The 109,881-nt window shown below is 43.4% G+C and overlaps 15 protein-coding genes across 16 annotated transcripts; 5 read left to right on the forward strand and 10 right to left on the reverse strand.

Annotated features, from left to right (window-relative positions):
- Positions 1-12,715: 12,715 nt before the first annotated feature.
- LOC108112934 lies at positions 12,716-17,283 on the reverse strand. Its single transcript, XM_017223327.2, has 7 exons — positions 16,745-17,283; positions 15,704-16,117; positions 15,458-15,636; positions 15,227-15,403; positions 14,994-15,140; positions 14,661-14,924; positions 12,716-14,191 (listed from the first exon to the last, which is right to left on the reverse strand). The coding sequence occupies exons 1-7, from the start codon at positions 17,036-17,038 to the stop codon at positions 14,089-14,091; spliced, it is 1,578 nt and encodes a 525-aa protein (XP_017078816.1). The 5' UTR covers positions 17,039-17,283; the 3' UTR covers positions 12,716-14,088.
- Positions 17,284-23,926: 6,643 nt separating this feature from the next.
- On the reverse strand, positions 23,927-28,147 carry LOC108112936. The gene is made up of 4 exons (XM_017223329.1): positions 27,975-28,147; positions 26,218-26,345; positions 24,434-24,487; positions 23,927-24,308 (listed from the first exon to the last, which is right to left on the reverse strand). The coding sequence occupies exons 1-4, from the start codon at positions 28,066-28,068 to the stop codon at positions 24,081-24,083; spliced, it is 504 nt and encodes a 167-aa protein (XP_017078818.1). The 5' UTR covers positions 28,069-28,147; the 3' UTR covers positions 23,927-24,080.
- Positions 28,148-28,224: 77 nt separating this feature from the next.
- LOC108112134 (endochitinase A-like) lies at positions 28,225-34,437 on the forward strand. Its single transcript, XM_017221883.1, has 7 exons — positions 28,225-28,239; positions 28,335-28,584; positions 30,236-30,849; positions 30,989-31,121; positions 31,243-31,439; positions 32,125-33,582; positions 34,396-34,437. Exons 1-7 carry the CDS (start codon positions 28,225-28,227, stop codon positions 34,435-34,437), a joined length of 2,709 nt encoding a protein of 902 aa, XP_017077372.1.
- Positions 34,227-47,935, forward strand: LOC108112935. Its single transcript, XM_017223328.2, has 10 exons — positions 34,227-34,494; positions 40,458-40,759; positions 41,634-41,735; positions 41,803-42,069; positions 42,482-42,576; positions 44,809-44,900; positions 45,368-45,560; positions 47,188-47,323; positions 47,383-47,523; positions 47,596-47,935. The coding sequence occupies exons 1-10, from the start codon at positions 34,441-34,443 to the stop codon at positions 47,711-47,713; spliced, it is 1,500 nt and encodes a 499-aa protein (XP_017078817.1). The 5' UTR covers positions 34,227-34,440; the 3' UTR covers positions 47,714-47,935.
- Positions 47,936-50,606: 2,671 nt separating this feature from the next.
- LOC108112932 (vacuolar protein sorting-associated protein 35) lies at positions 50,607-54,299 on the forward strand. Its single transcript, XM_017223323.2, has 8 exons — positions 50,607-50,753; positions 50,964-51,153; positions 51,213-51,946; positions 52,004-52,239; positions 52,295-52,633; positions 52,688-53,251; positions 53,311-53,494; positions 53,557-54,299. Exons 1-8 carry the CDS (start codon positions 50,694-50,696, stop codon positions 53,716-53,718), a joined length of 2,469 nt encoding a protein of 822 aa, XP_017078812.1. The 5' UTR covers positions 50,607-50,693; the 3' UTR covers positions 53,719-54,299.
- Positions 54,253-68,440, reverse strand: LOC108112933 (tubulointerstitial nephritis antigen-like). Of its 2 annotated transcripts, none has more exons than XM_017223325.2 (4): positions 68,046-68,440; positions 56,340-56,530; positions 54,997-55,982; positions 54,253-54,923 (listed from the first exon to the last, which is right to left on the reverse strand). In XM_017223325.2, exons 2-4 carry the CDS (start codon positions 56,500-56,502, stop codon positions 54,780-54,782), a joined length of 1,293 nt encoding a protein of 430 aa, XP_017078814.1. In that variant the 5' UTR covers positions 56,503-56,530; positions 68,046-68,440; the 3' UTR covers positions 54,253-54,779. The 2 variants fall into 2 exon arrangements, with proteins under 2 accessions (XP_017078814.1, XP_017078813.1); XM_017223324.2 differs by lacking the exon at positions 68,046-68,440 and adding an exon at positions 57,807-57,932.
- A 1,371-nt stretch (positions 68,441-69,811) lies between these two features.
- Positions 69,812-71,693, reverse strand: LOC108113370 (membrane-bound alkaline phosphatase). Its single transcript, XM_017223938.1, has 4 exons — positions 71,590-71,693; positions 71,183-71,532; positions 70,104-71,124; positions 69,812-70,043 (listed from the first exon to the last, which is right to left on the reverse strand). Exons 1-4 carry the CDS (start codon positions 71,660-71,662, stop codon positions 69,862-69,864), a joined length of 1,626 nt encoding a protein of 541 aa, XP_017079427.1. The 5' UTR covers positions 71,663-71,693; the 3' UTR covers positions 69,812-69,861.
- Positions 71,694-72,848: 1,155 nt separating this feature from the next.
- Positions 72,849-74,813, reverse strand: LOC108112225 (membrane-bound alkaline phosphatase-like). The gene is made up of 3 exons (XM_017222045.1): positions 74,397-74,813; positions 73,552-74,242; positions 72,849-73,493 (listed from the first exon to the last, which is right to left on the reverse strand). Exons 1-3 carry the CDS (start codon positions 74,799-74,801, stop codon positions 72,991-72,993), a joined length of 1,599 nt encoding a protein of 532 aa, XP_017077534.1. The 5' UTR covers positions 74,802-74,813; the 3' UTR covers positions 72,849-72,990.
- Positions 74,814-76,667: 1,854 nt separating this feature from the next.
- On the reverse strand, positions 76,668-78,606 carry LOC108112268 (membrane-bound alkaline phosphatase-like). Its single transcript, XM_017222090.1, has 3 exons — positions 78,178-78,606; positions 77,357-78,047; positions 76,668-77,287 (listed from the first exon to the last, which is right to left on the reverse strand). The coding sequence occupies exons 1-3, from the start codon at positions 78,580-78,582 to the stop codon at positions 76,785-76,787; spliced, it is 1,599 nt and encodes a 532-aa protein (XP_017077579.1). The 5' UTR covers positions 78,583-78,606; the 3' UTR covers positions 76,668-76,784.
- An 874-nt stretch (positions 78,607-79,480) lies between these two features.
- On the forward strand, positions 79,481-80,935 carry LOC108112330 (pyridoxal phosphate phosphatase). Its single transcript, XM_017222158.1, has 2 exons — positions 79,481-80,299; positions 80,512-80,935. Exons 1-2 carry the CDS (start codon positions 79,557-79,559, stop codon positions 80,777-80,779), a joined length of 1,011 nt encoding a protein of 336 aa, XP_017077647.1. The 5' UTR covers positions 79,481-79,556; the 3' UTR covers positions 80,780-80,935.
- A 192-nt stretch (positions 80,936-81,127) lies between these two features.
- Positions 81,128-85,030, forward strand: LOC108113206 (potential E3 ubiquitin-protein ligase ariadne-2). Its single transcript, XM_017223739.1, has 3 exons — positions 81,128-81,814; positions 83,301-84,610; positions 84,666-85,030. The coding sequence occupies exons 1-3, from the start codon at positions 81,736-81,738 to the stop codon at positions 84,810-84,812; spliced, it is 1,536 nt and encodes a 511-aa protein (XP_017079228.1). The 5' UTR covers positions 81,128-81,735; the 3' UTR covers positions 84,813-85,030.
- A 1,813-nt stretch (positions 85,031-86,843) lies between these two features.
- On the reverse strand, positions 86,844-87,986 carry LOC108112334. The gene is made up of 2 exons (XM_017222163.1): positions 87,535-87,986; positions 86,844-87,419 (listed from the first exon to the last, which is right to left on the reverse strand). Exons 1-2 carry the CDS (start codon positions 87,904-87,906, stop codon positions 86,955-86,957), a joined length of 837 nt encoding a protein of 278 aa, XP_017077652.1. The 5' UTR covers positions 87,907-87,986; the 3' UTR covers positions 86,844-86,954.
- Positions 87,987-88,021: 35 nt separating this feature from the next.
- On the reverse strand, positions 88,022-90,355 carry LOC108112136 (solute carrier organic anion transporter family member 74D). The gene is given in 6 exon segments (XM_017221884.1): positions 88,022-88,199; positions 88,260-88,570; positions 88,627-89,468; positions 89,527-89,838; positions 89,895-90,124; positions 90,177-90,355. Coding segments are annotated over 6 exon segments (2,052 nt in total).
- A 304-nt stretch (positions 90,356-90,659) lies between these two features.
- Positions 90,660-92,977, reverse strand: LOC108112191 (solute carrier organic anion transporter family member 74D). The gene is made up of 5 exons (XM_017222003.1): positions 92,823-92,977; positions 92,539-92,768; positions 92,158-92,478; positions 90,933-92,100; positions 90,660-90,880 (listed from the first exon to the last, which is right to left on the reverse strand). Exons 1-5 carry the CDS (start codon positions 92,966-92,968, stop codon positions 90,697-90,699), a joined length of 2,049 nt encoding a protein of 682 aa, XP_017077492.1. The 5' UTR covers positions 92,969-92,977; the 3' UTR covers positions 90,660-90,696.
- Positions 92,978-93,176: 199 nt separating this feature from the next.
- LOC108113258 (solute carrier organic anion transporter family member 74D) lies at positions 93,177-98,548 on the reverse strand. The gene is made up of 8 exons (XM_017223808.2): positions 98,417-98,548; positions 96,930-97,706; positions 96,276-96,505; positions 95,877-96,209; positions 94,122-94,984; positions 93,916-94,047; positions 93,538-93,857; positions 93,177-93,478 (listed from the first exon to the last, which is right to left on the reverse strand). Exons 2-8 carry the CDS (start codon positions 97,247-97,249, stop codon positions 93,304-93,306), a joined length of 2,373 nt encoding a protein of 790 aa, XP_017079297.1. The 5' UTR covers positions 97,250-97,706; positions 98,417-98,548; the 3' UTR covers positions 93,177-93,303.
- Positions 98,549-109,881: the final 11,333 nt, after the last annotated feature.

Genomic DNA, 109,881 nt, shown 5'->3' on the forward strand with positions numbered 1-109,881 from the left:
AACCCCCCTGCGAATGCAAATCGTATCCACCTAAAAACAGAAAAAACAAGGAGCCGGAGCCGCAGTTAGAACCAGCGGAAGAACATACGGAATTTGTGAGTAACAGCCGCGTGATTGTTGGCCAGGCCAGAAGCGGGCCCAAAAACACGTGAAATGTTTGCATACTTAATGGAGGCGTGTCGTTTGTATTCAAATACTTAACTTGGCTCTTGTCTGCCAAAACATTGGATTAAAAAACGCGGCGCATGCAAATCAGTGTGATTTGAAAAAAACTCTTCGGAGAGTGGGACTTCACAGCTCGGGGGTTTCTGGATGGGGTTTGGGTATCCAACATTTATCGGAAACTTCTTCGACTGACTGGCCATATTTATTGCAAATCAATTAAAAGTTGTAATCAAAAGTTTAGGAAACCCAACTTTTGGGGAAACCAAATTGTCAGTTTGGAACTTTCAAATTGGTTTCCACATGATAGTTTTTGTTTATTGATTCCCATTAAAGTGGCCAATCGGATTTGGCTTTTAAAGAAAGCTTAATTTGCGGGTATTACAGGTCGTTGACCAAGCCGATTATCATTAGCCTCCCGTTAAAGTCCTCCACCCGCTGTCCCCTTGCGCTCAACGGTTCTAAATTTCCTTTATGCGACATTAACCCACACCAGCGACCAAGTTTTTCCTTATTTTTTTCCGTTCACTTTTGTGGGTCATAATAAAATTTTGGACAATGACACAATAGCGGCAAATCAGTGGCAGGATGTGAGGAGGACAAAGCGCACGCAAGGAAGTGGAACATGAGAGGAATAATAAAGGAAAACAAAGAAGGCGAAACAAAACAAAAACTGGTAAAAACCAGAAAACTTTTCCAGTTAAAGTTCTAAGTAGTTGGCTCAAGGAGAGTTTTTCCTAAAAAGAAAAGAGTCCCGCAATTGCCAGATTCGTGTCAGCACTAATGTTTTCTTTTTTGTAGTTCTTATATCCTTGGATTTTCAATTTAACCTTCTCACTCCCATTGACACCTATCGATTGTTTCCACAGCCACTAGTCAAACATTTTGGCTCCAATTAGGAGCTGCTTAGCTATAATTTGAATAGATTCCTTATAAGTTTCTCCCCCCCACCACCCTCCTCAAAAAACAGAATGCCGACAATTGTTTACAATGCTGGAAAATGTCACGGGAAAAGTTCAAGTCCTTGGGGGCGTAGCTCTGAGAAAGTTTCCCAGCTGCTGCTGCTGTTTTTAGGAGACAAAGGACCGGATTTCATCGAATTCGAGTCCTTGCTAATAGCGAATCGAGGCGGAGGCTCAAGGGATGAGCCCGCTGTATGGCTGTGGATAATGGATAATGCCGGAGTGGGTCTATTTTACCCCAACTCAGCCTAGTACGGGTCCCCTTTTTTATTCCCACACTTGACTGAGCCTGCTGACGATGCTTCTATTCCTTTACACAGAGGAAAGCTAAGCTTTTATGTTACATTTCAGATATATTCTTATTTTCCATTTAAATACTTCTTATAATAATACACTTTTCCTTTTATATGCCTCTATTTATATCACTTCATGATATGATGTGATCCTTAAACCTACCTTAAAAGGACATCTAGATATGCCATTTACAAAAAACATCAAGTTATTGCTATTTAAAAACTTTCTCTCAGTGCACTTTCTCTATCACCCAATTTTCCCTGGCTTTCCCTGGGTGCGTGTGTTACGCTTTTTAATGAAGTCATTTGAAGCATTCGCTGATTCGTTTGTGATTTATGAGCAGGCCCCACAAAGGCAGGATGAGCTTCCCCCCTTTTTGCACCTCCTCAAACACACACATACATACACACACAGGTGACAGGCATCAATCAGATGTTGTTTTTGTAGTTGTTTATCAAGTCATGGATGTTGTTTTTGTGTCTGGTTTAGGCATGTGCATGTGTGTGAGTGTGTGTGTATAGCTCCAGTTCACTTGTCACGATAATTGCTTCAAAATTTCTGGCCCAGGAGCTAACTGGATTAGGCTAATTGGCTGCCAGATGTTTTGGCTTTGGAATTTCATCTGGTCTTATCTGTTCGGCAAATACAGGAGCCATTTTGAATAACGTTAATTAGGGCAGCAGATTGCTGATTGCGAATTAAGCAGGTAAATAGTACTTAAAAGCAAAAACGTTTTTCCTAGAGCTCATTTTTCGCCATTTTCCAGCATTTCTGTCGGAAAAAGTAAAATTCTATTCCCTACCTTGGTCGTTTTACCTGCAGCTAGCGAGTGTTTAATTAATTACGCTGATATAATTGCGTATACGCCGCGTAAGCCCCGGATGAAAACTAACGTTTATCCCGCTGACAGGTTTTTAATCCCACCAACTTAAGTGCTTCAAGAGCAGTGCCCTTGTAGATATTTCAAGTTGGCGAGTCAATAACCTAATCATACTTCCCCCGACTATATATCCCACAACGATTGGACTATTTCATGCTTGATTAAACCAACGACCAAGCAAAAATACTTATAACTCAATGTCGAAAGTTGCTCTGCACGAGCACAATGCCAGCGGCACTGCCAAATGGAAATGGCTCAGCAAAAGGGGGGCTTGGATTCCATCTCACCCTTGCCGGATGACACAGCAGACATTGACTTATTCATGCTGCTCCATTGCAATGCAGCTTTCGACCCGGCCAATGACTTTTGTACTTGGCCAGCGAAGGAGCAGTGCATCCAAAGGGGTGTTTTGCTGAAAATGCAACAATCGGGGGTGGAATAATTGCCTAAGGGATCGAAATCGGTCTGGAAATAGTTTTCTTTTAGATAATGTAACCAATAAGTCGTAGTTCTGGCTAAAAGGTTATAGTTCGCTTTGGCTTTAACTTGGATTTTATATGGAAACTTTGAACCATTAAAAAATAACCATAAATACATGTATATCATAAAAGTCAAAGGAACTCCCAGGTATATAATATATTTTGTAATGGGATACCTGCATGCAGCAGATATCTCTTATTATGAAAACTCTTTCCTAGCTGTTTTTCTCGTTAAAATGTATTCTCGTGTGGCTTGACCGCAAAGCCATGAAGGGGATTCCCATTAAGTGCCACCGAAAGCTCTCACAAAGAGACACTGTTTGGATGGATCGTTAAGCACTACTCCATGGCCAGGATAATCGAATCTGTTGGCCAGGTAACCTTCTGGACGATTGGATGGAGAGCTTGGCCGAAAAAAGGTTAAGTCCAGTTCGGTCCGCTCCTTTGTGAGAATGTGAAGACTCATTGCGAGGCAGTCGGCAGTGGGTAATGATGTTTGCCAACCACTTTGATGGACAGCTTCATTCAATCGGGTCAGTTGATTTTTCCGGCTTAGCAAGTGAATATTGTTTTCCCCAGATAAACGATGTAATACCCAAATTTATGAGAAAGTTTCAGATAAATTCTGCAAAGAATTTATTCATGAACATTGGTCCACTTTAATGAAGAGCCTCGAAAGGAGATTCATATCCCTTTGGACTTTTATTCCTGTATCGATTGCCTGTTTGAGTGTGTGTGGGCATTGGCGATGAGCTGGCTGTATCTGGTGCTGATATGTTGGCCTAATCATTGGACTGGAAATCGTACAAACAAAGGCACGCCTTCACGAATGTTTTTGATGTTGAATGAGTGGGACTTTGACTTGTCGCGGGCTGGGTGGGGGGGTAGGTCCGTTGTCGTTGGCTCGTCAATGGTGTCCTGGCGTCGTTATCCCTTGAGCCTTGTGACCCTCTTGTCGAGCAAATAAAGTTACTTTGTTACAGGCGAAAGTTGGCCTACATCTAGTTAATTAAGTAGCTATTACAGAGCCAGCAAGCCACATGAAAGCTGCACTCCCGAACTAAATAAAAAGCCACAACTCCTGGCTCCCTTTTTCTGGGAATATTCATTGAAATCATGTTGGCTCCATAATTAGAATATTATTACCTCAATAGGTTTATGTTCTTTGTAGTTGTAGTTTTCGTCGAAACTGGTAATGCAATCATAGGAATATTTGAGGAATTACCTGTTAGTCGGACAGTTTAAGTGGTTTAATAATTAATGCATTTTGTATTTGATTGCATGCCCGGCATGTGATTAATCCCTTTCCCCATTTATGCATTCAATTATTTCCATTTGAGCTCTTCAATTTATTCCCTGCAGACGCACCTGCGATGAGATTTATGAACTGGCTGCGATTCTTTATTTTATTGGTTCGCTGCATTGTAAATTAGTTATATAACCACTGGCAGGCATAATCCTTATCAGCGCCACGGAAGCAGACATCAATCATGTTCGAACGGAAATAATCAATCCTCGGGAAGCGGGAAAAATCTGTGAAAATGCGAGATATTACTACGGCTATGCCGTTCATGATGATTATTATTATTGCTATGGTGATTTACCTGTCTGAATTGCCAGCGGCCACAGTGCGTATGAGTAATGATGTGCGAGCGTGGGAAATCAATTACAGCATATATTTACACACATATATGGCTTTACTCTAGCAGAGACTCAATAAGAATGCAAATTTGAACTACATATAGTATAGTTCACCCCCTCCTTTGGCTGACCACTTGGGAGTCCAGCCACCCATGTCGCCTGTGGTGGGTGCAAAGTTAATTTGCCGCACTGTCCCCCAGATTTTAATAAGAATTCCATTGTCAATTCATGCCACAGTTTTTCTATGTTTTTTTTTTGATAAAAATTATGTAAATAATGCTGGGGACCAATTTGTGTCAGCTTGGCTTCTGGTTGTTCCCCGTTTCGCCAGTTCCATTCTTTCAGTTTTAATACGAAAAGTCAGCAGCGTAATAGAAAATTGTTTGGCTCATAATGGAAGAATAAATCTGCTAACTTCGCATTGGGCACGCGTTGCGTATACGTAATATGAGAAAATAATTGCTGCCAGCAATGGCGACCAAATTGCTTTCGAAGCGAGCCCAAAGGCACACACTCCCAACCATTTATACAACCAAAGCGATGAGTTTGCAGAAAAGTTTCTTTTTTTTCTTTAAACACAAAAAAAAAGAAGGCCAGAAAATGATTTCGTTTACAATGGTTTCCCTTGTTCATTTCCCCACACCACGCAAGACCCAGAAAAGCCGAAAAACCTGTGCCTTTATGACCATGTTTATTGGCCTCTTGTTGACCAAAACATTCGTTTGGCCTCCAACGAATTTCCTTGCACATCCTGAGTCTCAAGTCCCGGATCCCGAATCTCGACTCTGACATGGCCATTGGTCTGCTGATGATTCTCCTTTCGCACTCGCCATAAATCATTATTATCAGGAGCAACATTTTAATGACTTTGGACATTTGCATACTCGTTCGTACACCTGTTTGTTCGAGGGGCGTGCCAGGCGTGGCTTGGCGATTTTGTAGTTCAAGGACTTTGGACTAAGCCGATGGCTTAAAGGCTTCAACGATGTCGACAGAGAGACCGCAAATCCCCCGGAGCGCAATTTTCTTTGATTATTTCGGTAAATTTGCATTTGTCTTGAATGACTAACGGCAGCATCTCGGAGTTCTATTGAGTCTCTTAAATGCCGTTCTGTTATTTATTGTCTGTTAGAGGAAGTCTTAAATATTTATTATTGTTTTTTTGGGAGGATGAAATATCTTCACTGCTAGTTTGCCAAAATAATTAAACAAAACTGAATTCAGATTGAATTTAACCGAACTCTTTTCCCTTGAAAAGTATGTTCAGCTTGGCAGATGAAAGGATTTGGGAATGTGTTTTGGTGTATCGACAATTTCCATATGTGCTCGACCGAAGGGAAATTCATTTTCCATTCACAGCTTTTGGTCTTCCAGCTGAAGTCCCTCTGTCGAATAAAAAGCATTGGGTTGTAAACCGAGAAATACACATGTCATAATTCGGCTTGTAATGCTTGTGTGCTTTTCCGAATGTAAAGAAAAATGCCCCAGAAATAGCACTGAGTTCTTAGAACTTAAAACGAAAATCATTTAAATCCTTCGTTCTGGTAGGAAAGCCAATCCAAGGGCATACAGACTTCGCTTGGGTTTCCTGCGCTGTGCTGTTGACCCGCCAAAGCAGTTTTTCACTCTTCTTGGCGACACATGCTCACCCTCGCAGCCTTGGAGCCTCATAGCATGCATAACAAAAATGGCAACGGCAGCAACAGGGCCAAGACTCGAGAGGCGTGGGGCCGCCTGTGGGCGGAATATGTAACTCTGCCGGGACCCAAAGGACCTGGCTTTTAATTGTGTGTCGGAAATTATGTTTCACTTTTCCCACCTCCGGCACATCATCAACGAGCCTCGACGGGCCTTTGTTACCCTCAGTAAGAGCAGCCGCCGGCAAGATACTCCTGCAGTGCAAATTGGAGGGTTCCTGTAGAGAAAGCCTGGTCCCTGAAAAAGCGTACAATTTCATACAAACTCAATTGTTGGTTTTTCTGTCTAACATTTCTGTTCTTTTTTTTGGCAGTAACTCTAGCCAATGTTCTACATCCATACATATTTAATTGGTCTGTTTTAAAAATGCTTTGTCATAGGATATGTGTTAGTTCGTTTGGCTTTGAACTGGTTTGTCGAAACACTACTAACTACTAACTACAATTGCCAGGCAATTAGAAGTGCCTCTTGGCTTTCTCTGGTCGGCTAAATTAAAAACCAAAACTAGTTGACTTGGTTTTATGGATTTGGTTTGGACTAAACTTGAGTAACTTTGGAAAAAATCATTTTACTTTATGAAAAAGGTAATTGAGAGGGCTTGTTCCTAGCATGTTGGCTGAAGCTTTTTGTCCAAAAACACAAATGCCTGTGGGACTTTCATTCGTTTCTTGTTAAGTGATAGATTTTCTGGGGCTATATCCTGATTATCCCTGCTATTAAAGTCTAATGTTGATTTATTTGTGTCCTTCACATATTTTAAACTATTTTCTAAATAAAATTTCCCTCATTTTGTGTACTTGCAGAACAAATCCTACAATTTAACTTCAATTTAAAAACAAAGTCGAGCAGCAATCAGGATTTAGTAATTTGCTCGGAGCGAGGACAACTTTTGAACTTGTCAACTTTTTGGTTTGCAATTGCAAACTTTGTGGCTAGTCATTCCATGTCCGTAGATTAAAACGAGCGATTTCCTCTCGATTTAATTGATTGGCCAAGGAGCAGTGCTGCGAGGAGAGGAGCTAGTAGCTGGGAGCAGTTCGTGGGAGGCTGGGGGATTGATCTGCGGATGCATTTCGTTTGGACGGTGGCCCGACAAAGACAATACGGAGGGTCTACGGAGTGCTTTGGCCCGTTTACGCAACAGAACGGGCCCCTCTCTTCCACAACAACCCACCCCGCCGGCCTCTCCCCTGCCCCTAGCCAGCACCCACACCGGCCACAGCCACAGTCACGTCCACATCTCCGACAGAGGCGCCGGCAGGTGCACCAGCTATTGCCAGGAATCGTCGAATAATCCCGCAACCGCTAACCAAAACAAGTCAAGTGAAGCGGGCAAAGGAACCGCGGCATCTGCAGGATCAGCTAAAGGACCTGCCGCCGACGGTAGCCACATCAATGGCCTCGCCCATCATGTAAGTCCGCCTTCGCTCTTCCACAGATACCTTTTGCAGTACAAAAGCTCGCTCGCGGCATGCATCTACTTTGTAGATAGATATATCCGTAGTCGAATCTCGGGCAGGTAACCACCGCTAAACTGGAGCTGCTATCGCTGAAGTATTTGTATCTTACACCCGACACCGCACATCTCCTAATAGTGCACCGCAAGCTTCAACAAATTGCTGCAATTGCATTCTTAAAAAGCTGTCTGAAAAAAGTCTTTGCCAGTTTGAAGTTAACTAAACTGAATAGCGATAAAGTGCAGGTTAATGTTTGGTTTCAGGTTGCTGTTTGTCACTCTGGTTAAGAAATAGATTTTTGATACTTTTAAGGGTAACTTCTTGGAAGTTTAAGTTATGTTTTTAACAAAGAACTTGGTGAAAATGTGGATTAGTAAAGTTAAAACCAGATATATTTTTTGTAAAATAAATCCTTAAATGACAGGAAAGAAGAGTGCCAAAGAAGAAGTATCATTGCTAAGTCTAATTTTCTTAAGTGGCCATTCTAACTGGAGCGGAAAATGAAACTTACATCTTTTTTGGGTAATTTGTCTTTTAACTTTGTAGGCTTTTCTAATTAACAGAGAATAGGATAGGTGTGCATAGATAGATATATATTAATTTAAAATTAAACACAAACTAGTTGTTGGTTTCCTTTGTGTATCTGTATTAAGTCACGTCTTAGATTTTCTTTAAATACAAGTCGGCAGTTGACCTCGAACTGGCTGTACACTTCTCACTACCAAGAAGAGGGGTTGCAAGTTTAAGACAATCCTTTGAATTATATCAATTTAAAAATATTTAAAAGTTAAAAACAGATAATAATAATATAAGATAAATTACACTAAAGGAGAAGCTAATATTATATTAGGTTGTCACGTAGCACGTAGTTCTTGTTTTATTTGTCGCATCAGGTCATACTATACCTTTTTGTAAAGCTCATTTCACGCGCTAATACGTGTTTGATTGATTGTCTTTTGTTTAAAGTCGTTCGTGAGTTGTAGCGTCGCAATCATGGAGAAAAATAAAGAGAAAATACGGCATATTTTACAGTACTATTACGATAAAGGCAAAAATGCATCTCAAGCCGCCAATAAAATTTGTGCAGTTTATGGACCCTATACAGTTTCCATTTCCACCGCACAACGATGGTATCAACGTTTTCGTTCTGGTGTAGAGGTGGTCGAAGATGCGCCACGCTCCGAGTTTTTTTGCCAAAAGGGAAGCGAGCTTCTATGAGAGGGGCATTATAAAGTTGGCATCTCGTTGGGAACGCATCATCGAAAAAAACGGCGCATTTTTGACTTGAATCACATTATTGTAACCAATTTTATACCGCAAGACTTTTTTGAGAAGATAATATATAATATTTTTGACTTTTGGATGTAATACTGAGGAATTGACAGAAAGTTAGGCCGTTAAACTATAAAAAGTGTAAGTTTATTTTGTTTTTATTTTTGCAAGCATTTACTGCTTAACCAACTTAAGAGGGGCATTCCACAAGGTTTTACTACATATATATAGTATGTATATTATAATATTTTAGTATAACTTCCATAGTTATGAACATAAGTAAACCCTTTTAAGAAGTACAGCAGTTTGCTTACCCAATTTTCCCCTCAAGTTACTTCACCAACAATTTGAAAGTCTATTATCATTGAAGCTGTAGGAAAAGGATCTGGCCGTAGGCCCAGCTATCAACTACAATTTCCGAGCAGGTGTTAACAGTTCTCAGAAACGTTCGAGGCAGTCCCCGTTATTGGTAATTCGATTTGCATTCACTTTACATTATGTGGGCCGCAATTGGTTTACTGAGCACCGAGGGCCGAACAGGGTCAGCACGTGAGTGGGTCCCAATAAAAAGGGCATTTCCGAAAACAACGACACCGCCTTAATTGCGTAACAACATTTTACCATTAGACTTAATTAAATCGTCAACTGAAGAGCGTTCGTTGAAAATAGCTGCGAGATGGAACTGAAAATGGGAATCTACGGCAGAGCCAAAACCAGCATGAAAATTGGAGGAGACTCTCGACAAGCTGGCTGACAACGAGACAATATGCTGATGAATTTTAATGAGATTTTTGGGGCCTGCATTTAAAGGGATTTCAGAACCAGAATCAAAATCAGAATCCATGCATTGGAATTCCGGCGAAGGCAGCCAGTTAATTAGGATAGCCTTGCCAAATACGGCCACCATATTATTTTGCAAAACCTGGCCCAGAGACACTGGGTTAGCTGCTGATGGGGCCACAGATTGTGGGTGACATCTGCCGGGCTTGGCAAACAAATAGCTTTCCATGGCCAAAAACAGAGCACTTTTGGCCAACACAGCTCTCTCCTAGCTTGCAATTGTCTGAGGTCTGTTATGTCTGCAAATATCGGACAATTTACTAGGCCTCCTCCTGTTCATCAGGCCGAAACTTTCGTTATTGGAGGCAGCCAAGAGACAGAGGAAGGCATCCCTTTGCCAATTTATAAAGCTCTTTTCGGGCCGGCCAAGAGGATTAGGGCAAAAATACTTGGTCCTCTTAACTGGGCCTTCTGCTGTTGTTTTTTTTTGGCCTGCCAATTCAAATTAGAGTGTTGAGAGAGGATTTACTCGGCGGCTTAATTAAACGCAATTATAATAATGTTGACGCTCCTCTGTTGTTACATTTCAATTGTTATGGCCGTTAAGGAGTTGCAAAACATTTGCACACTTTTAATTTGTTTTTACTGAACTGCAAACAGGGGTAACCCCTTAAACATAATGAGTATTGAGTGGCTAAAAGGATGAACTTCAGGCAAGTGCAAGGTCCACTTTAAGTTAGTTCTATCTTTCAATTAGTTTAATTACCTCTGATGTTCCACAGGCCTTAGAAAGTTTTACTTTATTTGCATATAATTTATGAATTGGGGCATGATATCGCAACCAGCAATCAGCCCTGACAAGTTGGCATTGAGGGAGCATAAATATGCTTGCAACTTGTCATCCGCAATCGTTCTTGCCGCCTGCACACTTTTCGCCCATAAAGATCCGATGTCACGATGGGTTTTGGGCTTAAGATAACCCCTTAACCCCTCCAACCATTCAGCTTGAAGACTCACTTTGAAGCCCGTTCCCAGCTCAGGTGGCTGGTCTGATTGATTTGATTGCCGTCACCTCGGTGGGTTGACAGCCCGGCTTACATAGCCGAACATATTCGGATGAGCCACTTTGTCAGCCAACGTTTCAAGTCGTCCTGGCGAAGAGCATGACAGATGGAGTCTATATATATATATATATATATCTGTGTGTATTTTGTGGTAATCTTTCTGGTTCAACTTAAGCCACTTAGCCCCAGGGGTAAATATTCATAATTTTTCATTTCCCCCAGTGCCATTCATTTCCCATTAACTTAAACGAAACTGAATTTCCATGCAGATATACGCTGTGTCTCTCCGGGATTTTCCTGGGTAAATCGGTTAAAATGCAATTATCATCAGGGGGAAGTTGCAATACGATGGCACTCCCTTTTTGGCCGGAAATCGAATTGATTTGCTGCATGGCCAGGACAGAACAGAACAGAACAGAACAGAACAGCACAGAAGAAGCAGAAGCAAAAGCAGAAGCCCAAGCCAGGTGAATCGAAAACGTTCGACGATTTATGGCTGTGAATTAAGGCTTATTGAATATGTATAAATGTGTACGTATAACCGGCGGACCGAGACTCGCATAATTGACGGCCCATTAAACGGTAATGCAGAAAAATTGATGCCCTGCCTTTGGAGCTGGTCCTGGTTTTTTTTTTTTGCCAGGAAATTGAATTTGATAAACTTTCTAAAGGCAAAACAGTGGGTAGGAGGAGGGAGGAGCTGGAGTTGAGTTTCTAGGCAGCAATTAGTCCTTTTTAAACAGGATGAGGACGTGGCCAGTGGGTGGTGATGGTGGAAAACTCGTCCAGAAGAAGCTACGTGCTATGCGTCAGCTGGAAAAATGAAAACCGAAAAGTTTGTTTATGCTTAGACTTTTTGGCTGGGTCCTGGAAGTAGAAACTGGGACTAGGGCTGGGACTGGCTTCGACTGCTGCTGTCATTCAAGTGTTTTAATCAATTCTGATTTAATTTTACGCCCAATTAAGTGTGAAAAGCGTTTGATGTCGAGCACGGGTGCGAGAGGCAAATGGCAGCAGGGAACCTCCGGATCCACCCGGGTCCGCCCTGTCCTCCGAGTCACGCAAGCGTGAGCATTGAATATGCCATATGTGAGGGGGGTCGCTCCTTTGTTAGCCTCCCATCCGTAAGAGGTCAGGGTTCGGGGCTTGGGTTCTGGGGTTTGGGGTATATTTGATTCGCAGCACTCGCACTAAAATAAAGGAATTTGTAGATGTATTTTGATGTGTAAATATGTGTGTCAGCCTGAGCTGGAGAGACACACGCACACTAGCACTTGCCGCTTGTGTATTCTTGCCGTGGCTTCCGCACCTGCTCATCCTCACCAGCTCGCTTAAGCCTCACATCCATTACTGCTCATTGCTCGCCCGCCCAGCCTTGCTCTCTGTGTACCCACTCTCTCTCTCTCTCTCTAACCATGGAACACCTTTCTTCTTATGACAGAGACAGACGTGGCATATAGTTCCGCCAAGCATTATCCAATAATCTCTATCAACAGCCATTGCCGAGCCGCTCCTCCAACTCCAGGTTAAGTCTTTTGGAGAGTTTAGTCTGCATGACTGCCGATCCCATATCGTTGTGCTTTTGGATTTGTTTGCAGGTAAACCTTTAAGACATCAAAACAACTTAAATAAATATTTTCTTTAAAAATTAAACGAACTCTGCCCTGAAATGTTATGAGCTTTCTCAATGCTAATATTATGCCTGAAATGTAATTAAATTTAAAGATTCCACGAGAAATCAAGGCTGTTTGTATGATAATATTTACCAGGCTTTGGAAAATCTCTGGGTTTTCCTCCTTCTCAGTGTTAAAGTATGTTCTCTCCAGATGGCCCTTGTGGTGCAACTCCAACTCCTCCCCGAGGGGTGTGACATGAATTGTAGCCATAAAACAATTTTCTTGTACATTTACGATACCGCAGGAGTCGGCTGGCGTAAGGTATGAGGTGATATACGGTTTGCATGAGGCTTTTGACATTACCATGACCCCCCCCCATCCTAGAATTAAGCCAGACACTAAAAGAGAAGTCATTTATTTTACTTTAATTTATTTTTGATTTTCATTTGCGACTTTTTTAAATCGATTTTCTTACACATAAATTTCGTTTTACATGGTATTAAATTTAGGGTTTTGGAGATTGTTGTAAGGCTTTTCACGTTTTTTCTATACTTGGTGTCAAACTTTTCTTCCCTCGTAACACTTTTTCCGAGGGTTCTTTTCATGTGGGTTAGTCGTAGTGTGCCAGTGTGTGTGTGTGTGTTTACTAACTTGGCTTTCAAAGACGACTGTCTTTTCGAGACGGTGTTTCGTAAGCTAATTAAAAATCGTATTCCATTTCAGTCGCAATTCCTCACTTTGCCGATGTCCTTAAATGAATGTGTGTGTGAGTGAGTGGGTGGGTGTGGTTGTGGGCGTAAGTTTAAACTACCTACCTACACTAGGAAATTTTAGTTCACTGAAATCTACTCATTTGTTAGCGTGTGTTAGGTGTGTGGGTGAGGATGAACATGCTTGGATTGCAGCAACTAGGTTAACTAATCGTAACTGGTAACTTAGAACTAACTTAGAATCGTCACTGGCGTTACGTAAGCCGCACGTAACGCCAAAGAACTCGTCCGCAGGTCAACCGCGGTGCTTCTAATTTTGATATATGAAATTTGAATTATTTTTTTTGCAACTTTTAATTTCTCTCCTAGTTGGACTTTCACTCAAAATGTTGCATTCAAGTTAAAACGTTTGGAAGTGCGTTAAGAAGTAATTTGGAAGTACATGGCGAGGCCGAAAGAAGAGTTTGAACGCGAAACGAAGACATACTTTTTTTTTTTTCTTTGAACACCAAACGCTGACCTTGATCGAAATCCCATTGTCTTGGCCAGCGTTTCAGGCAGGAGGATTCCTACCCGGATTGCCTGTATGAAAAACCACTATGGGTTTGGGTATAAAAGTAGAGTTATCGAGGGATATAGAGAGTTGGACGGGATCTTAAAACTAATTCCTTGGTGGTTGCGTTTCGCCTACGTCGAGCAATCGGCCTAGGATATGCCGCTCGTTGCTCGCGCCCTTTTTTGAGCTGTCTTTTTTTCTAAGTACAGTTTTAGATTAACATCCCTTTTTTTTTTTTTTTTTTTTTTTTAGCCTTTTAACCATAGATTCGGTCTTCTCAGATGATCTGATCCCTCTCCACGCCGAGGCCCCACGGTTTTTCGATATTTTTGGGGCTGGCTGTTGGTATTGAAGTCGACGCTTGAGTCGGTGTCTGTGTGTGTCTTTTGTCTGATGTCTGTGTGTGGTGGTAATGGGGTGAATTCGATTGCTCGGGTGGGTGGTGGCACCTGATGGCTGGTAGGTGGTATGTGGATGCCACACCCAACACCGGGCACATCCCATGTAGCGAGCGGTACTAGTAGACAATCAGCAGGTTGTTTTCATTGAATCCGGCCGAGTGGCCGGCGTTGCGTACAATGAAACAGGATCCGTCGAAGTGCATGCGCTTCTCGTTGCGACTGAAAGAAAAGGGTGGAAGATTTTGTTATTAATTATTAAGAAGAGTAATTAAACTTGGCCAAGTTTAGAAATAGCTAAGTCTTTCTATCTGCCCTTTTTCTGTAAGAAGGATGAGAACTACTCGTATAAGATCTGGAAAGGTTGACTAATCATGTAGGTATCAAGGAAGCCCTGAACAAGCTTATCTGTTTAAATATTATCTTTTAAAAACTGAATGTATTAATTTTGTCAATAAATATTACCCAAAAAAAGACATTTATATGAAAGCTTAAGAAGATATAAAGGTTATACAGGCTATCACATAGATCTTACATCTTACATACATTTTTCATGACCTTACAGATAGAGAGGCAATGCTTCATCATAACATTTGAAATATTGATTATAGAAAATAGTTAAAGAAAAGTAAGCCCCCTTTTTTCCGAGTGCATTATTATTGCCACTAAAATTGAGAGCAGTCATACTCACCGAACGAACAGGTGCGAGGTCTTTCCCAGGGAAGCCGTGCAATGGATGCCGGGTGTGGTTAGGGTGGCGGATCCGTTGCCAGGACTGGTGCGAATCAGGCACTTGTTGTGCTGGCGAGTGACCTTCACCAGGCCGTCGGCCGCCTGTGTGATGCGGAATCCATTGATGTCGTACACCTCGGTACCGTCCTCGGCACAGTTGTAGGTGGAGTTGGCGATTACGTCGTGGGCATCCGACATGAAGGATGGGCCGTGGCGCGAGTCACTGCATGGTGTTAATTAGAAAGAGGAGCTTGGTACTTTGATTTTGGGAATCCTTGTGCGCAAAACTCACTCGTAGAACACAGCCAGTGTGTAGTCCTTGGTCAGGTCGGTGAAGCTGTCGGTGGTGGTGCGCGTACCAGCTGTGTCCACCAGATAGATGAGGGCACAGGACTCGCTGGTGAAACTGACGCCCTTGTACCACATTTTGGCATAGCGACTGAAAGAGGGGAAGATGATATATCATTCGGTGCTTATATGTTTTCCTTTCGCTTTCTCAGCTGAAAAACATTTTACTAGACTTACACAAAGTTGTTGGCCTTCATTCCGTCATAGGTGACGATTTCCACTTTGGAGCCGCTCTGCAAGATGCGTCCATTGGGATGGATGAGTGCAGAGTTGCTGCAGTTGCGCGACAGGGCAACAGCCACCATGCTGCGCTGGTTGAGCACGCGCACAGCCTTGTCCAAGGTCATATCAATTCTGAAAATGAAGTCATTAAGGGTCACCTTTCACCCTCTAGTAGAAACCACTCACCGAACGCCCTCGCGCAGACGCAACTGGATGGTGCCGTTGGTCATGGCAATAGGTCCGGATCCGGGACACGGTGGTGGTGCGTTGTTATCGAAATCGAAGGTGCGCGAGCTGACTCGTCCCAGGGCATAAGGTGGTGGCGGCATTGGCGAAGGAAACTGCTGGGTGTGATGTGCCTGGGGCTGGGGATTCAGAATTCCATTCAGATCCGCCACATAGATCAGATAGATAGAGATATGGAATACTTACCATGCAGTAGGCTCCTTCAGTATCATAGCCATAGTTGTAGCGACTTGTCAGGCTCTTGCCGCTGCGCGTGATGTTTCCGGCATCCATCTCCAAACCCATGGCCTCGAAGCCAGCGGTGACCTGTGGCATAGCACCAAAACCAGAGTGCGGGGCGGCATGCACGCCCATGTGCATGAAGGGACGAGCACTGCTGCTCGTCTGGCTGGAGCTCTCCTTGGCCAGGATAGCGGTATTGGTGCCCACGCTGGCACTGGCTCCTAGGCTGCTGCTGCTGCTGCCACGCTCTAGGCCGCGCTCCAGAACGCGTTCCATTCCGCGCTTCACGCCGCTCACACTCCCGGCACTCAGCGACATGCTGCTCAAACGAGGGCCCAACGAAGAACCCACCGTTGGCACGAGCCGCATGGTGGCTTGCTAAGGATTGGGAAGGACAGGGAAGTCAGGATTAGTCTTTAGCTTATTGCCAGTTTGAGCAAATAACATTCTTTTAGATAAGTAGAAGTTCTGCTGTTCTAGAATTCTAAGTCCCACTTAAGAAATTATTTTATTGGAAAATGTTCCATTCAGAAGTGGCATGAAACATCTTGCATATTCTTAAATGCTTTTCAATTAGTCCCTTTAAGATTTCTTATGATTTATAACCCTGAAAGAAGTGACAGGAGAAAACACAATTTTTGGGTAAACAAAAAAGAAGACAGCCCCGGAGTGAATATGCGCAGGGAAGAGGGAAATCTCTTATGTCTTAATGTCTTTCTTTTTAGTTCTTGCAATCCTTCGACTAATATAACCATGGACAATCCTGAAACTTTTCTGCTTGCGTCAGAAAATGGATTTATTTCTACTTCTACTTCTACTTCTTCTACAATCCTAAAAGGATTGCAACCCTGCCATGGATAACCCTATAACTTTTCTGCATGTGTCAAAAGTGAAAGATGGACGGCGAAAAAGTGAAGACAACCCTGCTGTGAAAATGTGAAATGAAAGCCAAAACGCAACTCTACTGAAAATATTCGCGTTTGAGAAAAAAGCAACTCTACTCACCGGCGATGGACTATTGTTGGTGAAGACAGAGCGCTGGCGCACCCCGTTGTGGGCCTTGGTTGGCGAGCGAAGAATGTTGTTGATCTTGTCGTTCATCTGGGCACGGGACAGGAAGTCCTCGGCGTTAAAGATGCCCACGCGGCCGCTCTTTGGTGTGACCAGTGGGGTCGGGGGCAGTAGGGTTGCCTCCATTTGGGGCTCATCGCAGCCGGAGTCCTGGCACTGCACCTCCTTGGTGCTGCTGGTCTTGGCCAAAACGGCGTCCTTCGAATCAGTAACCATGTTCTTAAGCATGTTTTTCTATCACTTTAAACTGAACTTTTCACGGGTGTTTGATGGGTGGTGTTGATGGTGTTCTTTGATTGACCTAGGCCTGGACTTTGGTATGTGAATCTAAATGAGAACGGCACACGCGCGTGCTGGTTGCGAAAATCAAGTACTTTGCTCGACACGGAACACAACGACTCAATGAGAGGAATTTAATTTTTATTTTTTATTACTTTTCAAGAGCTCTGTTCGCTGCGACAATTTTCGAAAGAATGACTCGTCCCATTTGCCGATTTTAATTTTCCATCGATTCTGACAGGAGTTCGACTACTGGGGTTTCGATATCTTATAGGTGATAGGTAAAAGGTTACATATACGATAGTTAGTATCGAGTGCTGGCATTTACTTCCTTAGGCTAACAGAGGAAATGTGAAAGCCTTGGATTTCTGGAGCTGCTGTGAAAGTTCGTTGAATATCCGATTAGTGTTGCATACTTTTAGACGGCAAAAAGTTGATTGAATTCAAAATAACGCATTTACGTAGGACAGTGCCGAATGAGTTTCCACTGCATCCGGCGAGGGGCTTTTAGTGCCCCGGAAAACGAAGTTTGCCGGCATAAAAGTCAGGCCGGCGGCCAACTTAATTGAATTGAGAAATAGACTTGAACACACAGAAGCGTTTCTGGGCAATTTATTGCTTCTGCTCTTTTTTATAGTTCCCACCAGCTGTAAGCAGCTAAAAATGGCTTAGGCTTTAAGACCCATTGGGAAATTGCATTTACTCGAGCGGGAACTAAAAGGAAAAACTGCACTCCGCCTTATTGAACTGTTCAATGTCGGCAATGAAGGCGATGAAAAAATGAAGAGTAACTAACTTCTGAAGAGCTGCTGGGAAATGTCAAGAGTCAGATAAAAGTTATGTTCGAGCTTGAGCATCTGTCTTGGCCAAACGCACACAAAAATTTCATTTCATGGATAACCATTGATTCAATTTAAATAACTGCTATGTTCTTAAGGTAGTCTAAAAGGTTTCGAGGGGTTTTTAGGTATTTGAAATGTCAAATTCGTGAAAGATATTTGTATGGCAATCTTTTGGAAAGCCAAAATCAACAACCAAATCGATCTTGGTATTAGTTTCTCTCTGTGCAATAGTTGGATATGGTCTATTCATCGGTTATTCGCCATTTCTTTTTGCCCGAATGTTGACATATTAGCCACAATTTTGGCAAACCCCCAAGGTCGCTTCGGCTTGGCTTTATCTTGTTGTTTTTTTGTGGGTTCACTAACTCACCTTCGCCACGAAAAGGACCCTGAACTTCCGAATCGATTGTGTTTTGTTCTGACTGTCAACTCTTTCCGCTGCCATGATTGATTTTGGCTCGCTGTGTTTTTTCTGGCTAGGAATAGTTTGGTTAATGAGCGCATTGACTCCTTGCATTTGGCCATCGGCCCACGCAGATTTGGTTTGTCACTTTCGCCATCATTTCTATTTCAATTGAGGCGTTTATTTCGCCGGCTGACAAGTTTTGAATTTTATTTTTGGCACTCTTGGGTCATTAAAATTCTGCCACTGCAGCTGCACTTCCTCCCACGCATCGCATTGACTCAGTTTCCAACGACAGAAAGTGAAAATGCTGGCCGAAAAAAAGAACAAGTTTAACGTATTTATAGCAAGAATGCAATTGCATATGCACTCAATGAAATACGGAAACTCATTTGTAAAAAGCGCCCATGTATCCCCGTCGTTGTCACTTTCGCCAGCCGCAAGCGAACAAATTGGTTAACCTCCTTTTTTGTGAAAATTTTTGCGAAAATTCCAATCCGCCGACAGACAGCTGGAAATCACGCTTTTGCGTGTGGGCGTTGGCAGAGCAGTTAGCCGAAGTTGGCTTTTAGTTATAATTGCGGCCGCTTTGTTGGCTTGGAAACATATTTGCCAAATTTTAATTAGCTCGGGTCTGTGCAAATGCACTGCAGTTATCAGAGCTGAAATGGCACAAAAAAACAGAGCATTAGCGAAATGAATTCAGCCAGGCAGCTTCTATTATTTGCCGAAGCTCATTAAATGGGGAAAACTATTTCCATCGTCTGCAATCTGAGCAGAGAGTCAGTGAACTTTGGCTCAGACAAAGATCGTAAAATCTATATATACTTAGTATAGTAGGTATAGAGAGAGAGAGAGAGAAAATGCATAGGGCTGTGCTGCAATCTTTGACGTCACCAGTAGTGACCACTCAGATTGATGAGAAACTTATGCCATAATTGAAATGGCTTTTAAAATCCATTTGTTTTTCGCCTTCCTTATTAAATCCTTAGCAATTTTCATTAAAAACAATTAGCACCAGCGACGCCACTTGCCTTTGTCGATACTGTGGGGCTCCTCTGGGGGGCGCAGGAGGTGTTCGGGATGGAAATTAATTGATTGTCAAGATGAGGCAACGGCAACGGCAACGGCAACAACAACCGAGCTGTGTAAACAAATAAATGTGTCTGGTCATTCAGCGGGAGATCTTTGTTGTCGCCTCTAGATGATAATGCCGACCGCTGTCAGCGATGGAATTACACTCCCCCACACGCCCACCACCCACTATATAGCATATATCTGCCCAGATATTCCGATATTCTGATGTACATTAACGGATCTTGGCCGATTGGCACGCGACGCTAAAAGCCCCTCGGCTTGGCTTTCATCAATATTTTGGCATTCCCGGCATTTTCCCGTCGAATTCCTTGGCGACTCTTCTGTTTACACAATCCCCTTAGCACGGCTCAAGAGCAAATCCCGTCCCCCGGGTGATTCACGGGGATTTCCTGGAGCCGAAAAAGCCACCTCCTACCTACGCGTGCCTAAAAATTATATGAAAACAGATTGAAAGGTTGGCCAGAATGGTCTGTGAGGAAAGTCTGCCGACTGCCAACTGCCAACTGCCGCCGTTTGACGTCATCGGCTCCTCGCCACTTGCCAAATCTGCCCACCTACACCTCCCCGCCCTTCATCGCACATGGTCTATAGACTTGTGGTTTGGTCCATCAAAAGGTGTGCTATGCTGATTTTTTTTCAGTTTTTGGCAGGGCGGGTTAAACTTTCGCAAGATTTAATGTGTGCTGGCGCTGTGCCCGGGTTGTCGGTCCGCATTTCACGCTTCATTGGCGGGCAAAAGTGAAGTGACGTTGTCGCGTCTGCTTTGATTTTGATAAAATAGGCCAAAAAGTTCATCAATAATCATTTCTGTAAAGATCGCCGAGCGAAGCAATTATTTTTACAGAATTTACACGGAACTCGCCAATGGCCGCCGAAGATAAGTTGGCCCAGCCAGAGCAATCCATTTTTTAGGGCATCCTTCAGACATCAAAATTTTCATGCTGAGTGGGCGGTTAAGTGTCATAGTTTGTGATCTAGTTCTTGGAAAAATATTTTGTCAACGAGTTCTGGGAAATAGGTAATACACGTGATAATTTACAACATAGAAAGGTTGCTGTAAAAAGAAAAAGTCTTTAAAGTGGAATATTTATCTGACATAAGATAGTATCCTTTAAGAGTAAGGAAATAGTTTATTGCGAAATTAAAGTTTCTGAAATTTAATTAAAAGTTTCTTTCCCAGAGCACACTTTAATATCTTCATATACGAGTACACCACAAACGACCGCTTATTTATTTAATTTTAATTACTCGCCTAAAATTTCCATTTATCAAGGAAAACCGCAAAAACTTGGCGCAGCCCCTAGAATATGGCTCATATTTTATTCATTGGTAACCCACAATAAAAGCAACTGTGGAAATTGTATACAAAAAAACCGAAAAGAAAACGTGCAAAAAGCCAAGGAGACGCAGACGTGCCTCTTGTCAGCCACCACGCCCACTTTCCCAAAAGTGTTCCACTTTTGTTAGGTTTATACGGCGGCCACCTCTCTCCAAGATTCCCGGGAAGGCATAAATCAAGTGACTTTCACTTTCGACTGTTCCGCCTTCGGCTGTTTTATCTTTTTTCCTCTCTGTTTTTGGCGAATATTAATTTTAATTTTATGAGTATTATTATTGCGGGGAACTTTGTCAAAATGAATTTTATAACACATGCTTACTTTTATTTGATGAGCTGTACCTACAGATATATCGGTGATTAAAGATCTTTATTCCTGTTTTTTTTTGGGTGGAATAAACTTTTGGTTAATAGGATATAATGTCCCGGATCCCGGATCCGACAGAGACAACCACAACTTGCATTGGCAAGCAGACAAGGGTTCCATAGTTTCCGGCACGCATTTCGCTCGCTTTGTGCCATTATTTTATTTCCAATTCCCGGCGAGGGAAAAGACTCAACCAGACTCGCTGTCCAGACGGAAAAGTTCAATGCACTGATGGACAAGCCAGTCAGGAGATGGGGAGCTGGAGGACCGAGCCATTGTTGAATGGCAATTGGCCATAAGCAGACCAAGGAATCACAATCGTACTGAACTATTTGCAATTCCCATTCCTATTCCCCCTCTAGCCCCCTCTAGGGCAGACCCATAGGGCATCAAGCGCAGACAACCCGCTGACTCAGAAATGTGGCCCCAACCCGTCGCCATTCCCAGTCCCAGCCCCCCGAGAACTGTCAACATTTTGCGGCGTCCTCATTTCGTGGCAAGTGAATTTACAATTTCTGCAGTGAGCACACCTTTTTTACAGTCTACACTGAGAGAAATACTTAAAAACGGGGAGATAATCCATCAGCTTTTGACTTTTTTATTCGCTTTCAAATGTAAATAAACAATTTTGGTTTCTTGATTCTCATAAAGAACTCCAACTGTTTGGATCAACAACAGATTTTTATCATAACAAGTCGAAGTTATTAATACACCTTATTATACCTTTTTTATTATTTGAAATAAGTATAAGATTTTTTCTCAAAGTGCTTGAGGGTAGCGTAAAATTCCCAAGTTCTCTGTGGGGGCTGGATAACTGCAAATAAGAATGAGAAAAAGTGAACCGCAACCGCAGCCCATTTTCTTGTGTCTCCGTTGTTTATGGTCCGCTGCGGTGGCCACTGTCAAGTGAACATCTTCCAACGCCCATCATCGACACCCACATCTGACTGGGTTCCCAGTCCGAGACCGATACCGAGACCGAGTCCGAGCACCTCGTCACTCGCAGAGGAATGCTTTCAACTTATTCCTCCGACCCTGTCTTCTTATTGGGATCAAGTCAATATTTGTCGAGCAAAAATTGCTTCCTGCCCCGAAACTCTGGCGTTTCTTAAGTACCCTCATTCCCGTCGAGTGCCTGCCACCTTGATGTTTGCATTCCTGCAGCTGCCTTAATTTAAAAATTACAAATAATTGTTTGTACAACTTGATTCACGTGACCGAAAAAATGTTTTAATTGGGAATGGCCCACATTTTGTCGTCTCTTAATGGAAAAAGTTAACTTTTGTTTCATGTTTTTTGAGACCTGGATGCGTGAGTGTTTGTTTAATAAACGTTTTATGTTTTCCTCTTATTCCCCATGCAATTTGTTATCTCTTTCAAAGGGCCAACTTTCTGGAAAGTGTTGTTTCTTTTAAATAATTTATGAAGTTTTGCCTTTTCCCTTACGTTTTACTTCGTAAGACAGAGTTGTCCTGGACCGCGTTTTTGGTAAACTTTTCTAAATATTAATTGTAAGGAAAATTTGCTACAAAAATTCCTTTAAAATTTATAAAGTTTATCTTAAATATATATTTTTAGTTTGTATTCTTAAAAAAGCATGACATTAATAAAGTTTTTATTCAAAATTTGTTTTGCGAAAACATGAAAAACAAGCTCAGATTTTCCTCCTGCAATGGCATTTTATAATTCTCACAACCCAATTCGAAAGTATAACTTATTTGATATTTAAATTGAATTATTTTTTTCGAGTTGGTTCGTGGAAAAGGGGTATAAAAGCCGGTTTTGGTCCAATTTTCCAGGGCACATGTCCGACCGATATGGCACTTTGGGATTGAGTTTCGATTTTTGATGTCTGGCCGGGGGGAGGGAATGGAATTTAACCGGAAACGGGAACTAAGGGGTGGAACGGGCCACTTGTCATGTCAGAGGGGGCGGTAGACTCTACTGTTGTCCTTGTTGCTGTCGCGGTTGTTTGTTTGTTTGCTGTTTGCTTTTTGCTTTTTGCTTTCTGCGTGTCTGTCGTGTTGGCCAAAAGCGCCAGAGCCGAAACTGGTAACAGCGAACTGAAAACTGAAAACTGAAAACTGAAAACTGAAAACTGTAAACTGTAAACTGGCGGGCGTTACATATGGCAACTTTAATGCGTGGATCTGCTCGACAAACACAAAATCAAATGTGTACACAAAGAGTCAAGGACCCGAAAAGTTATCTCACTCAGATTTATTCGCTGCAACTCAAATGAGGCAAAGTAAACAATTGAGCTGATTGTTTACCCAATTTATAACCGGATCGAGAGGGGCCATCGTAGAAGACATCACTAACTGGCCTGCATTTTCGGTTCAACCTTCGAGTGCAAGCAAATTCGCATTACACTTGCCGAGAGCAATTTGCACTTGAGTTTTCGTGTTCATTGCGTAAAGATGTCAGCGAATCCATTAGATACACGCAATTAGCGTTACCATAGAGTGTCATTAGCTGGAATTCATATTCGTTCTTGAGCGCGTGGACATGCCGGAAGTGCCGGCGACCTTTGATCCAATGATGTTGGCCTAAAAGCCTGGCGGTCGCTGGTTGGTCTGCAATTACCGATGTGGTTTCATGGCGACCCACGTCGTATCCTGCATCCTTGATCCGAGTCACGCAAAAGTTTGTCAAAGCCTGCAACTAGAGTCGAAACCGCAGCAATTAGCCCTTGGGCCTGGACTTAATAGCCATATAATTGGCTATCGGCAGGGCTTTCTAGTTGAGAGTTGTCTGTAGGATGCCAAGGACTAGGCCATAAAAGGCTTAATTAAGGCGGTTTCGATGCTTTTATTAGAAAACAAGGAAAAAGATTCTTTCTTTGTTAGATAACATTTATTAAAAGTTAGCCACTGGTAGTGAAAATACTTGACTTGCAGGGTATTCAATGATTGCTTTTCCTTCTTGATTTTTGCTATCCTTTACTAAGGCAATTGCCAAAGTGCCAGGATAAGCCAAACGAGCAGTGGAAATGGGCAAAAAGGTGCCCCTTGGGCAGCACTCTTTCCTGGAACTATGGCATTGTGAATTCCACCGCCTCCAGTTCCATTTGTCGAGTTCTTAATCCGTCCGTTGTGTCCATTGCAACTGTTCTGCTGGCAGGATGTGTAGTAAGTCCGAAACGTTTCATCTGGCCTGTTTCCGTAGAGCATCTGCAGGGTACAGAGGAGAATCAATTATCTTGATAAATTGCAAACAGAATGTGGTAGAAATCATATATTTTATTAAAAGAAAATATGAAATATTTTCCTATGCAAATATTCCCGTTCTAACTTACCACTGGCTCGTCCTGGCAGTCACGTAGAAAGGATATCACCTTGCTCGAGTTGCGCTGAAAAGGGAATGGCAATGGAAATGGAAATAGTGAATCCACATTAGAAATATCTGTTTGCCTGATTAATGATACCCGACTTTGGCTACCCACCAATCATCACACTTGGCCACGAGGGCTTATTTGCATTTCGTATCTGCGAATCGAATTTGCATTTGCCCTCGTTTCAGCGGGCAAAGTAATTAATGCCCCTGGGCTCCTGGGCCTCCTGTCCCAGAACAGCTGCAGGGGTAATGGCAATGGCAATAGCAATGCAGATGAGGACGTGGCGGCACCGAAGCAATCTACGGCCCCAAAGCTAATGCGTAAACAAAGTTCACACTAGGGACACATGGCGGATGGAAGTGCCGTTCTGGGGAGTCGGACAAAGTTTTAATTGCATTGCAGTTTGCTGGCTACGATGGCGATGGCAATGCGACCGACATAAGTTTCCAAGCAGGACGACTTTGGGGGTCTTTGATCCTCCGAAATTCAATCAGTCCGTCTAATGAGGCACTTGCAAATTTTGAAACCTCATCTGGTTATGTAAAAGCCGATGGTGCGGGGGCTTAAAACAGGCGACAAAGTTGACTTTGTGGGGGTGTAAGCTGGCCTAAGCCTTCTAGTTGAGAGTAGGGCGTCCTCCTGGCTATGTGGAGAGTCGATGGCTGTCTCTCTGTATGTGCTGCTCTTTATACGCCCTTCTGGCTTTCCATTAAATTATGGTAATGGATTTTTTATGCACTCTCCCGTCGCTTCTTGTGCTTATTTTACGCCCGCTTTCCCTTCGGTTTCTTGGCTCCTTTGATTTGAGCCGCTTACGGCTGAAAATTAAAGCCAGACGAGCTGCGTCAATACTGTGGAAGTAATCAAGGAGCGGCGCTTCATCAAGCGTCTGCATTTCATTGAGGCGTGCTAGCAAAAAAAAAAATCATTCTGAACCCTCTGAGGATTATATTTCCTTTGGGAAAAGATTCTGGTCAAATATTAAGATTTAATTTGTAAAAAAGTTTAAAATGGAGAAATTTTATTACAGATCAAAAGTATTCAAAATGAATGTCCATAGTTTGACAGCCACTTTCGCGTTAAACCTAGCATTTCGCATTGCTCATACGCCGCGTGGGCCGTCAGAAAGTGCAGTTTTGGATTCAATTAGTCGAAGTAGCGGGAGCTGGCACGATTTAATGGCGCCCACTCATTTTTGTTCTGCGCCTGTCTTTTACGTGAGAGTCGCTAATTTCAGAAAAAGGGGCGAAACTTTAGCCGTGGCAACATTTAGCCAAACAAAGTTGGCCGATGCATAAAAATCAAGCATTCCATGTGTTACTTTGTTGCCGCAACAGCTGCGCTGCGGCAGCTCGAAATTGGGGAGTGTGTCTGCAGATGGCTGCCGCATACGTGGAGAGTTAAACGCTCTGCAATTCCCGTTCGCCGACGTCGGGGAACATTTGTGGCACGTTCCACGGGCGTTTTTACGACTGGGTAGAAGTTTTTCCGGCTTCCACTGGATTCACACACTCATATGTACTCACACAGAGGGGAAAGTGGGTATTTGTAGCTATATTTCTGCACTTTTTCTGCCCCTTTGCCCACACGAGTAGAACTGACTTCTTGGATCTTTAATACTTTAACCAATTCCCAGAAGAATTTATGAAAGTTTGTTTCTAATTTAAGGATATCTTTAAAGATCTCCTTTATAAACTAAAATCAAGAAGATATACCTCTTGAAAGTAAAGACCGCCCACACCTACCTTCAGTTCCTGCCGCATCGTCACACAGTACTTCTTGGTGCAGTTTAGCACTGTGACTGCACTGGGGTTGTTCAGGCAGGAGGTGTCACTGTACCCATCCAAATAGCTGCACACATAACAGTCGAGCGCTGCAAAAAGCAAACACACAGAGTTTACATATCAATAGAGGATTGAACGAGGTCATGACGTTGCCTTTCGCTCTCGTTTTCGTTTTCGTTTTCGTTGTTTTCAAATTTAAATTTGATTTTGATGATCATCGTCATGATCGCGTTGTCGCTGTGCTTTTCTTAGAATTTATTAATAGCCTCCCCCCAGCTTTAGAGGCAATAACAACAAACATTAGCGCATCTATAAAAACACAATAATTAATTGAATTAAAGTGAGAATTTTGGCAGCAGACTTTCTGTCTATTTGCCAAGTGGCACGACAACGTCCTCGACATGTATCGCCGGCTATATGCGTACGCGTAGCACATTCTATATTTAAATCAGCCTTTTTGTGTAATAACAATGACGTCAATGGCCCCACCAGTGGCCACTATCTTGGCCCCGTGGATGTGTAAACGGATTGATGACACGAGACTTTCTGGCCGACCCTCGACAATGGTGCCCGCCACTAGTAAAAGGCATTGAGCTGCTGGGGATCGAGATCCTAACTCTTACCACAAACACACAGTTCTATTTCTATTTCGGTTTCTGATGCGATTCTGCATTATGAGTTCTGCATAAAATAGGATCGTTCTTGGCACGCTTCGATGCGGTTCGCGGTATTCGAAAGATAGACCATTGTATCACCTCGAAAAGACCAGTCACAATGGGCTCAAATCGGCGAAAAATTCAAATAATTCTCAGCTTGATATTTGCTCTAAATAAATTTTACGAAATTGTGGGAATCGAGGGGTTACTCATATATAATCATAGTATAGTGCCAGCGACTCAGCGATATTTGCCATCTGCCAAAAATATTCAAACTATCAGAGATTTGCTATAAATTAAATTCAAAGAATTGTGATTCTAATGGTTAGTCATTTGAATCAATTTAATTTAATATTTTTTTACTTAATGCAGACTCACTAAATGCATTTTCAATCCACAACGTACATGAAATCCCAGAAAACATGACGTACGACTGACGTATTTTTAAACTTTATAGCTGGCAATAAAAATGTTTTCATCTGTCGCTGGTTATTAAAATTAAAAGGCAACTTATGGGGGTGAAGGCTGCGCCAACAAAAGTCCTTTTGAAATTTGCATAGATTTTAAGTTCAATTCTAAGGATAAGCACTGAGCCTGAGTGCCCTCGGTTCGCTGCCCTCCAAGATTGGGCCACCCCAAACCAGTGTGCCTGGAAGAGATCTCTGAAAGATGATTTGTATCATCTTTTGTGAGGCAATCAATAAATTTGAATGCGGTCACAGGCGAGTGACGTCGACAGCTGAACTCGACAAAACAGGCCGAAGTGAACCGAAAGCGAACCAAAGCGAAATATAAGAATAGAATTCTCATCTAAAATTCGAATGGGGTTCCATGTCCATGTCGAGAAAAATGAGTGCCAACGAGTGCCAAGAACATTTCAAATTCACCTGATTTTTCTCGCTAAATTTCCGCTGAGTTATGAGTCGTAGAACGCCAATTTCGCAATAAAACAGCTAATTAAGTTAAACGGAAAACGAGCTGCTAAGCGAGCACTCAGTGCCACTCAGTGGGTAAGGTTAGGACTGGGATTTTGGGGGGTGAAAATAACCGCCCTAGGAATACCGTTCGAGAGGGCTGCTGACATTAAGGCGACATAGAGTCCCGTGAAGAGTACGGATTTTGACAGTCCATGGTGGTGTGGCGGCGGCGGCTTCATGGCGCTGACTTCTATTGAGATTCCCGCTCTGACAGCTGCAGACGCAAATCCGGAATTCGAAATCCGGAATCGTTGGCTTCGACGGCTGGCACTTGACTGACTCGAGTGGAGTTCGATAGCCGGGCACGGCGATTGATGTCTGACATAACGTAAACAATGTGCGATATAGGAGTACACCCACCTTATCGGGCAAACAACATAGAATGCAACTTTATTTGAGCTGTAATTAATGGGTACCTTTTCTACTCTATTTCTCTTGTTTACAGCCCGACCGCTATGTCCCCGGCTCCCCCATCTTCCGCGACGCCAGCAGCCCAACGCCCCACGCCGCCCTCGCGGGGCCTATAACATCACCGCCCACCTCAGCCTCCTCCTCCTCGCCTTGCCCCTCCCCCTCTCCCTCCACCAGCACTGCCACCGCCTTCGCCGCCAGCACCGCCGCCCGTAGCACCGCCAACAGCACCAACGCACCAGGAGCAGGAGGATCAACAGCGTCCAAGAGCCGAGGAGCCAGAGGTATGTTTACAATGTGTAATGAAAATGTGTTTGATAACTTTCGTTTATGCTGCGGTTTTCTTATAATAACTTAATTGATTTTTGAAAAAGATTTTAAATATATTTTTTAATATTTGCGTTGATTTTGGAATACATTTTTAAGGGGGAAAAGAACTCTGAAAGCAGGAAATGAATAATAATTTCCCACTACTTACTTCTAGGAATTTACTTCATTAATCTACTTTTGTGTTTTTAATAGTTTCTTCCTTTACTTAAAATATTCTATAAGGAAAAGCTATACCAATCTAAAAAGATGATGGCAAAATCTTAGAAAAATAAAATCAATCAATTCTCTAATTAAAATACAGTGAAAAGTCTGAAATAGAAATAAAATTAGTTAGTAAACGATTGATCCTAGTTATCCCATAAATTCTATTTTTGTTGAGTTTAAATTAAACTAAATTTTAAATTTTCCTTAGAAGAAGAAAACTTATATTTCACTCCGAAAACGTTACCTTAAACTGAAACCCATTTTCCCTCTGTGTAGCATAAGATTTGTGGCCTGATGGCTGATAGTTGACACAGTTTTGGCGACATTTGTGTAAATAATGTACAATGGAAACATGCAAATGGCCCTGCCCGTATAATTTCCGGCCCTGTCAAACTTTGCGCGAATTCTGGGCCAAAGTCTCCGTCGGAGTCGACCTCTTTTTTTCTTTATGCCCCTCGAGTTCCCTGACCTCCCCTTTGGCCAAATGCCGCCCACATCGACCAACTGGACTAACTTGGAAGATGGCTACCTTATGGGGGGAATCTCTTTAAGTGGGCTTGGATAAACAAGCACCATTAGAAGGAGAGCGGTTGGGCAAAGGGCAGCGAGGACCGGGATACTCCGTCGTCCGCACAATTAATTGTGGAATGGAATTCGATTATTTGATGATTATTATCTCAGCGCTGTTTGATTGTGTGCTTTGTTTTTCCACGAAAAGTTCGCCCTGTTTACGTGCGAAAATCTCTCACCCATTCCACGTTTGCGGTTGGGGAAAATCCCCGGGGGTATACACCACTCTCCGCCGGGGATTGGAACCCAGTTACCCCCCGGGTTTCGGGGTTGAGTCACTTAATGGCGCAACATGTGAGCCGCCGTCGAATGAGGTGCCCGTGTCACGCTATAGTCCATCGATTTTATTTGTTGATTTAGGAACGTTCCAGTGATTGTTGACGGGGTGAGGTTGCCGACTGCAGTTGAATCACATACTGCACCTAAATTCTATTCTTTTTGTTATTTTTTACTTAGAAAGAGATACAAAGCTTGAAATGCAGTTCTTTTCAAACTGTGATTAGGGGTACAAAATGGCTTGAAGTTCAGTTCTTTTCAAACTGTGATTAGGGGTACAAAGTGGCTCACCTTTCTCGTATATTGAAATGGTTGAAAGACAACTTGTAGTTAGTTTGGTATAACGAAATGCAAACCTTTTCTTTAAAGAGTAGGAGTTAAAGGAGTTAAGAGACAAAAAACTAAACAAACAATTTTCATTCGCGTCGTTAAACAAGCATTTACACATTTTAAGCAACCGCAAATAGAAAACCGCAAGCTGAAAATGAAACCACAACTTTCTTTGAGTGTTCATAACCGACTTGTCTTTCGATCTGCCCTTATTTTGAACCACAGCCATGACGGCATCTCTTGCTCATGCCGCACAGGGTAACCACAACAGCAATAGCAACAGCAGACCCAACTCCAACTCCAATTCGAACTCCGGAAAGCCCAAGCCACCGGCTGGTTATATGAGTACCAGATCAGCGGCAATGATGGCCCTGGCTTTGGGTCAAACTTCAAGCGGAAGAAGCGACAAGTCCCCGCCAGCCAACCGTGCTGCTTCTCCGGCTCAATCTCAATCTCAATCCCAATCGCAGTCTCCGCATCCTGCTGCCAGAAGGATGTCGAATGCCTCTTCTCTACCCTGCAATGTCTCCAGATCGAAGCCTTCAACTCCAACAGCGTCCAGAGCAGCTGCTCAGCTTAATGGTTCCAGTGTCTTCTCCGGCGGAAGCAACTCCAGTGGCTCCGACAACGATGGCTTCAGCACGTCCGGCTCTTCGGCCGCCACAGCTCTCCGGCGGTTGTACTTCAAGAGCGGACGCAGCATCAAGAACAAGATCAATGCCTCAACTTCTTCTGCAACTCCTCTCAATGGCCTACCCCTGAATCCCGTGTCCAGTGCTTATCACAACTCCGTTGCCGGGCCCATTCACAATATGACGACTGCAGGTGGAGTTCCAAAGGTAAGTATTCAGGATATTATATAATAGCTTGTTAATATTTAACAATAACACCCCTCAACTAAAGATTTTCCATTAATAAGGAAATAGGAAAGAACTTGATATTGGCAAACCTCAAGTAATCTTTCTCCTCCCTTTACAGCTGGTGGTCATGGGTACCTCGTCCGCCTCCATACCGGATACCACCATCAACACGTCCACGGACTCGGCCTGCACTCTGATCACGAATGTGACACACACGGATACCTCCGAGACGTGCGACTCCCTGGACCTGGGTAAGGACTCACATCCTGATGTTATTGCTTGATTGATGTCCCAACGCGGCCGCATTAATTAATCAACTAACTAATCAATCTGTCCCGCGCCTTCTGCACTTTGCTTTCCTTCCTTCTTTAGGTGACAACTCCGGTCCCAGTGAGCCGCTTTTCAGTTCGCTGGAGGAGCCACTACTCACCGCCGTCCATATCGATTCGGAGCACGAGGGCTTTGGAGGAATGGGAGGCGCCAGTGGACGCGTTGCCACTGAGCTGGAACTAACGAGCTGTTCAAGGTATCCGCCCAGGCCCGACATGAATCTCCAGGACAGCGTCGAGGTACGAAACGAAACCAAACGGAACGGAATTAAATTCCGGATTAAATCCGCTTGGCCAAGAACCACTTCCGCCACTGAATCATGTGATTATTTACTTCGCATTGTGTCCTGAAGTTGCTGAAGGGTGTCTCAAATGGGGATTTATTCCTCTTTAAAGCTCGAAGAGCTGCTTATTGATGGCCAAGGACTTTTGAAGTTCTGAAAAGTTGAAAATATATTATTAGGCATTCGGAGGAATCACGGACAGCTACCTAGTAACATGGCAAATTGGAATTTAATGATATACAATATTTGATTTCCTTCTCTAATCTTCATATTCATAAAAGTTGGTTATCCTTAAAGCAGGATTTTTAAACGAAAAGGCATAAAACCTTTCAACCATAAAGAAAAATATAAACTTTGAACTTCGAATAGCTTACATTCCCAGCCCTAAAACAAATTTTTCATCACTTTGTGCAGAAATTTACCCTCAAGAAACTAAAAGCCATTCTCCAGAACATCAAAATTGCTTTGACATTTTCCCTTAATTTACTCCTTTGCCTGGCAGAGCCAAGAGTCCCGATAATCAATCCTCAGAGAAGCAATAAATTTGATTGCTTATTGATTACTTAAGAGTATATTAGCCTTATGGTGCAACCTATAAACTGTTACAACATTCTCCCCTAATTTACCACTTTGCCTTTCAGAGCCAGGAGTCATGTTTGTCCATCCTGACCGGCGAGCCGTCTTCCACCACACCACTTCTCTCCTCGCAGCGGCGCCACCCGGCGGGCGGTCACTCGCCAGGCAGCCAGCGGGATGAGCGTAGGGAGCGCAAGGAACGAGAGCCCAGCACGGCTCCACCGCCCACTCGAGTCCGGGAGCACTTCACCTTCGATCCCCCGCAGTCACCAAAGTCGGCGCGCAGCAGCGAAAAGTCCGCCAGCCACTTTTCCTTCAAGAACTATGGTAATGAGTCGGGAAAGGAGGCGGGAGTGGGCTTGGGAGCAGGATCTGGAGCAGGAGGAGGAGGAGGACCTGGATCCGGGGCTGGGGGCAATGGAGGCGTGGCTGCCAGCGAGGGCGATGAGGAGGATGACGAGCGCAGTGGAGATAGCGTTAGCAATCGCAGCAAGAAGCTGCGTCCCCGGGAGCGTGACCCCAACCACATCTCGCCCAGTGTGTCGCCGTCACACAGTCGCCGTGCAAGTCCGAAGCGGGAGAAGCGCAGGACGACGCCCATAGCCTCCACGGGTGCCATAGCCAAGGTCAGCTCGGCGCCGCCCACAATGAAGGACGTGAATTTCTTCGGGAGCTCAGGGAAGCAAAAGCAGAGGCAATCCCAAAATGTTCCACCCCATCAGCTGTCTCCATCCTCCCAGCAGAGGAAGTACTCTTCCAGTTCATCGAGTGGAAGCAGTGAGCGCTGCTTGAGAGAAGCCACCGGACCCGGAACCATGTTCCCCTTCGATCGGGAGGCTTTGGACTACGAGCGCATCCAGAGGGAGTGCTTTGCCCCGAGCTCCACGACGGCCAGCAACAGCAGTGATTCGGAGGCGGAAAACTGTTCCGTGTATGAACGGAAATCTGGGGCAGACATTTTCCAGCAGTACTCGCGGTTGAGCCACCAGGAGCAACTGCAGCAGCATTACCAAGAGCAGCGAGACTGGGAGCGGGATCGTCCGCCCTCGCGTAAGAATTCCAAGCGTATCCGGCCGGATTCGGTGATCCATACGACCATTCGGGAGAATCAGCAGTATGTGCCGCAGTCGGATGCCTTCTATCCCCAGGCCAAGTCCTCCTCTTCGCCCAGCGATCATTCCTATGCCGAACTGAACAAGTTCGAGGACATTGCCAGTAAGTTTGAGCAGATCCCGCCCAAGCTCGGCTCCGGCTCCGGATCGGTGTCCGGATCCCTGTTGAATCTGCATCACATGATGCCCAGTCCGGGCAGCGAGTCCGCCGTCAGTCCCACGGACTCCTCTCGCCGGAGATCCTTCAAGAGCAAGCAGCGGCATCAGAAGGAGGAGCACTTCTACATCCAGACGGAGGATCGAAACAGCGCAGGCAGTGCCAGTGGCAACGGACCCATCAACGTGACCGCCAATCCCCTGGAGGCAGCCGCCGTCTGCAAACAGCCACGCGCCACCATCGTCGTCCAGCAGGTGAGTACAGTCGGGGGTGAGATATTAGTAATTACGATAAGTTTGCGGTAAACAAATCTATATAAATATTTCCCATTCGATTTATTGCATTTTCTGTTTATTTTGTGTACTTTAAGTCATAACAATCTCTGAGAAAATACCTTAGATTGTTATGATAACTTTATTATTTATTTATTTCCAAAAATAAATTATTAAGTGTTTTTTCTTACTAAAACTTTGAAAGAGATCATAGATTTCATATAAACTGTAACTGCCCTTTTTATCCTTTCTACTTCTAAAAATATAATCAAATATAAGCAATTTCCTATAAAGGATAGTAATTTCCAAAGAAATTCTCTGTTGTAAGGAAGATAATGAGCCCTCATTGATTTATGGGCAGGTTCTATTGATAATGCCATCCGTATATATAGATAACGGAAGCTCTCTTTGTCCAACTCTCCGGCTTCGATATGCCACCGTGTGGGGTCTCCACTTCCCGCTTTCCATCTGCCGCTCTCCATGTCTCCATGCTTTGTCTGCTCTCTCCAGGCTCTCCCAACCGTATATCTCTCTCTGGATATTGCTCTCTCTCTCGGCCGATTTTCACAGCTAATAAAAAGGGGCGCCCGACGCCGATCTCGTCAGTTAAAGAGAGCCATCCGAAAGCAAAGCATCGTCATTATAGAAACGGAATCGCGAAGAATCAGATACAAATACCGACTTCTACAGATCGTTTTCTTAAGTGCCAACCTGTTAGTGTTCGCTATGTAAACGCGGTGACTTAAGGACAGATAAAGAGTTACAAAGAGGATACTAAATCCGCTCAATTGACAGTTAAATTCCATTTACAAGTCTATAAATCCGGTGAAGCAGTGAATCATGGCGCCCTTCTACAAGCGCATCTGCCGCAGTCTTTCAAAGCGCTACAAGGAGGTAACTATAGCCCCGCTCTTTGGGATTGGGAACAACCCACAAATAGTGTAACTTCAGGCTGGGGTAACATACCACCAAATCCCTGACGCGCCCGCTTGATTGATTTTGCTAATGAGGCAACAACCAGGCGGAGGCATCAATATGCCTTCTCCGTGGAGGCATAGATAAGATAGCAAGTTGATGCCTTGATCCAACGAACAAGCGATATGCGAGATTTATCGACTGGCAGTGACGTCAATTTGGCCATAAATTCGCACTCCGCTCCGCTCTGCTTGGGTCCGAAATAGTGGTTATGGATTAATTCCTGCTCCTGCCTAGATCGGAATTCGGGTGACTTATCAAGTTATCAGGCTATAAAGTTGGGGGGCTGGAACTGGTACTGGTACAGGGGCAGGGGCACCCACTTACCCACTATGAATATTGCGCCACAATCGCCGCTTCAGTGAATGAGTTTCTGACCCACAATGAATTTGTCGTAAATAATTAAAATGTTGCAACTGACAGCGAAATATGGGGGTAGTCTTTATTATTCCGTACATCTCGCAGATGACAGCTGTCAAAATAAACTACCACAGCAGAGCGAGGGACCCAGTTGCCCAGTTTGTAGTCCAAGCATCGGTCCAGTGCCAGATCGCAGGTTGTTTTCGCCTTATTTATTATTTACTTGCTCAAATCGGATCATAAAAACATAAAAGCACAGGCCGCCGCCGTACAGGCAAACAGGGAAAAGGGGGCGGGAACTTGTCATAGACCCAGATGTATATCTTTATATATCTTTATATATTTAACGATTTCATTGTAATCGGCAGTGAGTTAGCATTTCATTCTTCGAACTCTTGCCCATGATGCATAAAGAGAGGGAATCGCTGGGGTTGTTGGAGAAGAGAAATGCATATTCATCAGTTACAGATACAGATTAAGATACATATACAGATTCATATACAGAGTCAGATAGATTATAGATGTTCGATGCGAAGGCACTTCCTGGTGAACAAACAATAATAACAAGCATTTATGTATAGATATACTGAGAGGAAAATATTATGCGTCGTACAATAGAATTTTCATCCAAAATAAATGACGTCCGGAGTGGAGATTTTCCGAGAACCTAGCGAGGGGCATCCTCCTTTATTTAGTGCCCCAACCTTCAATCAGGTGTAAAGTGTAATTGTTTTCAGCGCAGATCGATTGCCTCCATAAGTTTGTGAGGATTTGGTGGGGTGTGCGTGTGTGTGGGCAACGAGACGTATAAATCTACATAAATTGCAAGCGACCCACCGATACCTGGCGATTTATCTACCAGTTGCCCTCACTCGCTCATCCATTTCACCCACTCACCTGCTCACCTTGGTCGCTTCTTTGGCGAATTATTAGCAGGCACGCACCTGGTTTGGTGGCGAATGCAGCCTTGTTTCATTTGGAGGTTGTCTAATCCCCCAGCTCTCCCCCAGTGCCGCCTTCGTGCCATTTCCACCTTCCTCGAAGTAAACATCGGCAGAAACGCAAACATGTTTCCAGTTTTTCACATTGTCGGTTGTTTCCTATTGATTTTACATTGAGTGGTCGAATGGTTTCCTTTGATTGCAGGCAAATGTGTGAGAGAATGCATTTGCTGGCTCGCCTTGGACGCCATAAAGCGTGGCTAAAACCGCTTAAGCCCTCTTCTGTGTCCTTGTTTGGTTTTCCTTTATGGCCTTAAATGGTGTATCTGCCCAGATGTGTGCAGCACAATTGACCAAATCATCTGAAAATAACTCGAAACATTAATTAGCCATTATTTGTATCAGCCAACTAAACACACATTAATTGGCCATTATTCCTATGGCTCAGGCCCAGTAGCCTTCAAAGGTCAGTTTCCCCAAACATTTCTTGGCACTTTCACTTAGCGCCGCGGCCATTCACTCTTTTAGTTTCGCAAAATGGCAGAATTTGCCGATCATTGATAAATGATAAATGGCCAAAACGGTTATTGACTCTGCCAGGGCCACAATATCCAACGTGGCTAATTATAACGCGGGAATGGCCAAACATTCGCCAGAGTTCACTCTCAGCGACTAGGGTTGTGGTCAGGGACTCGATTAGGTTCACCTCAACCTTACCAGAGAGATTTGAACCCACTAATTGCCCGACCTGAACTTTCCTCCCAGCTGGACGCTGCGTATACTTGATAATTGCCAACGGCACGTTGGCCGGCTACTTAATTCGGCCACTTGATACCCCCCATTTTGCTCCACTGCTGGCTTTGCTCTTTTACGACCCCCGCAGCCATTTCAGAATCACTTTCCCACTTTTTGGGGCACTGTGTCTCTGGGCACTGGATTCAGTGGGCCGCTCGGCCCGAGGCCAATTGCCTTATGAAGTGACATTAATTAGCTGATTTATGAACTGCCCCCGCACCTGGGCCAGTTTTCCGTCAGCCCTCCATTGATGGCGAATTCATTGACCCCATTCGGCTTACCGAAGGCTGCTGCTGCATTTGCTGCAGCTGCATCTGCATCTACATCTTCGTCTACATCTACATCTGCACTTTATGCAGCGATGCCATAAATAAACCTTTGCTATAAATAAACACGTACAAGGAGATACAGATATGCGAGCGTTCTGCTCTTGTTATTGTGCATATGCCTCACATACCACATACCACCGCCGAAAGTAATCGTTCGCGGAAACATTTTCCAGCAGCGCGAATAGTTTGCTGCAGGTTATTTACCTGCACTTTGCACTTTTCCGCTCAGTCGTCTGACTCGTGAACAATTTCGGTTGAAATCCGCTAACGAGAAGGAATCACCCGAAATGTTTCACTTTGTTACTAGCAGAGAGCAGTCCATCACACTTTCATCCCGACCAGACATCATCATGATTAGTGTGCGGCGGGAAAATGGTTGTGTTTGGAAAATCACAATTTAAACAGCGACTGCCTCCAGTAATGGTATGTTTTCCTTTTGGCCCACGAAAACAAATCGCTGGGCCAGCCCCCAACAGGTTTTCAAGTTGCCCGAGTACGCTTTTTATTTTTAATATTCGTTTGGCATGAAAATAGCCAGAAAACCTGGCCACCCCGACCACCGCTTCTCCGTGGCTCTTTCGCCGGATTTCACAGGCGATTGAACACAGAGCGGCGTGAAAATGAAACAAAAACATGAAGAGTGATTTGCATGCATGGAGCCGTGTGCTGGATTATTTTCAATACATACTTAGCAAACTAAATGTATTTTTAAACGATGCCAAAATTCGAGGGGAACTCTCGAATCGATCGGGTGTGAAATGAGTTCTGGCAGCTCCTGTAATATCAATTATAATTTATGCGAGAATTTCGCACAATCGACCATCATTCAGTTCGATTTGCAGTTTGCATTTTTCATAAACAAAACCGACTTTAATTGCATTCCAATCTTGGCTAATGATTATAGTTATCTCCTCTTGGCATTCGGCAGTTGATTAATTCCTGCCAATCTGACTTCAATTCCTGCCAATCTGCACGTAGACCAGTCCTTTGACAATAACATTTTTTCGTGCTAGACTTTTCTCACTTTCACTCGATTCGAATGCCTAACATTTTATGCGCCTGTTTTTCTGGGAGTGCCATACATTTTCCTAACACCTCGAGTCGGTTTGCTTTTTAATTGCCGATTCCCATGCCTTTGGATACACAAATGCGCTGCGTAGTACTCTTCGGCACCAGCATGGCATCTCCAAGCATGTTCAGGAGGCAAAGTTGATCGAAATGGAAATATGACTTGGGACTACCCATTGCAGGTTTTAAAACGAGTCAGTTGATATTTAAACGTAAATTGGCTTAGAAAACGAATTCATTTTGGCTTGAGAAACTGAACCAGCAACTGGCCTTTCATCTTAAAAGAAAATCAGTGAATAAATTGCCTTACATTAACTACTTTCCATACATCTGCTAAACTCATGTTATACCAAAATCTGACTTAGTACTACTTAAGATATACTTTGAAGGAGTAGCTTGCATACTGCTAGTCTGCTAGTGACAGCTTTTGCAGCCTTACAAGTTTATTTGCGACCACACTAGCCAACATTAAACATTGTTGTACCCAAATATCAAAGTTCTAACCTTAGTTTATTTCAAACTTAAATTCTATTCACTTTAAATACAGTCCAGAAGTTATCCAAAAACTTAAGAATATCAGATAATAAGTGTTGCTGAAATATAAAATACTTAGCAAGCACTTTCCTTCAAATTGCTACCGTAGAAGTTCTGTTCTTTATCGCAGCTCGCTCTGGCTTTTTCGGGAACTCTGGGGTGTATGTGGCAAGTTTTTTTCCCCAATGCAATCTGCTGCTAAAAATAATCTGACAAAAAGTAGAACCGACGCACTAAGCGATGCAAGAAAAACTATTTTCGGCGTTTGTGTAATGGGGAAAATGGGAAATGGCAGCCAAGATGAAAAAGAGCAGCGTCATAGCAGCATGTCCACAGCAATATTACTCATACGCCGCGTGTAACGCGTCATTGCTTGTACGAAGACGATGGCGATGGCGACGACGTTGGCGATGGCAGTGGCATAATGTCGGAGACTTTCCCGCGGGTTTCGTCATCAGTGAAAGTGTCGCCTCCCCTTTCGGCGCCATCAAATTGCTCCCCTGGGTCGGATCAGCCAGAAAGTTTCTCGGTTGGCCACTTGAAAAACTTGATTCGAATGTGGGAATGTTGGATGGTCTTTAAATGGAAGGAGATGTGAAATCGAGAGGCTTTTGTGGGCGGTATCATTAGGACCACTCTCACACACACACACACATTCGCACATTATTAATTAGCGCTCGGGTGAAATGCAGAGTAAGTTTTTCCTTATGCCCCTTACTGTCGTGCCTGCCAATAAAATACACAAATTAATTTGGCCATTCGCTGGATAAATATGTCTGTGATGTTGTGTGGGTTCTCAGGTAGACTTTTTCCGAGTGCTGGTGAAATTTATGGGCCTGCCTTTTTTGCCTGCGTAAATTCTTGATAATTTAACATGAATAGCAGTCATTTGTTTTCGCCCAGACAGACGAATCTAAAGCTGAACTTTGATAGTGTTTTATGTTTGCCGCATTGTTTTGGCCAAACAAATGAAACATGTTTAAATATGCTGGTTCTGGGAATTACTATAGTAACTATAAAGTAAGCTGTCTTAATACTAAGGAATTATTTTCACTAAACTTAAATCTGAGTTCATAACAGATGAGAGCTTAAATAACTTATTAAGTTCATAAAATTTAAATACCATATGTGGATAGCTTCCTGTCTGGTGATTTATTTAAGTGGAGATTGGGATACGAGCACGAATTTTAAAATACTTTCATGCCTCAAATCGGAATTTGCATGAAAACTACGAGGTTAATTATTCCGCATGTAGCACTTAAGTTTAGCTTGATGGCGGCAATTCAGATATTTGCTTAGTTCTTGGGGGCAATTTCCGTCAGCCAAATTAGACTCTAGGCGGAGCTTATTAAGCCTATCATTAGGCTCTATTAGCTGTTAGCCAGCTAAATTCTGGTCAATAGTCCTTGGCCAGTTAACCGAAGGCGAAACATAAATTTACGGGAATTCACCTCGACACGAATGCCGAGAAGTATTTGAATTTGCAATTGCAGACACGCAATGCAGAGGCTTACGGCATTCTGCTGGCTTTTGCATGGCCTGTCAGAACACCTGTTCAAGGTGTGTAGATAAAGCAAAAACTTTTCAAAATCGCTGGGAAAAACCCTTGAAGGGTAGCGGATCCTTGGGGCAGCAGAAGAAGAGCGAGGAAGACTGCCACAAATTCATAAGCTCGTGGGGGCGGCGGCGTTGGCAATGAATGAAGTCATCGGGGCATGAGCTCTTGGTCGAGCAGTTGCTTTTCAATTGAAATTGCAGCAATCCGCTTAACAATCAACGATACTTCCGACACCAACCCCTTTCTGTTTTGTTTTTACCAACGCTCTATCTATCTATCTGTTTTTCTCCTTTATAGCCCTCGTTAAGTCTGGACAACACAGTGGAGACGCTGCTAATCAAGAACGAGGGGGACTTCATCAGCGTGGAGCAGGGCAAGGAGCTGGTGGCTCGGAAGCGCAACTCGCAGCAGCTGGCCCATCCGCCGACGCATCTGCACCACCACCCACAGACCCATGCCCACAACCATCACAATCACAACCACCAACAGCAGCAGCAGCAGCAACAACAACAGCAGCACAAGCGGGACGAGAACATGAGGCAGCTGCTGGATGTGACCAACACGCTAACCATCGAGGAGCTGCGCGACTTCGAAATGCGGTAAGTGGGTATGCTTCCTGGTTCCCTAACCACTGCGACCTTTGACGGATTACGTTTTATGGCCCGGCCTGAGATTTAATTTCCGATTGAATGCCAATCGATTTTCAAGACTCTCGTAAAAAGCTCGGACCAAAGCAATCAAATTTTAAATGGCCAAACGGGCAAACAGAGAACAACAATATGAGAAGAACAGGGGACCGCTTTTATGGCCTTCACCTGCCAGCAGTTTTGCATTGCAACAAACTCGAAAGAGGAAAATAACGAGAAAGAAGGGGAAAAAGCCATGATGGGATCATAACTTTTTAAATTACTCATACGACCTGTTGCCAGTTCGCCATGCCAAGCCGTTTGGGGGCGAATTTAGTTTTGTTTTTGGGCAAAAATTCCAATGGATAAACAAACATTTCTGACTTGCTCGTGGACGCAGTTCCTGCATCTGATTGTCATATTGGAAATTTAAATATTTGAAATATTCCACACAGCCCAGGCTGAACTGCAATGCATTAAATTTCATTCTGTTTCGGGCTTTCCACCAGATTGGGCGTTTTAATTATCAATATTTTCGCCTTTCTGGCTTGTGGTTAACTCGCTTCGACGCCCAAGGACACTCCAAGCACATGTCCTTTGGTCTTTTGGCATTCAGAGTGGCCAAGGACATGGCAGGTGAAGCCAGAGAAGAGGGCGGCGACGGCGTTGGGTAAGAAATGCATATCTGGATCTCCATTAAACCGCTGTCATCTGCAGTTTGGTTATGAGTGGCATTCGGTTGGCCCTCTCCTCGTCTCCCACAATGACAGAACATGAGCCTGCATAGAGGACTCGAATTTCTAGCTTGACTTTCGGCACTAACGATGTCGCCTTGTTACTATTCCAGATATGGCTCACCACATCACAGCCGCTCGCAATCGGTGAAGATGCCCGGCAGCAGGGCGTCGGGAAGGCCAAATCAGTTGTGCCTCCCCCAGCAGAGATCCAGGTGGGTGTTTGGTGGCCACCTTGCGGCTAACATCTCTATCATAATAACCAATCTTTCCATGGCTTAGAGTGGCTTCCATGCCGAACACTGGAGTGGAGGAGGAGTACTACAGGCTGCGCCACTTTTCGATCACTGGCAAGGGCGTAGTTAACCGCGGCGATTCCTTAAAGAGCCGACGCAGTCGCTCCAACAACAGCGTTGCCAGTTCGAATTCCAGCACCGAGCACTTGACTGCCCAGCAGCAGCTGTCCGCCCCCGCATCCGTATCCGCCCGAACCTCGTTGGCCTCCAGCAGGGAGAGCAGCACATCCAATCCAGGCAATGGTCCATACAGGTGAGTCAGTTCTATTGAGTGATTTATTTCAAATTTTCGATTTTACAAATATATTTTTATATATTTTTTCCTTAAATTAAGCATTCAATTTGGCAAAAATTACCTACAGCTCTTTTCCATTCTATCGAACTCATAATACATTATCAAAATTCGTGATTTAATATTTATTTAATACACACATGCCATTAGTAAAGGCTGTCCAATTAAAAATAATTTTTATGTACATAAATCAATGGACCAGTCTGGCCTTTATAAAATTGCTGTTTCCTGCAACCTTTATGAAATTCAAATCAATGAAATGATGAAAAGGTCAAGAGGCATTAACATTAAAATAACAATAATAATATCAACCGATTTATCATCGAAATACAGTAACTAATTGGCATCCTCCGCTTTGTTATTTCCATTCCAGGGTCCTAATGCTAGGTGGTCCTGCCGTGGGCAAGAGTTCGCTTGTCTCGCAGTTCATGACGTCGGAGTACCTGCACGCCTACGACACGAGCATCGGTGAGTGTACATCCCCCATCCGGAGATGCTTGCTTCCGGATTCCGGACCTTAGACCAACCTTCCACCCAAAGTGCACTGCATAGCCCCTGTCCTTGTGTCATCCCGTGTCTGTCTGCTAGTCGTGAGCGAGTGCTTTGGCTTCAGTTGATATTATTTCATAATTCATTGGTTGGCACTACCTCCGTTTGCCTAGTCGATGTTGTAGCCGTGCTGTATTATGTTGTCCTAACTGGCTATCATATTAGTTTGGTTTCTGTTTGGCTCTGTGCCGTCTGTTTGCCCCCGTATCATGGATCATAAAAAGCCATCCGTGTTCGGAAATTTTTATTTTTATTTTTTGTGTTTTTTAGTTCTGTACTCGTTGTGCCTTGTTTTGTTCCGTTGAGTACGTACCGCCTTCTGTTTGGTTTCGTTTGCTTTGGGCGTTTTATGAGTGTGCCGAGCTATTGCCACCACCCAATGGGTCAACACATATTGGCATAAAGCATAACAAACGCTGCTGCAATGAAAATAAATTCTCCTCATTTTTGGGTTTTGCGATTCTATAAAGGAATGGAATTGGCCAGGGAAAACTGTTTCATTCTCTGGCAGGGAGTCAATGAAAAGATTCGAATAAACATTTCTATTGGCACAAAAGAACGAAGGCAAAAAAATTAATAAAAGAATAAATCTTGCCGCGAATAGAAAAATTTAATAAAAATAAATTTGTCGCTCGCTCGTCGAACATTTGGAATTTTTTTAAAGCAAAAATTGAAAGGTTTTCGGTTTTGAGCAATTCCAAGTTCCTTTAGCCATACTTAGCCACCGATGATCCCACTGTGTATATGCTTATCCAACACACAAGACCTCATATTGAAATCCGCTACTGTATCATACTGTTCTATAAAGAAATGATAATTTGTTCTGTTTCTCTCCATTCCGAATATCAACCAATCATACAACTCAATGTCTCAAACTGACCCTACAAAACTCGAAAAACAACAACAACAACAACCGTATTAACAACAACATCTTTGTACATACAACTAATAAACCGAAATCGTATACCGAACCAAAATCGTGATCGTGATCAGATCTAGGCAACTGTGATATACGCATACTAATTGAAAAAGCCGCCGACGGTAAAAGCAACCAGCAACTGAACAATATTAATAATAACCTTGTTAATTATGCTACTCCTTAATATTTATCCAAATATCTCTATATACATATAATTGAAACGCTTTTCAACTATCCAACAAACTTAACCAAACAACAAACTAGCTAAACACTTAACCCTCGACTGCATTAGCCCTGCGATTAAATGCTAGAGAAACTCCGTCCTCCTTGCGAACCGAAACACACCTGCCCACCAGCCACGCCCCGGAAGTTAGAGCTAGCAATGCCATCCCCCAAAAAAAACACAACATTAACCATTACCCCCCCAATATCTATATAATGTATAGTCCCGTAGACCTTTCCAATCGATTGTCAAACGATTGCGGCCTTTGTTTCGCTTGTGATTTATGGCCAGTCGATGGGCAACCTTGGCGGACTGGCGCTCTACTGCTCGTATATTGAAATGATTATGCACATCACAAACACAACAAATGAAATTTAATTAATGATTCGGTGAGAAGCACTGGGCTTCGAGTCGTGGCTGCAATTATTGATTGCCACTGGGGACGAGGCACAAATAATGAACGTGCCATATATATGCATATTCGAAAACTACAAATGCCACAGCTTCCCCTTAGTTTTTTTTAATTAAAAGTATGAAAACAGTAGAGAACACATTAAATGAATAATTGAGAAAGCACTCACTAACACAAACGCAAACAATGCCACACACCACTTTTCACTACCTTTAGCAGATGATTTTTCCGACCAGACTGTAGTCCCTGTTGCACCCATTGCATTGCATACTTGTGGTGGGCAATTTAATTTCCCATAAGTTAGCATACATTTCGGGGCACTCCGGGGTAGACTTCCGGTCAATCCCCGGGCTGTGTTCATTCAACTTGGCTAATGGGTTCACAAATACTCGCATGCAGAGGACGACACTTGTAGATACACCCATCAGAGCCACACACAACAAATACATGCACATACTCCTTGTTTCTGCACTTCCAAAAGTTGATGTTGTAAATCATTTCATTGCTTGACATTTAAGTTATCGAACTTGAGCTTTATTTTGACGCACATGGAAATACATTGGTTCTAACCTAGACTTTCTCCTTCACTGTGTGCAGATGACGAGTCTGGCGAGAAGGCCGTTTCAGTATTACTCAGTGGGGAAGAGTCCGAGCTGATATTCATCGACCATGGATACACCGAAATGACCGTAAGTACCATTCAAATCACTTACTGTTGTATAAAAAGGAAAGGACAGTGGTCACAATAGTGCTAAAGATTATATTTTGGTTTTATTAGTAAAGGTCGATACAAAATAGTTAAATATTGAAAAGTTTTTAATGGATGTTATAATGGAGAAAGAATGTAAATTGCTTTGAAAAAATCATTTTGCGACCTTGGCTTTTAGAGTGTGTTAAATGGATTTGAAAACAGCATCTATAGCTTTTAAAATACCCATTATGTAGCCTTCGGAGCTTTGTTGCTATTATTGTGACCACTGCCATTATATATACCTGCTCATCCGTCTGGCGCCCTGCACTCTATCAGTGACATTTCATAATGCCATTAGCATGCACGGCCATCAACTAACCCACACAAGCGGGGAATCACACTTTGCCAAAGCTCTCAACCTCACTCAATGTCACCTCGGTGTCACCTCCACTCCTCCATTCACAGCCGGATGAGTGCCTGACCAACTACGATCCGCACGGCTACTGCGTCATCTACTCGGCCGCGGACAGGAGCAGCTTCAGCGTGGCGGAGCAGGTGCTGCAGGTGCTCTGGACCAATCAGAACATCGCCCAGAAGGCAGTCATCCTCGTTTCGAACAAAGCGGACCTGGCCAGAAGTCGACTGGTCACCTCCGAAGGTAAGTGACACAATATACCCGTCCATATATTAAAAATACACGAGGATGTGTGGACAGATTCGGGCGATTTCTCCCTTCATTAACACTCGAAAGTGCGCTCGATTGGGTCTGTTAAAAATAGATATATACAAACATAAAGCCGATATAGTTTGAGTGTGTGCTCAGGACCAGGTTGGCTACGGCCAGGTGAAGAGTTTGCCCAAGCGGAAGTCATCCGGCGGTTCGCCTACACAAACAGCCGGAATCTTAAATGGAGGAGATAGGATGGCCACATTCCTCCCCAATTGAAGGTCACCATTTTCGGGGGTCTTTTTGTCTACTCAAGTACTTTCACTTGACTTTCATATCGGATTCCCTTTAAGACGAAGGTAACTGGGGCGCTTTCATCTAAGTAATTCAATATTTTCCGTTAAATTACGTTTGTTATTATGAAAGTGGGTGAGGATGGAGAGTGGTGGGCGGGTTGGTGGTGGTGGTTGGTGGCTGCCTGCTGGAAGGGTTTCACAGTTCCGCCACAGAGTAATGGCAGTGGCAGGGAAATTGTTTCAGCGCAAAATTGATTACATTTCGTCCCGTGTGGCATGTGTTCCGCTCAAGGTTTAAGGCCCATAAGCCTATTGTTGTAAACAGGGCGACAACAGGGGGCCCCCAGCAACCATCTCCACCAACGCACAGACTTGGAATTGGGCGGTGAGTTCCTGTCCACCTAATGCGGCGCCCTAATTTCATAAAGTATTTATAGAATTTTGTATGCCTCCGGCAATAATAAAATGAGCGCTTAGCCCAGAAATGTCTGGATAAGAGATATATTCATAAATCTATACACTGTCACAGTGATTGGAAAAGATACATATGGAGTGTCTGAATAAAAGGACAAACCGTATGTAGTGCGTCATATATATGCAAATACCCGTGTCAGTTCATAAACTCTAAAATAGCTTTTGAATTCGTAATGCCCTTTTCTCGTTTTCCATTTGCACCTCTCAACTTTCGGCATACTTAATGAGGTCTGCGCCATTCTTGTGACGCACTAATTATTCAATTGGGGTAAATATTGGCCCGATGCTGGGAACTTCTGTTTACTTTTAATTAGGCTCCAGCTCCAATTCTAATCGAAAGTCGGGAGGTTAAGAGCTTAAGTCTTTAAGGGCTCAGGGAGGCCTGCAGCCCCTATCAAACTGTAATAAAACGAACAGAAAAGTACATATACAAATATATATATATTGGACAACTTTCGTCACATTGTTAATAAAAATGTGAGCCTGTCATAAAATTTGCACCAGGAGGGTCACACGCATGATGTACCTCCGCTTACTGCGAACTTTGATGCTCCAGATTTTACGAGTTGTGTACACAACTGTGGACAAGACGTGACGAATGGGAAGGGATGGGAAGGTGAAGGTTGGGGATAGGGATGGGGATGCCCTGCATCGTCAAATCGCCAACGTGTTTAGATACAAATCCGAGTCCAAGTTGAGGTTTTATGGCCAACTCAGAGTTAACTAAGCGAGGCCATTTGATTTGATTAACTGGGGTGACGGGTGGCCAACTAAGCTTGACTCTGATGCTTTTGGCCATAATTTCCACACATTTTCACTTAACCTCTCACTCGCTTCTCCCATTGCAGAGGGCAAGGCCATGGCGACCGCCTACGATTGTAAATTCATCGAGACCTCGGTGGGCATTAATCACAACGTGGACGAGCTGCTGGTGGGTCTGTTGTCACAGATACGCCTTAAGCTGGAGAATCCCGAGAAGTCCAGGTGGGTTGATAGTACCCTCAAATCTTAACTTAACTAACTTTTGGCTATAACTTTGGCAGGGATCTTTTCCGTAAGCGTTCGATAAGAAAGTCAAAGAGACGCGCCTGCTCCCCGCTGAATGCAGGATGCCTGAATGCCAATACCCCGCTGGGTCCGCTAGGAGAGACAGTGTCCACGCCCCCTGGCAGTGCCCAAAGCAGGTGAGTCACGCCCCTGACAGGCTATCAAAATCAGCCCGTAATGCCAAGCTCATTTACCCTTCTCTTTTGCAGTCCCCGCAAATACCGTGGTTCAAGGACCTCGACCAGCCTGAAAGTCAAGGGACTTTTGGGCCGTGTCTGGACGCGGGACTCCAAGTCCAAGAGCTGCGAGAATCTGCATGTACTCTAAGCAAAGAAATAATCCAAAGTGTATCCCAAAATTTTCCTATAGAGTATGCAAGATCCTAGGCATAACTATTAACTAAGTTAAAGGCAACAGACTCGACAACTACCGGGGGTATTATTCCCAACTGTACATATTGTGTATAATTTTAGCTTTAATTTACGCTAGTCACTTCCCCTTATTAATCATTGTATATATTTTGTCTAAATATAAAGCTATTATTTCTAATTGGTTCCTTATGGTTTTCCTGTTTTCCTGTAAGCATGAGTTGGGATAATTTTCATTACACACGGACCTAGTTGCGACTGGAATAAATTTGATATATTTTCGATTAAAGGAATTTAGAAAATACAAAGAAACCAAATTAAAAAAGCAATAATTTTTGAAAGAAAAGTAAAAATATTTTACCCTTGTTCATAGACAAAGTTAATGATACCAATTGTACTGATTTTTTGAAGTTTTGGCGCTCGACCGCCAGATGAAACTTATTGTTAATTATATACGTGTAGTTATACATTTGTAATGGCATTGGATTGCATTTTAAAATTACATGCATACCCACATGAATGTTAATTGGCTTAAATGCTCAGAATTTGATTGACCGAAAGAGAACCAGAAACTATATATACATATATATTAACCACATTGTGCGATTTTGCTTAATTAGTCCTAGGATTTTTGCCATAATTGTTATTAACTATTTTTTTTTGTAAGGAGCCCATCGTGCACTAACAGCCGGCACGCCCTAGGTTTCTCATGTTAGTCGGGACCATTTCAAAATTAATCAAAGATAACAGAAACAGCAACAAGAAACACTAGATATACGCAAAGGGCTATTTTTAGGTTCATGTCAGCGTAGTTTTACATTAATTCAATATGTGATTTTACACAAGGTCCACGAAATCGAGAGCAAAAGCAAAACCATTTTGTTGCTGTGTGTGCTGCGACCTGCTCTATCAAATATTGAGGTCGGATTGAGAGTTTTGAGATTTTTAACTATGAATGTCAACACTAGTAATAGCTTAGGGCAAACCACACACACACACACCCATTCCATTCGCCTGCGGGCAGTACTAATCTAGATGTCCATTGAATGTATTATAGATGTCCATTAAGTATTATAATCACCAACAATTGCAGCACAATGGAATTTAACGGAGTGAAGTTCTGGCCAATATCAAGGTATCCGAGTAGTTGGAACATTGAAGGAAACCCTATAAAATACGTGCATCCTTACATATGTGTAATATAACCAATCTATACCAGATAGTTAAAATATACTTATAGCTGTAATCGCATTTTTGTCCAGAATTCAGTGTTTTATTCCCGCTCAACATCAATGAATGAATTCGAGCCGAACACTATGTAGGTCAGTGATAGACTTAGGCCACACGCGATTTGCACAGATTGTACAACACTTTATATAGGGAGAGCGGAAGTCAGAGTCAGCCATGAGTGTAAGCAGTGGCTAAGTGGTGAAAAGTAATCAATGAATGCATGTTTCGATTTTCTCGCTCCGATAATATATGTCTAATGAGTGTATATTAAATGTGAAAAGTTCAATTTAACCATTTCATAATATGTGTTTCATTTAGGGGTGTTTCATAAATTAATATTTTGTAATAGCTAATTGGTAATTATTGCTGTTTGGGTTATATTTGAAAAAAAAAACTTCCAAAAGATATTTAACTTTTAGAGCAATTTGATGTGCCACGTTATTAATTCAATTACATGGCCTACGAAGTTTCCTAACTTCAGCAATTTTAACTTCACCACAGCTATTGTAACTTCTCTTGTAAATATGTAAATTACAAATCTTATAAGTACCAATGTATTCATTCACCAATTTGAAGCGGAATATTTGAATTAACAGTTCTGTTAAATGTTACAGGCTCTTCCCAGCAAAACTATGTACAATGGTTTGAACCTTCGATAAACTCACCTTTGATTGATTATATATACACACATAAAAACAATTTTAGAGACGCACTTAAAGTCCAAAAGGAGTTTTCTTCATTCATTGCAAATTCTATAGCCAGATTGTTAATTGGCAATTTATTTTATTTTTTGCAAAATGATTATTATTTTATATGGAGGGTCATAGAAAAAAATTTAGTCATAAATATATATGGGAGATAAAAAAAATATATATAAAATGGATCAAATATATACCGAAAAGCGGTTACTTACTAATAAAAAAATAAAAATATGATACAAATTAGTTAACATATTAATTTATATTAACTAAACTGTAGTAGACTCGATTTAAAGTTCTCTTTCCAAATTCAACCACAATATACAAACATGCAGCTTAAAATTGCAGAGTGAAAAAGATCCATCCACAATACTTATTCATAGTCGAAATTTAAATACAAAAGCATTCATATATTAAAAATGCAAATGAGCCATCTGAAAATAAAGTAAAAGTCAAATAGTGGCGCTCTGATAACAGCCGAAGTATCGATAAGTATTTACTGTTTTTCCACTCTTATACACATTGAATTTTAACACTACTGTTAGTGATACTGTGTATATAGGAAAAAAAGAAAAATCTATAAACTACTGTTCATTAAGCAAGGTTGAAAAATTGAGTTAATACAATCGAGCTATTGTTTTGTTCTGGATTGGCGTCAATAAAAATACTAGGCTCCGTATAAGACCTATCGCTCACTATCGAAACCTTTATAGTATATTAATATCGGTATTACCGTGAGTGGTTAACCAGTTCTATTACACAGATGCACATCGCCGAAAATTCATATATTTTGAGAATAATTGGCTAATTTCGATCCGCCCCTACGCTGAAGTAATGGTAAGTGCGTCCAAGTCCACCTTGTAGTCGCCAGAAGCCGGGATTTGGGAATTGGCTGTGCTATTTGGCAGATAACCTACTGTCCCGAGTATAAGCCGCTGACTGCGCCCCTTTCGACGTCAAAAGGGGCTGCCCGTGGTGAGAAGAAACGCCCCCGGTCCAAAAACGACAACCATGTACCCGTGGAGCTCGTCCTCATACGGCGGCCAAGTGCCCATTGCCGCCAACGCCCGGGTAAATACTCCAATAGGCCTAAATTGCGGGTCTCGGATACGTGTAATCTATCTCTCTTATCTTAAACTCGAATAATCCTCCGGCACTGCATCTGGACTTGCTTCAAGCATAAGCCAAGCAGGCTTATCTCGAGCAGTGTGCTTTGTTTGTGCTCCAAATCGATTAATGTTTCATTCAGCCAGTGATGTCGTATGCAATATCTCCTTTCAGACCATGCCGAATGGTTTGGATGACCAGGAGAAGCTACTCGCCGAGGCCATTGGGGCGGCGAGAAAGCAGGCCTTTCAGATGAACCACTTCCTGGACAAAGAACGCATGCTGGACTCACTCAAGTGCGCCAGCACCATGTTGAGTGAGCTGAGAACCTCGCTGCTCTCCCCCAAGAGCTACTATGAGTTGTGTGAGTAATCAAAAAGAAAGTGTCTATGATACCCAGGCCTAATGGCATTCTAACTCCAGACATGGCTGTCACCAATGAACTGTGCCACCTTGAGCTGTACCTCAGCGAGAAGAGCGACAAGAAGACAGATCTGTACGAACTGGTCCAGTACTCGCACACCATTGTTCCACGGTTATATCTCCTTATAACCGTGGGCATTGTCTACATTAAGAACGACTCCACCCTAAAGCGCAGTATTCTCAAGGACCTGGTGGAGATGTGCCGCGGTGTACAGCATCCACTGAGAGGTCTTTTCCTGCGCAACTATCTGCTGCAATGCACTCGTAACATCCTGCCCGACGTGATGGTGGCGGAGAACGAGCACGAGGGCAATGTGTACGATGCTATTGACTTTGTTCTGACCAACTTTGCCGAGATGAACAAGTTGTGGGTCCGCATGCAGCATCAGGGTCACTCCAGCGAGAAGACTCGACGAGAGAAGGAGCGCGAGGAACTAAAGATCCTGGTGGGCACTAACCTCGTACGACTGTCGCAGCTGGAGTCGGCTACTTTGGAGACCTACCAGAGACTCATTTTGCCGGGCATTCTGGAGCAGGTGGTCAGTTGTCGGGACGCCATTGCTCAGGAGTACCTTATGGAGTGCATCATTCAGGTTTTCCCCGACGAGTTCCACCTGCAGACACTCGATCCCTTCCTAAAGTCTTGTGCCCAGTTGGAGACCGGCGTGAACGTGAAGAATATCATTATATCGCTGATCGAGCGGCTGGCTGCCTACAACCAGCGAAGTGGCAAGGTAATACTTTACGTGATTTCTTATACTTACCCTATAACTAAAACATATATCTTTTAGACTAGTGGCAATGCTATTGATGCCATTATACCTGCCGAGGTGGAGCTGTTTGAAGTATTCAGTGTCCAAGTTGCCAATATTGTGCAGACCCGAATGGACATGCCCTTGGAGGACACCATATCGCTGCAGGTTGCTTTGCTAAGTCTAGCTCAGAAGGTGTACCCCGATCGCGTTGACTATGTGGACAAAGTGCTGGGCACAACTGCACAAATTCTGCAGCGTATGAACATGAACAAGTTGGTAAAACATTTTATCAGACTAATATGATTGCTAAGTGTCCTTTCTTTGCAGCATCTCCCATCTGTTGTCCGTAAACCAGGAGCTATCCCGCCTCCTGCGCATCTGTATCGACTTCTACAACAACGCCTTGACCATCATCCAACTGCACAACTTCTGCCCGCTGCTCGAAAAGTTTGATTACACCTCCCGTAAATCGCTGGCACTTTACCTAGTTATGAATATTTTGGACAACGAGACGGTGGTTCCCATGGCTGATCAGGCAGATAGTCTGCTGACCATTATCACGCCGTTGATAAAGGACGATGATACGAACAAAGACAACACAGCAGCAGCAGGAAACACAAGTCTAGATGCCGAGGAGTTTGCAGAGGAACAAGGAGTTGTGGCACGGTAAGTGCCTTTGGGTTTTTGTACGATCTGTATAACTAACTTCTCATTGCTTAGATTCATTCACCTTATGCGCTCTGACGAACCTGACATGCAATACAAAATGCTGCAGACCGCCCGCAAGCATCTAGGAAATGGTGGAGGACAACGACTTAAACATGTCCTACCTCCACTCGTGTTCGCCGCGTACCAATTGGCTTTCAAATATAAAGCGATCGCCGAGCAGGATGAGAACTGGGACAAAAAGTGCCAGAAGATCGTACAGTACTGCCACAGCACCATCAGTGCGCTGGCCAAGGCTGATCTTGCCGATCTGGCTCTGCGTCTTTATCTGCAAGGTGCCCTGGTTATCGGGGAGATCGGCTATACAAACCACGAAACTGTTGCATATGAATTTATGACCCAGGCCTTTTCACTTTACGAAGATGAGATTTCCGACTCTAAGGCCCAGCTTGCAGCTATAACACTTATTATGTCCACCTTCGAACAGATGTCCTGCTTTGGCGAGGAGAACGCTGAGCCACTGAGAACGAATTGTGCGCTTGCCGCCTCCAAGTTGCTGAAAAAACCTGATCAATGCCGCGGAGTTGTGGCTTGTGCCGCTCTCTTTTGGAGTGGAAAGTAAGTTTGATAGATTGCTTTGATTGAATTATTATTAAAATATCTTAATTTCCTACCAGGCAAAACGGCGAAGAGATGCGGGATGAGAAGCGGACCTTGGACTGCTTGAAGAAGGGCGCTCGCATTGCCTCGCAATGCTTGGATACCGGCGTTCAGGTGCAACTGTATGTAGAGCTACTGAATCACTATTTATTCTACTTCGAGCGTGGAAACTCCCTCATTACCGTGGCCATGCTTAACCAGGTGACTTTCGCTTACTAAAAATTTTTTACACTCTTGAACTGAAACGAAATTTATATTTTCAGCTGATTGCCAAGGTCAACGAGGAACTACCTAATCTGGAACCCAGCGAGGAGACGAAACAGATCGAGAGTCATTATAAGAACACGCTGGCGCACATACGCAGTCGCATGGAGTCCACTGATTCGGCGTTGGAGGTCTCCTTTGCTGGCATCACCCTCAATTAGCCCAGCCCACCCACATCGGACATCCCTAGCAAGCAACCCAGAGCTGAAAGCCTGCAGATCATTCGACCAGGCCCGTTTTTATACTGCTAGTAATCAGCTTGTAGACCATTCAGAACCTCTGCGAGAGTATCAAAATTGCTTGTGCGAGAAATGAAATTCCATAGTTGGGAAAGTTGTGGGCCTTAGACCAACATTTGTTTTGTCAATTTGATTTCGATCGTATTCGTAAGTGCAAAGTAAAAACATTCTCCATTATTTTCCCGATTTATTTAGTCTATTAGCTATGCATAAATAACCCCAGAGGATTTTTACTTTACTACTCTATTTAATCCCCTACCCTATCCTAAAAGATTATGTGAAAATATTGTTAAACAAAAATTATACAATCTTACATACCATTATCGAATTGATTTATGAATCGCCACGCGCTACGTATAAATATGTATTAAAAATAAAGTTAAGACCAAATTGTTTTCGCAAACAATTTGCCTGGATGTGTGGCCTGGACTAAAGTGAATCAAAATTCGTCATCGATAAACATGTAAAGTAATTCGTTTATTAAAAATATATAAACCGACTAAGTTTCATCGGTCTATCAATCAGTTAACTTAGCTTCCATTTACAATACACGATGAGTTCGCACTCGTACATATCCTACAGACTCTCGCCGATCCAATATTCGTCCTTCCATCAATCACATGCGCTACAAGGGTGTTAGATGTTGGTATTCCTCTGGTTCCTCTGGTTGTTGTGGCAGTATCCGGGGGATGGAGCGGTGGTTAAGTGGCAGTTTCGTGTTTCTTCGAGACCAGTTAGTGTGGGTGAGAAAAGTAGTAGGGAAAAGGTTGGGTACCGCGGGCAGTTAACTTGATGCGTTCGCGCAACTTAAAGCTAATCGTTTTAGTTACTAGGTTCTAAGCATAAACATTACAGATAGAAGCGCCTAATTCACTTTGAGTGCCATATAGTAAATGGAAAATTTTGAAGCATGAGATAAATTTGTTTTCGTTTCTGCATAGCTCGAGATTGCTCGGTGCGAGGAGTAGGCCCTCTGAGCCTCATTAAGCCGACTTCACGTTGTAATAGTTGTAGACGAAGGGCCAGGATGCCAGCACGTACTCCTCAATGCCGCACTCGTTGGAGCCTCGCAGGATGCGGAAGTAACCGTGCTCACCCCACCAACGACCCCAAGAGTTGGCCGCGATCTGTTTGAAGGATAAAAGAGCGTCAATGAATTTCGGTTCTTGATAGCTAAGTACCATATCTTCTAATACTCACCCAGTACTTATCACCATTGTGCTCCTCACCCCAGCCAACCAACTTGACCGAGTGGAATCCAGTGGGAGCTTTACGGTTGGCCGCAGTCTGGCGGTAGATGCCTCCCGAGTAGGCAAAGAAGTCCCTGTTAACACGCATGGTGGCCTGCACGGGGCCGGAGCGATAGATCTCCGCCATGATATCGGCCTCGCGGCTCAAACTGTAGGCCGGTCCGACAGTGTAGAAGGTGTCCCGATCGACGTCTTCCACAGGACGGCATCCGTTGGCCCTCAGAGAGCGGCTGTTGTGGCGGATCTTGCAGGTGTCGCGGTGCTGGGTGTACGGGTAGCAGCTCTCGTCGACCACGCCCTTCTTGTGCAGGAAGCGCCAGGCGGCGTCCAAGTGACCGCCCTCGCAGCCCTGCTGGCGGCGAGTGCAGGAGAGGATTTGCTGGGCGGACAGTTGGACAGCCTCCCTGCCCTTGCTCTGAATGGCGAAGCGATCGCTGGCCACCGAGGTAGTAGACAGCACCCAGGATGCACCACACCAGCCCTGATCGGGAACCTCCGAAATAAAACTGGACCACTTGTCTAAAGCGTTGAAGGATCTAGGCAGGCCGTCGGTGGGATTCTTCAAACGAGTCATCGCCTTCACGCGGTATGTGGGCTCCTTGGTGCCCAGTCGCAGTTTCAGACCTTCGGAGTACTTGCGTCCCCACCACTGGTCATACTTGCGGGCAGACCACCCGAGTCTATGGATGGAGTTGACGCCATTGATGATAGCATCGTCGGTCAGGCACAGATCCTCGTCGCACTTCACTTTTCCGCCTTCCAGGCAGCGGCACTCGTTGCAGTTGTCCCACGTGCTGTTGAATTTGCTGAAGTAGACGCCGTTGTGCTCGCAGGAGATCACTGGATCTGGCTCACTTAGGCAGAAGGAGCGGTAGTCGGGACAACAGTCACTGGAATCGTCGCGATCGCAGAATTCATCGCAGTAGCAGAGAGTGGCTGCAAGAAGGAGTAATAATTAAACTCACAGATGGGAAATTTATGTTTGCTCTTAACTTTAAGCCCCCTTAGAAAGTGTTTTACAATCATAAACTAATTACTACAAAGTCAGTTGTCTAGTGGCCAATAAACTTTGTTTATTTTAGGGCCCTTTAGAACTGTTATTTAAGACAACCAGTTATTTGAAATATATTATATAACCTTTTTAATTACTTGAAAATACTTTTTGTTGCATTTTAATAAATAAATTACTAAGTAGAGCCCAACACCCTCTTAGCGACAAGTTAAACAACTTTAAAATCCTCCTTAATAATAAAGTTAATTTAACAAAAATCACAAACGAAAATCTTTTCTTACTGGAAATGGGCAGCGAGCAGCCGTCGTGCCGATCCTTGCAGCAGGTGTTGCGCAGCTCGCAGTACGGGCCCGGAAAGTCCCGCTTCAGAGTGTGATCAAAGGCGCTGGCCACGCCCATTAGCAGGGCAAAAAGGCCCACCAGGTGGGCGCACTTGATGGTCATGGCTCCTTAAACAAAATCCAATCTGCAACTAAATCGAAAGAAAGTACGGAATTTTAAATTTTGCACATATCTCTCGGATATTATTTAATCGCTTAAAACAAAAGCCAGATAAGAGATCTGCAATTTGTCAACAATTAACAAGACAAATACACGAAATTCCTAGCATCGCGCATACGACCTGTGCATCGCAGTCGAATACTTAGTGAGGGGATAAGAAACCCGTTCGGTCTGGGTGGGATAATTAATTAGTATATCTTTCGGATAGGGGCAGCTCCTCATCAGAAATTCGCTGGTCGTGCACAGACAAACAGGCAACCCGTTAACAGTTAGCTCCGCTATATATATTCTGATGACGCCAGCTGGTTTGCCAATCCACGAACCCTGCCCGCGGTTTAAACAAAAAAGTTTCTTTTCCCCCACTTTTTTCTCGGTCCGTTTTGGGTTCTTTGATTCGGCAACGAATTCAAATTTTGAGCACACCAATCGAAAAATCCAAAGAATGACTCTCGGAAGCGCCCCTTCATTTGATGTTGTTTTGGTAGTCTTAATATATTTCTTTTTGGCTGATAATTCTGGAGACGGAGACGAAGATTAAACTTGTTTATCTCCGAGAACACGACGCGGAGCCCAAGTTTGATAAATAAATGCAAATTGCAAATAGATTTTCCTGTTTCGCCTGCTGGCTCAAAACAGAACGGTCAGCATTTTCGCCGAGGGTGCCGTGGTGCCACAATAACACAATAACAATATGTATTCAATTAGAAGACATCGCACACTTATAAATTTAGATATCTTCTGAATCACGAGTGGTTGTGGCCAAACAAAAGTCTCGAAGGTGTTCAAACATTCTCCCCACCCCACGGTTTATTATTCGAATTTATTTTGTCGATTGTTCGCTAATGCTGAACCCGTTTTTAATTTAGTGATAATTAATTTGAAAGTTCGTGTTGATAATTAATTGCCCAGCCAATTGGCAATAAAGTTTTGGCATCTATGAGAAGCAAAAAATGAAATAAAATTGAATTGTAGTTGGAGCCGTGACGAAGAAGTCTATAATTAGAAGGCCAGTAAACAACCGGGATTATAAACTTCATCTCAGATGGGCCAAGATTGTTGACACTTTTTGACTGCTCTAACACAACACAGCGATATTTTTTTTCCTGATGGAGCCGCAGATATTCTAAATACCATGGCATTAAATTGAACTCCAAACAATCGCGTCTTAGCTGACACAGCAGTCTGGTAAACAAGAAGCCATCGAAACTCTCTACTTTACTTGGCCAGTAACCGTACGCAATACTAACATTTTGAAAAGTTTGCACAATTCCCGCACTTAATGTTCTGCAATAATTGTGTTTATTGTAGGGCTAGCGATATATGCTATATACGGTTTCCTTATCGCGCAATGTTCCTACTCCGATCGCGGCTGGTTGCTGACTGAATTCAGTTAGAATTATGGGCCACCACATAAGGTTGCTGCTGCTGCTACGGCTGCTTCTGTTATTGTTGCTGCTGGCAGCGCTGCTCTGCCGCCCGATCTCGGTTGCTATAGCATATAGCCCATATAGCGTAGGTGGTCGACAGAGAGAAAGGGAGAGCGCGAGAGCCGTCCTGCTGTTACTGCCAGTGGGGCGTATACGTCATCTGTGGCTGATGGGTTAACAGAGCGCATCCCAAGGTATTTTGGGGGGCAAAATGTTTGGCCGAATTTGGCAAAAGCGCAAAAGGCGGTGTAATGAAAGCAGAGACAAACAGTGGAAAAGCTGTGGGAAAGTATGTGGGCAGATGGTTTGGTATGCTGCCCAGCTATTAGGTCAAAGATCATTAGGAACCACTTTCATGGGCAAATTCCTCGGCGAATGTTTGTGCGCAGTATATTTTAGTTTTTGAGTTTGTTTTTATTTCTCTTATCTATATATTGATAAGATATATATGTGCTTGCTGAACCCAATTTGAGTTCAAGGCCTTCAGCCAAGAATCAAATCAAATTAAATTAAGGTACGTCTTCTATGCCAACGCAGTGCGAAATTTGAATACTATCGATCATATTTCAATCAGTAGAGATTCCACAGAATATAGTACTTTATCTTTCTGTTGTTTTGGGGATGCGATCATCGCCAATCTGTCTGCCATTTCACTTAGCTTCGATCTGAAGCTTCTGCTCTTTGCATATGAGCAATAATCATTAAGAGCACTTGCAATAGCTTATAGACCGCATCATCTCAGTTAACTGGTCATCGTCATCGTGAGGGATGATCCAATTCCCCATTAGTCAAAACCCAAACAAACTATGTGGTCAACCTTTGTTTGCTTATCGATGAGTTCGTACTAATCTGAAATATGCGATTGGAATGCCAAGCAGTAACCGGAAGTAAAGTTTGATTCACCATTCATGGTGTAAGCATTTTCCTTTTTTATAACCTCTTATTTCTAGGAATTTTATTGAATGAATCATAAATAACAATAACCTCTCTAAAAACGGGAATAAATAAGCCAAAATCATTAGGAAAGCTAATTAAAAAGCATGTCTCCGCCGGCGAATAGCGAACAAATCAGAGCTCGTTGTGTGAAATAAAGCCATCAGACGACATTAAGTCGCTCTGTCGCCCGACGCGATTTGCATGACATTAAACTTCAGTTTTATGAGCGATTTCTGTCCGCTGCGGGCCAAATTACGATCTGCGGTCGAAATCGGACAAAAGCCCGCCAAAGAGATTGATGGAGACCGTGGCGAATGTGTCGCCTAATGGCCAAATCAAATCGCGGGCTGAGTAAATTTCCTTTCGCCGGTTACATTTACCACTAATCTCCACAAGCTGGCAGGTCGTGGATAAGATTAGGCAGACACGGAATGTCATGGGATGCGTATTGAGCCAGATAAGACAGTTTCGTTAGCTTAACTAATTGCAAGTGCAGTGATTACCCTGCCATTGAAAAGGGGTGAGTAATCCATAAATATTTGCATCAAATTTGAGTAATACCCGAAGCTAACTGCTGCCGGCACGACAAAATTTATAGCATTTGGAATGCAATTAAAGCGAACTATCAACGTGAGGAACTGATGACAATCTGCCGGATAAATGAAGTCATTAAAGTGTCGTCGGGTGAATGAAACACACGTCCATTCGACTCGCTGCCTTATCATCGCGAATGCCTGACTTGAACTGGTCAATCAATTAGCGGGTTTTAATACATACATAATTATGCCATTATTTAATTGGCCCCTGATTAGCATTATTTGTGTGCCTAAGCGGTCCAATAGGTATTTATTGGTATTCTGGCCATACGCAATGGGGCCCGTATAGATTGCTGGCATTCCAAAGCATTGAAGTCATAATGAGGGATTGAATTGCTTGGTCAGAAGTACCTGAAGTCGGAGCAGGCGGAAGACAAATATTCTCGATACCCGAAACTAGTTCAAGAACGGGCCAATCCAATGCCAATCCTACCTGACATGTAACTTCCTTATCGCGGATGTTATCGATTCGATTTACATTGTTCAATTTTGGGGACAGATTCATAGTATTTCGTCATAGCGCCAACTGATAACTGGGCTGGGTTGGCGACATAAAAGTGTGGAAACTTTGGCCATAAATCGAGAGATTCCTCCATGAATGGCTTATTATTGTCTAGGAGCTGGCGAACGGAATTTTAATCAGCTCTCCCTGTCACTGAATTTCGGCTTTATAAATATTTGCTTACAAAAATTTCTTTGGGGCTGGGAATGTGGCTATTTCCAGAAATTAATAACTGTGGTTAATCGTTTCCGAATGGAATGAATTGCAAGCCAAATATACCAAAGAATGCATAAATATTTGCCAGAATCCATTGAGGGTTGCCAAGGCGTTTTCAGCCATCCATAATCAATTTACTGATCATTAAAAAGTGTATTTATTTGCTCAATTCTTTAACGGGCTGTCTTTGTTTATGTGCAATTGCGAACGGGAATGGGAATGTTGAACTTGTTGATCAAGCAATTAATGAAGTATACGAACGGCAGAAGGAATTTTGGCTCTCTCCTTGATGTTCGGGGTCACCAGTTGAAACTGCAACCTTGATCCGATCGGAGGTGTGAATATTTCGGCATTATTCCAGCGAAATGCAGTGCAGAATGAAGGTATTTCCCAGCTAGAAATTCAGAGAAATTTCGTCTAGGCATGCGAAATATTTTTCCAAATAAATCGAACTGAGATATGTGTCTTCAAGGTCAAGGTCCACCCATTTGGCACGCAATATTCGCATCAATTACATTTTTGGTGGAATGTTGGTTAAGTAATGACGAAATGGAGCCAGTGGAAGTGTGACCACAAACCGAATTGAATTAATTTCATTTATCAATTGGGACAATTTCTGGAACGGCGGCAGCCACAAACAAGACAAGAACACGATCCCCCAGAGGAGCGGAGGTCACGTTTTCTTTTTTGGCATATTTGTGTTTAATATCTCAAATTGTCGATTCGTTTCAATTACACTCCACTTGTCGGGCATCAAGTGCAGGGCGTCTGTGTTTTGTTTTGTGCAATTTAAATACTTTTTGTTCGGCCGTCTGACATTGAAAGCGAATTATTATATTAACAATTAAAGGAAAACAAGAGACAAATATGCGGCGACAGAGGTGTCGGGCATACTAAACGCGGGAATTGCTTGTGCGCCAAAGTATTTTATTTATGCGAGTGCAGAAAAAAGTGCTTGGAATTTGACAGTTTGACAATTGGTTTATTATGCCGCCGACCAGCTGCCCGATAGCCAATTTATTGATCGGCTTCGATTTCAGTGGCCCACTGTTTCCGGGTGCTACCCCACACCTTCGTATAAACACACCCACCCCCTCCCAGATAGTCAGTTTGTTTTGCATTTACAATGTATGCTTTGATACATTTTACGACGCGACATTTGGTTTTGATTTAGCCAGGCTAATGGTCAGGCTAATAGAATCGAAATCACAAAATCATATCAGCTGATCGCAGCAATTTGGCTATTTATAAGAGTTATTTCACGAACGATTGGAAAGCAATCCAAGCAGCCAAGCGGCTAATTTTAAAACATTTGCAAACACTCTAGACCTACGTCATTGTTTAATGAGTTTGGGACATTCACGGCTAGCTGGAGGATATTTATGCGTATTTCTGATAATCGCCGGCTGAGCGATTAGGTGGAAATTCGAAAATAGAAAATATTTGCCTCCCACTTGATATCTTTATGGTTCCATGAGTTTCCTTGGTCTTGAATGGACTGAGATTAGGGGCCGTGAAGACTGAAATCCTTGATCAAGATTATTTGAACTTGTCGCTGGCGAAGGCTTCGCAATCACCTGTTATAATCACCTGTTCACTGATTGCGCATTATGCGGCGTATGATTATTTCCCTGTTTATGTTTCTTGAAAATTTTCAAAACAAATAAACTTAGATACTTGTGCTTTTGCTGTTCTCCAGATATACGAAATGAAATTGTTTTTCTCAACAGTTGTTGTTGATAATTAATAATTCGCTCATCGAAAACAATTCAAGGGGTGGTGGATGTATGTAAGCTTCTATATTTAGCTGTAGACGTCGACTTATTAGCAGGGCAGGTGTACTCAGGTACTCTTAGGAACTGCACTCGAGTGCCCCCCACACACAAAACTCGGATATTATTGCTATATTTTGGCATGTTTGCAGTGATTAGTAATTATCGCACATGTCAGCCAGTCAGCTAGCTTCTAGTAACCAAATTAGGCGGTTTGTCAATCATCTCTCAAATTCATCATCAAATCACTCAAACCAATCCATAATTCTAGTTTTTATATTCAAATATGCATTCTGAACAAAGGCGAGATCAGATGTTTTCAAGGCTGTTCCGTAAGTCGTAACATATTGGTTGGGAGAACAAGGCCCTCAAGCATTATATAGCGAGATCCGTGCCCAATCGTCACCTCTCGCAATCTAAACGTAAGCAGCGAGCGGTGTTCCACTCAGCCAGCGCTAAAACTACTTGGGAATTTTAGGAGCGAGCAAGTGATTAGAATTTCGTTGATAGCACGACAGCGCTGCTGTGAAGTTCTGTTATTTTAACAGCTCTGCTAAGAAGTTCTGTTATTGTAACAGCTCTGTTGAGCTCGAAAGCGGCTGAGTGGACGAATTTTAATGGGCGCTTTTCTTGGCGCTGATTTATGGAACTGACTCTTGGCTCTTGAGGTTTGTGTTTTGTGTTTGTTGTTTCGTATTTATCGTGCCGCTTTGTTTGCCGTTTAATTTTTGCCCGGCCGTTGTGTTAGCACTTAACTTAAATGCCTAGCCATCAAGTTTCTAGATTGTTGCAGCTAAGGGAACAAAAATAAACCGAGTGGCTCATAAAACGGTGAGCGAAATAGACAAAATGATATGCTTACAAGCTGGCTCTCGTAATAGTTCTCTAAGTAATATAATCCAAAGTAAGCGGTTTACTCCCCCACAAACTAATGACGTCAATTTGGGATATCTATGTTGTCTGATACATGCTGTATTAGCTATCATTAAACGGTAAATAAGTTTAGTATATGTATTATTTGAATGATGGTGGGGGTTCTCTCAATGTATAATAAGTTTTAAATTATTTTTATATTTATTTATAATTCTTATTTTTACTCAAAACTTAAACAACGATTCTATTCGGAATAGAATTTTAGGTCTATATTTGGGTTTCTATTTATCAACAAGTTATTATCAACAAATAAGTAAATAAAGGAAATGGAAATTCATATTTGTTGGGATATAAATGTAACACAAGCTAGGCATCTGGAAGTCCATGGTTTTGGTAAAGGTTAAAAATGGAATTGTTTAGTTTCACGTAATACTGTTTACTGATTTGCTATCAAACTGGCGGAATTCGATTACCCCTCAATAATTTGGGATTTGCAATGACCAACAATCGCACTTATTATTAATTGCCTTGCATATGTGCTCGCGACAAATGTGTTAATTATATTGAGAGAAGTGATTTCGATACGGTTTGTCCCATATTCAACCGCCTACAGTCTCATGGGCTTCGAGCAGGCCAGTGGGACAAGTCTGGTATCTGCGATCGCGGCAGCTGCCCCGCCTTCCGCCCGCTGACTTTAACGTTTTTTTTTGCCCAGACAGTCGGATTTACATCTGAGCTCCGATCTGAACCCGAATCCGAATGTTAGACAAGCGGCTTGTCTGTCTGGAGCGTTGGTGTCACTCGGCGTTCTATTCATAGCTGACTTGACTCCGATTTAGCCCCTGATTCGCATGACGAATCTTCTCTTGGCACTTTCTTCTGTACGCCAATCAAGCGAAAAAGGTAGCAAATTACGGACTAAAGCGAATATATTAAAAAATTACCCCGCAGCTATTCATTTGCAATGCATTGCCAAATATTGGCCGAACCATGAACTCAGATCTACAACCAAGTATTTTTCCTGCCTGCCAAAAATTTCATTTCAAACAGATGGCCAAATCTGAGCGGCCAAGCAATTACTTTTACTTTTCGATGGGGAATGACATTTAAATTGCCTGCATTCGAAGAAAACACACGGGGCTGTTTATTAAATAAGAATATTGCAACTGCAAGCATTTTTGGCCATTGGTTGGGAATTTTCTGAATTCTTATACCTGCAAAGTTGTTTCGTGATTTTTGAATAAAGTGATTTATGATTTATTAAAATATTTTTAGCTTAAAACAACAAAATGTTGGATTTATGAATAGATCTTTGTAGATAATCAATCATATAAATTTGTCTGAAGTCAAATTTTAAAACATAATTTTAATCAAATCAAAAAAAACGTTAAAACAAGTCTTAAACAGTAATTTGAATATTAATGTCAGAGTAATTAATATGATTAAATGTTTTTAGTTAATTTACTCTCCATAATCTTAAATTCGCTAACTTCTTAAAAGTAGTCTTAAAGATCACCCGCTGAGCAATTCCCTCCATAATCCTGAGTGGGTTAAATGGGCTAATTGAGATGCCCGAAAGAGTTTCCACTTCGTCTTCGCTTGCTTGCGACAATTGTTTGTGGGATTGTTACGAGAGCCAGAAAGTCATTGTCAATGCCAAGTGCGAATCATTTGGCGTGCGATAGATACAGCTGTATCTGCCAGTAGATACACATGCGATACGTGTACGTACGAGCACATATGGGCTTGTAGATTCGTGGATACGCGATTTTATTGCGGCCTCATCCAATGTCAGTGACACTCAGTCAGTGTCAATGTCTGCACGCCGATGACAAGGCACTCGCTCATCGGACTTAATGTGTTTTGTATTGCCCAAAAAATGCTATTCGCTTCTGCGGCTGAATCATAGCGATGCTATTTGGATATATATGGCTATGACGTGCCCCCAACCGAAACCCAAAAGTATGTTTGTCTACCTCTTTCACGCCCGTCAACTGTCCAACAATGTCGCCCCAATTGTTGTTTAGTTCATTTTCATTCCATTATTTTGCGCAGTTAGCCGAAAAACTTTGTATGATGTTAATGGGCGATATGTCATCATAAATTAATTGCCCTCGAATAATAAATTAATGAACAAAAGAGTACCTAAACTAAATATCTCATAAATTAATTGTAACCAAAAAATGTGAGGGGAATTTTTGGATAAAAAGAATTTGCGCTTTTCAATCAAGGAAAGTGGATGGTTTTTGGTAAAGTAAAGTGTCTAAAAAAAGGTTAGTAAATGGGAGAAAATTTAACATTTCCACATTAAATTAGAAATACTTACTCTTTTGCGTTTGTAAATGACCTATTTAAAATCTAATTTAAATAATAAAAAACTTTTATAAGCAGAACAAAAGGTTTTTCATATAAAGGGTGTCAGAATTGAGTGCCTCTTAGATAAGAAATTCCCACTATTGTCGACTCTAACTACTCATTCAGCTCATTCATGAACTTTTATGGCTTTATTCGCTCTATCTATCGATCTGACTGGCTGTCACTTTCTGGCCTGGGTTTTCACTTTGGCCAAGTTCAATTAGCACGGGTTGCATAATTGAAAGTGCCAACAGGTCCCCGGTTTTCGATCGCAGGGCGCCACTTTAGCGTTCGCCAAGGTGTGAACTGGCTAATGGGCCACAAATAACGTGGCACAGAGAGACAGGGGAAAGCAAACAGCCCGTGTTTCTTGGCCAAACAACCTAGTCGAAAGAGGCCTATCAGTGCAGCGGGGTTTAGGTTGGCTGTGACGTCACATACAGATCCGTATTTGCCGTGTTTGCCACAGCAAACGAGTGGCAATGGGGCATGCGATAATCAGCGGTGACGTCATTTGTCAACCTGCTGACAGCCGAGTGATAGCTAAGTGCATTTTCCATTTAGCGCCATTGAATCACTGATTGAATGGGAGTCGATACGTGCCGTAAATCAAATTCAGAGCCAGTGGCAACTGCTGTGACAACGCCAGATCGTATTTCTCGTTAAATGGCTAACATATACATATCCAAGTAAATGGACATAAAACAACAGATGCATTCCATCACCTGCAAAAGGTCAGAGTTGAATGCCGGGCGGTGTGGGTGTCTATTGATTGCACGCCATCCCTCCGGGCCAATCATAACCACATTGTAGCAATCGTTATAGCCGTAATAATCATTCGATTCAATTACGAAAATATGCTAAGATCGAAGCGTGTCGATTACGAATGAATAAATGTGTTCATTTAACATATTTATGTACTATATAGAAATTATATAGAAATAACCTTAACCGCCAAGCCAGTCGGCTAACAGTGCGTATGAGCCATATATCAAAACGATGACGGAGCAATTGAATGGCAAATTGTAAACTGCTTGTGATGCAATTTACATTTTAATTGCCGCTTTTCGAGCTGACTTGTGTTTTTGTATTGCCCAGGCCAATCCATTTAAATGGCGCTTTGCCTAATGACATCGTCACGTTCCCCTTGTACAGTGGTCTCCCCTACTACTTCCCCATTTCTCGATTCCGATTTCGTGGTATGCAAATATGAGCCATATGAGACATCTCAGCTTTTCGAATCATTGATTATGCAAATGCCGCAGAGGTAATCAAATAAGTCCGAGGGCTGTGGCAAATACTTAACGAGTCGTAAAACCTATGAGAAGTATGTAAATGCAAATCGGATCGGAGACATGAAGATCCGTAAAGTAAGGCAGGGAGGAGGAATTAATTTTGGAGCTACGCCTCGAGACTCAAACTTGATGTGCTACACAGTTCAAGATTCCCTAACCCTAACTCTTACCACTGCCATAAACCTCTAACCAGCCATCCCGCAAACAGAGATAAGTATGACATCACCTGGACAAGACCAGTAGCTGGGTTTTTGCTCATTCACTGGCCAACTCACCTTCGTCAGGTGTGTGCGTTAGCTGTTTGTTGTTGTTTAATCAGGGGTCTCAAGGGGTTGGGGAGGAGGTGCCGGAACTGGACCGGATTGCGTGTTTGCGTTGTCCGCTCAAAGATGAAAAACTGACAAATTTATGGGATTAGTAGCGCTAGCTATATTATCATAAAATACCGAATATTTGGCTGCTCTGGTTTTTGACTTTTGGTGTTTTGTTACAGATTGCTCGAACAGCGCTTCCTGCCCGAATTCTGGTTAACCTTAGAGCCCAGTCACATTTACATAGAGCCATTTGTGATTCTAAAAGCCCAATCAGCACTTTTTGCGTTGTGATATCTGACCCCTTCGCCAGGGGTTACACCAGAATCATGGGATAGTGCATTCGACGGCTTGCGTGAATTCCATTTGCCCAAGTTCACGGTCAGTGGAGCAAAATACACAGAACTAGAATAACATGTTCCCCTGACGGCAGCAAAAGCTAATGCCGAAAGTAAACATCGCCGGAGGAATTCCAGCTGCACATCGAAAATAAGACGCAATCCCCAGGTTGTCTATTTGGCTTTAGATACAAATTCGGCGCCAGATTCCACCTTCTTCTTTCTTCCGCGATGATCGATTGCAGTCGTGTTGGCCGGGATATTTTCTTTCTTTTATATTTTCCTTTTAAATAGCGTGACTCTGGTCCGTTGCCCGATTTTGCATCCGTATCTGGTGAAGGCATCTGCATCTGCATCTGCTCTGCACCCACGAACCGCCATCAGCGCTTTTGCCCAGACCCGATCTTGGACCAAACTGGCACAAGCATCTTCCAGACTTTCTAGCGTGCGTCCTATGAAAAATGCAAGTTTGCTCAGATTTCTGATAAATGTGTTGTGTTTTGCACACAAATTTCCAGCAGGCGAAAGGGGTAAGAGTAGGCTTAAATGGGTTAACTTAAAAGCTCTTTATCTGCACGAGAATTAGATCAAGTATTTAGAGGTCATAACTAGGGATCAGGCTGTTTACTTAGTGAGATTAATTAGCCATGGCTAACTGATAGCTGTCAGAGTGATTTCCACTTGCTGTTGTTTTTCCGTCTTGGATATCTGTTTTCCAACCGCAAATCCGGAGACAAACCATCTGATATCGATTTCCCGCCAAGCCGAGCCACGCATTCAATTACCATTTCAACACTTGCGATTGCATTTGCAGCTCGAACTGGCTTTGGTTTATCTGTCTATTTATTTATTTTCAAATTCTCACCTGTCACAGACAATTCACTGCACTGCAAGTCGCGCACTATTTTATTTAGTTTAACTGCTAACCGAAAGTCAGCTGAAATTAACGTCAAATTGGGGATAAACTTTAAAGACTGATCTATCTGATCCGCACTCGCGTTTGCTGTCGCGACAGATTTGGAACCCAGACTGAGACTGACGCTGAAACTGAGCCAAGTTAGCAGACCGAGCTGCGATCTGAGGACTGCGAATGGGGAAACGACGCGACTCCAAAAGCCGACAAGCGGTTGCCGACAAGCGATTTGCGTTTTGCGACCACAACACAGCGATCCCCTTGCTCCTAGCCCCTGGCGGCTTCCACATTTCGCTGAGCCAACAAATCGTTGAACAAGCAAATTTTTTCAGAACTTTTAAACAAAAATAAACCAAAAAGTGGATTCCCAGTAACCTAAAACAAGGACAAGGCACGAGCGGAAATCAACTACAGTTTGTTCACTTCTTAACTTCAAGATATAAAATATAAGATATCAAGAGATAAATATATTTCTAAAAGTTGAAATTTTGTATTGAATATATATTATATTTGATAATAAATGAATTGAGAAAACCGCATATATTGTTTAAATAACGTTACCATGTGTTTCCACTGTATTTGTTTATTTTTCTCTTTAACAAAAACACTTAGAATAAAAAGTTATATATTCTCTATGAAAATAGTTTTGAGTAAATATTTTCCATTAATAAAAAAGAATTAAAGCCACTTTTAACTTATAAAATCCAAGAAGGAATTTTATTGGCAGTATAACTATTGATTTAAATAAGGTTTTTATGGAAGTAAATGACACGTTAAAATAGTTTTTAACAGCTGTATTTCTTTAACATTCTGTAATATGTAGAAGAGCTTTAGTGTCTATATTGTATAATATTCATATTCAGAATCTGTTAATGATTGTGTCTATATCTGTAAGCAATATCCGGAATATTAATCGTATCTCCTTCGAATATTCTACTAATGCTCTTGATTGCTGATAAAGTGGTCTCAATTTTATTTTTTAAGGTTGTTTAGGTTAGTAAATGTAAAAATGTAGAAATGTTTTTTGCATATTTTTCTTGACATTATCAAAAATTGTTTTACAAATTATTCATTGCAATTTAAATGCACTTATCTTAGCACCAACTTGAGCAATTATTGTTCTCTGTGTGCTGACTAATTGAGTTATCGAAGCCGATGGGGCAAGGACAGAGCCTTGGAAAGAGCGATCCTTAATTGCGTAAGAAACGAGCGAGCATTAAGCTTAATTGTCCGGAGCTGCGCCTTCATCTCGGCTCACTTCATGTCAAGCGCATTTAAATGAATTCTGCGAGTGAGCCAGCCATAAACAAGCAAACAATTACAAGTCAAAGTCAGAGCGAGTGAAGGAGCTGCTCCACATGCGTGTGGGAGTCAATAAATCTACATATCTATATGTCTGTCTATATCCCCATACCCCATATTCCGAGCCCCAACTGCCGGCAATGCCAATGCTTGAACCTGACATTCAGCGAATTCATATTTATGCCCCGCCGCATGCGGCAAGTGACAGCCATCTCCACTGGCAACAAATCGATGCGATCGCTCAGCAAGCTGTATCTTGAAAATTGTATCTGCATCTGCCAGTGTCTGGGTCCCGGCTGATGCGTTTTAAATTGAAGTCAATTCGGCAGACAGATGCAATAAGTTACGGGAGTCGGGCCAATTTGATTATTGATTTTTCGAAAGTGCCCCCAAGGAATGAAAGCCACCAGGGAGAGTGCTCTTCAAATACTCTAAATTATTAATATTCATTGGAATTCTATTCCCTTCAATTGTCACAGAGAGTGGGCCCCTTGCCGATGCACGAGGCGTAGGCCATCAGGTGGGGAATGGTGCTCTGCTGCATCATTCCGGTGAAGAGGTGGCTTTGGGGGCCAGTGGCAAAGATTCCCACGTCCTCGCCAGCGTGGACACCGATGGTGCCATGGATGTAGCTGGGATGGATAAAGTCTAGAAGGAAAGCAGGTAAAGTTTATAATATGGTAAGTGACATAGCGACTTGCCACTTACCTTCGGCTCCAATTTGATCTGTGAGATCAATGCGCTGGCCTTTGTCATCCAGATACTGATTGGTTCCCACTGCATAGTTCAGAGTGGCGTACTTGATGCCATTTATGTCGGTGTCATCCTGATTGAGTCCCAGGATGGGGGTACCCCTGCCAGGATAACCGGCGATGGTCAACGGATGAGCGTGGTCGGAGGTAACTACGATAAGTGTCTCCTCGGGATTGGTTAGACCCAAAGCCTCCAGAACCGCCTTCTCGAGCTCCAGAGTCTCTTCCAGGGCATGGGTTGGGGAGTTAAAGTGGTTGCCGTAATCGATCAGTCCACCCTCGACAAAAAGGAAGTAGCCGTCATCGTTTTTGCTGACCATCTCAATGGCTTTACGCGTCATCTCCGCCAGAGTGGGCTCCTCCTTGGGATCGGCCAACTTGTTGAAGCTCATAACTCCCGAACGGAAGGTGCCAATCAAATTAGTGATCCTCGAGGCATTTACACTCAGCAGCTGGTCGCGATTGTAGGCCAAAACTCCGCCAGGATGCAGACCCTGCCAGCGGGACAGCAGATTCACTCCGTCGGAGCGCTCGCCCTTCTTGTTGAACGGATCCGTAATGGTATTGGGCAGGAACTTACCGATTCCACCGCCAAGCATCACATCGAAGTTCTTGCCGGGAGACTGGGTGATCAGCTGGGTGGCAATGTCAGTGCAGGTGGCCGGATCACTCTCGCCCTCTCCGTAGGTCAAGATATCCGTGTCGCTCTCAAAGAATCGGTTGGTGGTCTTGGCATAAGCGCCCGACGGACTGGCATGGGTCAGCGTGGTGGTGGTAACGATTCCAGTGGACTTTCCGGCAGCCTGGGCCCAAGCAGCAATGGAGTCTACCTGGTTGGTGGGATCTTCACTGCCAGTGCAGTTGTTGAAGGTCACGGCAGCCGTTATTCCCAGAGCCACAATATTGGTCTTCACACCGCACAAGTAGGCGGTGGCAGTGCAGGCAGAGTCGGGAACCTGGGCATTGGAGCAGTAGGTCTGGGGGAAATAAGGTTTATCAGCAATCTTTATTAAATTACCAGGGTTCATCACTCACCCTGCTTAGGCCAGTGTAGGGGAACTTCTCGAAGCTGAGAGAATCCTCCTCGCCTGGATTGCCCTTCAGCTGACCTTTGTGAATGCGAGCTGCTGCCACCGTGGACAGGGACATGCCGTCACCAAGGAAGAGGATCACATTCTTGGCCTTCCTCTTGTCCAGTTGGGGTTGCTCTAGACGCTTGGCGATCTCCTCGTATGCAAGGTCATACCAGAACTGGGCGTTCTTCTCCTCCTCGGGCCCCGTCTTTCCCTTGGCCATGGCATTGGGATCGATGAGATTTGATTCGCGAGTTTTCCCTGAGCTAGCAGAAGTTCCCAATAACTGGTTCTGATTGTGGATTTCGGACACTGAAAGTGAGATTCCATGAGGATTTCGATCGATTCAGGCTCAAACTAACCACTCACTGTCTAGGGAAGCTGCCAAGGTGGATGCCACCAGAGCGCCTAGCACCAGGATAAGTCCAGCGAAGGCCTTCATTTTCAGGATGCTGAATTACGCTTGAGGCAACCGATTAAACTAATGCCACGCTTTCAGCTTCGGCTATTTATAAACCCTCCCAGACTAGTCTTATCTAGATGGCCATATCTCCGTGACATAATCCAGCTAGCTCAAATGTCTCAAAAAATCTCAGTTTATGATTTGATGTTTGCCCATTCTTTTGGCCATTAGAGTTTATTGTCCCCTTTACGGGTCTTTAAGTCAATATAACTGGCTACCAGTCCAAAATCCTAGACCAACGGTTCGCGAATATCTACCCTTGGCTCCGAAAAGAGGGCATGACACCAAATCTTTGAACCGCGATGCGAATTGGCCCTACCCCGTGTGCAGGTGGGTTGTTGGGAGTATTAAAAGATATAAAGATAACAGGCGATAATTTTTGAATAGAAGAAGAATCGTACTCTGGCTATATAATAAATATACTGTATTATACAATTTTGGATACACGGGCCTTGTGCTTATCTAGTGAAGTTATGAGAAGAAAGAGGAGAAAAGTACACTGTTTGGAATTATAATTAAAGACTTTGATTACAGAAATAAATTTTAAAAATATATAAACGCTATAAATCAGTCTAAGACTTTCTAAAAAAAAGTTAAAAGTTTCTTATGAAGTTCTCTTAGAGAAACCAAAGCTAAATTAGTAAAGTTCTTACGCTATATTTATATGTATTATTATTTACATATCATTTAAACTTAAAACCTATTATAAATATTATTATATTTCAGGAATAAATGTTATGTAGGTATGGTAGGTTCTAGGGCCACATCCAATTAGATAAAAGTTGTCCAAACACACGTTTCAGGGTTAGATTATTCATTTTCTGGCTGACTAATAGGTAGTACTATTATTCATATTCCATATATATCACTAGCTACAAGTCCCATTATCCAAATATGAATGTTTATTTATTTATTTATTTATCTAAGGCTTAAAATTAGTTAAAACTAAGAGCTAACATTTGGAAGGGAGCAATAGAAGCTAAGGCCTTCAGCTCGGCTAAAATAAGAATATATATATAGAAAATATTACTAGGGCTTTCTATTTAGATTATATTAACAAAATATGTGATTTACCTAAATTTGGAAGGTGATCAGGGAGTTGTCTAGGAACTTAAGAATGTTTAATGTTTATGTATGTAAAGAAAGAGAAGTCTTGATATTTTATTAAATATATATTTTTATTAAATAAGCAAATAGAGTCTTGATTATTACTATATAAATATCCTGCTAATGTCCTTAGACTGAAGTTCATTTAATTTCTCCTTTATCTTCGCTATTAAAACCTTCATTCTCAGGATTATCTGCAGTTAGTTCTCGCACACCTTCTTTCCACTGCCAACGCATGACGCATAGGCCATCAGGTGAGGGATGGTGCTCTGCTGCATCACTCCGGTGAAGAGATGACTCTGAGGACCGGAAGCCCAGATGCCCACATCCTCACCGGAGTGCACGCCTATTTCCTTGGCTATGTAGCTGGGAAAGATGGCGTCATCGGGGCCTATGATACCATCCAAGGGAGTTCGTTGACCAGTCTCATCCAGATACTGATTAGGTCCCGCGGCGTAATTGAGCGTCGAATATTTCACTCCGTTGATGTCCGTGTCATCCTGATTGATTCCCAGGATGGGCGTTCCCCTGCCAGGATATCCCGCGATACTGACGGCATGTCCGTGGTCAGCGGTCACCACGATCAGCGTATCTTCAATACTAGTGATTTCTCGGGCCAACTGAATTGCCTTCTCGAACTCCAGGGCCTCATCCAGAGCATATCCCGCTTGGGTGTAGTGGTTGCCATAGTCAATCAGACCACCTAAAAATAGTTCCACTTAATTATATTAATTCTGAAAGGTTTTTAGAAAAGAACCCGCCTTCTATAAACACAAAGTACCCTTCCTCGTTTTGGCTCAGCTTCTTAATGGCCACTTCGGTGAGTTCAGAGAGCGTAGGTTGGTAGGTGGGATCTGCATCCATGTGGAAGTTCATCAACTTTGACTGGAAGAGACCGATTATGTTGGAAGCAGACGAGACGTCTAGGTTGAGCAGCTGCCTGCGGTTAGTGACCATCACGCCTTTGTCGTGGAGTCCTTGCCAACGGGACAGGAGATTCACCCCGTCAGACCGCTCTCCAGCTTTCCCGTGACTATCCTTGATAGTCTTGGGCAAGAACTTGCCCATTCCACCCCCAAACATGACCTCAAAGTTCTTTCCGGGGGTCTGGGTCACCAGTTGGGTCGCCATGTCGATGCAGGTGCTGGCATCCACACCATAGCTGGTCACATCCGTGTCACTCTGCCACATTCGATTGGCTGTCTTGGCATATGCTCCCGAGGGACTGGCGTGGGTCAGAGTGGTGGTGGTCACAATACCGGTGGATTTTCCGGCGTTCTGGGCCCACTCAGCGATGGAGGTTAGACGGTTCGCTGGATCCTGGCTAGCTGTGCAGTTGTTGTAATTCACGGCGGCACTTACTCCAATGTTGACGATGTTGGTTTTCACGCCGCACAGATAAGCTGTGGCAGTGCAGGCGGAGTCCGGTACTTGGGCGTTGGCGCAATAGGTCTGTCAAGATAAAAAAATCTTATAAAATGAGCACTCATCCTGCCAAGTTAAGAAAGAATAGTTTGGATTTTTTTTTGCAAAAATGCGTGGTTTAACAAGATTTTTGAAGCCCATCGGACGAAGTCCTAAAAAGTGGTTTCTCAAAAAAACTCACTCTGCTCAGGCCCGAATAGGGGAACTTCTCGAAGCTCAGAGAGGACTCCTCCCCGGTCTTGTTTTGGCGTTGTCCCTTGAGGATCCTAGCAGCTGTGATCGTGCTGATTGGCATACCATCTCCCAGGAACAGAATGACATTCTTGGCCTGATTGGAGTTGGGTTGTGGTTGCTGCAGCCTTTTTGCGATCTCCTCGTCGGCGAGATCGTACCAGAACTGGGCGTTCATCTCCTCTGGCGGCGTGTATTTGCCGGTGGCTACATCAGTGGAGAACCTCGCCTTGTTCGCTTGCTGACCAATCAACTCTAAGACATTGTGAACTTCCTCTACTTTACTGAGCGATGTTCCACAAAGCGCCATAAGCACTATGTTTGCGAACAGCGCCGGAGCCTCAGGGAAGTGCATCTTTCAAGTGCAACGAAATTTTACAAACTACACGGAAATGGCCTGATTCCAGGGTCTTATATGGCCTACGGCAATTTGGATGCACCTGATAATTGCACCACAGACGGGGAATATCTAAAATTAGTTTTAATCCCGTTTTATGGACCCTTGAACTTATCTTAGTAGATTTCTAGAAAAACTTACATTATTTTCCCACTATCAAACCTCTAAACGCTATAAAACTTATAAAAGGAGTAATTATACCTGTTACTTGTAGAGTATTATCCATATTTATATTTATATTTTCGATAAGGAAAGTCCATTAAGTCAAGTCCGTGGGAACGCTCACAAACCGCGGAAAACTGCGGTGGCGTCCATAATAATAATAATAATTTTTGATTGACCTTTATAATATTTTTGTCAATTTTTATCGATTTATTTCATATTTGTTAGGAAGTGTAGCCCTCACATGGGCAGTGACGTCACCATCTGACAACAGGTGGCGCTTTGTTAATGACCAATGATTACTTTAGAATTGGATAAAATATTAAAGGGTATTTTATAGTTGCGGAACTCAACAACAGCGTTTCTTCTTGTTTTGGTTTTCAGAATATGTGACCTTCCTTTTGCCATTTGTTTAGTTCATGATCCTTAAAGTGCTGAGATCACCTGAGCAAACAGCTATTCCAGCTATCTAAATCGGTTCAGTCACGTTTGCCTCATAAAGGCCTTAGCCAGGTTTATGATCCTTCTCCACAGAGAACGTGTGACTGGCTTATCACTAAAATTAGTGCATTTTTACTAACTGGGGGTAATTTAAACAGCATCTCGAGAGGTGTATTGCCCTATGGAGAAAGTTAATATTGGTTAATCTGTTAGTTTTGAAAAGTGCATCATGAGTTCTGTTTTATCAACACAACTTTTTATACAAGTATGAGGTTATTATTGTCACAAATCATTTAATAACAAGAAGGCGAGTGCTAGTACTAAACGATTTCGGTAACTTGAAATCGATAATGTTATGTTATGTTAATGTTAATGTTAAGGACATAACGGATTCTTGCAGTTTGCGGCCATTCGATGGTAAGTGGGTGCTGCTCGCCTAATTCCAACGTTATAAATCTTATTCCGGGAGTTCAGCGTTTATGCGGACGAAAGGACAAATGGACAGACAGATGCACATGTCGAAATTCACTCGGTTATTGATCCACACAAGAAACATATCATTCATAGAGTCTTCAGCAAAAGCATTTTCTTCTACAAGTCACTGTAAAGTAGCAGTGTAAAAGGAAGTTTTCTTTTAAATTGTATGTATTCGCAAATAGAAAACTCTACATTTCTAGCAAAGTCAAGCTATTGTCTACAAAGGTTCCACGCTCTTATTAAGCAGATGTTATCTCAACTGTCGTACCTCCGTGGCATAATCCGCACGTCTGAAACGTCTACGAAAAATCTCACTTTATGGTCAAATATTTAAACATTCTTAAAGTCATTAAATGTTATGATTATAGAGGGTCTTTCAGGCAATATAACTGGCTACCAGTTCAAATGCCTGAACCAATGGAAAGAGGACAAGTAACGAACACACTTAAGCTCCAGATGGTGGGCACGACACCCAGAATTTCAGACACGGGAACTGACCCAACCCCACTCCCAAGGTTACATTTTTGGTGCTAAGTGGCGATGTCTTCGAAATGACGTCAAAATTAAAAGATGCAGGGATTACTCTTATACTATAGACAAAATTATATCAGAAGATATTTGAAAATATATCTGTTTAAAGTCAATTGAATTTAATATTTGAAAGTTTGAAAGTTTCAATCCATTTTATCTATGACTTGACTTATTAAATAAAATTACACTGATATTTATTATATTGCTTAATACATTTTTATTAAAGGAACAAAAGAAGAGTCTTGTTGAAAGTTTTAAAAGAAATGGCTGTGTCTTTAAGTTTGGTTTCCCTGAGTCCGTTAGGTTTTTTGGGGGTTAGATCCGCCCCAGTTAGTTGTCGCACACCTTCTGTCCGCTCCCAATGCACGCGGCGTAGGCCATCAGGTGAGGGATGGTGCTCTGCTGCATCACTCCGGTGAAGAGATGACTCTGAGGACCGGAGGCGAAGATGCCTACATCCTCGCCGGAGTGCACGCCTTGATCCTTGGCTATGTAGCTGGGTGTGATGGCATCGTCGGCACCCAAAATATCATCCAAGGGGATGCGCTGACCAGTCTCGTCCAGATACTGTTTAGGTCCCGCGGCATAATTGAGCACCGAATACTTCACTCCATTGATGTCCGTGTCGTGCTGATTGATTCCTAGGATGGGCGTACCCCTGCCAGGATATCCGGCGATACTGACGGCATGTCCGTGGTCAGCAGTCACCACAATCAGGGTGTCCTCAATGTCAGTCATGTTTCGGGCCAACTGAATTGCCTTCTCGAACTCCAGGGCCTCATCCAGAGCATATCCTGCTTGGGTGTAGTGGTTGCCATAGTCAATCAGACCACCTAAAAATAGGATGAATTTGGTTTATTAAGATTTTCTAGATCTAATTATTTTTAAGACGGACAACCCACCTTCGATGAAAACAAAGTAACCGTTTTCGTTTTGGCTCAGCTTCTTAATGGCCACCTCGGTGAGTTCGGAGAGTGTGGGTTGGTAGGACTCATCCGCTTCCTCGTGGAAATCCATCAACTTCGACTGGAACAGTCCAATGACGCTGGACACAGCAGAAACATTCAACATTTGCAGCTGTTTGCGGTTGGTGACCAAGACTCCTCCATCGTGAAGTCCCTGCCAGCGGGACAGCAGATTCACTCCATCGGATCGCTCACCAGCATTGCCGTGGCTATCTACGATCGTATTGGGCAGGAACTTGCCCATTCCACCCCCAAACATGACCTCAAAGTTCTTGCCGGGAGTCTGGGTCACCAGTTGGGTGGCCATGTCAATGCAAGTGCTGGCATCCGCGCCGTAGCTGGTCACATCCGTGTCGCACTCCCACATACGATTGGCTGTCTTGGCATATGCTCCCGAGGGACTGGCGTGGGTCAGAGTGGTGGTAGTCACAATACCGGTGGATTTTCCGGCGTTCTGGGCCCACTCAGCGATGGAGGTTAGACGGTTCGCTGGATCCTGGCTAGCTGTGCAGTTGTTGTACTCCACGGCGGCACTTACTCCAATGTTGACGATGTTGGTTTTCACACCGCACAGATAAGCGGTGGCAGTGCAGGCGGAGTCCGGTACTTGGGCGTTGGAGCAATACGTCTGCAAAGAATATTTTTTATATTGTATAACTTAGTTAAGAATTTTCATTTAAATTAAATGTTTTTTAAAGAAGTTAAATATTTTTCTTAACTAACTTTATTTGTTAATAGAAGTCTTTAGAAAAACTTACCCTGCTCAAGCCCGTGTAGGGGAATCGCTCAAAGCTCAGCGAGGACTCCTCTCCGGTATTTCCCTGGCGCTGTCCTTTCAGAATTCGAGCAGCCGCGACGGTGGCGAGTGGCATACCGTCACCCAGGAACATAATGATGTTCTTGGCCTTCTTGGCATTGGGTTGTGGTAGCTGCAGCCTCTTGGTGAGCTCCTCGTCGGCGATATCGTACCAGAACTGGGGGTCCATCTCCTCTGGAGGAGTGTACTTGTCGGTGGCCACATCCGTGGAGAACCTCAACTTGTTGACTTGCTGGCCCGTCAGTTCGAGCACATTGTGCACCTCCTGTACTCCGCTGAGTGCTGTTCCGGCCAAGACCAAAAGGCCCAGGATGGGGATCAGTAACTGCCTCTGGGAGGAGCCCATTCTTAATTGCTTTGCTGCCGGTGAAATCTCACTAACTACACCGAATCTGGGAGATAGCACGACTTTATATAGCCTGCCGAAATGCGTGTGCTTTGTATTACTGTACTTTAGACAAAGAACGCCTAAAATTAGGTTTATTCCCCCTTTATGATGCTCTAGACATATCTCTGTTGGAATACCGTATCCCCATAAAGTCAGTTCTATCTAGAGTGGTGCTTGGTGAGCTGGGAGTTTCTAGGGTTAAAGATACAAGCTATTCGAATATCTTACCACCATATCATGTCCAAAAAATTTGCATAAAGTATAAGTTTTGATTCCCTGGGAATGTTTGACCTTCGTTCCGCCAAGAACTCATAAGGTGTTACCCACCTGTCTAGTTCATGATTCCCAAAAGTGCCAGAATCACCTGTCCAAATAATAACCGTCAGCTATCTGAATCAGTTCAGTCACGTTTGGGGTCATAAAGATCTCATCCAGTTTTTGGGTTCTTATCTTAGAGGAACGTGTAGCTTATCATACAAGTTTTTGCATTTTCACTAGTGGGAGGTATTCGGGACCGCATGTCGTGGTGGAGGATATAATTAGCAAAGAGCTGTTATTGTTTATTTGAGCCGGAGCAAATAATATAGACTATTACTATCTGTTACTGTTACTTATTGCCAAAAACAATAATGAAAAACAATTTCATGGCCATGTGATTCTTCACCTAACTGCTTAGAACCTATAGTGTTAAATATTTCCAATCCATTATCCATCGAAAGTTTAATATATACAGAAATCACTATTTAACCGAATTAAGATAGATTATGAAGAAGATTTCCATAGAACCCTCCCATTTTTTATCCCATTAAGGGATCTGAATTCTCTACACATATGGAATATACTATCTGGGAAAAAAATGCCACTAGAAAAAAAGTGAAAATTTAAAAATTGTAAAATTAAAAAAGGAATAAAAATTAACCCAAAATTGCACAATGTTCAGGCGCAGTCTGAGCCTCCTCGACAAACTGCCCAAGGCGAAAGTGGCCGAGTGGCTAGGGGGGATCGACACCATAATTTGTAGCCCCGATGGGGTTCTTTGGCAGGGGAACACTCCCGTTGAAGGATCCGTAGAGGCCTTCAATGCCATCCAGTCTAAGGGGAAGCGCAGCCTCATAGTAACCAACTCCTGCTGCCTGACCAAATCGGATTTGGTGACAAAGGCCAAGTGCCTCGGCTTTAAAATAAAGGATCAGGACGTTCTCAGTTCGTCGGCAGCCATATCGAGTTATCTAGCCGACCGGAAGTTCAAGAAGAAGCTTTTTGTTCTGGGCGGCGAAGGCATCCGCAAGGATCTGAAGGAGGCTGGCTTCTGCTCCGAGGTCAGTATTGAGCAACAGGGGGACCGCAATAAAATGCAGTTTGTAAGGACGATGGCGCTCGATCCAGATGTGGGCGCAGTGCTTGTTGCTAAGGACGACAGAATGGAAGCGCTTCAGATGCTCTTGGCCTGCAATTACCTTCAAAATCCGAAAGTCCTATTTCTGACCACCAGCTTGGATGGATACCAGACACTGGGCAAACGGCGGGTTCCGGACGGCGGGGGTATAGCGAATGCCATCGAGGTGATCGTTATGCGTAAACCAACCGTCTTGGGCAAACCAAATCCCCGCATTTTAGGCAAGTTGATCGAGTCGGGAGAAATAAAACCGGAAAAGTCGCTTGTGATCGGAAACTCGTAAGTTATTTCCATTTTTTTTATATTTTTATCAAAAAAAGAAGCTTAAATAAGCAATCCTAAGCTGGTTCATAAAAATACATTTTTCACAAATTTTGGTACTTTGTTAACAATTCTTAAGAAATTATGAATATGAATAAGCCGTAAATTATATTTCTTAAAATATTAAAAAGGAAAAACAGTTTAAAAAACATTTAAATTTTTTTTTGTAGGCTCATGACTGACATTGCTTTCGCCAACATTTGTGGTTTTCAATCATTATTAGTGGATCCCGATAATAAATCTTTTAAAGAAGCCGAGAAAATTATTAAAGAGGGAAATGAGAAGAAAATGATTCTTGTTCCGGACACTTATCTGCCATCTCTCGGTTCCTTTCTGGAGTTTTTATGCACCGAAGTAAAGCCGGAAAAGGAGAAGGAGAAGAAAACCCAGGAAAGGAGGGACGGTTTAAAAAACGAAAAGCAAGGAGAAAAAAAATAATTTGCAATTACCATTTAAAAATTAAGTTAGAGCGCCAAGAACAGAACAGCAATTTTTGGAACATCAAGAATGTTCAATATATATTGATAGTATACTTTGGTACGAATCCTTGCTATCATTTTTCCCACTTTTTATTAAAGTAAATTTAGTAAGTTATTTTTAGGAAAATCAATCATTTTAAAAATGTTTTCTCTATCACTTTTAAATTCCGAATTAGTGTTGCAAAACACTCTCGCGCCGATAGTTGCTGCTTAACATACCGTTAACATTATTAGAGCCGACAGAGGGCGCCGTAACCGCACGATAGATTATAGCCTATCGATTGCATCCATCGATAGATAGAGTGCAAAGAAGAAGACAAAGACAAAGAAACAAAATGTTCTCACGAAAAGCTGTGCTCGTTTAAAAAACGCAAAAAGTTACTGACGACTGGCGAGTGTTGTGCATTTTTTTGGCATTGCATGTGCTTGGTCTAAAAATAACGGAAGATGAAAATAAACTGCAGGCGAATTGGAAACACCTTGAGTTGAGTGCAACGGCTGTGCGAGTGTGTGTGTGCGTGAGAGTAAGAGTGCGCGCGTGTGTGCGTGCGTCCGTATGCATGTGTATGCATGTGGATAAACGAAAATAAAACAAGGGACCGCTCCCCGCCGACGAATTGCCACCCCGCAAAGTTTATCATCCTGCGTAGAATCGGTGGAACTGCATCGCACTAAATCGGCCACTATCCATTATCGTCCTTCATCCACCTCCTGGGGAAACAACAACAGCAACCACCAGCGCCCTTACAACACTGTTACAAAAGAGCAAAAGAGAGAGAGAGAGAGTAGACACCCCGCACACACTTCCACAAACATACACACACACACGGGTGCAGAGTGTCCTCGCCAGATTTTCGAATTTCCAGCCAAACATCCAAAATCCGAAATCCCAATCTTAATACTAAAACCACCAAAATGGACTCTGATATCGAAATGGATATGGAATCGGACAACGATGGGGAATACGACGACGATTACGACTACTACAATACAGGTAAGATAGTGCTAGACCTGCTTAAAGGGTTTCCTCCTGACAACAACCAGCCATCGATTTAACTGAGGCTAAATAGGGGTATGATTGTATCTGTGAGGAAGTGCTCGCACACACACATGACGGTCTTGGTTTGGTTATTCACCTTTTTGGGAGGAGGCCCATAAGACCCGAGAATTTGCATTCAGCACTTGACATTCGCCTTGGGTTCCACTACCAGGCCCTCGTGCCCTCCTCCGTTCAATCCCCGCACTTTCTTAGCTGACCATGAAGCTGAAATTATGGAATTGAACTTGAAACCAACACACACGCAATAGGCACACAGGCAGAAAAAGAACAGGTTGTTTGGTAAGAACAGATTATTCTATATTTTAAAAGAAAGAAAAGGTTTAGTTGTTTGATTGTAATAGATTTCGAACTTTAATAAGGTAAGTTAGGATGAATAAGAATAATAATTTCATATGAAATATTAAATGAAATTTCTATTATGGAAAATTAAAATCAAATGTTCTCAAATTCGGATTTAAAAAATCTTAAATATTACAGAAAATTAAAAAATATATAATTATATTATTTTGTGCCGCAGTAATTGTAATATTTATCTGTCTTTTCTTTTCAAATTGTATACGATTTAAAAATCGTAAATTACACATAGTTTTCCTCAGTGCATGGGCAAGTACAATTCGTAGTTGCGAGTTGCGACTGATTGCGAGGTTTGTGTTTTGTGGCTGGCTTCATTATTGGCCGCCACACTGCTCACGGTCTTCGTAGCTCCACAACCCACACCAGCACACACACAACCACAATCACATACATATGCACCACCACCATCTCAGGTGCGTGCCCAAGTACGCAGTTGCATTTTGTTTTGTGCCTGCTCTTCCGTCAACTCGGTCTCCGCTTCTTGACCTGTCCCTTGTTATTCCGACCTGGCCAAGACGCTTCGTAACAAAACCTTCAATCAGATACTCGTAACACCGTAACGTCGAGCATTTGTATGGCAGCCTTGTCGAGCGGCTTAGTCCCGAGAATTAGCCAAAGTTTATGGCTAACAAAATGCTAACATGATTGGCAGTTGCACGAATGGTAATCGTTAATGATCTGAAAACGACAGAGTAGTAAAAATTGTTTAACTATTTTATGCCCAACAAATAAACGTTACCTAATCATAAATAAGCTTCTGTAATCGCTGTAACTCTAACCAGTTCTGAACGACAAGAAATTAAAGGTATCCGATTTTACAAATGTAACTGAAAAGTTAACTCAAAGTTCGTAAGAAATCAAGCCTTGTATGGTTCGATTCCGGTTTTAGAAAAAAGGTGTAACCTCAGCTCTCTCTAGGCTTAAAGTGTATTATGGGAATATGGGGAATAGGGAGTAATAATCTCTATAAGACTTATACAAAATATCAAAAATCACAAAAATCCTCTTAAATATAATCTTTACTATGCTTAAACTGTTTATTAACTTAAAACCTTCTTCCTTGCAGGCGAGGATTGCGATGTAGAGCGCCTTGATCCAAAGCGGGCCGATCCCGAGTACTTCGAGTTCACCTGCCTCACCGTGGAGGACATCGAGAAGCTGCTCAACGAGCGGGTGGAGAAACTGAACACTATCCTGAAGATCACACCCTCGCTGGCCAAGGTGCTGCTGCTGGAGCACCAGTGGAACAACGGTGTCGTAGTGGAGAAGTACCGCCAGGACGCCAATGCGCTGCTGGTAACGGCGCGCATTAAGCCGCCGACTGTGGTGGTTGCGGATACCGCTTCGACGAGTGCAGCGGCTGCGGCGGCCAGCGCCCAACTGCTGCGACTGGGGAACAGTGGATACAAGACAACGGCCTCGACGGCGCCGCAATACCGAAGCCAGATGTGTCCAGTGTGCGCCAGCTCACAGCTGGGGGACAAGTTTTATAGCCTGGCCTGCGGGCACTCGTTCTGCAAGGACTGCTGGACTATATACTTTGAGACGCAGATCTTCCAGGGAATCTCCACCCAGATCGGCTGCATGGCTCAGATGTGCAATGTGCGGGTGCCCGAGGACTTGGTGCTGACACTGGTCACACGACCCGTGATGCGGGACAAATACCAGCAGTTTGCGTTTAAGGACTACGTCAAGTCGCATCCGGAACTGCGTTTCTGTCCCGGACCCAACTGCCAGATTATTGTGCAATCATCGGAGATCTCCGCCAAACGTGCCATTTGCAAGGCTTGCCATACGGGCTTCTGCTTCCGGTGTGGCATGGACTACCATGCGCCCACCGACTGCCAGGTGATTAAGAAGTGGCTGACCAAGTGCGCCGACGACAGCGAGACCGCCAACTACATCAGCGCCCACACCAAAGACTGCCCCAAGTGTCACATCTGCATCGAAAAGAACGGCGGCTGCAACCACATGCAGTGCTTCAACTGCAAACACGACTTTTGCTGGATGTGCCTGGGTGACTGGAAGACGCACGGCTCCGAGTACTATGAGTGCTCCCGGTACAAGGACAACCCCAACATTGCCAACGAGTCGGTGCACGTGCAGGCGCGCGAGGCGCTGAAGAAGTACCTGCACTACTACGAGCGCTGGGAGAACCACTCCAAGTCCTTGAAACTCGAGCAGCAGACGATCGACCGGCTGCGCCAGCGTATTAACTCAAAGGTGATGAACGGCAGTGGCACCTGGATCGACTGGCAATATCTCTTCAACGCTGCGGCACTGCTGGCCAAGTGTCGATATACGCTGCAATATACCTATCCATATGCCTACTACATGGAGACCTGTTCGCGGAAGAATCTCTTCGAGTACCAGCAGGTGAGTCTCAGGATGTTTTCGGCTTATATAGTTACTTAATATTATATTTTTTTAGGCTCAACTGGAGGCCGAGATAGAGAACCTGTCGTGGAAGATTGAGCGGGCGGAGACAACGGACCTGGGTGATCTCGAAAATCAAATGGACATCGCTGAAAAGCGTCGCACCACACTACTGAAAGACTTCTTCCCAGTGGATACATAGGCAACTGACAAGCTTCCAGGGCCACAGAACAGGCAGCTTGAACCGTTTAGCACAAATACTAAATTGATTGACTGTTGACGAGCCGAAAGAACGCAACGTGACACGACAGTACAGAGACGCTTATTTAAATTAAATTATACACATATTTACATGTATCCATCTAGCAGTAGGCCAACGACGTGTAGCTAATTTTTAAATTAAACTAATAATCAAGTGCATATAGACTAGAGTACGTAGTATAGAGCATAGTCGACTACTCGAAGTATAATTACTATAGTTGTGACATTTGAAATCACTCAAAATGATCGGTGTAACTGCAATACAACGCCTTGCGCAGAACGTTAACGATGGTAGCTAACTATAACTATAACTATAAATCTAGCAACTGACAAACGACAAACCAGACGCATTTCAGTGGCCAAGTGTTCCAACAGTTTTCCAAAAACTAGCCCAAACGACCCGACGAAATGCAAAAACAATTCTAAATTTATAGCGCCGCAAGTCAAGCAATTATAGAACAAATACCGCGTTTAGAGATCGGTACACCGGCTAGACCCTAAGTTTTAAATCTCGTATTAATCCAGGGCTGAGCAGCAGCCGCGTTAACAGCATCAAGTATTCGTAATCTGTATCTCGTAACTAACCGCAGCACATCAATCGAACGCAAAGTCTTGAATTATAACGAATCTAGGTACTCCCCCGACCCTTGATCCTGTTCCTTTCGATTCTCATTCGATTCTCGATTAACGTTGTAAGCTGAATCATAAATTATATTCTAGGATTACGCTATGTATGTACGAGGTGTGTTCAAAAAGTAAGGTGACTTTTCAAATTTCTCGGGCAACATATTTTCGATTATCGTTTTTTTTGTTTTGTTATATTGGTACACTCTTCCCTAACATCTGTACCAAGTTTCAATGGAACATCCTCTTTTGTTTGGTTGTGAGAGGCGTAAAGGTACAAGTTGTTTTGCGAGCTCGGCGATTTTTTGCTATCGAAAAATATGGATCAAAGGATTTGCATCAAATTTTGTGTAAAAAATAAAATTAAGTGCTCTGAAACACTTGAAATGTTGACAGTGGCATACGGTGAAACTGTTCTGAGTAAAAAAAATGTGTACAAGTGGTACAAACTCTTCCAAGATGGCCGGGAAGATGCCAATGACCAGCCTCGCTCTGGACGCCCAAGCACGTCAACAACTGATGAAAACGTTCAAGCAGTGACGAAAATTGTTTTGGAAAATCGTCGAATCACTATCAGAGAAGTTGCTGAAGATGTCGGTATATCGCTTGGCTCGTGCCATGAAATTTTTCAAACGTTTTGGGTATGAGTCGTGTGTCAGCGAAGTTTGTTCCGAAATTGCTGAATTTTGAGCAAAAGAACCGTCGCATGAGCATCGCTCAAGAGCTGTTGAATGACGTCAACGACGACCCAGATTTACTCAAAAGGGTCATAACTGGTGACGAATCATGGGTATATGGTTATGATATCGAAACCAAAGCCCAATCGTCCCAATGGAAGAGCCCAGACGAGCCAAGACCGAAAAAAGCAAAAAATCGCCGAGCTCGCAAAACAACTTGTACCTTTACGCCTCTCACAACCAAACAAAAGAGGATGTTCCATTGAAACTTGGTACAGATGTTAGGGAAGAGTGTACCAATATAACAAAACAAAAAAATCGATAATCGAAAATATGTTGCCCGAGAAATTTGAAAAGTCACCTTACTTTTTGAACACACCTCGTATATGCTTATGCGACTGAATTTGAATTAAATTTACACTAGATATACACATACAAAATGTAACTGATTTTTGGACTGTGGGCTGTAAGCTTCTGCAACTAGCTTTGTACTAAAAGCTGTGGCCAAGCTCTGTGAAAGTTTAAGGTTCGTTTTTTAGAGCGGAGCTTTCACTCAAGTTTGAGTTTGGACTGAGGGTGGGAGAAGGATGAGCTGCTGGACCCTGCAGCATCATCAGTTTTTCATCAATCTCTCATGATCGAATATGATATTTAAAAACTTATTCGAGTTGTTAAGTTTATGCCTTTTTATTGTTTATTTTAATATTTTGGAGACTAAATTTAGTATTAGTTATTCAATTTCGTTGATATTTATAGTCAGTCCGTGTTTTTGTTACTTCATTTTATTTAGTACTCTTCCTACTTTTCCTGGAACTTTTCCTGGTGCTCTTCCTGCTTTTTCTGGTACTCCTTCGGCTCTGTCTAGTACTTGACCTAAGGTTAATACCCAACGATGATTTCACACGCGGAATTTGGCTAGCTAGGGTGAACAAGCGGCATTCCGACCGCTCCTTCAACACACTGTTGGCGAACTTCTTGACTCCCGATATCTTGGTGACCCTCACGTTGTTCATGTTCTCCACCTTCGAAGCTGGATAAACTTCCACATCGCAGCAGTTCTTTATAAGCAGCAGGTCGCTATTGTTTGTTATGGGATACCGGAAGTAGAGATCCCTGCCGCAGTCCAGGCACTTGTTCTTCATGCGTTTCAGCTGGAATTTGATGGGAAAACATCGACCTGCCATGGTGTTATTGTCCAGGATAACCGAATGCTTGTAGGTGGGTTTTGGCCGAGGCCGCTTGGTCCACTGTGAAATAGAGGTAACAAATGCGATTAGTTAAAACTAAAACTTAAATCAAATACTGAAGATTAACAATTTTTATATATATTGATTATATAAATAAGAAGGACCTTACTCATACCTCATTCAGGTGCAATAGAGTTTGAAGTGGCCTGCACGCCGCAGAGCAGAGATTGCCACGAAGATTCTCCTCCTGGGCCACGCACATGGTGCAGCACCTCAGCTTATCCTTGTCGGACTCCAAGAGCGGGCGCCCCTTGCTGCACTCAGCCCGAATGTTGATATGTTGCCGCACGGGTGCATCCGGTTCAATGGTGGGTGGTGGCGGCGGAGATTCTATGATAATAGCACCTGGTTCACCTACGACCTCTGGCGGCGTTGGTATCCTGTAGTCGATGCATGGGCCGCAGGTGGACTCAAAGCACTTGCGACATGGTCCTGGGACAAAGTTTTTTTCGACCAGACGCCGACAACTGTTCTCCGGAGCGGACATCTTGCAGGCCAAATTTGATGTTTGTAGGAAAAAAGAAAATTTAGGACTAAAGACTAAAAGTCAGTCGGAAACGGAAGTAAAACTCTTAGCGTGTTTATTTGTTAGAAATATAACTTTATTGATCCTGAGATTTGGTGTCCATTGATTTCATTTCAACTTCCTGGTTCCTTGAATGACCTTTCGACGGTTCATCTTCATCGAAAATCTTCAGATCCTTTGCATGGTACCAAACTGAAATATTTAGAAAGCCTCCCAGAAATATAAAAGATGCGGCCGTGAGATTCAAAGCGTATCTGAAAAGTAGAGTAATCGATTAGGAAATAAATTTAAAGTTATATCTGAGGATTGCCCACCTCAAAGACTTCGTGTCATATAGCCAACAGTTCCCCTTGTTGGTACAGGTCTTGCCCCACACCAAGCAATAGTGGTCTATCAGCCAGCCGAAGAAAATAGGGCTGGGAATGAAGCTCAGCAGAGAAGCTACCATGGAGCCCAGTCCCAGGGCAAATGTCTTATCCTCCGGGGGCATGCAGCGCAGGGCGATGAGTAGGTTAGTTGATTTGCTCGATGCTCCTACTAGTTTCAGGAAGCACATGACGCCCAGGAAGACAAGGAACTCATTGAAGCAGTCGACTGGACAGGTGCCATCAACAGCGAATTGGGACTGTAATTGAGGAATTATTCATTTTTTTCAACTATTTTGTTTCTGGGTTATACCACCTCAGGGTCAGAGATCAAAATTGATGAGCTTAAGCACTGGCATCCGGTGTAAATAGTCCCCCCCAGTGCATTCTTCCATCTTTCTGAACATCCCGCATGGCAGGCGGAGATGTAGGTGATGTTCTCCGGACTGCAAACGGGAGCATAGTGCACATAGTCGCAGTGACAGGAGGCACTGCAGCTGTTCCCAGCGGACAATGTGGTCAGAGAATTCATCCTGTCACTTTCTTCACATCCAATTAGCACATAACACAGGATACCGGCCACCGTCAGAAAATCCACAATGGCATTCTAGCAGGCCATAGCCCGTGCACTTGGCTTGTACTTGGAGATCACGTATCCGGAAATAAGGACTCCGGCGGCAGAGAATCCTAAGGCCACTGTTCCCGTGGCCATGGTGGCCGTGGCCGCCGATTGTCTGTACTGTGTTTCTATGTACTTGGGAGTGAAAATCCAGTAGGCCATGTACCCGAAGAAGTAGAGTATGGATGCCAAGGTGTTGTAGACATAGACCTTGTTTTTCGCCAGTCTCCTGACAGTTTTCATCATGTCCCCGAAGGATCGCTCTTTGAGGGGCAGTGACTCTTTTCTTTCCAACTGCTTCACTTGAAGGCGTCTTTTTCTCGAGCTGGGCAGCTCCTTGGGGAACATAAACAGCAGCACTGCAGAGATCAAAGTTACGGCAGCCAAGACTATCCAGCCCAGCCACCAGGCGCCCATCCAGCGGGGATCCTCCTGCCCAATCAGTGGTTCCAGGCTGGGATCAATATACACACGCAGACAAAGAGCAGCCAAGGAATAACCGACAGCTGGACCCAGCATCCTTAAGAATGTAGACATGCCTGGTAGAGGGTGGAACCATCAGTAACTCTACAAATATCTCGACAATTCAATACTTACTCAGCATGGCTGGTGTCTTGGACTTGGTGCCATTGTCATCCATGTAGGCAATGCCTAGGGTATAGAAAAGAGCCTGGCCCACTCCCGAGATAAGTTGAGCCACAAACAGAACTACTTGAGGCACCCACTGACCCACCTCCTGGACACATCCTGCTGCACTTGGCTGGCACAGCTTCTTATCCCGCTCTTGTCCAGCCAAAGTTTCGTTAGCCTGCCCGAATTCCCGGGTTAACTTCATGGCGTCCTCGCCAGCTCCGTAAATTAAGTGCAGGGAGCTCGTTAGCAGGCAGAAGGCCACTATGGTCAGTAATCCTAAACGGGACACTATCAGATGCATTTGGAAACACTCAACTCAGATCTTAACTCACCTGTTCCCATCCAGCGGGGGCGATGACCGTTGCCGGCATAATAGCCCAAGAGGGCGGCCGTTAGCATGGTACTGATATCATTTCCCACTGAGATAATGCCGGAAACCTTTGTTGGTATCTTATAGCGCTTCTCCAAGGTCGTTATGGTCCCATTAAAGTAGGCAAAGGTCATTGCCATCACGCAGCCAGCGAAGCCATAGAGAATCACATACATTTTCTCAGTGGCATATCTAAAAGGGATAATTCAGGATTAAGGATTTGAGTAACTTCCGAAGACGTTACCTTTGCAGAAGAGGGCCCTTAAATATCCAGAAACCACACGTAGTCCCTTTAGTATCATCTTCCCTTTCTCTTAAGTCCTTAGGAGAGTCCTTTGGTTTATCTGAGATGACAAAAGGTTTTTCAATGAAGGGCAAAGTCTCGCTTGTCCCTAAGGTTGCCATTCCCTGATCATCTGCCATGTCCCAACTTTGATCTCCCAAACAGCCCGAACACACTGACTCTGTCTATCAGAGATCGCCCCACCATATAGCCCACTGCATCTCGTATGTAAACAGCTTCAAGATCTTATCAAATCAGTCAGATTAGACAGTGAGGATCAGCCAGCCGACATTTATATACTAGGTATGGATATTAAACTTTAAGAGCACTTAATTGACGGGGCTTCCTTATCAACTTTATCTTTTTCGAAAGCGTGTGAAATTCTGGCACAATTTTTTCAGCATTGGTGGGCCACGTAACCCCCGTTAAAAATATAAACAAAGATACTATAAATAAGCTCTTTATTTTTATTTGATAACTCTTATTTCTCATCGTGAACATTTTCCTGTGATCTTTTCTTCAGCTCTATTGCTTCATCTTGCTTGTTCTTAGGTACTGTTTCCTCTTCGTCGAACACCTTCATATCTTTCGCATGATACCAGACTCCTATATTCCAGAAGCTGCCCAGGAAAATCAGGGAGGCACACACCAGGTTCATGGTGTACCTGTAAGAGAAATATCATTATTATCAATTTGTATTTCGAAAAAGTTTCCCACCTCAAGGACTTTGTGTCGTATATCCAGCAGTTGCCCTTGGAGCTGCAGGTCTTGCCCCACACCAGGCAATAGCTATCCAGCATCCAGCCGAAGACAATAGGACTGGGAATAAAGGTCAGCACGGAGTACACCATGCTACCAAAGCCCAAGGAAAAGGTTTTATCTCTCGAGGGAACACAACGCAAGGCCAATAGTAAGTTGCTAGATCTCCCAGTGGCTCCTACGAACTTCAAGAAGCACATGACTGCCATAAAGATGATGAACTGTTTATTGCAATCCACCGGACAGGCTCCATCCAAGGCGATCTGGGACTGCGAGGCCAAGGATGTTACATTAGAAAAGGAAGTCAGGTTAAGGGAGTTGCCCATGCACCGACAGCCTGTGTAAATGATCTTTCCCAGTTCGTCCAAACCCTTTTCGGTGCACCCCGCATGGCAGGCTGAGATGTAGGTGATATCATCCGGACTGCAGACCGGAGAGTAGTAAACGTATTCACAGTCACATGAGGCACTGCAGCTGTCGCCACTGGGAACAATGGATAAAGAGTTAGCCCGGTCACTCTCATCACATCCCACCAAGACATAACAGAGGAGTCCAGCCACTGTTAGGTAATCTACTACAAAGTTCCAAAAAGCCATTGCTCTGGCACTTGGCTTATACTTGGAGATCACATATCCAGAGATCAAGACCCCTGCGGCGGAGAATCCCAGCGCCCAAGTTCCCGTCGCCATAGTGGCCGTCGATGCCGATTGTCGGTACTGGATCTCGATATACTTGGGAGTGAAAATCCAGTAGGGCATGTAGCCAAAGAAGTAGAGTATCGAGGCCAGCATATTGTAGACATAGACCTTGTTGCCTGCTAGTCGTTTCAGGGAGTCCAGCATATCCTGAAAGGAGCGCTCCGCCAGCGGAGTGTCCTCCTCTCCGTCTGCCTTCAAACGTCTGGCCTTGGCTTTTGGCATTTCCTTGGGAAACATGCCCACAAAGACTGCTGAGATCAGCAGAATAAAGGTGAGGAGAATCCAGCCTAACCACCAAGCTCCCATCCAGCGGGGATCTTTTGTCGTGATCAGTGGAGTCTTGAAGGGATCGATGTACAGCCGGAGACACAGGGAGACCATGGAGAAACCCATAGCAGGACCAAGCATTCGCAGAAAGGTGGACCAACCTTGGGAAAAGAACGGTCAATCTCTGATACTCTTTAGGACTCTAAAACCATACTAACTTAGCATAGCTGGCGTCTTGGAACTGGCTGAGTTATCATCCATGTAGGAGAGACCGGGAGCGTAGAACAAGGAACACCCAATGCCACCTATGAACTGTGCTATGAAGAACAGGACGATGGGTGTGTAGTTCCCATCCCCCTCTATGCAGTTCGAGTCCTTTTCATGGCAAAGTGCATCATTCTTTTCTGTGGCATTTAAAGATGACTCAACGGACTCCAACTCTCCGTACTCTTCAGTCAGTCTTAGAGCTTCTTCACCGGCTCCGTAGAAGAAGTGTGGGGTCAACATGAGCAGGCAGAAAAGTGCAATAATGATGAGACCTAAAAAGTGGGAAAAGAGATGTGCTAACCAAAGTAGATATTACAGTCTAAAGACATTACCCAAAGCTACCCAACGAGGGCGATGTCCTCGACTTGCATAGTAACTCAGAAAGGCCGAGGAGAAAACTGTGCTGATATCGTTACCCACCGTAATGAGTCCCGATATCTTGGTGGGTATATTGAAACGCTTCTCCATCGTGGTGATGGTTCCGGTAAAATAGGTAAAGGCCATGGCCAGAAAACAGCTAGCTATCCCGTATATAATCACGAACATATGAGCTGTGGCAAATCTGGAGAACAGGATATGGATTACGCAAATCTCAGATAGAGGCAGATTAATCTACCTCTGTATTGCAGGCCCCTTGAATATGGAAAAACCACATAAAGTATCCGACGATTCCACATCCTCTCGCTTTTCAGATTCATTTATACCGTTCTCTTTATCTTTTAAAAACTTTGAGGTCTCGATTGCTTCACTGGCCATGTCCATCCTTCACTGTCGAACTACTCCAAAATACTGAACGCACGACTCGGAGGCAACCTGCAATCAACCTGTAGCCGGGGGGCAAACAAAAGCTCTGAGATAGCAGATAACCTTCACTCTTTTAGAGCTTAGTCCGTCCGAGATTTATCTTTCTAATCGGGATCTGGTCTTTAATTGTCAGCAATAACCATACGAGTATATACAGAGGGCAACCTTACTGTTACAATACCGTTTATTATGGTACTGGGCTCTATGGGGAAATCACACATTTATATATTGACAAATGAAGGCACCAAAACTCTCACTCTCACACAGCGCTTAGGAATAACAATAACTTAGGTCTAGATCTCTGTATTCTTCTCGTTGTTGGCCTCCTCCTCGTGCTGGACAATCTTCATCTCCACCTCCTTGATGTCCTCGTCGAAGATTTTCAGATCCTTGGCGTAATACCAGACCCCCAGATCGAAAATGGCCCCAATGGCGATAAAGACAGCTGCGGTGAAGTTCAGAGTGTACCTGGGAGAAGTTTGATATTTAAGAGATTGATATTTAAGTTCGTCTTAGGATCATCTCACCTCATGGAAAGCGGATCGTAGAGCCAACAGTTTCCCTTGTTTGTGCAGGTCTTGCCCCAAACCAAACAGACCCTGTCGAAGACCCAACCAAAGAATATTGGACTGGGAATAAAGGCCAGCATCGAGCACAGGGTCATGCCGAACCCCATGGCTGCCGTCTTATCCTTTTCCGGAACACAGCGCACGGAGACCAGGAAGTTGGAGGCCCTGCCACTGGCTCCCACGAACTTCAGGCAGCACATGACGGCCAAAAAGGCCACAAACTGTGTCCAGCAGTTCACGGGACAGGCTCCTGGCATTGCCTGGCCATTCGCTAGGCTCTACAAGTTTAGAGAGGTTAAAGAGTCCTTAAGTCTCATAAAAGATTCAACGGTTAACCTGCAATTCGGTGAAGTTTGACGTGTCCTGGCTGAAGTCATCGCTCGCCAAATCGAAGCTGGTAACGCGCTTAAACTGGCTCGTGGAGTTGCCGGTATCATCACCAGGAATGCAGGAGCAATCGTAGAAAATCTGGAGAAGATTATAGAAAAATGTTTGAAGAATAATTTATATCTAAATATATCTAATATTAACCTAGGACTAACCTTCTTTCCTTCGGAATTTACGTGCAAACTTTTGCATCCCGCGTGGCAGGCAGAGATGTAGGTCATATTGTTCTCCCCACAAACTGGAGAGTAGCGGACGTAATCGCAGGAGCAGGCCGAATTGCAGGTGGTGGTGTTGCCCGCCAAGGAACTGTCATGAATGTTGACAATTACGGAACTTTCATTTCCCGGGCAACCGATAAAGGCGTAGGCGAAGATGCCAGCCACCGTGAGAAAGCCAACAATCACATTCCAAGCCGCCATGTATCGGGCCCTGGGCTTATATCGCGAGATGATGAAACCGGAAAGGAGCACACCCACAGCGGAGAAAGCCAGGGCCACTGTTCCGGTTACCATGGATGAAGTGGCCGCAGACTGGCGATACTGCACCTCGATGTACTTGGGTGTGAATATCCAGTAGGGTGTATACCCAACCAGGTAGAAAATGCTCGACAGGGTGTTGCACATGTACGTCTTGTTAGTGATCAGGCGGCGGAAGGTTTTCAGCATGTCCTGGAAGGATGCCTTAGCTTCCACAGGAGTCTTTTGGTCTAACTCGACTGTCAAGCGCTCCTTCTCCGTGCTCTTCACAGATAGTCTCTCCTTTTCACGCCGTCGGTTCTCCTCCACCTTCCTGCGGGCCACTGCTCGGGGAAGTTCTTTGGGAAACATTGAGAGGAACACCCCGGAGAAGGAGAGCAGTCCGCCCATTACCAGCCATCCCAGCCACCAGGCGCCCAGCCAGCGAGGGTCCTTGTTATTGATCACCGGATGCATCTGCGGGGCGATGTACAGGCGCAGGCAGAAGGAGGCCAGGGCATATCCAATGGCAGGACCCAGCATACGCAGGAAGTAGGACAGACCTGGAATATGTTACAAAATCTTTGATTTTCCAAGGAGCTACTGGAATTTATTCTACTTTACTATTATTTTATAGTTCAATAGGTGTCCCGGCTTGCTCTCATGTTTATCTTAAAGATAAGCATATCTCCTGGGCTAAGATTGCAAACAGCTAATCGTTACTTTGTCTAGCTACTAAGAAAATATTTTCCTAAGGTCTGTAAAAAGATAACTCTTTATTGTCTCTCATTAAACAACAAAATATTGAAGTATAACAAACTCTCTTGCTCGTAAAGAACTTACTCGTTCGGAAAGCTCAAGAAAGTGGCGAAATAATTTGAATAAAAAATCGAGCTTTTTTCCAAATCAGTTTTTGTAATGTTAATAACATAGGTAATTCGTCTGAAAACTAAAAAACATTTTTGCATATTTCGTAATATATAAGAAGATTAAAATCTTCAAATCTTAAGCATCTAATCAAGAAGTTGTATTAAAAAGTTAGAAAACTAACTTAAGTAGAAACGTAAATTCATAAAATGTACTTTCTTGTACGTACTTTTTCTTTTAAATACATTTCTTAATATTTCTTAATATTTATTACCTGATAAAACTAATCTATTTGAATTACCTGAAATTATTAATAAAAATCTTTCATTCTTATCGACAATTAATCTAGTTTTTGTTGTTTTCCTAATCTATGGCTTATAGTCTTTGTTTACTTTTTCTTTTTTTGGTAACTCAAAAATTCTTTCGGAAACGGAAAGTGTATATGCTGGTCCTGAGTCAGCGTAAATGGACTGGCCTTCCCCCAGTAAAGTTTTTTATGATTTTCATGGCCGTTAAGATACAAGAGATTAGCCACGCCCTACTATCATTTTATACGGTTTCAGGTGGTTAAAACCGGCTACTACTCACTCAGCAATGCCGGAGTCTTTGACTTCTTGGTGTTGTCGTCCATGTAGGATACTCCCAGGGTGTAGTACAGGGATCCTCCGATTCCGGATATAAACTGGGCCACAAAGAGCAAGAGCTGTGGGGCGAAGTTCCCCTCACCGACCTCACACTCGGCTCCTCCTCCATTCAAGCGACAGAGGGTTTTGGATCTCTGTTCCTCGATGGCCTCCTTGGTGGCATTTTCATCGGGCATTCCACCAAACTCTGAGGTCAAAGCCAGTGCATCTTCCCCGGGGCCGTAAAGAAAGTGTGGTGCCGTGGTTAGAACACAGAAAAAGACTATGGTAAGAAGACCTGAGGGGTATATGGTCGAACTATAGTATTTTTGTTTGAGAACATATCTTCCTGTAAACATCTTACCGAACCCAATCCATCTCGGTCGATGACCCTTTCCCGCGTAGTAGGCCAGAACAGCAGACACCAAGGTCTGACTTATATCATTTCCCACCGAGATTATTCCCGTGTTCTTCGACGGAATCTTAAAACGCTTCTCTATTGTGGTGATCGTGCCATTGAAGTAGGCGTATGTCATTGAAAAGATACAGCCGACGATTCCGTAGAGTAAAACATATGCAGTTTGGTTTGCAAATCTAAAGGGTGATATAAAATTAGGGATTGTATGATTTTTGCTTTCAAAAACAATGTTATTATGCTGTATTAGTTGGTCATTATTCATAGGAATGACTGTAAGTATTCACAAAATGACAAAGTTCCAATATTAAAATGTAAAATTTTTTGGCGCCAAAGACTTTGGCGGATTATGGGCGTTAAGATGGGCGTGGGCCAGATCGTGAATGAACTTTTGATCTAGAGGCATCTTTATCCCAACTTTCTGGCTCGTAAAGTCCAGGGATCTCAGCGTTTGTATAGACAGATAGAAAGACAGACGAACGGACACACGGATATACGGGCATAGTAGGACATTTTTGTTCAGTGATGTAGATTCAGAATATATATACATTAACCATAATGCTTTTTCGTCTTTCCTACACATTCAGCCTTAAGTTCACTTACCTTTGGTAGAACTTTCCCCTGAATATCCAGAATCCGCAGGTGACGTTCTTCTCCAGCGGAGATTCATCTAGCAGTTTGTTAATTTCCGCAGTCATGAGGCGGTCCTGCTCGGATTTCTGTTTCTTCTTTTTGGTTTTTGATTTCTTCGGAGTGGGATTTTCACTGTCCGAATCAACTCCCGCCTCCTTCTGCTTGTCGTAGGGCTTGCCATTGTCCAAAAGTCTGGACTCGACGTCCGATTCGTCTCGGGATTCTGCGCTTGCAGTATCTACGTTCTGCTCCTCGGGTCCCAGGCTGCTGGGATTCTCACTTTGAACCATCCTAGTTGCGAGTCGACTTAGGCTGCGATCTCACTTGGCACATTGGTCTCTTCCGGAACTCACTCACACATACACAAATACGTTACAGTCGTCACTTTTACGGTCGCTCAGAATATTTCTTAATTTTTCGCCAGATCTTTCACGGGCAATTAGCTGGCTTGTGGGAGGGAACTACGGATCTGGGGATCTAGAAAACAACCTGACGCGTGGACGGGCGCGGAACAAGTGGCATGATGTGGTCGGTTGGCGGCGGATCTTAACTGTATCGACGGACAGGCCGATCCAGACAGACTCTCCCAAGAGTTGGCTCAAAACAGTGACGTCCCGTCAGCGTGCATCAAATATTTTAACAAAATATTATCTCTGGCCCGAGATATCACTACCCCCGAGCCATTAAGCTAATCTTGGACGGTTATCGAGGCACGTTGATGTCCGCTCATGCTGCTCCTGTTGAAACCTGCGAAATTTACAATTTGTTTGTGGGTTGAGTTCGGGTACTAAAGTTATAAAATAGACAGCTAAAGTGTGTGATAAGGCCGTGGGCTACCAGACAGAGGTGTGCAGCGGTGGGGACTTATCTTAAGCGCCGGCTATTCGGTGGGTTTGCACATTGATGAGCACGTAAATCTCAGCAAGTCATTGCCTCAGATTTCCATGGAAATGCGAGCAAGTTTTACCCCCCGGGCAAACACTATATTTGCCTGTTCATTGTTTTTGGTTCGGATTAGGGACGGGATCAATGTGATATAGTCACAATCGCTATCGCTATCTTTGTTTAAGTGAACAATTAGTTTAGCCAGAGAGCTGGAGAGCGAATTCGTTATTATTGTCAGTCGCGATTGGGCTTTTATTCACGAAGAACGAACAACGAAGAACAGAATCTTTCTCAATGCCCCAACGTGTGTTCTATTATTTAATGTGCAGCCCCGTGTGTGTACGAGTGTGTACGAGTGTGTCCGTGTGTAGAGCTTATGTGTCGCCACAATTCACTTAGCATATTTAAATTTATGCGCAGCTTATCACTTGAACTTTATCTTGATTGTACTGGTCTTGATAAATATCTGAATAGCAACTTTTCCAGAACTTCGCTCCTTCTGGACTTCCTTCACCGTCTTCCCTCACACTTTGGGCTAATTTCTGTAATTTATTTGCCCTTGCCTAACTTACGAGTAGGTACTACTATTATTTTGATTTGTTTTTGTTTCGATCGCGACTTTCGGATATAGTAAAGACTGCTAGGTTGCTGCCAGCTGAGACGATCTCAATTCGGGGAAGACCGTAAACGAACTAAACTAAACTAATCTAAACGCAGCGTGTTGTGGTCGCTCCACGAAATGCTCACTCATCTCAGGAAGATTTCTCATATATTTCATTTGCCGAGCCCACTCAGAAAGCTTAGCTTTGGCTTCGACTCGGAATCGGGCTGGGATTCGGGTTCGGATTTGGGTTCTTTATCTTCGTATTTTGACTGTGTCACTGACATCAATTCCCCGTCAAAATAGTTAGCTGTCAGGTATATACATATGCCTAAGAGTTCTTATTTAGTTAGTGTAGAAGCATTCGCTCTTCTCAATTGGATACCCACAGTCGAATCGGCGGATGAATGGCAGCGAAAGAAAGTGAAACCGTTGAGTAATTATGGGCACAGACAAAGGGCATTCGTTTCCTATTCATTGTTGTGGAGTAAGGTATAAAAATCAATAATATTAACTTAAATTTTCATATATTTTTGGGCTTCCGATAAAAGAAATCAAAAGCCAGAGTCTCAGCTAAACAAAGAAATCAACTAAAGCGGAGAAGCATCTCCATGAGGAAGCAAATCGAACAGCTTAGACTAAACAGTTGCCAATTTGTGGTAATATATGTTAGAGACATATCAGGTCTGCGGTTGCCAGTGGTATCACACCCACCTCCCAGATAAAAAGATGTTCCTAAGTATCAGGTTTCGTAAAAAAAGCTCCCTCTCCTCTGCTCTGCCACTTATTTCTAAGATCGTAAACGATAAGCTATATACACTATGCCAAAGTTTTTCCCCAATCGTCCACAAATTGAATTCAAATTGCAATTACAGCGACCACATATGTAGGCAGCGGCAGTAGCTTAAAAATAATCCCAAGACATGACTTCCGAGGAACATACATATCTGCATGTGTAAAAGTGTCTTGAAAGGGAACATCATATGTTCCGGCAGGGCAATAAAAATCAAAGGCATAATTTCATGATATCAATTGAGCGGCAATAAAACGCCAGCCCAAGCATGTTTATTATTATTTTTTATTATTATTTTTCATTTTCCCCAACACCAGCTGCCGTCTCACTCGCTTTTCCGCTCTATTTCTATCTTGGTTATGAGTTTGTCTGCAAAATAACAGGAAAGAAGTGGGAAACGGGAAAAACAGGAGCAAATGTGACCGCGGTTCTTATGGGGGATTTCCATATACCACTAGGGCTCAGCATAAATAACAACAAATGAGCCAGTCGGCGGGAAAGAGAGAGCAAGATATAGCCACACAATGTGGCATCTTTATCTGTGTTGTTGCGGTCCGCCTGTAAGTATGCTATATATTTGCCTATATTTTTAGCGAATGTGAAAGAGCCCGCAATTCGAGCTGCTTTCTTTATGTCGCTGGCACGCGTTCGCTTTTGCGATTTTATTTCCGGCCAAAACGTATGCAAATTTGTACTGCCCCGCCCCTTTTAAGGTTTTGCCAATTTTTCCCAGCCCCCTTATCTTATCGCAGTGGCACACATAAACCAGCGGAAGACGAAGCTGCAAGCGTTGACAATAAATAATAATTTTTTGTTTTCCAAGTGAATCGTCATGAATTATACACGCGAATGCGAAACTTGCTTATCGCCAGGATATGGAAAGTGGAGTTCTCCAGCTGGGCTGGGGCCTCCTCAAGTGCACTGAAAGATGAATGCCGAGACGGCTTACCGACGCCACAGCAAACACTGCGAATGCGAATACACATTCCCATGCGGAGTTTCCGCTTCCGGTGGCATAAAGGGGCGGTAGAAAAGGAGTGAGGGAGAGTGAGACGTGCCAACTAAACCGCTTAAGCACTCAATTTGCGCGTGAAAAGGAACTTGACACCCACACATGAACGTATGTGGGGTACGTGTGTGTGTGTGTGTGTGTGTGTGGGCAACCGCATAGGCCCAACTTCTCCCTTCACCATGACCGCGGCACATGTCAGCACTTTGTTGTGATTTCCGTTTCCGCTGTCGCTACATCCTCGCCACCCCTTCGCCCTTCGTCCTTCATCGTTTCACCCCTTCGACACATGTGTGAGAGTTTGCTTATTGATATTGTTGTCTTCCTTGCATTCGCATTTAACGGCAGTTAGCATACGTTACAGCTGCGAATGATGTATCCTTGAAATCAGAAAGGGTTGTTGCGGATTTCATTGAACGTTGCCAGAAGAAAGTAACGTCTTTCAAGTCCTCAAATGATTCGAATTTTCAAGTCAAATATCGTATTTTGTAGATCATTTTGAACAAAATATTTATGCAACTTCTAAGTAAGATAATAATCTTAAATACTAATCGAATCTAGAGTATCTACTTATAAAACTTAATATACGTTTCAAGAGTAAGCAAGACTTTTCCAACCAACTTCTGTTAGCCAACAATCAAAGGGTATTAAAACTTCGTAACAAGACCTTCAATAACTCCTTTTATTGTGCTCATTGTAACCCTTGATAAGCGTAAATGTATTTATTTGTGACTTGGCGTATGACACCGCACCCCCTGTAGCATCCACAACCCCTTCTCTATGCAGTGCCAACCCTCTCTCTCCTCCGTCAGTCAAGGTTGCGTGTGTGTCAAATTAGGGTTAAATGCTTCTCCCTTTCCATCCGCCCATCAGACAGTACCCCAACCACCCATCCACCCATCTCTTCCCCTGTCTTCTTTGCTAATTTGTTGTTTTTTGCTGGGATTTTTTTATACAACGCTTTTGTTGCGGAATACTTTTCCGTGCAGCTTAGGAGTTTTGAATGCTATACGCCCGACTGCTCTTGGTCTAAGTAGGTCTTAAGTCTTCATTTGTCTACTCCTGCCAGCGAAATTATGCTGCCCTGCTCCTCAACTCCTCTGAAGTAAGCGCTTAATATGCCGACCGCATGGAAAACCCACAATTTTCCAGTCCAATTTTTGCTGTCAATTTAAGTTGTAATTAACAGACCGACGGCTGAGCACCCACCTTCCAAATAGTGCTCGAAAGACCCCCAAAAAAATGTATAAAAGAATATTGGGAGTCCTGGGTGAAAATCGGCATATGGCATGCAGCTCACGTGCGCTCATTACGCATTTGATATATTTAGCATGAACCGAGAGGGCTCGGGAGGGCAAAGGGCACACCTTGAGCTTCAATACTCCGAAAAGAATGAAATGTCAAAATAGACAATGCACAGATTACCTGAATTACCCAGGAGCTGGAATGGAAACTCATTCACTTTCGGCACATAATTAATCAAAAAATGGAAGCTCGAGCTGTCCGCTTTTGGGGCATCCGAATTTCTGCCGGATTCGGGTCATTAAAAGCGACCCCGGTTACTGGGCGTGCATAATGAGATCGACTGGCAAAAGGATTAGGATCCGAAAGCTGGCCAACATTTTTAATGTTCCCCTTATGCGCTGCGGGTCGCTGCTCTTGCCTTGGCTTTCCATTTGCTTTGTTTTCCTTCAGCTGGAGCTCCACCTTCATCTCCTCAACCATTCACAATTTTTAATTCCCGTGCTCTTTATATTTTGATTCCTTTTGGCCCGCTGTTGATGCATCTTATGCCACTTCGGCGAAAGCTGCTCGGGAAAATAAGCTTAGGAATGGAAAACAAACCGCTACGCAGCCACCACTCCAATTTCCCTTTGCCATTGTGTGTGTTTTTTGCTTATATCTATCGTTTTTCCGATTTTAATTCCTGTTTTTTTCCGCTGGCGTTTACTCAATTAGAGACCTTCTCCCGGATACCGGGCTTAACCGGGCAGGGTATTTTTTTTTTGGTTTTTCTTTATTTTTGAGCCCAGGCCCGTGACCACTTAAATATGCTAAGCTCACAGCTTAATCTTGCTCTGGGGTTTGACCTCTTTCGATCACGTTTTGTCTTCGTTTTTAATTGTGTTTCATGCCTTTTATGCCTAAAACATTTTCTTAAAATATACTCATGAGAAAATCGGGGCTTTCATCCGGAATAAGCTCGTTGCCAATGATAAATTTCGGGCAATATGCTGTAATAAAGTGCAAAAAAAGCAATTTCAGAAACTTAATTTTTCAGCGATTATGTTTGTAAATATTTCCCTAGCCACCCCAAGCCGAGGAAAACCTTGCCAGAATCTGTGCCCAATGAGCAAACCAAAAGACAAGCAAAGTCTCTTTATCATCGACAAACATAGCCTCCCACCCTGGAGAACATCCTGTTTCACCCACCCTTCTCGCTGGTCTCAAATATGAATTTATTTTCCATACTTTTCATCTCATTTCTCTTTGTGTTGTTTTTGCCTTTTCATTTGCTTTTTTTGAATATAAATTTAAGTCCTTGTAAAGTGACCCTTTTAATTTTCCCTGCTCTTCGTATTGTTGCCACTTAATGTATCTGTATCTGTATCCCCCGGCCAGGATTTTTCCGGCATTTCCCTCGGCTTTTGTCATATCGTTAATATATTCATGCGGCGCATTTTTTTGCGGTTTGACACGCTTGTTCTGTTCTGATTCCTAGATCATATCTTGGAATCGGGGTTTGGGTTTTTTATAGGAAAGGAGATGGGAATTTCTGTCTTTGGAACTGGAAAAGTTCGATTCCCATTCAACTTTTAATTGCATTCATTTGGGCAGAAAGTGTCTTCATGTCTCCTTCTGCTTCTCCATCCATATCTACAAGACTCTCCGAAAGTTTATTTCCTAATTTCATTAAAAATATGATTGCAGACGAAAGTATTTTTACAACTTACCAGAATAGATAGCCCTTCGTTCGGTTCTCTGAAAACTTTATTTCTAATCAATGGCCTGCGCCAAATACATAACTCAACTATTGAGCACTTTAACTAAATTAGTTGGAAAATTAGATTGTCTCCTGTGAGCTCTTCTTGGAGTTCTCTTTGCTCGAATGAAGCGAAGGAGAGGCAGCTTTCGCATACCAATGGCAACTCTTCTTTTTGCTAGAATCCCGAAATGGCTTCCGGTTGAAGGAGTCGAATGCCGCAAGGATATCACTGGGGGCATTAAACGTTTTCTAATTAAGTGCCCGGCGTCCTGCTCGCTGTCCTGTGATTTTATTATTGTCCTGGGCCAGGATAACGAGTGTCTTTTGGACCAGGACCAGCGATGCGTTGCTTTTTCGATTTGTAATTCACCGCGAAAAAAGGGTTAAACATTGTAAATGGAAATGCCGCCGTGTCAGTTGCATGGACTTATTGGATTAGAGGAAAACTGCCTTCGTTCTGCTTCCGTCTAAGGATCTAATGTCCTGCGATGGTTCCAGAAACCAAATACTTTTAATGACGGGATTTTACACAACTTGGGATTCATTCCCTCCCCTCTGTGAATTTTGTTTCATTAAAGAAATCTTGGCATGAAAAAATAGAATATGAAAGAGGCGATTATCGGTGTCCTTCATTCTTCTTCTCAAGAAGAAAAATGAATTTTCCTCCACCTTTTCCCAAAGTTATTGAATATTCCGTTTTGTGTTTGTTTAATTACCAACTTTTCTCCATTTTCCATTGACAAATGCATTTTAATTTCTCTGCCGCTTCTTTTTATATTTGCCTCTGCTTTTTTAATCTGCCTATTTAATTTTGTGCAAGTTTTTCTTTGATGTGAAAAGTTTTCTTTTTAATTTCCACACAGCGCCTTTTTCTTTGGTATTTGTCTAGGCCATCTTAAGCTTATTTTCTGTTTAATTAGCAATTCTCAGGTGAATGCTCTTAATAATTGGGTAATAGAGGAAAAACTGTCTTAAAAATGTCCAGTTTATAAGGAAAGAAATCGAAATCGAAGACCATCATAAGCCCGGTGCCCTCAAAAGTATGCTAGCTTAATGTGCATCTCACCCTTTTCTCAGTTTTGCCAGCTTTTAATTTCAATTACGTTCAAATGCAACCAGCTGTGAAATAAACAAGAAATCACTTAATGCCAACAATTACATAAGCAATTAAGTCGAACTCTCACTCGTTCTTCGAGTGTCCTGCCCAAGGAGTCACCGCAGAACTTTAGCCGGCAAAAGGAGGAACATCAAGTCGAAGTCGATTACGCTGGCGGAATACAAAAACAAACCAAGACGACTACTTAACTGGTCAAATATCATCGAGCGGAGGGGGTCAGGGGTCCCCAGGCTGGGCAAGTTTTTTGGGAAGCCCTCTCCTCTGCTTATGGAAACAACAAAGATTTTGCCAATTTGTTGACTTGTTTGGCATTTGATACTTGATACGCTTACAGGACATTCGAGAGAGGAAAAAGCCCACATACGAGACTGATAAGCTACTTGAATTCTGCAGATTTCACCCCGACTGCTGCTTAAAATATTTATAAAAATATGAAAAAGCTGCAATAAAAGCAGCGTCCTTTCCCGGCAGACTAAGCTGATATTGTCAAGCCCAACTAGGCGTATGCGTGATGTGTGTGGATGTCTGTCCCTGGGTGTGTTTGTGTGTGTGTGTGTGGGTTTGCAACTATAAGTCGAGCACTTACTTACCCCTCCTTTACTTTTTCTCTCTCATTTTTTATGTGTGCCCCGGCCGATAAAGTCAACACAATGATAAATCGTTGCAAGGGTCCGGCTTCCGACTCCCCATGTGTGTGTATAATCGAATTTTTATTGATACAAGCAGCTTAGGTTGAAAGGATGTGGCCCCTGGACAAACACGAATACAAAATAAGTCGATACTTGGTCAAATAAAAAATATATACTAATACGCATTCGAATCAATTGGTTCTTATCAGAGGAGCTTCACCCACGACCCAGACAAATTACCTTATGAATATGTTTAAAGCGGGGAAAACCCCAATAATTGGCCATCGATTGTAAGCTGACTTTGTGACTTTGGGAAGGGGTTCAGAGCTGGGTCAAATGGACAGCAAACTGTGTGTTTTTTGATAGTGACTCACTTACTCCGGAACACTCTGTCTCCTCAGAACTTGGCTATAACTCAATTAGCTCAAAGGCAACCAAAGGCAGGCAGCCAGAGGAAGGCAAAAATTGCTGATAATTCATTTTTCCTTGAGCAACCCTTTGATTGACTGACTTGCCTCAGAGCATCTTGATAAGATTAATCAAATTTTCATAAATTTCTACGCCACGGAGCCCGAGTGCTTTGCCAAGTAGCGTGAAATATGCTCGGCGTGTAGATGGGATTTAGCCGTAATTGTATAAGAAAGGCGTAAGAAGAGCTGGAGGGGGTTAAATACTCAGCCTTTCATCGAGTTGACAGCGCTAAGAAGTCTTCTTTACAACCCTTTCGACTTTATACTTTAGACTTTGGAATTACAAAGAAAGTCTCATGCCTCATCCCCCTCTCATCATATAGTTTTCTTTTGTTACATACTTTTAGGCAGCGCACTTAATTAGCCGCCTCCCTGAATGCCGAAATCAGAAATATACTGGAAATACACTCTTTAGAGTGATGAGGGAATGAGAAAGGTTTTAGGGGAGACCGCAAAATAAATCTTTGGGTAAAACCCCATGTATGCTTGTAGTTTCGGCTCTTTCATTGAGTATTTGCATTTAAAATTCTAAGACGTCTGAAAGCTTCTTTACCGTGGAACGCCTAGAAAATTGTCAAAGTTGTGGGAAAACTTTTTGATATTTACATTTTGTGGCCCACTGTAGGCAGCAGCTTGATGAAGAATGCCCCCGTAAACGAATATAAAATGTAAAACTAAATTTGCACGTTGCTCGCAGCAGCAGAAGAACATGGTTTTCCTCCCAAACAAAGTCCTCGGAATATCTCAGGGAGCGGAAGCTGTTTTCTTTACCCAAACACTGCTTAAGAAGACTCGAAGGATGCGTTGCCAGGACACCTTCACCTCCAGCTATTAGCTCTCAGCAGACTCTGAAAGAAATAAGGACTTAACAATCTTGACAACTACTTTCCGGTTGACATGCAATTTCCACCGTAGATAAATTGAAGCAAACCTGGGAACTGAGAACTCCGAACGGAAAACTGAAAACTGAAAACTGTTAACAAAAAAAATAATATCACTGTGAAATGGGTTGGCAGTGCGAATTATTTTAGCTACTGTTTCTGATTCTGCCTCATCACTTTTCATCGAGTTTATAATGTGAATGAGTGAAGGGGGCAGAGGCAGAGGCAGGGGCAGGGACAGGGGCAGGGGTAGGGGTATTAGGAAAGCCAAACACAATTGCCATCAACGCGCGGGACACGAAACGGAAGCTAGATGTTGAAGCCGGCACGAAAATGCATTTTCCACCCAGCTTTCCACATCAGCTTCCACCAGAAAAAGCCATCCCAGAGATAGTTGTCTCGATATCGGGCAGAACCATCCTGGCAGGAGTTGGGCCAACAGCAGTTTCCGTCCGAAAGCAGGAATTTACTTGACATTTTCATTAGTGCGGCACAGCCACAGCCACAAAACACTTTGCCAGTCTGTCAGTCTTCCAGTCTGCCGGCAAAGGAGCAGCAATGGCAATGGAATCAGGAGTGGAGATTTGGGTTTGGGAAGCTGGCAGCCGCACTTTGATAGAGGGCTAGCTCACTTGTGGCTGCGTTTCGCCTGCGGTTTTTGCCAGGAATAAAAATGGCAAGGATTGCCTGCCGAACGGCACACATGGGTACAGTGGTAACCGTATTTTGGTTAGTCATTTTACTCAGCTGTCCATCAAAGTAAGTCAACACCATTAGTATTAGTAGCATGTTTTATATATTTTCTAAAACTTAAAAGAAAAACGGTAAAAATATTGGAATATATATTTCCAAATTCGCATTTATTGTCAAAAAAACCGAAGGACAAGGAATAATAATCAGAAATTGCAGTCATCTTTTTGATAAGGCAATCTTAATCAGTTATGCAGCTGTAAAGTAGCTACAAAGCAGTAAAGATACTCTATAGTTCCTCTTTTTAGAAGAACTGTCCAGCCTATTATCACCCTGTTATCTTCAAAGTTCGTTAATTGCTATATCCACTGTACACACACGCGGTGGCCGGGCAATTGGCAGACTCCTCCCCTTGCTTCCAGAGCCCATCCCCCTGCTGAGCCCACAGATCACGCACATAAACCCCATTTGGAATGGCTTAGTTCTTGGGGTTTCACAGCCTCACGAAAACATTCCCGGTCCACGTCGACAGTTGTCATTGAACCGGGCGAAATGGAGTGGGTTCTGGCTAGGATGGGGTTGTTCCCAGGGATGGATGGCGGCGAGTGCGATAGAGAGTTTCTCATCTTGATTTTGCAGTGTGCCAGTGCTCCTTGGATCCTTCTGCCCTCCTGCCCTCCGTCTGAGCCCGTGTCTGTGTGTGTGTGCTCGTGCCTAATGTTGTGGGAAATTGCATTAATTATTCTATTAGCAGCGTAATTCGTTCTTAATTGCATGATAAACTTTATTGCCTTTTAGGAGGATTGTGAGCATAAGTATAAGTATATATTGCACGGCGAGTCACCCTTCTTTGCTACTAAGAGGGGCGGGAGGGGGATTCGCATTCGATGAAATGTTGCGCATAAGTAGAAATTTATTTCACTTAAGTGGACATCTTAGTTAGAGTGTAAGACTTAAGGTTGCGGTAGCAGAAAGGAGCTCGTTCTCTGTTTTCTAAAGATAGCTATGGATTCCAGTTCCCTACTTGTGATGGGGCAAGGCACTCACTAACCTGCTTTTCCCCTTCAAGAAGTCTGTTTACCTCGGCGAGTCTGATTAGCCGCGGTTTTGAACAGCACTCGACGCGATCGCCTATCGGAAATCTATCGGCCGACTGACTGTTCAGTTGAGTTATCTAAGCGAAATCCAATTAAGCTTTATCGCCTCAAATTAATCAACGGGTAACAGCTGAACACAATAGCTAAGCAAACAGAATCGTTCTTAAGTCAACATTAATCAAATCGCTGCAAAACCAAATGAACTTATCGATCTTGGCTAGGTGCAGCAGTTATATATGTAGGTATACTCGTATATGGGCATAGCCCACTTGAAGTGACCTTACCCGCCTTAGAAGATTTCCTTTTGGAGATAAGCCCTGCGAGAGTGGAGCACTCCAAGGGAATTCCAATTTCAAACGATCAAAGCAAGTGATTTTGTTTGTTTGATTTTCGATTTTGTACCCCCCGCACGATTCGATTCAGCAGAGACCGTGTTTGTTTAGGCCACGAACACGAGCCGGCTCTCTCAGTTTTTAACCAATATTTACCGCCCCCAGCCGCCGCCCAAACGACCGGGCTTTCATCCTTCTCTGAGTTTCCCAGTTTTCCCAGCTTCCCGTTCTGCACATGCAATTAATTTAATTATGTGGTCACATCAAACTATCCTTTGGTCAGCCAACTCCTCTTACCCGGCACCCAAATGAGCTGCTTTTAGCGGAAAATGTTTGAAATTCCCAAATTGAGTTCAGTCCGCTCTGTTTAGTAGTCTAACCGCATTTTCTGCTGGCCCATTGATGAAATTTGTGAAACTACAAAATTGCGGTAAACTCTCAGTGAAAGCCTCAAATTGGGTGGAGTTGCAGTTTTTCGAATGCGTTTAGAGTGGTGATAATTTTCATTTTTATTTTCGGGAGACTAACTGAAAAGTTTATATGGAAATTAATAAGTTATTCTATGAAACGTGAAACTTTTCTGATTAAAACCAGATTCTGCATGGATTTAGATAGCATTTTCTAAGAAAATTCGTAACTAATTTGTGGCTCAGAAACATTTTAAGTTGCCTCTTAGGAAAAGAAGGTTTTTTATACAACAACCTTTTGTTATTAGTTAAAGACACCTAATTAAGAGCAGCCGTTATGTAAGTTCTAAGAACCCCTTTTAAGTCTACACATATCATAATATTTCCTCTCCACATGTGCATTTGCGTTAATTTTGTAGACCATTTAAAAATAAACCATTACCGAAATGAGCAAATACGACGGGCCAAATCGCGAAAGGTTCCCCCTGGCGAGTGGGTGGAGGCGGGTGTGGCACACGGCCTTTTTTGCGGGCTGGTAGACAAGACCGAGACCTCGATGGCAGGGCAAACAAAGTCAAGTGTTGCCCGTAGAGACGGGCACATGGAAACCGGACAGAAGAAGAGGGAAGAGTACGGGCAGTAGGTAATTGCCAGGTAGTCTGGCAGATGCGATTGTTTGGCCAGCAGCGACTTTTGGCTAAGGCGAGAGGTCAATATTTGCATGGCAGATAAGCGGGGGTATCTAGTATCTAAGTATCTTTTTAATTAGGGATTTGTGCGATTGTCAGTCGCAACGACAATGTCAAGCATCAAAGACAACAGGCAAACAAAGCCGATATCGATTGCCTATCGATCTATCGATCGCGATAAGCAAACACACGCTCGTCAAACATTGTTAGGCGGCATCCACAAAGGCAGCCACAATGGAAACAATCTGCCAGCCTGTGGACACTGCGGCGACTCCATTTTGGTCTCCGATCTCTCTCGGTTTCATTGTCAAGCCACCAAAGTCGAGCTCCTTATCG

This window comes from Drosophila eugracilis, unplaced genomic scaffold, assembly GCF_018153835.1.
Source record: "Drosophila eugracilis isolate 14026-0451.02 unplaced genomic scaffold, ASM1815383v1 contig_90, whole genome shotgun sequence".
NCBI lineage: Eukaryota > Metazoa > Arthropoda > Insecta > Diptera > Drosophilidae > Drosophila > Drosophila eugracilis.

Excerpts from the sequence above, each read along its gene's own strand:
- LOC108112225 (XM_017222045.1), bottom strand. The coding sequence starts at position 74,801 with ATGCACTTCCCTGAGGCTCCGGCGCTGTTCGCAAACATAGTGCTTATG. Across the intron at positions 74,243-74,396 it reads CCTATTCGGGCCTGAGCAGA|ACCTATTGCGCCAACGCCCA; the intron begins GTGAGTTTTTTT and ends TTATCTTGACAG. Across the intron at positions 73,494-73,551 it reads GTACTTTGTGTTTATAGAAG|GTGGTCTGATTGACTATGGC; the intron begins GCGGGTTCTTTT and ends AACTATTTTTAG.
- LOC108112268 (XM_017222090.1), bottom strand. The coding sequence starts at position 78,582 with ATGGGCTCCTCCCAGAGGCAGTTACTGATCCCCATCCTGGGCCTTTTG. Across the intron at positions 78,048-78,177 it reads CCTACACGGGCTTGAGCAGG|ACGTATTGCTCCAACGCCCA; the intron begins GTAAGTTTTTCT and ends TATTCTTTGCAG. Across the intron at positions 77,288-77,356 it reads TTACTTTGTTTTCATCGAAG|GTGGTCTGATTGACTATGGC; the intron begins GTGGGTTGTCCG and ends TCCTATTTTTAG.
- LOC108113206 (XM_017223739.1), top strand. The coding sequence starts at position 81,736 with ATGGACTCTGATATCGAAATGGATATGGAATCGGACAACGATGGGGAA. Across the intron at positions 81,815-83,300 it reads TTACGACTACTACAATACAG|GCGAGGATTGCGATGTAGAG; the intron begins GTAAGATAGTGC and ends TCTTCCTTGCAG. Across the intron at positions 84,611-84,665 it reads ATCTCTTCGAGTACCAGCAG|GCTCAACTGGAGGCCGAGAT; the intron begins GTGAGTCTCAGG and ends ATATTTTTTTAG.
- LOC108112134 (XM_017221883.1), top strand. Across the intron at positions 28,585-30,235 it reads CAAGAGCCGAGGAGCCAGAG|CCATGACGGCATCTCTTGCT; the intron begins GTATGTTTACAA and ends TTTGAACCACAG. Across the intron at positions 31,440-32,124 it reads ATCTCCAGGACAGCGTCGAG|AGCCAGGAGTCATGTTTGTC; the intron begins GTACGAAACGAA and ends TTTGCCTTTCAG.
- LOC108112936 (XM_017223329.1), bottom strand. The coding sequence starts at position 28,068 with ATGAAGCCGCCGCCGCCACACCACCATGGACTGTCAAAATCCGTACTC. Across the intron at positions 24,488-26,217 it reads CGATGCGGCAGGAACTGAAG|CGCAACTCGAGCAAGGTGAT; the intron begins GTAGGTGTGGGC and ends TTCCCTTTTCAG. Across the intron at positions 24,309-24,433 it reads ACTGCCAGGACGAGCCAGTG|ATGCTCTACGGAAACAGGCC; the intron begins GTAAGTTAGAAC and ends TGTACCCTGCAG.
- LOC108112191 (XM_017222003.1), bottom strand. The coding sequence starts at position 92,968 with ATGGACATGGCCAGTGAAGCAATCGAGACCTCAAAGTTTTTAAAAGAT. Across the intron at positions 92,769-92,822 it reads AAGGGGCCTGCAATACAGAG|ATTTGCCACAGCTCATATGT; the intron begins GTAGATTAATCT and ends CCTGTTCTCCAG. Across the intron at positions 92,479-92,538 it reads CCCTCGTTGGGTAGCTTTGG|GTCTCATCATTATTGCACTT; the intron begins GTAATGTCTTTA and ends CCCACTTTTTAG.
- LOC108112934 (XM_017223327.2), bottom strand. The coding sequence starts at position 17,038 with ATGCTTAAGAACATGGTTACTGATTCGAAGGACGCCGTTTTGGCCAAG. Across the intron at positions 15,404-15,457 it reads CGTCTGCGCGAGGGCGTTCG|AATTGATATGACCTTGGACA; the intron begins GTGAGTGGTTTC and ends CTTCATTTTCAG. Across the intron at positions 14,192-14,660 it reads ACCTCGCACCTGTTCGTTCG|TCGCAACGAGAAGCGCATGC; the intron begins GTGAGTATGACT and ends CTTTTCTTTCAG.
- LOC108112932 (XM_017223323.2), top strand. The coding sequence starts at position 50,694 with ATGTACCCGTGGAGCTCGTCCTCATACGGCGGCCAAGTGCCCATTGCC. Across the intron at positions 52,240-52,294 it reads CAGCGTATGAACATGAACAA|CATCTCCCATCTGTTGTCCG; the intron begins GTTGGTAAAACA and ends CTTTCTTTGCAG. Across the intron at positions 53,495-53,556 it reads CCGTGGCCATGCTTAACCAG|CTGATTGCCAAGGTCAACGA; the intron begins GTGACTTTCGCT and ends TTATATTTTCAG.
- LOC108112935 (XM_017223328.2), top strand. The coding sequence starts at position 34,441 with ATGGCGCCCTTCTACAAGCGCATCTGCCGCAGTCTTTCAAAGCGCTAC. Across the intron at positions 41,736-41,802 it reads CTCCCCCAGCAGAGATCCAG|AGTGGCTTCCATGCCGAACA; the intron begins GTGGGTGTTTGG and ends TCCATGGCTTAG. Across the intron at positions 47,524-47,595 it reads CCTGGCAGTGCCCAAAGCAG|TCCCCGCAAATACCGTGGTT; the intron begins GTGAGTCACGCC and ends TCTCTTTTGCAG.
- LOC108113258 (XM_017223808.2), bottom strand. The coding sequence starts at position 97,249 with ATGGTTCAAAGTGAGAATCCCAGCAGCCTGGGACCCGAGGAGCAGAAC. Across the intron at positions 96,210-96,275 it reads ACCGAGATGGATTGGGTTCG|GTCTTCTTACCATAGTCTTT; the intron begins GTAAGATGTTTA and ends TATACCCCTCAG. Across the intron at positions 93,479-93,537 it reads TACGATCCGCTTTCCATGAG|GTACACTCTGAACTTCACCG; the intron begins GTGAGATGATCC and ends AACTTCTCCCAG.
- LOC108112933 (XM_017223325.2), bottom strand. The coding sequence starts at position 56,502 with ATGACCATCAAGTGCGCCCACCTGGTGGGCCTTTTTGCCCTGCTAATG. Across the intron at positions 55,983-56,339 it reads CTGCTCGCTGCCCATTTCCA|CCACTCTCTGCTACTGCGAT; the intron begins GTAAGAAAAGAT and ends TCCTTCTTGCAG. Across the intron at positions 54,924-54,996 it reads ACAATGGTGATAAGTACTGG|ATCGCGGCCAACTCTTGGGG; the intron begins GTGAGTATTAGA and ends TCCTTCAAACAG.
- LOC108112334 (XM_017222163.1), bottom strand. The coding sequence starts at position 87,906 with ATGTCCGCTCCGGAGAACAGTTGTCGGCGTCTGGTCGAAAAAAACTTT. Across the intron at positions 87,420-87,534 it reads CTCTATTGCACCTGAATGAG|TGGACCAAGCGGCCTCGGCC; the intron begins GTATGAGTAAGG and ends TCTATTTCACAG.
- LOC108112330 (XM_017222158.1), top strand. The coding sequence starts at position 79,557 with ATGTTCAGGCGCAGTCTGAGCCTCCTCGACAAACTGCCCAAGGCGAAA. Across the intron at positions 80,300-80,511 it reads TCGCTTGTGATCGGAAACTC|GCTCATGACTGACATTGCTT; the intron begins GTAAGTTATTTC and ends TTTTTTTTGTAG.
- LOC108113370 (XM_017223938.1), bottom strand. The coding sequence starts at position 71,662 with ATGAAGGCCTTCGCTGGACTTATCCTGGTGCTAGGCGCTCTGGTGGCA. Across the intron at positions 71,533-71,589 it reads CTTGGCAGCTTCCCTAGACA|TGTCCGAAATCCACAATCAG; the intron begins GTGAGTGGTTAG and ends TCTCACTTTCAG. Across the intron at positions 70,044-70,103 it reads AGATCAAATTGGAGCCGAAG|ACTTTATCCATCCCAGCTAC; the intron begins GTAAGTGGCAAG and ends CTTTCCTTCTAG.